At 47.2% G+C, this 144,179-nt stretch overlaps 4 protein-coding genes across 5 annotated transcripts in view; all 4 read right to left on the bottom strand.

Annotated features, from left to right (window-relative positions):
* The window catches only part of APOC2 (apolipoprotein C2), a 12,157-nt gene extending 10,513 nt beyond the window's left edge, over positions 1-1,644 (bottom strand). The window contains exons 1-2 of the mRNA XM_075328071.1: positions 1,570-1,644; positions 1,271-1,299 (exon numbers count right to left, since the gene is read on the bottom strand). Of these exons, the coding sequence (XP_075184186.1) occupies positions 1,271-1,299; positions 1,570-1,595 (55 nt within the window). The 5' untranslated portion in view covers positions 1,596-1,644. The remainder of the gene's footprint in view (positions 1-1,270; positions 1,300-1,569) is intronic.
* Positions 1,645-38,639: 36,995 nt separating this feature from the next.
* APOC1 (apolipoprotein C1) lies at positions 38,640-48,176 on the bottom strand. The gene is made up of 4 exons (XM_075328100.1): positions 48,152-48,176; positions 43,032-43,110; positions 41,263-41,416; positions 38,640-39,029 (listed from the first exon to the last, which is right to left on the bottom strand). The coding sequence occupies exons 2-4, from the start codon at positions 43,084-43,086 to the stop codon at positions 38,978-38,980; spliced, it is 261 nt and encodes an 86-aa protein (XP_075184215.1). The 5' UTR covers positions 43,087-43,110; positions 48,152-48,176; the 3' UTR covers positions 38,640-38,977.
* Positions 48,177-71,110: 22,934 nt separating this feature from the next.
* APOE (apolipoprotein E) lies at positions 71,111-98,531 on the bottom strand. 2 transcript variants are annotated; one of them, XM_075329077.1, is made up of 5 exons: positions 98,451-98,531; positions 94,050-94,095; positions 79,076-79,135; positions 78,779-78,929; positions 71,111-72,445 (listed from the first exon to the last, which is right to left on the bottom strand). In XM_075329077.1, exons 1-5 carry the CDS (start codon positions 98,514-98,516, stop codon positions 71,815-71,817), a joined length of 954 nt encoding a protein of 317 aa, XP_075185192.1. In that variant the 5' UTR covers positions 98,517-98,531; the 3' UTR covers positions 71,111-71,814. The 2 variants fall into 2 exon arrangements, with proteins under 2 accessions (XP_075185192.1, XP_075185193.1); XM_075329078.1 differs by lacking the exons at positions 94,050-94,095; positions 98,451-98,531 and adding an exon at positions 79,366-79,409.
* A 7,565-nt stretch (positions 98,532-106,096) lies between these two features.
* Positions 106,097-127,438, bottom strand: TOMM40 (translocase of outer mitochondrial membrane 40). Its single transcript, XM_075328894.1, is given in 14 exon segments — positions 106,097-106,331; positions 110,190-110,292; positions 111,515-111,591; positions 113,972-114,058; positions 114,061-114,093; positions 114,491-114,517; positions 114,520-114,595; positions 116,786-116,809; positions 116,811-116,888; positions 118,944-118,992; positions 118,994-119,031; positions 121,501-121,568; positions 123,520-123,723; positions 127,343-127,438. Coding segments are annotated over 13 exon segments (999 nt in total). The 5' UTR covers positions 123,719-123,723; positions 127,343-127,438; the 3' UTR covers positions 106,097-106,191.
* Positions 127,439-144,179: the final 16,741 nt, after the last annotated feature.

The following is a 144,179-nucleotide window of genomic DNA, read 5'->3' as shown; positions in this document are numbered from 1 at the left end:
CACTGCAATTACTAACTCTTATGGTAGAGCCTACCATTATCTAACTGCCATTACTATCTCTTCTGGTAGGGCATTCCACTGTCTCACCGCCATTACTATTTTTTGTGGTAGGGTATTCCACCGTCTATCTGATATTACTACCTCTTGTGGTAGTACATTCCACAGTTTGACTGCCATTACTACCTCTTGTGTTAGGGCATTCCACAGTCTGACTGCCATTACAAATTTTTGTGGTAGGGTATTCCACCATCTATCTGCCATTACTACCACTTTTGGTAGGGCATTCCATAGTCTGATTGCAATTACTAACTATTGTGGTAGGGCTTTCCACCTTCTGACTGCCATTACTAACTCTTATGGTAGGGCTTTCCATCATCTGACTGCCATTACTATCTCTTCTGGTAGGGCTCTCCACCTTCTGACTGCCATTACTAACTCTTATGGTAGGGCTTTCCATCATCTGACTGCCATTACTATCTCTTCTGGTAGGGCTTCCCACCATCCGACTGCCATTACTATCTCTTGCGGTAGGGCATTCCACAGTCTGACTGTCATTACTACCTCTTGTGATAATGTTTTCCATCATCTGACTGCCATTACTACCTTTTGTGATAATGTTTTCCATCATCTGACTGCCATTACTACCTCTCATAGTAAGGCATTCCACAGTCTGACTGCCATGACTAACTCTTGTGGTAATGGTTTACATCATCTGATTGCCATTAATACCTCTTGTGGTAGGGCATTCCACCATCTGACTGCCATTACTATCTGTTCTGGTAGGGCATTCCACCATCTGACTGCCATTACTATCTCTTGTGGTAGAGCATTCCACTGTCTGACTGTCATAACTTTAAAAAAACCCTTTCCTATTTAGCTGCCGGAATAATCTTTCTTTCACTTGCAGTGAATGCCCCCTGGTCCTTCTAAGGTCTTTGGAAGGAATAAGTCATGTGCCAGTCCTTTATATTGACCACACATGTATTTAGACATATAAATGAGATCTCCTCTGAGACGTCTTATTTCTAAGCTAAAGAAGCTCAACTTTTCTAACCTCTCATCATACGGGAGGTCTTGCAATAATCTAGGTACTGCCTTTGAATTGACTCTGACTTCTGAATCAGGGACAACAGATAACCCGTCACAAAATGCAATGTTAATGACGCATTTTACAGATTTCCTTTTGCAAGAGACCATTGTAACATGGATATATTTCACATCAGTACATGGCATGCATCCAGTCTCAGACACATTTGCAATAGTAGCTTACCTTGGAAATAAACCGAATAAACCGATAACCTGGGAAAACAAAAATTGCAACATGTTAGATTAAACATTGATACATTGCGTCAGTCCAAAGCAATCTAGGAAGATGTAGCAATATATATCTTATCCAAGACAGAATATCACTTCTACACAATCTGTATATTGGCCATCTTCTTTGAGAAGACCACCCCTCTGAAAGTCCACATTGTAGTGCCATCACAAAGGGTCACAAAGATGTTGTACTCAATTCTAGCAACCATCCATGATATCCCCCCAACCAAACCTCCTTCCCACCATCATTACCTTCTCCGTAGTATCGCCGGGCTCATGGGTCAGTTTGTTATATAGTCTTTCTGCCGTGTTGTCAGGGCTGAGGGTCCAAGTCCAAGCAAACAGTGAGCTCAGTGTTCAGAGGTCGGATACTTCTGAATTCTGAGCAGGACATGCCTCTTACAATCAGCATTTTGCATTCTACTACTACGTTTATATTACTTCTGTATGGCTCAATTCACATTTATCTTATGCTCTACGCTGAGCACGTATGTCATCGATTCTATCTACATCCCCAAAGAATGTGATTTGGACGACACACCTTGCTGAAGAGCCACTATAATGAGGTAGATGGAGTCATTTTGGGCTCCATATGACCTCTGTTCTGGCGGTGTTCATCTTTTGGAAGTCGTGGTTGATGATGACGAGCTTTGGTTCAGGCATTAAAAGATGGACATCTTGGTCAACGGACCAAAATTGTCAAGATTCCTCCGGTCAGTGATCAGGACGTGCTGAGCAGTCAATTGGGTGAGGGACAACTCAGTCATCCCACTGGTGGATACAGACAGAAAAGGAACAATATATGGGCCCTTTGCAGCTTTCAAGCTCATCAAAATGCACAATTCTGCTGCTTTGGAGGTAGTAATTGCCCCCCCAACCTCTCGGACCCCTGTACAGCTCCACAGGCTGCACCAATGATGTTACTGCCCCTGAGTTATTCAACCTCATACTGGGAGGTGTTGGGTTTCTACAGGTGTTTCTTGTTTCTGGTAATTGCCCAGCTATTTACCTGAACAGTTTATCCAAGAGCATTGCCAGTCTTAGCCTTCTGCTCAGTGGTGCTTGTTGGCCTGAGTTATCTGTGCTATGGGAACTGATCTTTTGCTGCCTGACCAATGACTTTGTTTGACCATTCATTTTGCCTTGCTTTGATCCTCTACCCATCAGGTATTCTGACTCTGGACCTTGACCTCACTATGCTTCTATATAACACCTTAACCTTGACGTGATTTCCTGGTACCTGACCCTTAAATATTTGACTATCCTGCCTCCCACTTGCATCCCAAAGTGACTCCTCATTATAGTGAATGGGTCCATCAGGGGTTTCAGCTTAATACGTTTTTTGGTGTGTTAAATGGAAACCTTGAGTTAAGTGCTCAGTGTGGAGTGCAGGATAAATGTGATCCAAGCCTTAGGGCTTGTGCATGTGACAAATTATATCAGTTGAGTGCTATCCATGGTTTTCACAGATAGCGCTTGTACCCATGTTATTCTATGAGGCTGTGCACATGTATGTTGTTTCCTCGGACTAAGTGGTCCAAGGAAAGAATCTGAGACATATCCAGAATTGATCGGAGTGTCCGATCACAATCCACAATGCAAGTCTATGGGTCAGTGAAAAGCATCGGACCTCACTCAGATGAAACTCGAGTGTGGTCAGATTTTCACGGAGTGACATAACATGGAAGGATATTTTCTTTCTCTCCACCTCTAGTGAAAGCACGCGGCACGACAAGGTTAATAAGGTCTTCTACCCAGCCAAGGATCTCATTCCTCATTTGTGAAAGGCCTCTTTATCAAGAACACATGGTGAGATCCGAACAATTTTTTTAATATTTCAGCACTTAATCACTTTATACAATGATTGTCTGGATGGGAAGATATTTTAAACAGCTCTATTAATCATTATATTTTATTATTACACTGTGTCCCTTCTAAAGATATGATATACTCAGGCTGGGAAGGTCCAAGGTTATTGGGCCCTATACAGCATAAAATAGCAGCCCGCAGCCGCCCCACAATTGGCCTCATCCATTAGATGTACCAATTTTGGCGCTTTACTCTTCTCATCCCGAGTGACTTGGTGTGATGGCACCCAGGATAATATATAAGGTCTATGTCAGCTGTGATTTGTCAAACAGCTATTGGAAGTTATGACACAGTCGCAGTGCCGTCTGACAGTCTGGTAGCTTTGAGGTCCTAAAACCTTAAAGTCTTTAAGGTAAACTTTAAGGTTACTGGTGTTTGGATCTTCAGGCAGCTGTCAATCTGATAACTTTAAAGGAGCCTTTGAGGTACCTAGAGTTCCCAGCTGCTGGGACATCTGGAGGCTGTGAACTCTTACCAAAGTTCACAGCTTCCAGATGTCTCAACAGCTGGGATCTCTAGGAACCTTAAAGGCTCCTTCAAGGTTTCTGGGCCTCACAGCTGCTGAGAGACATAGTAGCTGTGAACTCTGGTAACCATTAGATTACCAGAGTTCACAGCCACCAGGTCTCGGTGCAGCTGTCAACTCAATAACTTTAAGGGAACCTTTAAAGTTCCTAGAATTCCCAGCTGCTGGGACATTGGGAAGCTGTGAACTATGGTAAGAGATCACAGCCTTCAGACGTCCCAGCAGCTGGGAATTGCAGAAACCTTAAAAGGTTCCCTTAAAGGAGCCTTTAAGGAAAACTTTAATGTTCCTGGAGTTCTCAGTTGTTGGTACATCTAGAGGCTGTGAGCTCTGGTAAGAGTTTGTGAGAGGATTTCTTCAATACCTCATTCATTGGAAGGGCTATTGACCAGAGAAAAGATTGTGGGTGTTGGCTAGCAACATCGATGCCGACAATATGATCAAAACATTCAATCAATCCTTTCTGGATAAGCCTGGTCCTAAAGGTCCAGAGGCCCCTCGTAAGAGGGAGAGTACTGCGACATCTGCATTGCTGTCTGCCCTTCCTGTCACCGGGTGACACTGCGCTCTCAGTTCTAATTGTGTGTCCTCTGGGACTTGTAGTTTCATCCACACTGGGAGATATGAAGCTATCTTCTGTCTGTGTTTGCTCTTTGCTGTGTGGTCGGGGTTGGGCTGCAAGCTATTTAAGCTCATGAAATCCTACTGTCCACTTTTACTAATCTGATTTGCCTCTGTGTAACTTGTGCCTTGCTAGTCTCACAGTCATGACTTTTGACATTGGCTTGCTTTTTGATTTTTCTCCTTTTTTATAGTTTTGTCCCTATACCGAACTTCTAGTTCGGACGCGGCTGACCTGACTATTCTCCAGTTAGCAACTCTTCCATGGAACCAATCAAGTGGACCCCGTTTTAAGACCAGATCCCTGTACTGGGGTTTTAGGATGAATGCCGGGGTTCCTCTGGAATCTGCCTGTCACGCTTGTGTCACAGCCTGTAATGGAGACGTCACAGACGGCTGACAATCCAGTTGCAGCGCGTGTGTTACGAACCGGCGTCGCCATAGCCGCAAGCAGCCTGCTGTGGTCCCTGTTGCGCCCAGACGCCGGCTGCCATTCTTGGCCGTGCCTCGGGTCGTCCAGTTGGCTGCTTCTTCCACCACGTCTAAGTGTGGAGAGGCGGCTAGTGCGCTTGCGCGCGCCGATTTACCCCAGCCAGAGTCTAAGCCCGGTGTTTTGCCTAGTGAGCATGCTCAGCCTGATTGTGTTCTTTCTGAGACTAAGTCCTCAGTTCAGGCTACTGAGCATGCTCCCACAATTAACCCTAACAGCCTCTTTGCACAGGTACTTGGACTTCGTGCTGTGTCTAAGTTCTGGGATGTGCCTACTGAGCATGCTCAAACTGATAGTCTGCTTTCTGAGCCTGTTGCTCAGGCTACTGGGCATGCTCAGCCACTTAGTGCACTAGAGGCTAGGTCCGGTAAGGACCTCACTGAGCATGTCCGTGAGGTGGCAGGCCCTGATAGGGCAGAGGGTGTCAGGTGTCCTGATGACGTGGCAACTCTGGACTGGCTCGCAGAGGCCCGCCCCTATGATCTGGCACCTCACCATTGGTTGTCAGACGATGACTGGTGAAGTGTTTGGGGCGTGGCTGCCATGAGGTCATCAATGACGTGGCGGTTCCGGATAGGCCGCTGGTGACGTCACTGATGACATGGCACTCTGCTATTGGACCTTGGTGGTTCCACCCTGGGTTTGGTGCGGACCCAGGTTATAAAAGGGGCTGGAGACAACATGGAGGTGCGCAGTCTTCACTCATATTCACTTAGAGTTCATGGTGGCATAAGCTTTGTTGGAAGCGGTAGGTAGGGCTAGGCGAACGGTGCCTGTCACGCCAAGATTTGTGGCTCAGCACATCAGGGTCAGGCGCCGTACTTCCTTGCTGCCGTTCCAGTTGTGCTATAGCAGTCCAGTGGTGTTAACTGGACTGCGGCGTTACTTGTCTGGTTGTGTCCTCTACGCACACGGACAGAATACCTGTTGCGTTACCTGTCCGAGAGTGCCCTCTACGCACATGGACAGTGTACCTGCTGCGCCACCTGTCCGGTTGTGCCCTCTACGCGCACGGACAGGGCACCCCAGAACCCCTGTGAAGTTAACAGGGTGTTCCTGGATTTGGTGTGTGAACCCTATTATCCTCCTCGGCTTCCCAGTCAAATGCTACTGACTACCTGGTCTGAAGTGTCCTTTACACACGTGGCCAGTCGAGTGGTGGCCAGAAACGCTAATCGGAGGACCGCTCAGCCTGACGTGTCTTACACACGTGGCCGACAGGGCGCTGTCGCAGCAGTCTTCTCGGTCAACGCTAACTGGTTACCATCCGGCCTGACGTGTTCCCTACACACGTGGTCGGAGTAGCATCCGCTCCACCGAAACGCTAACTGGGTTGTCGTCCGGTCTGATGTGTCCCTACACACGTAACCGGTTCCCTGGGTTATCTCAGAGCCATACAGCTCTATAGTCTCCGCCTAACCCACAGGGTGCCAGCAGCTCCTTTACCATCTGGAGCATGGTGGGCCCCGACTGGCGATTGGGATATATACCTCCGGGTCCTAATCTGCCGGTCCCCCCGTAACAGCGTGTTAGAAAATCCCAGAGCTTGGCGGCATGTGTTGTTATCTGACAGTTCCATTTCTGTAGCAGCAGACTCTACGACCCTGGGAAACTGACAGATTTTCCTCTCAGTTGCCAGCCTCTGACTTCCTTTATAAACCTCACCTTGGGATGGTTTGGGTACAGTTTATAGTTGTTCCTGGCTGTTGTTCCAGACACATCTGTGGTAGCTGTTCATAAGATAGGTGATTGACTTTTGCTATCTACCTGTGCTCAGGTAATAGCATTTTTGTTTCCCCTGTATTGTTTTCTTTTGTCTCGCTTAGGGTGCTCTCACACATCCGGCTTTTCACTGGTTTGACGGATACGGCGCACGCCAGTACAGTGTATACAGTACACTGGCAGCGCAACAAGCGCCGGTCACATGCTGTCATGTGACCGGAGCATGTGACCCAGAAGTTGCGGCGCTGCCACTGTACTGTATCATATGGTACTGGTGTGCGCCGCATCCATCAAACCGGCGAAAAGCTGGATGTGTGAGAGCACCCTTAGCGTTAGTGGTGTTGACAAGCACTCATACTCGCCATCCTTACTTAGGGCCCAGATCAGGGATTGCCTAGGGTGAGAAATCCAGCTCAGAGACAGGTGCATAGCCTGTATAGGGTTGTTGAGGGCAGTGAGGGTGAGTTGCAGGTTATTGTCAGGGGTCACCACTTCCTCCTTTCCCTAGCGATACAGCATTCCCTTCCCCTTACCTTAGTACTGTAGTATACTGCCAGTATAGTTTCTATCCCCGGCTACGACACTGCCAGATGCACTGGTTAGCACAAATTCTGTTTGGTGTCCATTTTGAGCCTACGGTCCATGACATATGTAACATGTTGCTCCATTTTTTTTAAAACGCCTTCCCAAACAGGATGTATCAGTGTGTAAAAATATGGGCCTTCCTAGTGACGTTGCTGTGGGTGGCGAACAACCTCTTCGTTAAGGGGGAGGTTCGTGCGCCGTCACATCGACATCACACAGAGGCTGCCCAATAGAAGCCGAGGGGCAGAGACCAGCCTCATTAACGATACGCCCACCTCATTGCCAGAGGACGCAGGTAAGCTGTTGTTTGTCGTTCCCGGGGTGTCACACGTAGCGATGTGTGCTGCCTCAGGAATAACCAACTATCTACGTCCACAACGACCAACAAGATTTTGAAAATAAACGACGTGTCAACGATCAACGATAAGGTGAGTATTTTTGATAGTTAACACTCGCTCGGAGCTGTTACACACAACAACGTCGCTAAAGGGGGCTTTACACGCAACGACATCGCTAACGAGATGTCGTTGGGGTCACGGAATTCGTGACGCACATCCTGCCTCGTTAGTGACTCACCCACCCCAGGGCCCTGGGACACCCGGTGTCGGGCCGGACTAGTCCAGGGGTAGTCAGCGGTGGCGGGGCCCGACTCCGTGACCCTGGCGGGAGTCAATTAAGATGGCGGTGGTGTTGGGGGTGATTAAATATTATAATATTCGTGATGAAAACTGTGGTTTGCGGCTATTAAGCCGCCGCTGCTGTATGGGGCCTCCGGGGGTGATGGAACGGCAGCTTAGATGGTCCTGCTCCCCACAGGTGGAGCTGTGCCCCGGGGCAACGGTTGGTGCTTGCAAGTGTCTATGGTGCGAAGTAAAGGAGGCAACACCAGAGGGTGCAGTTTCAAGATGTTTACTCACAGTTCCTGGCTGGTGTACACTGGTGCCTTTGGACTGCTGGAACCCACTGTCAGGGACCTCCGCCGATCCTGGGTAGATCTGGGAATAAATGCCGGTGCACCCCTCTATTGTGTTCCTTTCTTCAGCTGACTTCTAAGCCTTGCCCTTGCTGGATAAACCTGGCTTGGCCTCCACTACAGCCTCCGGGCCAGGGGCTTACCTAGTGGGTCTTCTACCCCCTTTCCAGAGGTTCTGCTGTGGGCTGTGGCCCGGGGCGCTTGCAACTACCCTGGGCCTTGGTTTTTACTTTTGGAAATGACTTCTCTTCCTCCAGTTTCTAGGGACCGTCCCCTGTGTGCAGCTTGATCCCTCCACCTGATCTTTCTGTGGAACAGGCCACAAGCCTGAAAGCTGTTCATGGCCCTGGAATCCTCTCTGTTCTGCTTGGTGTCACCTGGGCCTAGCCGGGCCCCAGGGTCTTCACCAGGAAGCGTCACTTTCTCTCTCTGTTTCTCTCTTTCTCTGATACTGCACTGTGAACTCCACAGAGCTCCTTCCTCTTTCACAGCTACATGCTGACTCTCCAATTGACCTTCCTTAACTACTCTTCTCTCGGCTGGCTCTTCCCACCACCCCAGTTGCTAAGCTCCCACCCTACGGGAGAAGGGATGGGTCTTACGGCCCCTCCCAGCATGCAGCATGGGAGGGTAGCTGCCACTATCCCCGGTCCCTGTGTGTGCCTAACAATGGGTGTAGTGCAGATTTGCCTGTGGACCGGCATGTACTCCTGTCCTTACCCAGGATGGGACATCACATCTCTGGCTGGGGTGCAATGTCTCTGTGGCGACGGAAGCCTCAGGGGCGCCACACTAGCGACGTCGTTGCGTGTGAAATGCAGGAATGACCTTTAACGATCAAAATTACTCACCTAATCGTTGATCGTTGACAGGTCGTTCCTTTCCCGAATATCGTTGCTGTTGCAGGACGCAGGTTGTTCGTCGTTCCTGCGGCAGCACACATCGCTACGTGTGACACTGCAGGAACGACGAACATCTCCTTACCTGCCTCCACCGGCAATGAGGAAGGAAGGAGGTGGGCGGGATGTTACAGACGCTCATCTCCGCCCCTCCGCTTCTATTGGACGGCCGCTTAGTGACGCCGCTGTGACGCTGAACGAACCGCCCCCTTAGAAAGGAGGCGGTTTGCCGGGCACAGCGACCTCGCTAAAAAGGTAAGTACGTGTGACGGGTGTAAGCGATGTTGTGCACCACGGGCAGCGATTTGCCCATGACGCACAACCGACGGGGGCGGGTGCTTTCACCAGCTGCATGTAAAGCGGCCTTAACGACGCCGGATGTGCATCACGAATTCCGTGACCCCGACGACATATCGTTAGATATGTCGTTGTGTGTAACGGGGCCTTAAGTCAGCGTGGCAACTCCTTTATTTTCAGGATTAGAGGGAGTCTCAGAGGTCAGATCCCACTAGTAATAGAGTAATTGCGGATAATGGGAATACCCATCTATTTTCAAGATCACTCATTACCAGCACGCTCACTCCTCAGTGATCAACTGTAATCTGTGCAGACGCACAGGAGCAAGTTATCAAGTATCCAACAGCACCTCCGCAGGAGAAATGAGGCATTACATGGTGCCATAGCATTGAAATCAATAGCAGATTCTATAGTCCTCCACAGAGAAAGACTTTTCTAATGACTTTTTACTGACTGATTCACCCCCCAAACCATGAATCCCATACACGATATGCAAAAGATCTTCATTGTTTCTTTTATTAACATGAAATTCTATCTACTAAAATGGCCAAACCACCGCCTCCACAAAGGTCCCATCTGATTGCATTGCACAAGGGATGATTGTCCAGCAGCTTCAACTGTATGGTTAATCCAGAACAAAAAACCCAGATATGCTTATATTTATCTTGAATAAATAAGAAAAAAAGTATTAAGTATTTGTGAAAATAAAAAATACTTTATTAGTAGAAAATTGGCCCTCCAAATTAATTAAAACAACATAACACAAGGACAGGAGGTTAAAAACAGTATAAAAAAACTATGAAAAACTATGCGAAACGCGTAGGGGAGGCGTGGTATCCACACAGCTACTGGGTCTATATATTTCTTTTTAATGAGACTCTATCACCAGGTTTTTATTGCCCCAACTGAAAGCAGGGGGCAGAAATCCTGATTCCTTTCTTTTTTGCTTGCTTCAGTTTGATAGAATCCCTGTTTTATCTGCTGGGGATAATAATAAATAATAATTTTATTCATTTATATAGCGCTATTAATTCCACAGCGCTTTACATACTTCGGCAGCACTGTCCCCATTGGGGCTCACAATCTAGAGTCCCTATCTGTATGTCTTTGGAGTGTGGGAGGAAACCGGAGGAAACCCACGCAAACACGGGGAGAACATACAAACTCATTGCAGATGGTGTTCTTGGTGGGATTTGAACCCAGGACCCCAGCGCTGCAAGGCTGCAGTGCTAACCACCGAGCCACCGTGCCCTGGGATCAACCAGTTCTCTGAATGCTGAACCCTGTAAAACCCCGGCCACACATCTGATTGGCAGCTTTGTACACTGTACATAGGCAGAATCAGTGGAGCCGGCGTGAGTATACTACCTGACAGCATGCAGGTTTACTAGACTTCTATTGATAGTCTCTTCCTGAAAAAACAAGGATTTTATCAAAACTACAGCAAGCAGTCCAGTAAGTGACACATTGCTGGAATCCGGGTCTCTGTCTCTTCATTAAGCCGCTTTCAAATTCAATGCAAAATCTGGTGATAGATTCTTCTGCCTATCTATAATATTTTTTCATTTCTAAATTTTTATTATAGGAGTGCCATCATATCATGTACATGAATTGTGTGTGTGTGTGTGTGTATATTTCATATATATGTAGATTTTATTTTTATTGTATATATATATATATAATTTTTGTATTACTGTTTTCACTTTTTTATTATTTTTATTTATATACTGTGTGTGTATTTATATATATATATATATATATATATACATACATACAGTATACATATATATGTATGTGTGTGTTTTTTCATATATGTGAATATATATATATATATATAAATAAATATATATATATATATATATATATATATATATATATATATATAAAATTTAATCTGCCCAATTCCAGCCTTGCTGAAGCATCCCCAGATCATCACCGATCCTCCACCAAATTTCACAGTGGGTGCGAGACACTGTGGCTTGTACGCATCTCCAGGTCTCCGTCGAACCATTAGATGACCAGGTGTTGGGCAAAGCTGAAACTGGACTCATCAGAGAAGATTACCTTACTCTAGAAATTGGGCAGATTAAACTTTGTAAAGGACGTATGAATCAAGCCACATACAAGGTTATCCTGGAAAAACAGTGGCTTCCTTCTGCTCAGGCAATGTTCCCCAACTCTGAGGACTGTTTTTTCCAGCAGGACAATGCACCATGCCACACAGCTAGGTCAATCAATGTGTGGATGAAGAACCACCACATCAAAACCCTGTCATGCCCAGCCCAATCTCCAGACCTGAACCCCATTGAAAACCTCTGGAATGTAATAAAGAGGAAGATGGATAGTCACAAGCCATCAAACAAAGGAGAACTGCTTACATTTTTACACCAGGAGTGGCATAAGGTCACCCAAAAGCAGTGTGACAGACTGGTGGAAAGCAGCCAAGACGCATGAAAGCTAGGATTAAACATCATGGTTATTCCACACAATATTGATTTCTGAATCTTCCTGAGGTAAATCATTATTAGTATTGTTGTTTCTAAATGATTATGAACTCAAAAATATAAAGAAAAAAACAGAAAAACTGAAAATTGTACAGTGGTCTCTTGTTTTCCAGAGCTGCTTTTATATATATATATATATATATATATATATATATATATATATATATAAAATGTGTATATATATATGTAGATATATATAGATAGATATATATATATAGATATATATAGATATATATAGATATATATATATGTATATATATATGTCTCTCTCTCACTCTCTGTCTGTCTCTCTCGCTGTTTCTCTCTTTATTTTTACTCTTTTACTCTCCCTCTTTGTCTTTCTCTATCCCTGTCTGTCTCTCTGTCTCTCTGTCTGTTTCTGTCTTTATCCATCTCTCTGTCTTTCTCTCTCTGTCTATTTCTGTCTTTATCCATCTCTCTGTCTGTCTCTCTCTGTCTGTTTCTGTTTTTATCCATCTCTCTGTCTGTCTCTCTCTGTCTGTTTCTGTCTTTATCCATCTCTCTGTCTGTCTCTCTCTGTCTGTTTCTGTCTTTATCCATCTCTCTGTCTGTCTCTCTGTCTGTTTCTGTCTTTATCCATCTCTCTGTCTGTCTCTCTCTGTCTGTTTCTGTCTTTATCCATCTCTCTGTCTGTCTCTCGCTGTCTGTTTCTGTCTTTATCCATCTCTGTCTGTCTCTCTCTGTCTGTTTCTATCTTTATCCATCTCTCTGTCTCTCTCTTTCTGTTTCTGTCTTTATCCATCTCTCTGTCTGTCTCTCTCTGTCTGTTTCTATCTTTATCCATCTCTCTGTCTCTCTCTTTCTGTTTCTGTCTTTATCCATCTCTCTGTCTGTCTCTCTCTGTCTGTTTCTGTCTTTATCCATCTCTCTGTCTGTCTCTCTGTATGTTTCTGTCTTTTTCCATCTCTCTGTCTGTCTCTCTCTGTCTGTTTCTGCCTTTATCCATCTCTCTGTCTGTCTCTCTCCCTGTTTGCCTCTCTATATCTCTATGTCTGTTTCTCTGATTCTTTCTCTCTGTCTGCCTTTCTGTCTGTCTGTCACTCTCTATCCATCACTCTCTCTCTCTGTCTCTCTCCCTCTCTCTATCTGTCTTTCTGTCTCTCTATCCCTCTCTCCACAGAAATCATATTACCTCACACATAAGCTCCTTATACCAAGCAACCAATCACAGCTCCTATTAATGACCTGTGGCTCCCAGCTCCACTCACTTTAATGTGACCAGTTTTTTTGTGAATAACTGTAAAGCGCAGGGTTACATTTTCCCCCCCAAAACATAGTCTATGACGTTCCCTGAGTCTGTGCAAAATTTTGTGATTGTAAATGTAACAGTGCAGATTCCTTTAGCGGACATACACACACACACACACACATACACACATACATACACACACACACACACACACACACACACACATACACACATACATACACACACATACATACATACACATACACACATGCAGTACATACATACATATACACACATACATACACACATACATACATGCAGATACACACACATACACACATACATACATGCAGATACACACACATACATACATGCAAATACACATACATACATACACAGATACATACATACACATACACACACACATACATACACATACACAGATATACACACACATACATACACACACATGCACATACACACACACACATACACAGATACATACATACACATATACACACACATACATACATACACACACACATACATACACACACATACATACATACACACATACATACAAACATACACACATACAAACATATATACATATGTGGCACCCCTGACCTGGTCAGGCACCACTGAGTGCTGCACCCATGCTGGGACAGTACTTCCAGGTAATCCTGAGGGCCAGAATGAGATGTGTACGCACAGACACATAGCAACCAGTTCTCCCACACCAATAGATGGGACCATTGGGCAGTCTCTAGAGGGGGGCTAGCCTTCAAATCTTTCAAGGGGTGGAGCGGAGGGGCTGGGAGCTAAAGTGCAGAGGCTGTCAGGAAAAGAGGGAGAGCCAGTCCGGTAGTGGTGTGCGGCGGTCGCGAGGCGGATACACGCGCTGCCACTAGTCAGACCCTGCACGGGGTAGTAACCGTTAGTGGGGGAGAACGGTCATCTTGGTGAAACAGAGAAGGTGTACCTGGTGACTAGGCATGTACGGGGAACAGGTCCCTAGAGCAGACTCCAGTTTAACTATCTGCTAAACCTGACCGGTGAGGGGAACTACAAATACCTCACCAACCACACAGTCCAAGCCTCAGCAGCAACGCAGGGACCCATAAGGGGACAGCGCCTGGCGCGATCTCACTTGGTCTACGCTGCCGGCAAACGGGCCAAACACAGGGGAGAAAAGGCAACAGCGACTCCCTGGATAGACCCCCATGGTACTTCAGGTCAGGGGGTTATCCGAACACAGAGTGCTAGGAAGGCGAGCTAACAGGTTACCCTCAGACTGGCCCAAAGGAACCCTGGTCCTACCTGGTTCATCGCAGAAACGCCCCGGGCAGCTCACCAAAACACCAGAAGTGAGTAAAAACCAGTTGAAAGACTTTTGGACTCAGCCTGAGTTATTCCGGGACCCGCTACCCCGCTCATCCGAGCCCCTCGGGCCTGCCTCACTCACGGGAGGCTACATCATCTGGCTGCAGACCCCATCAGCCCCAGACGCTCGTAAAACCTGCAGCAGCGGTCATCCACATCCCTGACCGCAAGCCATGAGTGGCGTCACAATATATACAAAAACTGACATTACCTGTTGCCATATCGAACAAGTCTTGTGGCGTCCCTGAACAAGGATCAACATCCCTGGGGCGTTACATCATCTTCTTGGCGTCACGAACAGGATCCAGGACTAGACCCATTCAGACGGGTGACAGTGTGCCTCGGCGGTCCAATTGTAAAATTTGAACCGCCGCCATTTTTGCCGCGGTTGAAAGTGCGTCATCAAAAAGCTGCAGCTCACGCAGAGAAGTAACCGCCCACGGAGAGGTGTGACTGTCCCAGGATTCCCAGAGCGCTCTGACCCCATGAGAGGAGGAGATGAAGGGGCTAATCTGTCCCCGGACTACTGGGAGGTCCCCATCCCTCTGGGAGGAGAAACGGAACTAGGGTCAAAACCTGTGAGGAAGCTGATGAGCAAGGGAAGGAGCAAGATGGCATCGGCAGAAGGTGATCAGAGGGAGCAGGGCTGATCAAGGCCCATGACAGCGGAGGAGTTGAAAGCAGAGGTCGAAAGGATTGGTGATCGCATGGAGGAGCAGCGAAAACGGGGGGTAGCCGTCTCGAGAAACAGAATGCTGATGGCGATCCGAAACCTGCGGCTGCAGCGGGGCCCGCCTTGTGGCGCCACCCATGCTCAACCTAAACCACTGCCAGCGACAGAGACCCCGCCACTGGATGTCTCCAGCCCGACTCCGTGTGAGTCCGATGCTACCCCTTCCCTACCTGGTGTGCTGATTCCGCCAGCGCTGCAATCGTAGACCGGTGCGACGCCCACGCCATCCCGACCTGAAGCGGTCGCAGCACCCTCTCCGCTGTAGAGGGGTCCAGGTGCCCTGTCCTTGGCTCACCTGGTTGATAAACACCTTTTCATCGAGCTGCCGTTTACCAGAACTGAAGCGGTCGCATCACCCTCTTCGCTGGAGAGGGATCCTCAAGTCCTGCCACCGGATCCTGAAGTCCTGCCACCATCCTGCCCGTCTGCCGAAGGCTCGACCCCAGAGCTGCCACTTGCCCGACCGGAGGAGGTTGCAGCACCCTCTGTAAGAGAGGGAGACCACGTTGGTTTATCTAAAGCCAAGGCCGCGCTGCTGTTCCCCCACCGACCGGATGAGGTCGCAGCACCCTCCGCCAGGGAGGGAGAACAGGTCCTGCAACAGCGGCAGCCGCCTCCCCTTCACCTACCTGACCTAACCAGGGCAAAGCAAATCCCAGCAGAGAGGATGAAATGCAGAGCACTTCACTCACCTGGTGTCCCGCTGATGACCAGGTGATGTCACTGTGGAGGGAGGCCCACCCCAAGGCCATTTCAACGTCACAAGCTCGCAGAGAGCGACGATGGGTGAGAGCCGGTCACCAACTCCCCCTTGTGGAGCCCATCCCGGGGAGTGAGCAGTTAGAGGCCAGGGACCTGCAAGAAAAGCAGTCCCTGAGGTGGGCCAGATCTCGGGTTTGAGGTCCCCTCTACCTGGGAGTAGTGGAGGAGTTCAATCGCCGTAAGGGGTGGGGCTTCATTGTGGAAGCAGGAGTAAAAGAGGGGATTTTTGTGTCCTGGCGGGACATGCAGTCCCATTTGCAGCGGGGTCACCCTGGCCATGACCTGTACATGGGGGACGTGGTGGAGTTTACGCGACATATGAGGGAGAGGGGCTGGTTCGTTTTGGATGTGGTGCAATGTCCAAAGGGGACCTCAGTAAGCCCAGGCTCCACCCCCACCGCTTCAACCAGGTCCCCATTGTCACCACTGCCAGGGAACGCCCACGACACGACCTCCAAGGGTCAGTGCACCAAAGTACTGTTGCGCCCTGGCCTAGCCAGGTCATCACAGATAACATACAAACACCCCCACCCCCCATTAGACAGGGACACCAGCCAAACAAAAATCCTTGTTGCCTCCCTCCAGTGTCTGATGTCCACACCAGGTGGGGCAGAGCTAAGCGGTTGGCTCCACCCACCGAGGAGTTCACAGGCCTGGAGGCGGGAAAAGTAAGGGAACAGTCTTGGAGTTTGAAGTGAGAGGAGTGAACACTTGGGTGTCTGGGTTTGTGGCCCAGGCACTGACAGCAAGGTTGGCAGATGGTGGGGGCCGTCTGCAGGAGTGGTGGAGCGACGCGGAACCGTAGGACCGGGGTCGGGCGACGGCCCGCCGGTACCGACCAGGGAGCGAAGTGAAGCCAGCACACACAGGCAGGGCCATCGGACCCCGACCAGGCTTGGAGCCGCCGATAATAGTCAGATCCGAATGTGACTGGAACCCCAGGGGTTTCACAACAGCAAAAGTCCCAATTGAAGGCAACCGCCCACACCGTGAGGGTATACAGCTACCGCCTAAGGCTAGAGACCCAAGGGCCAGCGTCTGCAGACAAACGAGCTCCTCCGTTACCCATACACCGGGGAGCGAACTGCCGTTGGGAATCCATAGTAGTCAGAAAAAAGAACATCAAGGTGCAGGGAAAGACAGCCGCCATCACCTGTCCGGGGAGAGACACTGCAGCCGGCTGCGGGACCCGTCCATCCAGCCGTTTGGTTTACCGAGGACTTTGTACCTTTCTTGCTGAGTGAGTACACCCATGCCATCCGGCACCGCGCCGCGCTGTCCCTGCGACCCTGCATTTCACCGACCCTGCCTCCCCGTCACAACATCACCGGGCCCCGGGACCACCGACCCCTACTTACAGGGGCCCCAGATGCTCGTAAAACCTGCAGCGGCGGTCATTCACATTCCTGACCGCAAGCCATGAGTGGCGTCACGATATATACAGAAACTGACATTACCTGTTGCCATATCAAACAAGTCTTGTGATGTCCTTGAACAAAGATCAACACCCCTGGGGCGTTACACATACATACACACACGTACATACAAACATACACATACATGTAGCTTTATATATTAGATATATATGTATATATGTGTATATGTGTATATGTATCTCATGTTACAACGATCTTATATCCTATTTTTAACCTGTTATATGTTGTATTTAATTCAGTTGGATGGTCAATAAAATGTAACAAAAAATAAAATAATATAGTTTTTACTTTCACAAATATTTAATACTTTTTTTCTTCGGATTTCACCAAATGAAGTAATGATAGCAGCTTTTTTTATTTAGATTTCTCAGTATTTAGTGCGATCTTTTATCTCATGTATGTGACCATTTCCACAGTCGGTATTTCCTTCCCTGTGTAGTTTCCATCTATTGTGCTTTTAGTCCTTGATTTATGACTTTGAGACTTTCCATTGGGACTTTGTAGTGAATGTCCGGGGTTGTAGAATTCCAAAATCAGTCTATTCTTCTTTCCCCTGAAAACGTTCTCGGATTCGATTTACTACAGGCTTGGTCTTATTCTCAACCCACTCCAAGGTCTTCTGGGTTGGTTCTTCTAGGTGATCTTGATAATATGCGTGTAGGTATCCGCCAGTCATATTGATCGCTCCCTGTACCCCATTTATAGCTTTCCTAAAAAAAATTAGAAAAATCAAAACTTTAGTGGAATTTGGAGGGAAAAAACCCAGAAAGGTCAACAAGAGGTAAAATTTAGGAGTGTTTGGAATCATTAGAGAAAGCATGTGTCACTCGTGCCAGGAATAACAAGTGTAATATGAATGTTTAGATCAATGAGGAGCCTTATGCTTAACAAAAATACAACAAACAATACCACGAGTAAGAGGGAACACTGGGGACACTATGGTGGGCCCTGGCGCTAGTGAAAGGGGTAGATGGGACACCTCCTACACTCACCTGCAGCTGTCACAACTCTCCTATACCATCTCCTAAACTGTCACCGAGCACGAACCTGTGACCCTGAAAAACCCTGTAGATGCCCTGGCTAGTGAGCTGGCAGGTGAGGTTCACTAGACTCACTGCTGCACTATTATGACACAAAGTAAAGTAAGGCAATTCTCAATTTTGGGTCAACAGGCATACATTGATAGCATTACAGATGGCTAGCGCTATCGCCTCATCATACATCTGACGAGGCATCAGATTTTTACCCTTTTTTTTCAGTTTTTGGGCTTTTTTTTACATCTTGCTCCATAATATTTACAGTATGTCCCATTTAGTGACTCCTTACACCGGCTCAGTTGCGTGGCAGCTCTTCATTGCTCCACATGGGTTTTCGGTTCCTCCACCACTGAGGCCATTGATTACACTCAGGAGGACCAACACAAGTCAATCAATGGCCTCAGTGCTGGAGGAACCAAAGACCCGTGGGGAGTAATGAGGAGCTTCAGAAGTTAAGGTGGTGTAAGGAGTCAGGTGATGGTCTGGGAAGTTAGTATATTAGTTTTAGTATTTTAGTCCCTTCCCAGACCCTAAAAGAATTCCGTAAAATGTTAGATTTTAGATAAATTATCTAAAAATGTTCCCTTGTGAATCAATCTTAAAATCCACTACCAATTTGTGGCTTTCCAAGTTTTGCTTTATATGGTTCTTTTGGAGTGATATGTTAGACTTCTTACCCAAAAAAGTTCCAGACTCTAGAGTTGGTGACCTTTTCTACCAAGTCTCCGGTATATGGCTTTACGTATTGATCGATTGCACTTTCCAAAATGGTGGATGCACTCCAGTCATCAGACTGCGTTTCCGTTTCTGCCGGGGATCCAGAAACTTGGGAGACTGAAAAAGAGAAAGTAAGTGAATAACTAGAAGATTCCTATTGATGACCAATCATAAGGGGTTATTTTAATGGAAACAATGGGATAATGGCTGTCTGTCATCTCTGGTATGGCTTATCTTTCTGGAGACGACAGGATTGGGCATGTAAAATCCAATAGGTCTCATCTTTATTTGCAAAAGGCTTCGGAATCACAGCTGACATTCCAATTGCCACCACACCAGGACATTTGGGAAGAGTCGGGCAAAGCTCCAGAATTAGTACATCTAATAAATGTGCCACATTTGAGGTGGCTGCGGGCTGGAATTTTCAGGCTGGGAAGGGCCAAATAGCCATTAACCTTCCTACCCTGATAATACCATCCCCTAACTGTCTGCTTTACCTTGACTAGTTATCAAAAATATGGAAGAGCCAATGCCATTTTTTAAAAATTATTTATTTAAATAATTTATGTAAAAAACAGAGGGGATCCCTTTTATTTTTGATACCCAGAAAAAGGTAAAGCTGACAGCTAAGGGTTGCAGCCCGTAGTTGTCTGCTTTACCTGCACTGGCTATCAAATATTGGTGGGAGCCCATGTCATTTTTTTTTTATTTATTCCCTATCCACATTTGTTTGCAGGGCAGCTGCCCCCATTTTGCTTCCTTTTACAGCCCCCTAGTCCTTATTATAACCATTTTGCAGCACCAAAGTTTGGGTCTCCATTGACTTATATGAGGTTCAGGTGAAGTCCGGGTCCCAAACTGAACTTTTATCTAAAGTCTAGCTGAACTCAGAGAACCCAAACATCCACAGGTACGCTCATTTCTAATTAGGATCCATTGATGTTTGATTTTAATAGTAGTTTTCGCTCCAACTTATAAGTTTCTGGGATTCAGTTTACAACCGACGTAAAGAAATACACAAATGTGATTTTCAAAAACTTCCATGGCCTTCCCAGAATGTTCGCATATTTATACCCTTCATGAATATTGGTATTCTGTACATAAATTTAGATGGTTCATACATAAATGCATATAGCAAAATTAATTTAATTTGACAGCTGAGAAGGCATAATCCCCTTCCTTACCTGGCAGGTGCTATCATATAGAAAAAAGGTCAATTTTGGCATTATACTCACCCAATAAGCACACAAGAGCCACACTCCACAGCTGGACTGTCTTCATTGTTTAACCTAGTGGACAAAAGTGGAAATTCAGTTGAAGAGGTGAAAAAATTACCAAAAGATTTTTTTTCCCCAAAATATATATATGAGGCTGGGGGACATATACCAGGATAGGGACATATATATGAGGATGGGGACCATATATACCAGGAAGGACCTAGGATGAGAGCATATATACCAGGATGGGCCCAGAATGAGAACATATATACCGGGATGGATCCAGGATGAGGACATTTATACCAGGAGGACCAAGGATGAGGACATACAGTGCCTACAAGTAGTATTCAACTCCCTGCAGATTTAGCAGGTTTACACATTCGGAATTAACTTGGCATTGTGACATTTGGACTGTAGATCAGCCTGGAAGTGTGAAATGCAGCAAAAAAGAATGTTATTTCTTTTTTTTTTTTTTTTTTTAAATTGTGAAAAGTTTATTCAGAGGGTCATTTATTATTCAACCCCTCAAACCACAAGAATTCTGTTTGGTTCCCCTAAAGTATTAAGAAGCATTTCAAGCACAAAGAACAATGAGCTTCACATGTTTGGATTAATTATCTCTTTTTCCAGCCTTTTCTGACTAATTAAGACCCTCCCCAAACTTGTGAACAGCACTCATACTTGGTCAACATGGGAAAGACAAAGGAGCATTCCAAGGCCATCAGAGACAAGATCGTGAAGGGTCACAAGGCTGGCAAGGGGTACAAAACCCTTTCCAAGGAGTTGGGCCTACCTGTCTCCACTGTTGGGAGCATCATCCGGAAGTGGAAGGCTTATGGAACTACTGTTATCCTTCCACAGCCTGGACAGCCTTTGAAAGTTTCCACCCGTGCCGAGGCCAGGCTTGTCCGAAGAGTCAAGGCTAACCCAAGGACAACAAGGAAGGAGCTCCGGGAAGATCTCATGGCAGTGGGGACATTGGTTTCAGTCAATACCATAAGTAAAGTACTCCACCGCAATGGTCTCCATTCCAGACGAGCCCGTAAGGTACCTTTACTTTCAAAGCGTCATGTCAAGCCTCATCTACAGTTTGCTCATGATCACTTGGAGGACTCTGAGACAGACTGGTTCAAGGTTCTCTGGTCTGATGAGACCAAGATCGAGATATTTGGTGCCAACCACACACGTGACGTTTGGAGACTGGATGGCACTGCATACGACCCCAAGAATACCATCCCTATAGTCAAGCATGGTGGTGGCAGCATCATGCTGTGGGGCTGTTTCTCAGCCAAGGGGCCTGGCCATCCGGTCCGCATCCATGGGAAGATGGATAGCACGGCCTACCTGGAGATTTTGGCCAAGAACCTCCGCTCCTCCATCAAGGATCTTAAGATGGGTCGTCATTTCATCTTCCAACAAGACAACGACCCAAAGCACACAGCCAAGAAAACCAAGGCCTGGTTCAAGAGGGAAAAAAACAAGGTGTTGCAGTGGCCTAGTCAGTCTCCTGACCTTAACCTAATTGAAAACTTGTGGAAGGAGCTCAAGATTAAAGTCCACATGAGACACCCAAAGAACCTAGATAACTTGGAGAAGATCTGCATGGAGGAGTGGGCCAAGATAACTCCAGAGACCTGTGCCGGCCTGATCAGGTCTTATAAAAGACGATTATTAGCTGTAATTGCAAACAAGGGTTATTCCACAAAATATTAAACCTAGGCCTTGAATAATAATTGACCCACACTTTTATGTTGAAAATTTATTAAAATTCAACTGAGCAACATAACTTGTTGGTTTGTAAGATTTATGCATCTGTTAATAAATCCTGCTCTTGTTTGAAGTTTGCAGGCTCTAACTTATTTGCATCTTATCAAACCTGCTAAATCTGCAGGGAGTTGAATACTACTTGTAGGCACTGTATATACAAGAATGAGCCCAAGCTGGGGACACATATACCAGGATGGGCCCACGATGATGACATATATAACAGAATGGGCCACATACTGTATATACCAGGATGATCACTGGATAAGGAAATCTATACCAGAATGGAGTACAGATACTGTATATCTGGATGGGCCCAGGATGAGGACATATATACCAGAATGGGCCCAGAATGAGAACATAAATACCAGGATGGATCCAGGATGAGGACATATATACCAGGATGGGCCAAGGATGAGGACATATATACAAGAATGAGCACAAGCTGGGGACACATATACCAGGATGGGCCCACGATGATGACATATATAACAGAATGAGCCACATACTGTATATACCAGGATGATCCCAGGATGAGGAAATATATACCAGAATGGGGTACAGATACTGTATATCTGGATGGGCCCAGGATGAGGACATATATACCAGGATGGGGGACATATAGAGTGCCTACAAGTAGTATTCAACCCCTTGTAGATTTAGCAGGTTTGATAAGATGCAAATAAGTTAGAGCCTGCAAACTTCAAACAAGAGCAGGATTTATTAACAGATGCATAAATCTTACAAACCAACAAGTTATGTTGCTCAGTTAAATTTTAATAAATTTTCAACATAAAAGTGTGGGCCAATTATTATTCAACCCCTAGGTTTAATATTTTGTGGAATAACCCTTGTTTGCAGTTACAGCTAATAATCGTCTTTTATAAGACCTGATCAGGCCGGCACAGGTCTCTGGAGTTATCTTGGCCCACTCCTCCATGCAGATCTTCTCCAAGTTATCTAGGTTCATTGGGTGTGTCATGTGGACTTTAATCTTGAGCTCCTTCCACAAGTTTTCAATTGGGTTAAGGTCAGGAGACTGACTAGGCCACTGCAACACCTTGATTTTTTTCCTCTTGAACCAGGCCTTGGTTTTCTTGGCTGTGTGCTTTGGGTCGTTGTCTTGTTGGAAGATGAAATGACGACCCATCTTAAGATCCTTGATGGAGGAGCGGAGGTTCTTGGCCAAAATCTCCAGGTAGGCCATGCTATCCATCTTCCCATGGATGCGGACCAGATGGCCAGGCCCCTTGGCTGAGAAACAGCCCCACAGCATGATGCTGCCACCACCATGCTTGACTGTAGGGATGGTATTCTTGGGGTCGTATGCAGTGCCATCCAGTCTCCAAACGTCACGTATGTGGTTGGCACCAAATATCTCGATCGTGCTATCATCAGACCAGAGAACCTTGAACCAGTCTGTCTCAGAGTCCTCCAAGTGATCATGAGCAAACTGTAGACGAGCCTTGACATGACGCTTTGAAAGTAAAGGTACCTTACGGGCTCGTCTGGAACGGAGACCATTGTGGTGGAGTACGTTACTTATGGCATTGACTGAAACCAATGTCCCCACTGCCATGAGATTTTCCCGGAGCTCCTTCCTTGTTGTCCTTGGGTTAGCCTTGACTCTTCGGACAAGCCTGGCCTCGGAACAGGTGGAAAATTTCAAAGGCTGTCCAGGCCGTGGAAGGCTAATAGTAGTTCCATAAGCCTTCCACTTCCGGATGATGCTCCCAACAGTGGAGACAGGTAGGCCCAACTCCTTGGAAAGGGTTTTGTACCCCTTGCCAGCCTTGTGACCCTTCACAATCTTGTCTCTGATGGCCTTGGAATGCTCCTTTGTCTTTCCCATGTTCACCAAGTATGAGTGCTGTTCATAAGTTTGGGGAGGGTCTTAATTAGTCAGAAAAGGCTGGAAAAAGAGATAATTAATCCAAACATGTGAAGCTCATTGTTCTTTGTGCCTGAAATACTTCTTAATACTTTAGGGAAACCAAACAGAATTCTGGTGGATTGAGGGGTTGAATAATAAATGACCCTCTGAATAAACTTTTCACAATTTAAAAAAAAAAAAAAAAAAGAAATAACATTCTTTTTTGCTGCAGTTCATTTCACACTTCCAGGCTGATCTACAGTCCAAATGTCACAATGCCAAGTTAATTCCGAATGTGTAAACCTGCTAAATCTGCAGGGGGTTGAAGACTACTTATAGGCACTGTATTCCAGGATGGGGGACATATATACCCGCATGGGGACATATATACCCGGGTGGGGACATACACTTAGGTCCAGAAATCTTTGGACAGTGACACAATTTTGGCGAGTTGGGCTCTGCATGCCACCACATTGGATTTGAAATGAAACCTCTACAACAGAATTCAAGTGCAGATTGTAACGTTTAATTTGAAGGTTTGAACAAAAATATCTGATAGAAATTGTAGGAATTGTCACATTTCTTTACAAACACTCAACATTTTAGGAGGTCAAAAGTAATTGGACAAATAAACCAAACCCAAACAAAATATTTTTATTTTCAATATTTTGTTGCGAATCCTTTGGAGGCAATCACTGCCTTAAGTCTGGAACCCATGGACATCACCAAACGCTGGGTTTCCTCCTTCTTAATGCTTTGCCAGGCCTTTACAGCCGCAGCCTTCAGGTCTTGCTTGTTTGTGGGTCTTTCCGTCTTAAGTCTGGATTTGAGCAAGTGAAATGCATGCTCAATTGGGTTAAGATCTGGTGATTGACTTGGCCATTGCAGAATGTTCCACTTTTTTGCACTCATGAACTCCTGGGTAGCTTTGGCTATATGCTTGGGGTCATTGTCCATTTGTACTATGAAGCGCCGTCCGATCAACTTTGCGGCATTTGGCTGAATCTGGGCTGAAAGTATATCCCGGAACACTTCAGAATTCATCCGGCTACTCTTGTCTGTTGTTATGTCATCAATAAACACAAGTGACCCAGTGCCATTGAAAGCCATGCATGCCCATGCCATCACGTTGCCTCCACCATGTTTTACAGAGGATGTGATGTGCCTTGGATCATGTGCCGTTCCCTTTCTTCTCCAAACTTTTTTCTTCCCATCATTCTGGTACAGGTTGATCTTGGTCTCATCTGTCCATAGAATACTTTTCCAGAACTGAGCTGGCTTCATGAGGTGTTTTTCAGCAAATTTAACTCTGGCCTGTCTATTTTTGGAATTGATGAATGGTTTGCATCTAGATGTGAACCCTTTGTATTTACTTTCATGGAGTCTTCTCTTTACTGTTGACTTAGAGACAGATACACCTACTTCACTGAGAGTGTTCTGGACTTCAGTTGATGTTGTGAACGGGTTCTTCTTCACCAAAGAAAGTATGCGGCGATCATCCACCACTGTTGTCATCCGTGGACGCCCAGGCCTTTTTGAGTTCCCAAGCTCACCAGTCAATTCCTTTTTTCTCAGAATGTACCCGACTGTTGATTTTGCTACTCCAAGCATGTCTGCTATCTCTCTGATGGTTTTTTTTCTTTTTTTTCAGGCTCGGGATGTTCTGCTTCACCTCAATTGAGAGTTCCTTAGACCGCATGTTGTCTGTTCACAGCAACAGCTTCCAAATGCAAAACCACACACCTGTAATCAACCCCAGACCTTTTAACTACTTCATTGATTACAGGTTAACGAGGGAGACGCCTTCAGAGTTAATTGCAGCCCTTAGAGTCCCTTGTCCAATTACTTTTGGTCCCTTGAAAAAGAGGAGGCTATGCATTACAGAGCTATGATTCCTAAACCCTTTCTCCGATTTGGATGTGAAAACTCTCATATTGCAGCTGGGAGTGTGCACTTTCAGCCCATATTATATATATATATATATATATATATATATATATATATATATATATATATATATAATTGTATTTCTGAACATGTTTTTGTAAACAGCGAAAATAACAAAACTTGTGTCACTGTCCAAATATTTCTGGACCTAACTGTATATACCAGGATGGATCTAGGATGAGGACATATATACCAGGATGGGCCAAGGATGAGGACATATATACAAGAATGAGCACAAGCTGGGGACACATATACCAGGATGGGCCCACGATGATGACATATATAACAGAATGGGCCACATACTGTATATACCAGGATGATCCCAGGATGAGGAAATATATACCAGAATGGGGTACAGATACTGTATATCTGGATGGGCCCAGGATGAGGACATATATACCAGAATGGGCCCAGAATGAGAACATATATACCAGGATGGATCCAGGATGAGGACATATATACCAGGATGGGCCAAGGATGAGGACATATATACAAGAATGAGCACAAGCTGAGGACACATATACCAGGATGGGCCCACGATGATGACATATATAACAGAATGGGCCACATACTGTATATACCAGGATGATCCCAGGATGAGGAAATATATACCAGAATGGGGTACAGATACTGTATATCTGGATGGGCCCAGGATGAGGATGTATATACCAGGATGGGGGACATATATTCCAGGATGGGGGACATATATACCCGGATGGTGACATAGTTACCAGGATGGTGACATAGTTACCAGGATGTGGCCTAAGATGTGGGACATATATAAGAGGATAGGAGACTTATACCATGATGGGGAACTATATATCAGGATGGGGACAAATATACCAGAATGAGGGACAAAACCAGGGACAAATACCTGGAAGGACAAACAATGACAAAGACGAATGATGATAAGGAGAAATAGGGGACAAATACCAGGAAGTGGCCAAAGATGTGGGACATTACTACATAATGAAGGGGGAGGGGGGGCAACGTGCATCTGACCATCATGCGGTGGGGAGGGGTTGGGGGGGACACAGGCCAAAACTTTAAACTATGGCCATAATCGGACTCTAGTTACACCACTGGACGTTACATATGGTCAAGAATTAGTTGTCCTTCTCCCCGGAACACAGTTTTCTAGATGGATGCCTTCTCCCCCATGCAAGTCACTTAGATACAATATTTTATCCTTCTAGCTCGTAGTATTACATAGGTATTATAGTTCCTGATTTTACCATTCGATCAAGGGACAACATGGAATCAAAAAGTTCTCATTGATACATTTATGGAAAGGCTAAAGACAATTGTGCACAACTTTATTTCCAGCTGTGAATAATCTTTGCCGATACACTATGAGGCTTCATTGAGCGAAGCTTTAGTCTTTCTCTCCCTCTTGTGGACAAAGACATTATTCTACATTGACGGTTTCATTGGAAAACAGCAAAAACGAAGACACAATATAAAAAAAAGTAGACCAGATTGGATACAACTTTGTAGACACTTGGGTATATATTAATCCAAGAGTTGATACCTTAAGTGCATGTGCACTCAAAGGTATTTACAGCAGGAATTTCTGCACCTCGGGCAGTAAAAACGCAGAGTAAAATATTGACGCTGTTTTTGGTGCAGATTTTCCCACACTCACTAGAATGGTTGAAAACGTCAGCAAAAACACTGAAATAATTGACATACCACAGATTTAATTCTGCACCAAATCTACAAGTCAAAAAAAAGCAATCCTTCAGGTTTTGTGACAAAACTGCGCAGAAAAAAATGTGAAAAAAATGCAACGTGTGCACAAGGTTTTTTTTTTAATTTAATTTTTTATTTTTTTTATTTTTTTATTATTTTTTTTATTTTTAGAGCACAAGGTCTAAGGGATCATGCAGAAGTCAGTTTTTCATGTACGGGTGGTGTATTTTTCATTGGCATCACAATGATTTATTATATTCTATGGGGATATTCACATCAGTGGGTTTTTTGGGTGATCGATGGTCAAAAAATTGAGAAGAATACATGCTATGATTATTTTTTTCTGGGGAAAAAGTGTGGAAAACCACATTGGTGTGTGGATGTCAAAAAGACTTGTGTGATCAAAAAGCTTTTGGATATCAAAGGTCATAGGTTTAGTTCCACGTAAGTCCAAAAGTATCTAGATATAAAAAACAAACACATGGAACATACTGTATGCCAAAAGTGAAAGCCTCAATGGAAGAGTCACTAGAATTGGGGTTGCGCATGTCACCGAGGGATAAATCCAATGGTCACAGGATCGGATTTCTATACCCTCCATACAAATTTTTGAGTTGAAGAGACAACATGATATTATGCATCTAAATCTATGTCTTGTTGACATCTTTAATCCTATATTCCATATCCGATCAATAATTTTAAAAGTAACTAAAGTTTTCATGGTTGATCGGTGGTGGCCTCATGCCTGAGATCTTCACCGATCATTCCTTCCACCCATAGATTTGAGCTAAAGAATTAGCTAAATAGCACAGGTGATCGGTGGTGGCCCTAGACCTGAGATCTTCACTGACCACTCCTTCCACCCATAGGTTTGAGCTCAAGAATTAGCTAAATAGCACGGTTAATTGGTGGCGGCCCCAGACCTGAGATCTTCACCGACCAGTCCTTCCACAAATAGGTTTGAGCTCAAGAATTAACTAAATAGCACAGTTAATTGGTGGTGGCCCCAGACCTGAGATCTTCACTGACTACTCCTTCCACTCATAGGTTTGAGCGCAAGAATTAGCTAAATAGCACGGTTGATCGGTGGTGGCCCCAGACCTGAGATCTTCACCGACCATTCCTTCCACAAATAGGTTTGAGCTCAAGAATTAGCTAAATAGCACAGTTAATCAGTGGTGGCCCCAGACCTGAGATCTTCACCAATCATTCCTACCACCCATAGGTTTGAGCTCTAGAATTAGCTAAATAGCATGGTTGATCGGTGGTGGCCCCAGACCTGAGATCTTCACCGACCATGCCTTCCACTCATAGCCTTGAGATCAAGAATTAACTAAATAGCATGGTTAACTGGTGGTGGCCCCAGACCTGAGATCTTCACTGACCATTCCTTCTACAAATAGGTTTGAACTCAAGAATTAGCTAAATAGCACAGTTAATTGGTGGTGGCCCCAGACTTGAGATCTTCACCGACCATTCCTTCCACCCACAGGTTTGAGCTCAAGAATTATCTATACTCTTCAGCCCTGCCATTTTAAAAATTTGATGGAGGTCTCAAGATCTGGACTCTTTGATCAACAGGTAAATTAGGGGGGCTATAACATACAGTGTGAACATGTTTAGATATAATTAAAGTCCAAGAATCAATGGTTTGCGATGACAAACACAATTAAAGTTTTTTTGCAGCACCACCTCAATTGACATTTTTACATTTTTGGCCAAAAAAATTCATTTATAATAAATAAAGTAATCAAATGTGGTTGAAGGACTCATTGTCTCACTCACCTGTCTTCTTTTGCCAGACACTGTCTACCGTCGGTGTCTAATGTCTTTTAATAACTCCCGTAGTCTTTGACCGGCAGGACCATCAGCAGATTTATATCAATGTCCAGTCACTGACCTCACTGACAAACAGACGAGGGGGGACAGCAAGTTCGGCCTTTCAGCAGTCTTATTATATATACTTTAGAAGAGATATTGGCTGTCGAGACAGGACAAAGTGTCTTGCCCCATAGTATCGTCGGTCAATAATCCCTGTGCGGTGGGGTGATGTAGGACAAAGACTACTCTGGAGCAAGCTCCAGTCAGTGGAGGACAAAAACCTGGATTTTGTAATGTCTGATCAAATTTTAAGCCAATTACTGTTCATAAAAAAAAATCAGTTTTTGAACATGATGGAGGTCTGGTATGGTTGTGTAGGCACTCGTCTCCGGATCAAAATGATATCTTTTATGTAGAGATCTGTTGTGCCAATCTTGAGAAACGAAGAGTTGAAGACATATGCAAATCAGGCTGGAAGGGGAGGTGTCAAAGCACAAAGACGGGTTCTACTGCAAAGATGGACACGCCTCCAGAGCACTTCCAGTCTTATTTGCATATGAATTGTATGCTAGATATCTCATGACTGGCTCATCGGATCCCTACAAAAGAGATATCATTTTGATTGGGGAACAAGTGCCTACACAAGCATATCAGACTTCCACCATGTTCAAAACTAGCATTTTTAGGGTTTGTTCATGTGACACCCTGGACTATTCGGGTCGTCACAGGGTTCTGCACAATCTGCCTTTCCCGTGCAGGACTCACCCTCCCCATGGTTCTGGGAACCTAACCTGCAGTACTGCCTCCACCAGCATTCACAAATCCTAGATACACTTTGCACCACACCTGTCAGGCACACAAGTGGGCTGCTAAAGTAGGAATAGGGCCGCCCACCTAGGGGTCAGGCAGGGAGGTGGGAGGTGTCAAATAATTTCAGTGGTAGCCCTCGAGCTGTGAGGAGCTCTGAGGAAGCTGGGAGTTGTAGCTCCCAGGGGAGAAGCAGTCTAGGTCGCAGATGGTGGTCTGGACCTAAAGGAGTCAGACCCCCGGTCACAGGGGATTGAGACTAGGTGCCTGGAACCCATCAAGGAGGATGGTCAGCAGCCTGGTCCTATCACCAGTCCGGGACCGAAGGCACGTCTGGGTGCACGGACCCTAGGTCGGGGAGAATCTTCAGGCGACCCGACAATTAACCTGCAAAGTACAGGGCCTTTATGGACTGTTCCCATGAAGCTCAGAGATTGGGGGCACTAGCGCAACGAGGGGGATAGGGCTTTCCTGCAAGCGGCCCACTGAAATCCCAAGCATGAGCTCCTGAGAGCAGGCTCCTTCACTTAGCCACAGTGGGGAGCGGGGCCTGGAAAGCTCCAAGCTACCAGGCCACAACGGATAATCTAAATTGGTGCCAGGAGGTAGGCCACGGACCACCAGGCAGTGCTGCAGGGGACGGGACCTGGACGAGCTCCCCTCAGGAGACAGCGGCAGTCAGAGACTTGGTTTACCTTGGTGTCAGCATCTGCTTCATTGCTGAGTGAGTACCCAATTGACCCCTGCACTACGTCCCCTCATAACCATCCAGAAGTCCTGGGGCCTACCGCTACCCATGGAGGGTAACCTCATCTTGCTGCCCCACTTCATCACCCCGGGTACTCCCAACGGAAGCGGTGGTACTCCCAATTACCGCACACCAAGGGTGGCGTCATGAACTATACCTCTCCCCTATAAATAACCCCCTTTTACATCTGAGTGTGGCCCCTAGCCCCCGGGTCCAGAGACCCTCGAGCCACGAGTAATCACCACCCCGGATCCGAGCGGTTCGATCCACTGCAGGAGCGGCATATTCTGCGTATAAATATACTGTGATAAAAAAAATTATTTGGATTCTATCGGTGAAGCATATACGGTCATTGGCGATACTTCTTGGCTTCGATATGACCAACAATTCCACCAATGTAAGGCTGTTAAACCAAGGTTGTGATGGAACCATAATTATATTGTTTTATGGATGAAACTAATGGAACCATAATGATATTGTTGTATGGATGAAACTAACGTTGTCAGCTCACGCTCCCATGCAGCCTTTTTGTATAGGGTCTGGGAGGTCAACATCAGGTTCGATGCCTTGGCCCATTGGAGACCAGGGTGTTGCTGGCAATTCAACAACAGTAAGTGATGTTATGTCGCAAGCTGTCATTTCAAGCATGACTGTTCCTTCCGTGACGGGAATCATGAACAATCAAAAGGACATGCCGTTAACACTAACCAAAAAGAGGTTGACGCCAGTGAAAATAGCGGTGGTCCTGTCCTTTCTGAGGCAGTATTCAGGTAGTGGGGGAGCAGATTTGTTAAGAAAAAGGATTACATATGGCTTTAGAATCCCTTTTTGGCAGATCCACCATTTTTTCTCCCAAATAATTAAAAGGCTACTCATCTCATCTCCACCTGTTGGCGATGACAAACAAATTTTCCAAGGAGGTGACCCTGGATGGGTCCATGGTAGGCCCGTTTAAGGAGCCGCCCTGGACTCACTTGCTCTTTATGTATCATTTGACAAGGCATTGGATTGGCTACACAGGTGTGGTTGGGTGGCCCTCTTGGCTAAGTCAGGCCGGCAGTCAGCGTTGCATTATCTGGACAATTTTTCGTGGTACAGTCCCTTCTATTGCATATGATTGAACAAGTAACTAAGAATTTTGGGATCCCATTGGCTCTTGAAAAACTAAGGGTCCAGCCTTTTTGGGAAAAGAATTAGATTTGGTGGCAATGGGATGTTGTTTACCTTTCGGCAAAGTTTAGGATTGGAGGTTGTAGGTTCAGAAGTCTTTGTCCAGTAAAAAGTTGCATTTCAGGCAGCTTCAGTCATTATTGGATGAAACTTAGTTTTGCATGTCGCATCATGCATCATGCCGCTGCAATTTTTTTTAAGTTGTTGCCAATGGCTATTTCGGGAGTCTGTAATTGTCAAGATAGGTATGTGTAAGTACCAAGCGAAATGCGAAAGGAAAGGGAAGGGAAACCCAGTTTCTAGGGAAGGGGGAGATGGTGACCTTTGACCAAACCTATCACTGGGTTCCCTCACTGCCCTAGGTAGGTTCCGCACCTATGCACCGAGCAGGATACCTGACCCTGGGCTGAACCTGATCTGGGCCCTAGGTAGGGAGCGGATGGGATGAGCGCTTAGTCAACCCCACTAGGAACTAAGGACACACAGGGATAACAAACAAGGGAAAACCACAAACCACTTATCTCTAGTTGTCTCAGGGAGTGAAGCTGCAATAGCCACCAAGATTCTCCTGATGTATGCAAGCTGCCTGCTTGCATTGAAGGCTTGAAGAAAATGTATCAAATATCAAAAGTACCAAGTAATAGGAAGTGAAGGTATATATAGACAAAGAAAGTACTGATAAACAGCAGCTGACAGGCTGAAGAACAGGGTCCTAATGAGAGAGAGATGAAAACCAAGCAGGAATGATAGAAGGTCAGGGAGCAGTTTGAGCAGCCAAACGCTGTGGCCTTCTATAGCCAGACAACACAGGACTGACACACTTATAGTAATCCAGCTCATTTCATTCATCTCTCTTCTTCTCACAAGGCGGATTTGAGAATTTGGGCCTCCTTTTTGGGTCAGTTTAATGATAAATTGGTTTTAATGAAGGAGTGGAAGGACAATTTGGATTTGGAATTGTTGATGGGATATCATAAATTGGTGCTTATTTTCAAGGAAAATGGTTTTCGAGGTCATAGCCTGAAGAATGGAGGGAAAAGGGATTATGGCATAATATGGTGCTTCTAGAATTATTCCCAATTGTGGCAGCAATTGAAGTTGGGTGTGGGTTGTTCAAATTTTGCTACGATAACATGGTGGTGGAACAAGTGATCCATAGTTTGTCTGCTTCATCTCCTCCAGTCGTAAACCTTCTTAGGCATCTGGTTTTACGTGGTTTAGAATTAAACTCATGGTTCCACCCTAAACATGTGCCGGGTCTACAAAATTGTTTAGCTGACTCCATTTCTCATTTTCAGTGGTATCGTTTTTGGATGCTGGCTCTGGATCAGTGCGCCACCCCTTGCCTGTATCATCTATGGAGTCTGGTCTCCAGGATTTGATGTTGCGATCAGTAGGACCACCCGCTAGGACAGCGTACGTTTCAGTATGGAAAGAATGGTTGTTTATTGTGGAGACTTAAATAACAATAATGTAAGAGGGTACCAGTTGCCAATTCTTTTATATCTTATAGGAAATTGTTTTTCGAGATGGGCATCAAGGTCTGTCAAAAAAGATAGTTGGCCTTTCTTTTTGGTTTAGGATGTTACCTCTAAGAATTTCTTGGCTTTGAAGGGGTGTAAAAAATATTTTATAGTTCAGCACAGGAGAAAGCTGGTGTATTTCTTCTTACAGCTCCGGAGATATGTTTGGACTGGATTGTGGGTCACTCGTTCATGTATTAGGCTGCACTGAGGGCGTATTCCCGACCGGAGGGTAGATTGCTAGGCTTTGACAGGGATGAGTGTGTCATGGATCTGCATTTAGGGGTTTATTATGGTGGGTTCTATCTCAATTACATTATTATTCCAAACTCAATCACCCTCTAGTTGTCCTGATTTTAGATGTTGGAGGAAATGATCTTGGTGTGCGGTCAGCTAGGGACATAAAGTTTGATTTGCTCCATCTTTAAGCTTTGTTTCCGAATGTTATTGTAGTAAAGTCAGAGTTTGTAGCCCGTTTTAGTTCGTATAATACTCAATCGCTAGACAAAATTAATAAAGCCAGGGGATGAGTCGATAGAATGGTGTCTAGCTTTGTTAGTAGGAATGGTGTGATAGTGCGGCATAGAAAGTTGGACGCTCCGGACCCGGGCTTCCTCAGGATTGATGGTGTACATTTGAATGAAGTGGATTTGGATCTTTGGAACTCATATTTAAGGGCAGGAGCGGATAAAGTGGTTATAGCTTGGCAGGTCTCTTGGGCACAAAGTTTCCTATATGGTCATTTTGGAGGTGATGAGGTTATGAATGACCTTGGTTAATGGTGGCTGCATCATATCGGAGGTATGTTGAAACCTTTATTATTAAGTTATGTTTTAGTTCCCGCTGGGGACGGTTCCTGGGGAACAAGTTAAAATTAGAGAGGAGACAGCCCCGTGATATTTGTCAACCCCAACAGGTGTTTATTTATTCTGGTGTGATCCAGGGTTCTGAGGCCATCTAAAGGCCGCTTTACATTCTGCGATATCGTTACCGATATCGCTAGCGTGCGTTCCCACCCCCATCGGTTGTGCTACACGGGCAAATTGCTGCCCGTGGCGCACAACATCGCCCGGAACCGTCACACTACTTACCTGCCTAGCGACGTCGCTGTGACCGGCGAACTGCCTCTTTTCTAAGGGGGCATTTTCTTGGGAGTTTAGTATTGAAGTTTTTGTTGACTCATGTAATTGTTTTGGCCACTGAAGACCAAACACCCAGATAACTCAATTATGCGAAATTCCCATTGTATTACTAAGTGAATTGCTAGATGTGATGTAATTTACCTGTCTCACCCTTGTCTCTGGATATTTGACTATAGCTTGAAATTCATCCAATAAGAGAAGCAATCTTGTACAACCAATCCGATAAGGGCACCGTATATCCGAAGGGAAGGCTATGGCTATAAAAAGGGACTTCTTTAAGTCACCAGCTGTTGATGGATGTTGCATGATCCAGTCTAAGCTCTTAGGAGCTCAGAACCAGGATGCCTTGTGGACTCGGTCTAGGGACTTTGGCTCCGACTAGAGGATCACTTGGCTACATGGCTTCAATCTAGGGACTTCAATTCCGATTGGAGACCATATCCACAGTCTAGGGATTTCGGCTTCAGCTGCCAGGATTATATCATCATACCAGAGACTACTTAAGGAAGAAACCCTGGTTGGGATAATTTGGTCACCTGGCTACAAACTTTGCAGACCTCACCCAGCTTCCTAAATCTGGTGTTATTCCATTCGCAGTGGGTGCCCACCGAAAGCGGGGTGCTGCTGGATTGGAGTAAGTAGCCCTGGAAGTTCTGAGGCACGGACATTCTAATCCCTGGTGAGCCAGCAGAAGGGGGATACTCTGTTGCCTGTTACATTTGTGTGTTTTGCTGGTTATGTGCTATGTGCCGTTAATTGTTTGGGGATCCAATAAAGTCTTAATATTGTGATTCCCTCACCCTGTGTTGTCTGAGTAGTGTTCCGCCCACGGTTAAGGAGGTCGTGCGTTCAGTTGGGATGAGCCCTGGGCCATGCTGTCTTTCTAAAGGTGGCCGGTTCAGCAGACGAGAGCACCCACTGACCCCCGGGTCTCTACAATGTCTATCAAGGCGGTGGCACGTTATAAGTCTTGTATCCTCAGCTCCAGATTGTGACTGCTTCTGTTCCCCCTATCACCACTCTATTTCTGACCGCATAGTGTCCTCCAATCTTCAAAGCTCAGCCCATTATTATTAGTCCAGGTTGCAAGTTCTAAGGGATCTTACTCCATTAATTGTCTGTGTGCAGTACTCTATGTACAGAGATGTCCTTCCTTACCTTTCTTTTCATATGATATGTCCCGAAATGGCTAGTTTTACAAAAATATATATTTTGCAATACTGTTGAGAGTGATTTATGCTGTATCTTTCTATAAGTTGCCAGATCATGGAACTGATGCAATATATGGTTCTGTGTTAAGAGTCACCAGATACACATTTATTTAGTACACCATGTTTCAGCCTTTATAGATGACAAATCAATAACTGATAAAAAAAAAGGAGACAGCTGCACTCTGAAATGCTAAAGCATGAAAACCATGAATGTAAGAATATAGATATGCATTACTGCTAAAGGAAATCTAAGAAAAAAAATGAGATATTTAGCATACAAAAATGGCCATTTTTATATCTGCCCAGTGGCCACGTCAAGGCATGTCTCATATACTGGGTACCTGATCTTACATTCATAGTTTTCATGCTTTAGCATTTCAGAGTGCAGCTGTTTCCTTTTTTTGTCATTTTATGTCATGTTCATTTATGCACCTATTCACATTGCAGTTTTGAGAATGCCATCAGTCTTTTTATCAATATTAATGGGGGACATGCCTTCTGACTGTGCATCCCTCCCCCATTAGCCACAGGTGATTTTATTCTCTAGTAGCAGGTTCCTACTTGCCCACACATAGGTTTGTAACCCAGAGAGTGTTTCAGTTCAGTGCGGATTCCCAGTATACGAGATATGCCTTGACGTGGCTACTGGGCAGATATAGAAATGGCCATTTTTGTATGCTAAATATCTCAATTTTTTTCTTAGATTTCCTTTAGCAGTAATGCATATCTATATTCTTACATTCATGGTTTTCATGTTTTGGGATTTCAGAGTGCAGCTGTCTTTTTTTTGTCATTTTATGTCATGTTCAGTTATGCACCTGTGCACACTGCAGTTTTGGGGGGTGCCGTCAGTCTTTTTGTTTATATCAATAATTGATGACTTTACTGGAAGTCAAGAACTATACTCACTTTTAAGTAAGTGCCAACTAGATTTGGTAGAGAAATTCCATTATTGGTGATTTCCATAACATGATGCCATCTATGAAAATGTAAGATTGATTACACAGAGGAGTCAAAGCACTTCCCGCTCTCCTTTCTTCACTCCTTAGTTCCACCTGGCCTGTGTATTTGTAACCTCTGTCATCTGCCTCACCTCCACGAGATCTCGTGTTAGCGTTGACAGTGTCAATACATGATATCTCGAAAAATGGCAGATGACAGAGACTGGACTGACCTGTCCATCAAGCAAAGGAAGCAAGGGCTGGCAAGGAATAAGGAGTAAGGGCTGGAGAGTTGGAAGTTCTTTGACATTCCCCAATGCACTTAATGGCAGAATTCTGTCATACCAGGATGAGGCAATGTCCGGTGTGCAGCCCAACACAAAGAGGAAAGCAGGGGAGATGATTAAGTAAGTCCCTAGCGATAGGGAGAAGGGTCACTGCCTCACACTCACTTGAGACTGATCCCTGCACTCCATAATGTCCCTAAACAGGTCCTTCACCATGCGCCATCACGTGCCTAGGCCCTTACTGACCCTGAACCTACCCTTATTAGTGAGTAGGGCAGAGAGACACTAGTCTCTCTACTACAATAAGATAACACAAGGAAAGTAAGACAAATGGATGGGGAAATCCCACTGTGACACCCATTGCCCCTGATGAAGCTAACATAGCGACACGCGTTGGGCCAGGTTCTCCACCTTTATTTTCAGATAGGGAATCACCATGATAGGGATTTTCTGCCTATGAGGCATTGCAGTTGCTGTTCTGACTATTTGGTCACCATGCTGCTTGAAAGATAGAATGTCTGTCTCAATGTATACCTATTTATAAGATGGTTATATTTCTGATTCATTATCTATATTGTTATACATTTTGAACTATCTATGGTGATTCTGGTACAATATTTATTATCTTTGAGAGGATTTATTCTGGATTGGGTCTCATTACTATTGTCTTTGGTGTTTTTTTAACATGTCTGCACTGTGTTGTATTTTGTATGTGTGTTTTTAAACTTTTTGATACACAAATAAAAATTGTATTATATTATTCTAATTCTGGAGTGAGTGCCTTTTGGTCAAGCGCTTTTCTTGTGATTGATATAGTTGGTTTTGCTTGACAGGTGCACCCCCCTATTCCTGATAAATTTACCGTATAAACTATGGCTGTGCACTTCTAATTGGTTTTTCTTAAATGGATGGGGAAAGACACAAAATAACAGCAATCTTGAGTTTCTCCAGCAAGAAATTTCTCAGCTGCAACTAAAATGACACCCCAGCTTCTCCAAAGACTAGCTCCTTTAGTATGGAAATTCTATCACTGGCATGGAGTAAAGCCAGGAGCGGGTAAATATAGTGGAAGGGCATGATAACGAATTTAAGGCTATGAGTAATTTCAGCCAGAAGAGCAAGAGTCTTTACCCCTTTCAGCACCAACTGAAAGTAAACTCACTCCAACACAAGATGTAACCTGCAGACGGGACACATATGACAATTTCTTATCAATGGCAGGGCACATTTTTATACCAAATGTATTAATCTACTCAAGTTAACAGCAACTATATAGTTGTACCTTTAGTTTTAGGTGGAAATTCCTCCTAATAGATTCCCTTTAAAGGCAACCCATGATAAGGGACGAACTTTGATGAAGTAAAAGGCCTCTGGGACTGTGGGATTATGCCCAATATAAAGAGACCAGTCCTATACGTGATGTGTAAATACTTGGGTGTTTTTATTATGTCACTTTTGTTCATTTCAACCCCATTATCCCTTGTTAGTGGCCTTCATGGTTTATCATTGGGACTTGAGTGGTTCCATAATGGTTCCATAAATCCCATAGAAATTAAAAGTCTAGTATTGAGAATGTAAACTTTCGCATTACATTTCAAAATTTAAGGCAGAAAGGGGGGGCACATATTTTATTACATTGTCATGATAGGTATACGGATTGTGCTATAATCACAGAGGATTTTTACATTTTTTTTTTAAAGCCAGGAATTAGGTTCTCTTTGTGTAGAGATTTTTCCAAATTCTTCTTCTGGAATTATTTAGAAAACTTGTTTTTGATATTCTGAAATTTTTCGGAGAAAAAGTTCCTGGAAAGAAAATAAAAAATATGCATTAAATTCCTGCAATGTGGTAACTTTCCCCAAGGAGATAACCTACTTGTGTAAGATCATGGGATGCACACATACGCGGGTCCTTCCCCCGTGCGCCGTCACATGCAAATTAGGATCCGTGCCTATGGTGGCAAACACTCAAAAGGGGCATCATTTTATAGATAAAAGATAGGGAATATGCAATGACTGATTATATAACTTAAATTTGACATGGAATGCACACATCATGGGATGCACACAAACGCGGGTGCTTCCCCCGTGTGCCGTCACATGCAGATTAGAATCCATGCCTAAGTGTAATATCTGGCCTTGAGGACAGACTAAAGCCTGCTTTACACAGTACGACCGATTGTGCGATTTCACAATCGATCGTACCCACCCCCGTCCTTTTTGCGTCACGGGCAAATCGCTGCCCGTGTCGCACAAAGTTAGTAACCCCCGTCACACATACTTACCTCTCGTGCGACCTCGCTGTGGGCGGCGAACGTCCACTTCCTGGAGTGGGAGGGACGTTCGGCGTCACAGCTACGTCACACGGCCGCCGGCCAATAGAAGCGGAGGGGCGGAGATGAGCGGGACGTAAACATCCCGCCCACCTCCTTCCTTCCACATAGAGCCGGCGGCGGCCGCGGGAGGCAAGTGAGCTGCTCATCGTTCCCGTGGTGTCACACGGAGTGGCGTGTGCTACCACGGAAACGATGGTCAACTAAATTAAACGATATTATGGAACCTAGCGAGCAGTACCCGACTCACGATTTGTGAGCGATACTGCGTCGCTAGGAGGTGTCACACAGGCCGGCATCGCCAGCGATGCCGGATGTGCGTCACAAAATCCGTGACCCCGACGATCTATCGCACGATAGATTGTCTGGTGTAAAGCAGCCTTAAGGATGACTGTCACGGACAGACTAGGGCTAGCCACCAAGACGGCAGGATCTCAAGAAACCTGAAACCCTTTAGCCCCTGTACCGGGATTTGGAATTAAACAAGGTCCAGGAGATCGCTGCCTATGGAAGGCTACAATCCAGAAAAGAGTGGTTTTCAGGCAGGGTCCAAATCAGGAGGCACAAAAAGGGACAAAATCGATAGACAGGAGCATAGTCAGGAAATCAGGCAGAGGTCAAAACCGGAGATGGCAGCGAGGTACAAAAATAGCAGGCAGGAGAGTAGTCAGAAAATTAGGCAGAGGTCAAAGCTGGAGATGGCAGCGAGGTACAAAAATGGCAAGCAGGAGGGTAGTCAGGAAATCAGGCAGAGGTTAAAACCGGAGATGACAGTGAGGTACAAAACTGGCAAGCAGGAGAGTAGTCAGGAAATCAGGCAGAGGTCAAAACCGGAGATGACAGTGAGGTACAAAACTGGCAAGCAGGAGAGTAGTCAGGAAATCAGGCAGAGGTCAAAACCGGAGATGGCAGCGAAGTACAAAACTGGCAAGCAGGAGAGTAGTCAGGAAATCAGGCGGAGGTCAAAACCGGAGATGGCAGCGAAGTACAAAACTGGCAAGCAGGAGAGTAGTCAGGAAATCAGGCAGAGGTCAAAACTGGAGATGGCAGCGAGGTACAAAAATGGCAAACAGGAGAGTAGTCAGGAAATCAGGCAGAAGTCAATAGAACAGAACAGGAACCAGATACTAGCAGGAATACAAAACTATGTTTGGCAGTGACCAGCAGGCAAGAGGTGGAATTAGAAGGGTGTGGTGTCTTCCCATTGACTGTAGTTGAATGGTAGTAACTTCAGCTGGAAGACACACGCCACCTACAGTCAGCCAGTGGTACGGCAGGTCCCAGGGAAACCCAGCCTACTGGATGAGTAGAGCCTGCAGCCACCAGAACCACTGGCACCGACTCCTATCACTAGAACAGTCTATGGCGGGAATACGGTGGCATCTGGTGACCGAAGTAGAAGTCGCAGGAGCGGACTCCGGTGGGGATGTGACAATAAGGTGGCAAACATTCAAAAAGGAGGCATCATATTATAGCTAAAAGATAGGGAATATGCAAAGACTGATTATATAACTTCAATTTGACATGTGGTAGGGGGATAATTTCACTTTTTGCTTCAGAACACCTGTACTCTGGATGATTTATAGTAGGCGGGCCAAGCTCTCCCTTTTACGGTAGCACTTTCTTACCATCTACTAGATGGCCCCAGTTAAGATCTAGTATATTGGTGCCATGAGTAAACATTACATAATAAATTGTGTAAATACCTGGTGCTTGTGGCAAATTCACTATTGTGCAGATCTTCAAATGCAGTCTTAGTCTTTTCCCCAAAATTTGTAGCTGCCGTTTTGATGGTTTCTCCGATAGATTTTAAGCGATCCTTCACGGAGGGCGCATCCTGGGTCTGTGCTGAGCTGGGCTCTATTGTTGGAAAAGACAATTTAGGAGAAGGAATCCATAAATGTATTTAGCTATGTAAGTAAACATTTCTAGAGTTTCTCGCATCTGGAGATATATGATTAATATTGGTGGTCATTGGTCAATATGGAATTCATCAATTTAGCAAGGAATGTGACAACAACCACAAAAAAACATTTTCCAGCCTTCGGCTTCGTGGTATTTCTAGAGCTGAATCATCACATTGGAGACCACTAGTCCATGGTCAACACCGCGGGGGGGGGGGGACACTGGTCAAATTTAGAAATATTGTTATAGTTTACCGTATTTTTTTTCATTGTATAAGACGCGCCGGATTATAAGACGCATCCCAAATTTAGAAGAGGAAAATAGGAAAAAATAATTGTTAATGTTGCTATGAGGGTCCGTCTTACAATCCTAGTGCGCCTTAACCCTAATGCTTACCAGGGAGGAGCAACGGTGGTGGAGCTGCTCAGGAAGGTGACAGGAGGCAGGGCAATGCTGCAGGCTCAAAAGAGCGGGTGTTGCGGCTCAGGAGGGTCAGCTGAGGGCTTGGGGTGTAGCGGCAGGTGCCATTGAATCCCCCAGATATGGCTTACCGGGGCGATGGTGGTGGTGTCATAGGAGGCAGGGTCACAGGATGCGCTTAGGGGTGTTGCAGCGGGCACCATTTATCTGCTGTGGACTGCGGAGGCGTCACAGGAAAGGGTATCTCGGCAGCAGGTGCATTGAGCCGATGGCCGGCTCCATTGAATCGGCCGCGATTGACGAGATGGACTTCAAGAAAACGGCAGCAGAGGCAGCGCATGCACAGATAGGGCTCCATGGCCATTTTATTGAAGTCAATCACATCAATCTGAGCACGCGCCATCTCCACAGCCATTTACTTGATCTTCATCGCGTCAACCACGAGCGATTCAATGGAGCCGGCAGTCATCTCAAGGCACCTGCCGCCAAAACACCCCGTCCTGTGACACTTCCGCAGCCCGCCTGCCAATCAATACTACCCGCAGATCAATGCCGCCTGCCGTGACACCCCCGAGTGCATCCTGTGACCTTGTCTTCTATGGCCCTGCTCCACCACCACCACCCCGGTAAGCCATATCCGTTTTGTAAGGCACACTCCCATTTTACTCCAAGTTTCCGGGGAAAAAATGCGTCTTGCAAAGCAAAAAATACGGTAATCTTAAAAAATTACAATTATTTGTCAGTAGTGGGTATGCAGTTCTTAGAACCATAAACTTCTAAAAACTAACTATAAATATATAAAGTAACAATGATGAAAAAATGATATTCGCTTAAAGGTTTCAATTATTTCAACATTAGGTCCTTTTTAAGGCAAATATCTTGTGCCTATTATTTTCTAAAAATTTCTTTAACCATGTTTTTAAATTTTCTGATAAGACAGAAAAACAGATTTCAACTTTCTGTCTTCCTGCAGCTACCACTAGGGGGAGCTTAAGGGCTGATTGCATACATCTATGCTTCAAATTCCATAATGGTAATATATGTGCTCAAGTTATATGGAGCAAAGCTACAAATATTCGATTAACACCAAATATACCCTGGAAATTAAAAATGCTAAATTGCTAGTAGATTTATTAGTTGTTTATCTTACCCGGCAACACAGCGAGAGCAATCAGGACAACAGAAAGTGCGAGTAGCAGCCTCATCTTCAAAACAAATAGAGAAAACACCTGCAAAGGAAATAGGACGTTAGAGGAATTCCTGTGGTTATAGATCACTTCCGTTAATGGTCAGCAATGGAAGAACTAATGAATTTCCAAATAAATGTATCCATAACAGTGTCATTTTACATGTTCTGCACCCCTAGATCCCCTTGAGAAAGAAAAAAGAGACAGTCAAGGGAATAGTGTTTTTATTCTCTTGCATGAAAGCCATTCCATTCATTAAAAAAGTCTATGAACAATGTATAGTGTATAAACAAGGGTCCGCGCATGCGCATGACTTTGTACCTCTTAGTATTGAGCGTCTCTGAATGCCGGGTGAATGCATCCCTGGCATCAAAGAGACTCACCAACCATGATCAGAAGTCATCCGCACTTCTGGTCATACACACTACTCAGAAGCCAGGTGTATGTGTCCTGGCTTCAGAAAGGCTCACCACCCATGATTGGAAGTTGTACGCACTTCCGTTCATGGACACTACTCAGAAGCAGGGTCTATGTGTCCTGGCTTCAGAAAGGCTCCAAGCCATGATCAGAAATCGTCTGTGCTTCCGGTCATGCGCACTACTCAGAAGCCAGTTGTATGTGTCCTGGCTTCAGAAAGGCTCACCACCCATCATCGGAAGTCGTCTGTGCTTATGGTCATGTGCATTACTAAGAAGCTGGCTATATGTGTCCCGCCTTCAGAGAGGCTCACTGCCCATGATAGAAAGTCATCCACACTTCTGTTCATGCGCTCTACTCAGAAGCCGGGTGTATTTTACCTGGCTTCCGAGAGGCTACCAGTAATGATTGGAAGTCGTCCGCGCTTCCGTTCATGTGCACTACTCAGAAGCCAGTTGTATATGTCCTGGCTTCAGAAAGGCTCACCACCCATGATCGGAAATCGTCTGTGTTTCTGGTCATGTGCACTAGTAAAAAAACAGGTGTATGTGTTCCGACTTCAGAGAGGCTCCTACCCATGATTGGAAGTCATCCGCACTTCCGTTCATGCGCACAACTCAGAAGCCGGGTGTATGTGTCTTGGCTTCAGAGAGGCTCACCACCCATGATTGGAAGTCGTCTGTGCTTCTGGTCATGTGCACTACTAAGAATCCAGGTGTATGTTTCCTGGCTTCAGAGAGGCTCCCACCCATGATTGGAAGTCGTCCGCACTTCTGTTCATGCGCACTACTCAGAAGCTGGGTGTATGTGTCTTGGCTTCAAAGAGGTTTACCACCCATGATTGGAAGTCGTCTGTGTTTCTGGTCATGTGCACTACTAAGAATCTGGGTGTGTGTCCTGCCTTCAGACAGGCTCCCACCCATGATTGGAAGTCATACACACTTCCGTTCATGCGGACTACTCAGAAGCCGGATGTATGTGTCTTGGCTTCAGAGAGGCTCACCACCCTTGATTGGAAGTCGTCTGTGCTTCTGGTCATGTGCACTACTAAGAATCCAGGTGTATGTTTCCTGGCTTCAGAGAGGCTCCCACCCATGATTGGAAGTCGTCCGCACTTCTGTTCATGCGCACTACTCAGAAGCTGGGTGTATGTGTCTTGGCTTCAGAGAGGCTCACCACCCATGATTGGAAGTCATCTGTGTTTCTGGTCATGTGCACTACTAAGAATCCGGGTGTGTGTCCTGCCTTCAGACAGGCTCCCACCCATGATTGGAAGTCATCTGTGCTTCTGGTCATGTGCAATACTAAGAATCCGGGTGTGTGTCCTGCTTTCAGACAGGCTCCCACCCATGATTGGAAGTCATACACACTTCCGTTCATGCGCACTACTCAGAAGCTGGGTGTATGTGTCTTGGCTTCAGAGAGGCTCACCACCCATGATTGGAAGTCGTCTGTGCTTCTGGTCATGTGCACTACTAAGAATCCGGGTGTGTGTCCTGCTTTCAGACAGGCTCCCACCCATAATTGGAAGTCATACACACTTCCGTTCATGCGCACTACTCAGAAGCCAGGTGTATGTGTGTTGGCTTCAGAGAAGAGTAGTGCCCATGACCGGAAGAGCGGACGACTTCCGATCATGGGTGGTGAGCCTCTTTGAAGCCGGGATACGTACTTCTGACCTCTGAGTTGTGCGCATAACCGAAAGTGCGGGCAACTTCCGATCATGGGCACAGTGAGCCTCTCTGAAGCCAGAACATATACACCTGGCATTCAGAGACGCTCAATGCTGAGAAGTACAAAGCCGTGCGCATGCGCAGTTTTATTTTGCGCTGCCATGATGCTGGGCATAATATAGAATTTTATCACGTCCATAGGGGTGTGATAATATGCTATGTGGGCTGACTACTCAGGGAACCTGCCTGGCCCTTGCACATTAAACCTCACTGTGAAAAGGACATTAACTTTAATCCTCCACGTCTCAGTCACGGGGGCGGCACTGGCACAAATTCAGTCACTGCTCTGTGTATGGAGAGTGGCAGCAGTAATTACCCCACCCCCACAATTATTTACAGCCAATTTGCATTAGAGAAAGCTGGCAGCCAGTGTGGGGGGGGTCGGGTTATGGTTACAACCAGCACTCTACATGCACTGAGCGGTGACTGAACTTGATCGGCAACACCCCGATTACTGAAACCAGAGCACTGCCGGGAAGATTTAAGTTAATTTCCTCCTGGCAGCGGGGTTTAATGTGCAGGCACTAAGCAGGTTCAGAATAATATTAACCTACAGATTAACTCCATATCTGCAGTTTATTAGCATTTTTCCACATGACAGGTTCCCTTTAAATCACCCTTACCAACCTTTAGAAATTTTGACTAGAAGAAAGAACACTGCTGAAATGTTTTCACATGAACACCTCGCTTTTTTCATAGACCTCCCTACTTTTTTCAAGCTATGCCCATCCATATCCCATGATGCCTCCTGAACGTATGCTTGGATGTTGAAGCTCCTCACCTCCAAGGAAATTTAGAGCTAGAAGGTTAGTTGGGCGCTCAGAAGACCGCTGAATGTATGCTTGAATGCTGGAGCTCATCACCTCCAAGGAAATTTTGAGGGAAAAGGTTAGTTGGGTGCTTGGAAGACTTGCCAACTTTTCTGGAGTCTTGGAGGGTTGTCCCTTTTTGATAAAAGCCTTCCTTGTATTTGGGGACAGTTGTCAAGTAGGTCTGAATTTTACAACAGACAAGGCTCATCTTCCATCAAACTGCCTCAAATGGGTTCATACAATTCCCCAATATTGTGGATCACACAGCTATCAAAAACACTTTTATAAAGGCATCAGCCATTATTAGTGTTGACTCAATGAACATGACCCATGTTCCCTGCTAGTTACTCATAGTCTGACACCTGCAGGGCCTTAGGTGGTTGAGAGAGGTCAAGCCTCCTCCTTTCATGTTAGATTATCCTGTCTGGTATTCGAGGCTTACAAATTCCACATCTTGTTTGTGTGTTGTGGAGAAGACCTAACTTGCATATTGAACATTTCTTTTTACTTGTTCTAAAAACAAGTGATCAAAGTGATATTTGTTTGCATGGATTATCTGTGAGCTTGTCTTATCAATGAAGCCAACGGTCATGTGTGACCTATGATGTTTGATTACGCAACTTGATAAGATAGTGTTCTTTTGATAAAAAAATGAGGGATGTAGAAATTAAAAGGTATCAACCACTGAGGACTCTCAGTTCTTTTAAACAATTTTCATAAAAAATAAGGGATGTAGAAATTTTTGAGGTTCTGGGAACTTCAGACATACGGTAAATGGTCAAGACTTATTTATGGGAAAAGAATCTTCATCAGTAGAAAACCACCCACAACAAAAGACATTATGGTCAACTTAATTAACTCTACAACACATGGTCCATCAAACATGTTGACCAGTCTCAAACAGTTACTTTATCCAGAAAAAAATGCTCATAAAAAAATGAGGGATGTAGAAATTCTGGGAACCTCAGATATAATAGGTCAAGACATGTTTATGGGAAAAGAATCTTCACAGGAAGAAAACCACCCACAACAAAAGACATTATGGTCAACTTCATCAACTGTACAACATACTGTATGGTCCATCACACGTGTTGACCCGAAAAAAAGGCTCATAAAAAAATAAGGGATCTAGATATTTTTGAAGTTCTGGGAACTTCAGGCATAACGGGTCAAGAAATGTTTATGGGAAAATAATCTTCATCAGTAGAAAACCACCAGCAACAAAAAACATTATGGTCAACTTCATCAACTCTAAAACACATGGTCTGTCAAACACCTTGACCAGTCTCAAACTGTTACTTTATCCCGAAAAAAATGCTCCATATATAGAGAAATACACCCACAACATATGTGATGACTATCAACCCAACACTCGATCAACCAATGTCTCTTGAAAGTCTAATATGGCCAACGCTTGTCCCTGACATCTACCATTGGGACACATTTGGAAGACTTGGCCAATATGGAGATCATGTAAATTGGCCAAAATCAGAGGATTTTGGATAAATTATCTAATTACAATTTTAGTCACTGGTCACACAGAATAGGGTCTATTTGGTATTTTTGTGTTTTTAGGTGTTTTTATAGTTTTTGTACCTTATTACATCCCCTGAAAATGAAATATGTGCACTCATCTGTCAGTTTTAAGATGAGCAAATCCAGTTACAATTTGAGATGCATTAGGAGCAAATTTATTTTCAATGAAAATTTCTGTAGAGTTGGGTTGGTTTGGTAAACCATATGGGGACTGTCCGTCAAGGAGAAGAAGAATCGGATGTGTTTTATTTTAGCATACTTGATCATTGGTCCCCTTGGGAGGTAAGCTGTGGCCTTATATGTCTAGAAGTGACTTCCCATTGAAAAAACATGCACACTTAGCTGAAATGAGCATGCACTTACATGTGGGATGATAGCTGGAAGGAAGAAAGGAAACCGAAGAGCCCAGAGGAAACCCAGCCAAGCAAGGTTAGGATATAAAATCAATGTGTCTTATAAATCTGGACAGAATTAATCAATAATTATCATTGTAAATGTTATTGATCCATATGCTACGGAATCAATATCTAACCTGCCATTACCCCAACCCCCAGATATACAGACAAGTGGTGAAAGCAAACTCACCTGCACGCAGACAAAAAGCTTCTGATCCAAGGATTATAGGCAGACAAGCTCTTATGTGCCCAGTCCCCTCCCCGAAATGCCCTTCTTACTGGAATTCCCACCCCTTGTTCTGATGAAGGGTGAGGGGAACAGCTTGTCCATTGAACAACGGACAACTCAAAAGAGACATAAAGTCTCAAATACAATAGTAATAAGTAGTAATAATAAAAGCTACTGGTAAAAAAAATAAAACTTTAGTAAATTTAGTAAAACTTTGCATCCCTTATCTTGCACTGATTCTGTGTTACTAGAAGTCAGACCTGTTGGTCTTGATGGACGTAATACCAACTGCAGGTAAATGGTGGTGTCCAAGAGAAAGATCACAGTAAAGATATTATTATTGTGGTATTCCGAAATTTTAAAGCACTGACAGAATAAGCTGTAACATCAATGATCAATGAAGATTCGAACTCTAGGATCTCAACTTGTCCTGAGATTGATGGGGCCTTAAGCAGGTGATTGGATGCAACAGCACAGACAATAAGGAGGCAGTGGTGACTGGCATCTCTACACTCATCACTGCCCCCTATCTCGTCACTGTCCTGTCCTGATCTGGCTGTAAACCACTACAATGACACACTCAGAGGTACGCTAGACCAAGTAGCGCTCCTCACCCTCAGAATCTCCAAACACAGAGTAAAACAGCCTTGGCTCAATTCACAAACTCAATTTCTCCAGCGATGCTCCAGGAGTGCCGAACGCCTATGGAGGAAACCCTCATCCACTACAAATTCATGTTAAGAACCTACAACGCTGCCCTTTACCACGCCAAACAGACCTACTTCACCACCCTGATCTCCTCACTCTCCAAAAATCCAAAAAGCTCTTCGACACCATTCACTCCCTCCTCAGTCCAAAAGTACGGCTCCCTATCACAGACCTTCATGCTGATGATCTGGCTTCGTATTTCAGAAAACAGAAAATAGAAAACATCCAAGAGATCGGCTCCCGGCCACCAAGTGCCCTGATTCCCATCCCTCCCCACATCTCATCCCACATCCCGTCCGGATCACTTTCCACATTTGACCCAGTCACAGAAGAAGAAATCTCCAGGCTCCTCTCTTCTTCTCCTGCTACAACTTCCATTACTGACCCCTCCCCTTCACACCTACTCCAGTCTCCTGTCGTCACTACTCATCTAACTAAAATCTTTAATCTCTCTCTCTCTTCTGGTATCTTCCCCTCCTCCCTCAAACACTCTATCATTTCTCCATTATTACAAAAAACCCTTCTCTTGACCCATCCTGCACTTGCAACTACAGAGCAGTCTCCAATCTCCCCTTCATCTCCAAACTCTTGGAGCGCCTGGTCTATTCCCGCCTCACCCGCTACCTCTCCACTCACTCTCTTCTAGATCCTTTACAGTCCGGTTTCCACCCCTCACACTCAACAGAAACTGCACTTGTCAAAGTGACCAATGACCTTCTGATAGCAAGACGTAATGGTGACTGCTCTCTGCTTATTCTTCTTGACCTCTCTGCAGCCTTCGACACTGTTGACCACCATCTCCTTCTCTCTATGCTCCAGTGTATCAACCTAAAGGACACCGTGCTCTCCTGGTTCTCCTCCTATCTCTAAGACCACTCTCTCCTGGTTCTATTCCTATCTGTCTGGCTGTTCATTCAGTGTATCATTTGCTGGCTCCACATCTTCTCCTCTTCCTCTCACTGTTGGGTCTCTCAAGGTTCAGTCATGGGCCCTCTTCTTTTCTCCCTCTACACTGCTCCAATTGGACAGACCATCAGTAGATTTGGCTTCTAGTACCATCTTTATGATGGTGACACAACTATACACCTCATCCCCTGAGCTCACCCCCGCTGTACTACAGAACATCTGTGATTGTCTGGCTGCAGTTTCCAACATCATATCTGCTCTCTATCTGAAATTTAACCTTTCTAAAACTGAACTTCTTCTACTCCCCCTGCCTTCTAATGTTCCTCAATCTGATATCTCCCTCTCTGTGCGTGGCACCACGATAATAACTCCTAGGCAGCAGGTTCACTGTCTGGGGGTTATACTTGACACCGATCTTTACTTCACCTCCTATATACAATCTGCTGCCCGCGCCTGTCGCTTGCACCTCAAGAACATCTCTAGAATCCACCGCTTTCTTAACATTGAAACTACAAAAAACCCTGACTGTGGCCCTGATCCACTCCCGCTTTGACTACTGTAACTCTCTATTAATTGGTCTCCCCTTAACTAGACTCTCTCCTCTACAGACCATCCTAATGCAGCAGCCAGGGTCATCTATCTGGCTAACCACTACTCGGATGTAATGCACTGGCTGCCCATATATAACAGGATCCAATTCAAATTGCTTGTTCTCACTCACAAAGCTCTCCACAGTGCGGCACCCCCTACATCTCCACCCTCCTCTCTATCACCACAAAGCTCTCCACAGTGCGGCACCCCCCTACATCTCCACCCTCATCTCTGTCTATCACCACAAAGCTCTCCACAGTGCGGCACTCCCCTACATCTCCACCCACCTCTCTGTCTATCACCCTACCCATTCTCTATGCTCCACAAACGACTTTCGACTAATCCAAACCTCCCACTCCCAGCTCCAAGACTTCTCCCGAGCTGCACCAGTCCTCTGGAATGCTCTACCCCAAGAAACTAGGACAAACCACAACTTAGCTTCAGATGTTCCCTAATAACGCATCTTTTTAGGGCGGCCTATCACACTGCCTAATTGAACTGAATTCAGAGTCCATCCACTACTTCTCAAAACAAAAATCTCCGTCAAACTCCCCTGCACCCAAAAGCATCACAAAGATTGGCTGATGACTGGTTCATGCAGCCTTTGTTTATCCCCTTTTCTTTGAGATGGCTCGATTGTCATTGGAATCATGTTATACCTTATCAACCACCCCACCTCATTGTAGATTGTAGGCTCTTACAAACAGGGTTGTCTTTATTTTTGCTCTAATTATTGTATGTTTCTAGAACTGTTGCTTGTATATGAACCTCTGAATTGTAAAGCGCTGCGGAATATGTTGGCGCTATAGAAATAAAGAATATTATTATTATTATTTATTATTATTATACTTGCTTGTTTCTGGAGGCTGCTTCCCAGAATAAAGTAGTGCTGCCCCATAGACGTCAACACTTATGTGTAATAGGATTAACAGATTAGTTATTTGAGACATTCTCACGGAAGGTGTTCAGATTTTCTTTTTAATTTGCCAAGTTTGAATAGTTTCAGCTTTCAAATTTTAAAGGTTAAGTGTAATTTCAATTAACGTTTTAGAACAACCTGTTGTGTGTCTGTACCAGATGAATAACCCTTTCTGACCATAATATCATTTGTGTCCAGTTTTCCCCTCTTCCAGGTTCTTCTTAATCTAAGCTGTTGGTACATTCACTGTAATGATGTCTCCCATACACAGCACACCGAGAGTGATTCCTGCTTTTCCCTTACTAGTTAACTCACAGACAGATACAGCAGGAGCACGAAGGAAATTATGCAGCAGTACTGGGCTATGAAGATGTGAATCCAGCACTTGGGTGAGGTAAAAGACTTGTTAGAAAGCTCCCTCTGCTTGTTTCTTCACTCTGCTCCTCACACTCCTCCTACCAAGTCCGAGATGTAACCTGACACCTCACTGTGTTGGCAGTCTCTCCTTATACTAAAATAGTAAACTATCCGGTATCGCCGTAATCGTATTGACCTAAATATTCACATTTCCAGCTCAATTTGACCACATAATGATTTCCCATTGAAAAACACAACCCCCCAAAAACAATTTGCAGAAATGAGTGTTTTTTGCACATGTAGTTTTTTTCCCCACTCATACATCAACTCATCCTGCAAAAAAATGAAGCCCTTGTACAGCTTTTTTATATAGTTGTTTTTTTGTCTTTTTTTAGACTTGTCCCCATTCACCCTGCATACAAGTCACAATTCCCTCCACTATGGCCAGAGAAGGGCCTTGTGCTACCATACGCTCCGCGTCACCCATGGAAAAGCGGATGTCCAGCACACAGCGTAACACATGGAATACAATGGGGATGGAATGGGAGAGGACCATCTTGACACTAACCTTTGTCTGGCCCCTGAGCTCCTCTAATGTCCCTATACAAGTCCTTTCCCTCGTTGCCACAACGTGTCTAGTCCTTAACGGTCCCTTCACTCACCCTGTATAGTGCCAAATTCCGTGAGTATGCTAGACATCACCACTACTGTAATAAAATACAAGGGCAGGAAGACAGACAGGGGGAAATAGACAAAAGGATATACCAACAATTGCAGCCAAACACCAGGGCTACAGACAACACGGCTCCAGCAGAAGAACTCTAGCAGCAGAACTCCAGCAGCAACTAGAGACTTCATTCCTCCAAGGTGGTCATTACCGAATGACTCTATTACTGACATCATGTGATGGAACATGTGACTATTTAAAGAGGAAGGGAGTAGTCACAAACCAGCAGCACCTGAGATAAGACTAACCACAAACGGTCAGAAAGGAAAAAGGTCATTAATCCTTCCTGCACCAAAATAAAGCAATTAAGTTTAAGCAATGTGAGACTCAGATCTCAAACCTGTCACAAGTCTCCAAAGAACACGAGACCCTCATGACACTTCCGAATTCATGCTTCTTCTCCTCATAGAGGAGGGGGTTATGGGTAGCCTGTAGTTTCAGAGAAGAGCCTTGCACTCTCGGACACTCAAGGAGACTCTGCCCAGGAAAGACAACTATTATCATGTATAAGTCCGTCACCCTACATTACTTCTGAGGTTTGGAGCCTTACTGCTAAAATACCATCCTCCAAACCCATCTGCTTGGGGCCCCTTTGTTAGAAAGTTGTTCTCAAGCCTCAGTGTTGTTTCTCATTCTGTGTCTTGGTAAACACTTCAGGTTCATGCTATCTCCAAAACGGTCTCCTTTCTCCTTTGGTGACATATCACCCACTGCATGTGGCCTCGACAACCCACAGACTATACGTACTTCACTAACTTTTTAGAAGGAACCTTCTTTTTCCCAATGAACTAACCCCTCTCATTGTGGGCTAGTCCTACACACTTAACTATCTCTTACCCATGGTCTGGTAACCACATATATACTGCTGTACATTATGTAGATTTTAGCTGCCAAATAACTGCAATAATTCCCAGGCTGTTCATAGATCAGGTCATGATCAAAACTTAAAGCGTCATATATGCCTTTAAAACTGTACTTTCGGGTTGTTAAATCACATCTACAGCACCTCGTATACAAAAGGTTGAAATCTTAATATTCATCCAAGTCAATGGGGAAAAAAAATCCCAAATATGTGTCAAAATTCTCCTTAGGGTGGCTTTACACGCTACGATTTCGCTACATTGATCTCGTTGGGGTCACGGCTTTTGTGACGCACATCCGGTCGCTGTAGCGATCTCGTTGTGTGTGACTCCTAGGAGCGATTTTGGATCGTTGCAAAAACGTCCAAAATCGCTCCTCCTTAACATGGGGGTCCATTCTCAATTATCGCTACTGTCGCTGGGGCGAAGTTGATCCTCGTTCCTGCGGCAGCACACATCGCTACGTTGGACGCCGCAGGAACGAGGAACATCTCCTTACCTGCCTCCCGGCCGCAATGCGGAAGGAAGGAGGTGGGCGGGATGTTTGTCCCGCTCATCTCCGCCCCTCCGCTTTGATTGGGCGGCCGCTTAGTGACGTCGCTGTGACGCCGAATGGACCGCCCCCCTAGAAAGGAGGCAGTACGCTGGTCACAGCGACGTCACTATGGAGGTAAGTACGTGTGACGGGTCTGGGCGATTTTGTGCGCGACGGGCAGCGATATGCCCGTCTCGCACAAACGATAGGGGCGGGTCACATGCTAGCGATATCGGTACCGATATCGCAGCGTGTAAAGCCCACTTAAGAAAGAAAGCTTTCAACTATCGATTTGTAAGTAGTTTATTTTTATCAATTAACAAAATGGAAAGTGAAGGAACAAAAGCGAAATATAAAACAATATTTGGTGACCATTCTCTGTCTTTATAATTTTTTTTTCTATACAATTGAACATAGTTAATAAAGTATCTCAGCAGGAAGTTGTTTCAAAGATATTGGAGAGCTAACTCCAGATATTCTGGGTATGAGGCTTGTGTGGATCCTTCTGTCTCTTCATGTGATCCCAGACAGACTGGATGATGTTGAGATCAGGGCTCTGTAGGGGCTGGATCATCACTTCCAAGGTTCTGTGGGGGCAGATCATCAATTCCAGGGTTCTGTGGGGGCCGGATCATCACTTCCAGGGCTCTGTGGGGGCCGGATCATCACTTCCAGGGCTCTGTGGGGGCCGGATCATCACTTCCAGGGCTCTGTGGGGGCCGGATCATCACTTCCAGGGCTCTGTGGGGGCCGGATCATCACTTCCAGGGCTCTGTGGGGGCCGGATCATCACTTCCAGGTCTCTGTGGGGGCCGGATCATCACTTCCAGGGCTCTGTGGGGGCTGGATCATCACTTCCAGGGCTCTGTGGGGGCCGGATCATCACTTCCAGGGCTCTGTGGGGGCAAGATCATTAGTTACATTGCTCTGTGGGGGCTGGATCCAAGGTTCTGTGGATTCCAAGGTTCTGTGGGGGGCAGATCATCACTTCCAGGGCTCTGTGGGGGCCGGATCATCACTTCCAGGGCTCTGTGGGGGCCAGATCAGTTACATTGCTCTGTGGGGGCTGGATCCAAGGTTCTGTGGATTCCAAGGTTCTGTGGGGGGGCAGATCCTCACTTCCAGGGCTCTGTGGGGGCCGGATCATCACTTCCAGGGCTCTGTGGGGTCTGCATCATCACTTCCAGGGCTCTGTGGGAGCTGGATCATCACTTCCAGGGCTCTGTGGGGTCTGCATCATCACTTCCAGGGCTCTGTGGGAGCTGGATCATCACTTCCAGGGCTCTGTGGGGTCTGCATCATCACTTCCAGGGCTCTGTGGGAGCTGGATCATCACTTCCAGGGCTCTGTGGGGTCCAGATGATCACTTCCAGGGCTCTGTGGGGGCTGGATCTTCCTTTCCAGGGCTCTGTGGAAGCCGGATCATCACTTCCAGGGCTCTGTGGGGGCCGGATCATCACTTCCAGGGCTCTGTGGGGGCCAGATCAGTTACATTGCTCTGTGGGGGCTGGATCCAAGGTTCTGTGGATTCCAAGGTTCTGTGGGGGGGCAGATCCTCACTTCCAGGGCTCTGTGGGGGCCGGATCATCACTTCCAGGGCTCTGTGGGGTCTGCATCATCACTTCCAGGGCTCTGTGGGAGCTGGATCATCACTTCCAGGGCTCTGTGGGGTCTGCATCATCACTTCCAGGGCTCTGTGGGAGCTGGATCATCACTTCCAGGGCTCTGTGGGGTCTGCATCATCACTTCCAGGGCTCTGTGGGAGCTGGATCATCACTTCCAGGGCTCTGTGGGGTCCAGATGATCACTTCCAGGGCTCTGTGGGGGCTGGATCTTCCTTTCCAGGGCTCTGTGGAAGCCGGATCATCACTTCCAGGGCTCTGTGGAGGCCGGATCATCACTTCCAGGGCTCTGTGGAGGCCAGATCATCTCTTTCAGGTCTCTGTAGGGGCCAGATTATCTTCTCCAGAATGCCTTGTTTTTTTATGCTGAAGATTTATTCTTAATGACATTGGCTGCATGTTTTAGGTCCTTGTTCTGTTGAAGAATAAATTTGGAGCCAATCAGATGCCTCCCTGATGGTATTGTATGACGGATTTCTGACATCTAGTGCACAGCATGGCGCCACCTCGTGTTGTAAATATAATGTAATGTGCACGTCCACCTGATGAGCCAAGTAATGGTGGACACACATGCTCAGTGATCCGTCCAATAACCATGTAAGAACGGATTATATTTGCAGCTGCCAGAGGTAGAAGGAGACTGAATTTGACCAGACTCAAAAACTAGCAGCAACATCAAAAGTCACAGATGGAAAAGTGATGAAGAAGGATGCTGTAACTGGATATTTGAATGACGATGATTAATGGGATATGATCTTTAACTCATATATAACCAGTGGCATGGATATGGTTTTAAAAAAGAGGGGTCAGGTACTCCTAACGATGTCACCACATGTTCCTCACCCATTTAAAAAAAAAATCTATCAATATATATATAAATATACTGTTTGTTTAGGCTCACCCAGTGAGGTGGCTCCTCCAAGGTATGGGTAGGCACACAGGCCTCAAGCATCGAAGCAGGAGGCAAATTAATCACATGGGAAACAGGTAGCAGAAGTACTGGAGAATGCGAGTGGATAGCAGACTGGGAACAGAAAGAGGTACTGGAAGCTGCAGGCAGACAGGAGATGTAATGGTAACCGCTGACAGGTAGCAGAGGTTCTGGAGACCACAGACAGGAAGCAGAGTTACTGGAAACTACAGGCAGACAGTAAATGTCCTGGAGACTGCAGACAGGTAGCAGAAGTCTTGGAGACTGCAGACAGGTAGCAGAGATACTAGAAGCCACAGGCAGACAAGGGAGATCATGGTGACTGCAGAGAGGTAGCAGAGGTACTGGAAGCCGCAGGCAGATAGGAGACATCCTGGTGACTGCAGAGAGGTAGCAGAGGTACTGGAAGCCGCAGGCAGACAGGAGACATCCTGGTGACCGCAGACAGGTAGCAGAAGTCTTGGAGACTGCAGACAGGTAGCAGAGGTACTGGAAGCCGCAGGCAGATAGGAGACATCCTGGTGACTGCAGAGAGGTAGCAGAGGTACTGGAAGCCGCAGGCAGACAGGAGACATCCTGGTGACCGCAGACAGGTACCAGAAGTCTTGGAGACTGCAGACAGGTAGCAGAGGTACTAGAAGCCACAGCAGACAAGAGACATCCTGGTGACCGCAGAGAGGTAGCAGAGGTACTGGAAGCTGCAGGCAGACAGGAGACATCCTGGTGACCGCAGACAGGTAGCAGAAGTCTTGGAGACTGCAGACAGGTAGCAGAGGTACTGGAAGCCGCAGGCAGATAGGAGACATCCTGATGACTGCAGAGAGGTAGCAGAGGTACTGGAAGCTGCAGGCAGACAGGAGACATCCTGGTGACCGCAGACAGGTAGCAGAAGTCTTGGAGACTGCAGACAGGTAGCAGAGGTACTGGAAGCCGCAGGCAGATAGGAGACATCTTGGTGACTGCAGAGAGGTAGCAGAGATACTGTAAGCTGCAGGCAGACAGGAGACATCCTGGTGACCGCAGACAGGTAGCAGAAGTCTTGGAGACTGCAGACAGGTAGCAGAGGTACTAGAAGCCACAGCAGACAAGAGACATCCTGGTGACCGCAGAGAGGTAGTAGAGGTACTGGAAGCTGCAGGCAGACAGGAGATGTCCTGGTGACCGCAGACAGGTAGCAGAGATTCTGGAGACCACAGACAGGAAGCAGAGTTACTGGAAACTACAGGCAGACAGTAAATGTCCTGGAGACTGCAGACAGGTAGCAGAGATACTAGAAGCCACAGGCAGACAAGAGACATCCTGGTGACTGCAGGCAGGTAGAAGAGATACTGGAGACCACAGAGAGGTAGCAGAGTTACTGGAAACTACAGGCGGACAGTATATGACGTGGAGACCGCAAACAGGTAGCAGAGATACTGGAGACCGCAGATAGGCAGCAGAGGTCCTGGAGACCACAGGCCAATAGCAAAGGTATTGGAATCCGCATGCAGACAGCAGACATCCTGGTGACCGCAGACAGGTAGCAGAAGTACTGGAAGCCACAGGCAGCCAGGACTCAGGAGCACTAAAGTCTGCATACCAAGAAACACAGGAGTATATTGGTAAACCTTATATAGGCCCTTGCAGACGATCACATGTGAATATGCCAGGCCACCTGCGAAGCCTGTCATGGAGCACAACACAGTCCAGAAAATCAAGGTGAGAGGAACAAAGCCCACATCCAGGACAGGTGTATAACACTGTTATTGCTACACCAAAAGACTAAAAATGACCTATATACCCTTACAAACAAAACAACCTATAGAAAGATCATTCTTTCTAATTAGACTCATTTTGTTCTCCATCTCACCCAGACCACCATGAAGCTTTCTTCAGGCCATGACTTGTGTCTGCAGAATTTGTACACATTTTTATCTCCTCACATTTCCAGCAACATCACTAACAAAAGGAATGGGCATGTTGATATCAAACTGCCCGATCCTAACCTCCACCTGTACAGACCCTTTTATACTAAAGGATTGATTAATCTTACTGATCTGAAATCGCGATTCCCAAGAAATGGGATGTAAAAGTCCCAATATACTGTAGCTCTCTGGTATGACGCGCGGCGTACGAGAAGTTGGTGCATCCTATTAGGTAACTGAGTGTTGGATTTGGAAATATTTTATCGCATTATTTTTTTCTCTGCATTTGTTTTTTTAAGGCAACTAGTAATCAGTTCTGTGATTTGTGCTAAAGGCGAAGGATTACATCAGCTCGTGTTAGCGGAGGGGGATGTGGATGCAACCTTTGTACCTGTTTCCTAAACCTCTGGACAAAGCTGTGATTTTGTGTCTAATAATCTACTTATTTCCCGCAATTCCTCCCCCTCAGTCATAAGATGACCTTAAGTAAACTCTCCGCAGATACATAGCAGGTAACGGTAACATTTTGTTTCTAGTGGATATTTGGGGGGAAGTTAATCCTTGTAGAGAGCAGCAAGGAGCCTTATAAGCCATGCAATGCTCCCCGGAGTAATGAAATATGTAAATAGACTAATCGGAGAGGAAAAGAAGAGCAACTCTAGCGCCACCTATTGAAAGCAGCCATTCTAAAAGTCTATATTGATTCTTTAAAGGACACCAATCACCAGTATTTTCCTATATAACCTAAAGCCAGTGCTATACTGGCACTATCAGGCTGATTCTATACAAACCTTTACTTGTCAGCTCGGATGTATAGGTTTTGAAACACAAGTGTAGCACCCAGGGATATGGGGTACTCGGTTCCGGGTTATGTACGTCCTGGGAATGTCACGATGGTTGTCGTTCCCGGTTCCGTGCCCTGGGCCTTTTTGTAATGGGGATATTTACAGGGGATTAGTGAATAAAGTTTATATGTTACACCACTTGCGGTGTTGCGGCTAAGTGAAGGAAGCCGCTGCTGCAGAATGTCTCAGCTGGGGCTGGTGGTATTAGCAGCTAGAATGGTAGTCCCTCCGCAAGTAGGGTTTTGCCCCAGAGGGTGTATGGTGCGGTGGGTGTCAGAACAAAGGAGTCCAGACAGGTATTCAGTGCAACTGGTTTACTCACTTTAGATGCTAACTGGTTGCCCGGGGCCGGCTGGTTACGCCTCCAGGTCCCCTTCGTCCCAGTGTCAGTCTGGCGCTCTGGTACCTTCTTCCCCTGCACCTGTCTCTGGTAAGTGGGTCCCCGTGGTATAGAACACTGTGGTTTGTCTACTTCTGTCCGTATGACAGTAGCGTAAACCCTGTGGGGTTTGAGTCTCTGGTCCAGTCCCTGGCTCTCTCTTTGCTACTGAGTCTTCGGATTCTTTAGGGTCAGCGAGGTCCTTGATGGTCCCCTTTGCTGTGTCGGTGTTAACAGGTCGGCTTGAAGCTCTTTCCTGTCCTAGGGTCCTGTACCCCGTCAGTGTAGTTCCGGGAATACACCACCTTACTCCACCGGCAACCACTTCTCCTGGGTACCAGGTCACTGTCAACCCGAGTCAGGACGTTGCTCAGTCACCTCTTTCACTTCCATTGTCAACTTTCAACTCCTGCGTCTGCTCTCTTTCACTGCAGACTTCCTTCTCCTTCTGTCTACTGTCTTCCTGTGTCCTGACTACTCTCCACAGTCTGTTCCTCCCACCTGGTCAACTAGTGGACTGGATTGGCTCCACCTCTAGGCAGCCATCCATTGGTCCCACCCTAGCTAAGCACCATTGTATGGGGGATTGTTGGGGAAAACTGATATTACCTGGGTTCTTGATGTTACCAGCACTGGGGTTCTGGGTCCCTAAGGGGTAGGCCCTGCATCCTGATGGTTTCAGGGGCGCTACACAAGCAAGTAAAGTTTGTAAACTGAGCAGATTTTTGATTGGCAGCAGCTGCCAATCAGCTAATAGCTGGGGTGGGTATTCATAGTGGTTCCCACCCACCTGTCTGTTGTTCCTCCCCCTGTTATTTATGCTAATTCTATTATAGAATCGTTTTACTAAGTGGCTAGAAGGACCAGTGATGATGGCATACCCATGTGACCAGAAGGGGCGGAGCCTTAGCCAACAGTAAATAATGTTGCTTCCTGGTATCAGCTATGTTGGCTGAGGCCCCACCCCTTCTGGTCACATGGGTATGACATTAGTGTGAAGCCCCACAAGTGCTGTGTCGGTGCATTACCTTCAGGGACTCCACGCAGCTGGATCTGGTCACAGGTAGGAGATCTTCTATTTAGGATTGTCGTGACGCCACTCTCAGAATTGCGGTCAGTGGGGACCGCCACTGCAAGTTAGGGGTGCCTGGGGCGGATGGTGGGTGCAGTCGGTTGTAATAGCCTCCTGAGAGTGAGGCAAGCCCCAGGGCCCTGTGTAGATGTGTAGAACCACAAGGCGCAGAATAACTCCACACAAGCAGGATGTCTTTCAGGGGTTTTACTCACGGAAGGTGGCAGAGTGAGTAACCCGGGCGTAGCTGGGATGAACCAGGCTGGAACCAGGTGTCCTTCAGGCTGACTGATGAGGGTGACTACCGACTCGCCTTCCTTAGCCCTTCTGTGGTTTGTGGTAACCCCGACTTTTAGTCCCTATGGGGGTCACCCAGGGAAGTAGCTGCTCCCCTCGTTTGTTTGCCGTTTGCTTGTCGCCTGGACCAGATCACTCCAGCTGCTTGCCTCCTGTGAACTATGGGCCCTAACTGTGGCTACGTGGCTGCGGCCTTTGGGGTGTTGTGGCGTGGGCTTTGAGGGCCCCACACCGGCAGGTTTAGCAAGGAAAGGTGGATCTATCCCCGCACCGGGATCTGCCGCCCGTTTGGGCCTGGTACTCCCTGACAGTCTCCGTACTTTCCACTACGCGGCTCTCTCTCCAGCTGTGTGTGGGGTTCGGGCAGCACTACCAGGTGACCGTTCTCCCCCGTCGGTAGTCACTGCGCGGACGCTGTTAGACTGCAACAGCTCCAGGGTCTACTTCTGCTCCAGACGTCTGCTCTCCCTGGACTCCTGCACTAAACTGGCTCACTGCTCCTCCTCTCCTGTTCTTGCCTACGCCACCTAACAACCAGGCTCTCTACCACACCCCTTGAGTGGAGATGGAGGCTTCGCCCCCTCCACTCCTCAAGTGGAGGTGAAGGCTTTGCCCCCTCCTGGGATCCCCAGGGGTCCTCTCAAAGGTACATGTGTGAGACCTGATCACTATGCGCCTGTGTAGTCACACCTCGGTCAGCCTTCTGGATTACCTGTATTGTACTGTCCCCAGCATGGGTGCAGTACTCAGTGGTGCCTGACCAGGTCAGGGGCGCCACATTCCCCCTTAGTTATCACCAGCACGTCCTCGGGCTGCAAGACAACATTTTAAAATGCATAAAACATTAAAACATGGTAAAACTTTTAAAACCACCAGGTACCATACATCACCACCCTCCACCCACAAGTCCGTTAACCCACCCTAAACCCTTTCAGGAGGCAGGTCACCGGTCCTGTTGGCAACCAGGCCTGGGCCATCCACTTCCCCAGACCTTTCCTCCAATCTTCCTCTCCCGTTGGCCGCGCCTTCAGCCACTTCTGGCAGGATGTAGAGGCGGCTTTCATGGGCTGGTGGTTTCAGGGTATACCTGGCCTGGTGAAGCCGCGCCTTCAGCCACTTCTGGCAGGATCCAGAGGCGGCCTTCACCGTTGGTGCTGACCAGGTACCCTCTTTGTGGTGGAGAGCCAGGCCCCATAAACAGGCATGCTCCCTGGTTGCAGGCGAGCCAAGGCCCCATAAACGGACGTGCTCCCTGGTTGCAGGCGAGCCAAGCCCCTAAACAGGCTGGCTCTGGTGGTGGTACCTCTGGGGTAACTATTTACACTGCGAGAGTTTGTGGCTATAGCCAGTTCATAGCCTTAAGGTTCATTTTTCAAAGTGCAAAAAGAGGTTTCTCACATTAGTTCATGTGGGCACATGCTTAAACTTATAAACGTTGCAAACTTTTCAAAACTGTAACTTGCTGTACTTTACTTTTCTCTACATAGATTCCTCCTCACCAGGGCTTGGGCCTGTAGGGCTGCGGCACCTGTTGCTTTCTCCATCTCTGTCTTTTCTTTCTTCTTCTGTATCTGTTTCTTTTTCTGTATCTGTTTCTTTTTCTGTTGAGACAGCAGGTTCACTGTAGGGATGTCTGGGACATGGTGTAACATCCAATGCATACCATCCCCTTTCTCCTTGGTGCATGGTGAATTCCACTGAATCTCCTGTCCGTAAGTTCCTTCCCGGATGTCCTCTGGGCAAATGGGCTCTAACGTCTCTTCTGTTAACAAAGATGCCTTCTTTCATACCAGGAGCTACTATGAAACCATATCCACTCTTCAAGCTGAAATCTTCTACAACTCCTCGACAAAGTGGGCCTCTGACCTGCGATTTGGCCCTTCTCAGGAACCGTTTCTCTTCCAAGTCTCTGGCCATGACTTCGTCTTTCTGCTCTGGAGACTGCGGTGCAGGGGAAAGCTTGGTTCTGCTACGGCGCCGTGTCCTACGGGCTGGATTCTGCTGGGCTGTTACTTCACTGCCTGCAGGCCCCCAGGTGAGGTTTCTGGGCAATTCTTCCTCTTCATCCCAGCGGGAATACGGCAGCATCTCTGGCTCTGGGCATGGATCCACTGCTGATGGCTCCGGGGTCAGCTTCTCAGCTTCCTGGCCTCCTCTCCCCCTTAGTTCTTCTAAGCACTCCTGTTGTGGCAGCGCTGGGGATGGGTGTTCATCAGCAGGCCCGGGCGGGGGACTCTTTGGCGTGGTTACTGCAGAAGTCGCCTTGGGGGTGTGCGGAGGGAGCAGATACCGGTCCACCATCTCCTGTGGGAACTGGGCCTCTAGATCAGCCTTTAGCTTCCAGTATGCGGGGTCCTCTCCTATCAGGGACTTCCTAGCAGGGACTTCCTTAGACTGGGGAGCGGTGTCTGCTCTGGCCTTGCAGGCCGGGGTAAACAGAGGTACATTCTTGTCTTGGCGGGCCGCGCCCGACATGGCGGCGGCCTGGTCTTGGCGGGCCGCGCCCGACATGGCGGCGGCCTGGTCTTGGCGGGCCGCGCCCGACATGGCGGCGGCCTGGATCAGCGTCGCTGTGTCAATCAGGGTCGCAGTTGGAGTCTTAGCGGGCATCGCTACTGTGGCCGGTTCTTGGCGGGCCGGGCAGGGCGTCGCTGCGGCGGTGGGGTCTTGGCGGGCCGGGCCTAGTAAGGCGGCGGCCTGGGTCAGCGTCACACCTGCGGCATGGATGAGGGTCGCGGTGGCAGCCAGATCTTTGCGGGCCGGGCAAGGCATCGCTGCGGCGGCCTGGGCTTGGCGGGCCGGGCAGGGCATCGCTGCTGCGGCCTGGTCCAGCGTCGCCGCGCCGGGCGCCTCTTCAGGGACCGCGGGCGTGGCAGCAGGGGTCGGGGCACTCGCGCTGGCAGGGGCAACACTGGACTCACCCATCGGTGGCACCATCGGGGTCTGAGTCGTCGCCGTCCGGTCTGGCACTCGTCGCGTGGCTCTCCCCTCGTAGGCCTGAACCGCTGCAGCCATCTCCAGAAGCTCCATGCGTTCCTCTCTGATCTGCTCTACGACCCGGGTCTCCAGTCGGTCGCAGAACTGGGCAAGTTCCCGATACCACCAGGCAGCGGAGCCTGGTTCTGGGTTTCTGCGTTCAGACGCCATTTCCTCCGCGCCTTCTTCTGCACGATTTCCCAGCAATGGACTCGTCGCTGCCTCCAGTAGCAGGCTCTTCAGTTTCTGCTCTGCCTCTTCCAGCAGCAGGCTTCTGGCTCCCTTTCTGTCCCGACGTCTCTGGACGCCTCCGCTCTCATCACTTGCAAGGTCAGGACTCTGCAGGGGATCTCTGGGTAGCCACACCTCTTCGTGGGCGGTAACTTCTCCCAGCGCGGGCTGCTGTTGTTTTTCAGCGCGCTTTTCATGGTGGCAATATGGCGGCGCTTCCAATTTTCCAAGCGGACCGCCCAGGCACATGGTCACCTGTCTGAACAGGTCTAGTCCTTATCCTGTTCGTGACGCCAGATGTGAAGCCCCACAAGTGCTGTGTCGGTGCATTACCTTCAGGGACTCCACGCAGCTGGATCTGGTCACAGGTAGGAGATCTTCTATTTAGGATTGTCGTGACGCCACTCTCAGAATTGCGGTCAGTGGGGACCGCCACTGCAAGTTAGGGGTGCCTGGGGCGGATGGTGGGTGCAGTCGGTTGTAATAGCCTCCTGAGAGTGAGGCAAGCCCCAGGGCCCTGTGTAGATGTGTAGAACCACAAGGCGCAGAATAACTCCACACAAGCAGGATGTCTTTCAGGGGTTTTACTCACGGAAGGTGGCAGAGTGAGTAACCCGGGCGTAGCTGGGATGAACCAGGCTGGAACCAGGTGTCCTTCAGGCTGACTGATGAGGGTGACTACCGACTCGCCTTCCTTAGCCCTTCTGTGGTTTGTGGTAACCCCGACTTTTAGTCCCTATGGGGGTCACCCAGGGAAGTAGCTGCTCCCCTCGTTTGTTTGCCGTTTGCTTGTCGCCTGGACCAGATCACTCCAGCTGCTTGCCTCCTGTGAACTATGGGCCCTAACTGTGGCTACGTGGCTGCGGCCTTTGGGGTGTTGTGGCGTGGGCTTTGAGGGCCCCACACCGGCAGGTTTAGCAAGGAAAGGTGGATCTATCCACGCACCGGGATCTGCCGCCCGTTTGGGCCTGGTACTCCCTGACAGTCTCCGTACTTTCCACTACGCGGCTCTCTCTCCAGCTGTGTGTGGGGTTCGGGCAGCACTACCAGGTGACCGTTCTCCCCCGTCGGTAGTCACTGCGCGGACGCTGTTAGACTGCAACAGCTCCAGGGTCTACTTCTGCTCCAGACGTCTGCTCTCCCTGGACTCCTGCACTAAACTGGCTCACTGCTCCTCCTCTCCTGTTCTTGCCTACGCCACCTAGCAACCAGGCTCTCTACCACACCCCTTGAGTGGAGATGGAGGCTTCGCCCCCTCCACTCCTCAAGTGGAGGTGAAGGCTTTGCCCCCTCCTGGGATCCCCAGGGGTCCTCTCAAAGGTACATGTGTGAGACCTGATCACTATGCGCCTGTGTAGTCACACCTCGGTCAGCCTTCTGGATTACCTGTATTGTACTGTCCCCAGCATGGGTGCAGTACTCAGTGGTGCCTGACCAGGTCAGGGGCGCCACATTAGCACAGGTCCTTCTAGTCACTTAATAAAACGCTTCTATAATAGATTTAGCATAAATAACAGATGGGAGAGGACAGACAGGCAGGGGGGCGGGAAGCACTATGAAAACCCACCCCAGCTATTAGCAACCAAGCAGAAATCTTGAAAAATTGACCCAGCCATCACATTGGATGAAAAATCAGATACTGGCGGAGGACCAAGTAAAAGTGATAGGAAGCATCAGAGGGATAATTGCATTTTTTTTTCTTATTCACAAGAATAAATTTAGACAAATCTGGGCAAAATTCTGAACTTTTTGGGGAAGATTTGCAGACGCAGATGCAGTCAACCATGACATCAGTTTTATTTTGAATGATCTGAAGAGGCAATGGCTGAAATGTCCTTATAGATCATCTCTGGCTATTGCACCATCTGTCAGTGTGCACTACAGCTCAGCATACAAGATATTATCTTCCTGATTTTATATTAGATTCTTCAGTGAGGAAGAGGACTTGTTCTCTGGCGCCACCAACTGGCCGTACAATCCTAAAAGGCAATATCAGCCCTATAACGAGCCTTGCCACATGACTTGGGATAAAAGACAAACCAGAAACTCCATTTGCAGACACATGTGTCAGGGTGTTCATCCCTCATCAGCAAAAAGCAGTTTGAGTGAGAGGCCTCTGGGGGTCTACATACAGTATAATGACCCCAACTAATCCTCCACAGTATAATGGCCCCAACACAGCCCTCCGCACAGTATGATGATCCCCACCCAAAGCTTCACACTGTACAATTGCTTGCATACAGTATAATGGCCCTCAAGTTGCCCTTCACAAAGTATAAAGACTCTTGTATAGCCCTGCAAATATTATAATGGCCTCCCCATAGAGCCTTCCATATAGTATAATGCAGTTTATAGTCCTCCATCTATATATATAATTGCCTTATTCTGTCTGTCTGTCTGTCTGTCTGTCATGCTCCAAAATTGTGTCCTTACGGTGACACAAAGCTGATTGGCCGCTGGGCTCGCCATGGCCCCGCCCCCCACACCGATTGGCCGCTCGCCCAGGCTGCGCCCCCACACGGATTGGCCAGCCGCTCGCCCAGGCTCCGCCCCCCCCCCAGATTGGCCTCTCGCCCCGGCACCCTGCAGGCATTGGCAATTCGGCCACGCCACGCCCCCCTCACGCAATGCACGCTAGCTCTGGCCCCGCCCCCTCCCTCCCCCCGCGCATTCCCCGAACTGACACGGCTGTCACGGAGGTGAGTACTGTACTCACCCCCCCCCCGGCCCCCGCTTGCACGGGAGTGGTGTGGATACGTTGGTAACCATGCTCGCATGGTTACAAGCGCATCAAGGTCCTGCTGCGGCGGAAGATCCACACGCACACACATAACAGCACACACACAAACATACACACACATCAGATCACACACACACCTCACACACACCTCACACACACCTCACACCGCATCCACACACTCACAGCATCCGGCGATATCGCTTGCTTCTCGGCCTCGATACTGTGCTGTTGTGACCTTCCAGGACCTGACGGAGGATCACATGGCCAGAAGCATGTGGTATCTCCGGATGTTGTGAGTATCAGCGCGTATGTGCGATATCGTCAGTGTCTGTGTGTGTGAGTGTATGCGATCGGGTGTGTGTCGGTGTGTGTGAGTGTATGCGATCGGGTGTGTGTGAGTGTATGCGATCGGGTGTGTGTGAGTGGATGCGATCGGGTGTGTGTGAGTGGATGCGATCGGGTGTGTGTGAGTGGATGCGATCGGGTGTGTGTGAGTGGATGCGATCGGGTGTGTGTGAGTGGATGCGATCGGGTGTGTGAGTGTCGGCAGAGGAGTACGGCGTGCTGGAGGAGGCTGGGAGCAGAGAGGCTGATCATGGGGAAGGCTGGGAGGGGGAGGCTGATGCTGGGGGAGACTGGGAGGGGAAGGCTTATGCTGAAGGAGGCTGGGAGAGGGAGGCTGGGAGGAAGGAGGCTGGGAGGAGAGAGGCTGATCCTGGGGAAGGCTGGGAAGGGGAGGCTGATGCTGAGGGAGGCTGGAAGGAGAGAGGCTGATGCTGGGGGAGGCTGGAAGGAGAGAGGCTGAGGCTGGGAGGAGAGAGGCTGATGCAGGGGAAGGCTGATGCTGAGGGAGGCTGGGAGGGGAAAGCTGATGCTGGGGAAGGCTGGGAGGACGGAGGCTGGGAGGAGAGAGGCTGATCCTGGGAAGGCTGGGAGAGGGAGGCTGATGCTGGGGGAGGCTGGAAAGAGAGAGGCTGATGCTGGGGGAGGCTGGAAGAAGAGAGGCTGATGCTGGGGGAGGCTGATGCTAGGGGAGGCTGGGAGGAGAGAGGCTGATGCTGGGGAAGGCTGGGAGGAGAGAGGCTGATGCTGGGGACAGAGAGGAGAGGCTGATGCTGGGAGGAGAGAGGCTGATCTGGGATGAGAGAGGCTGATGCTGGGAGGAGAGAGGCTGATGCTGGGGGAGGCTGGGAGGGGGAAGCTGATGCTGGGGGAGGCTGGGACGAGGGAGGCTGATGCTGGTGGAGGCTGATGCTTGGGGAGGCTGGAAGGAGAGAGGCTAATGCTGGTGGAGGCTGATGCTTGGGGAGGCTGATGCTGGGGGAGACTGGGAGGGGAAGGCTGATGCTGAGGGAGGCTGGGAGGGGGAGGCTGGGAGGAAGGAGGCTGGGAGGAGAGAGGCTGATCCTGGGGAAGGCTGGAAACGGGAGGCTGATGCTGAGGGAGGCTGGAAGGAGAGAGGCTGATGCTGGTGGAGGCTGATGCTGGTGGAGGCTGATGCTTGGGGAGGCTGATGCTGGGGGAGACTGGGAGCGGAAGGCTGATGCTGAGGGAGGCTGGGAGGGGGAGGCTGGGAGGAAGGAGGCTGGGAGGAGAGAGGCTGATCCTGGGGAAGGCTGGGAAGGGGAGGCTGATGCTGAGGGAGGCTGGAAGGAGAGAGGCTGATGCTGGGGGAGGCTGGAAGGAGAGAGGCTGAGGCTGGGAGGAGAGAGGCTGATGCTGGGGAACGCTGATGCTGAGGGAGGCTGGGAGGGGAAAGCTGATGCTGGGGAAGGCTGGGAGGACGGAGGCTGGGAGGAGAGAGGCTGATCCTGGGGAAGGCTGGGAGAGGGAGGCTGATGCTGGAGGAGGCTGGAAGGAGAGAGGCTGATGCTGGCGGAGGCTGATACTGGGGGAGGCTGGAAGGAGAGAGGCTGATGCTGGTGGAGGCTGATACTTGGGGAGGCTGGGAGAGGGAGAGGGAGGCTGATGCTGAGGGAGGCTGGGAGGAGGGAGGCTGGGAGAGGTAGGCTGAGAGAAGAGAGGCTGATGCGCGCACACACACACACACACACACACACGCGCGCGCACTGCACAACACACTACACACACACACACACACTGCCCTACACAAACAACTGCCCTACACAGACACCCACACACACAGACAACGCTGCACACACACAACACCCAACACACAAACACCGCGGCACACACAAATATACGCACATACCGCACAACACACACATTGCACAAAACATACCTCCCCCCAAAACACACCACACACACAACGCTACAGACACACAGCGCTCCACAAACAACGCAACACACGCAACACACATACAACACCGCTCTCACTCCCCGTCACACCCAGACAACACCCAGAACATGTACAGCGCCTACACAAACACTTGGTAACTACACACAACAACATCTCATATATATATATATATATATATATAAACAAAAATCATACATGAACTACACAATACGTAAATTCTAGAATACCCGATGCGTAGAATCGGGCCACCTTCTAGTATAGTATAATGCACTTGTGCCCACAGGTTGTTGATGTACCGTAATTGCAGCTCAGCTTGAGTTTTTTCTTTAAGTCTTATTAGCTAAAATTAGGCACAAGCCATGGACAGGTGTGATTTTTTTTTGCGATAAGGATCTAATTTATGGCCCTATCTGGAGCCCTGATGTGCATTGAAGGGCCGGTAGGTTGTAAAGTGACCAACCCTGCCCTATGTACATGCTTCCAGGAGGTGATTAGCTCATTTCGGAAAGTCTGTGTTTACAAAGGCTCAGATCATGTGATTACACCAGGAGGACATTATGAGCCTTTCCCAGTAATCTCAGAGATAAGACAGAAGCCTCATTCTGCAACCTTTGACTGCCTTCACATTCGGTCAGCTGAGGACATAGCGCCACTTCCTTCTGATACATTCACCTTCAGTCATGAAGTCTTCTTCCATAGTGGACTTTACTGGGAATTGTTCGAAATTATAATTTTCTAAATTCTACCTCATCTGGATCCAAAGGTTGGAAAACAAACGTTTTCACACCTCTCTCAAAGTGTCCATGTTTATTTCTGCGAGAATGGGGGAACAAGCAGGGCCCTATGTTATCCCTAATCTCAGGGATACTCCTGATGGTGGAGATGCCTGAGTCTCCTTCCTGGTCCTGCTTCTGAGCAGTCCTGAACTAATTCCGCCTCCCCACAAGGAGAGATGGGAAAGGAGTGTGATGAAACCCACAGATAAAGACAGACATGGGAAAATTAAAACTCTGTCATACAGCACATACACCTAAAGGTAAAGACAATAAGATATTCAGGAGGAAAACAAGAGCAGGAAGGAAGATACAAAACAACACATCCGCACCAAGCAATGAGCACAACTTTCACTAGAGAGTCTGACACACCACACTTCACGGACCAACATAGCATAAACTATAGCTGGCATGGGTGGACACTTTCAACAAGCATAAATAGGAGGGAATAACTTTCTGTTAACTGTTGAGCATGAAAAGTTATGAAACTGTAAATCACTTTATTAGGGGATTTGTCTGTATTCCTGTAAAAAAATATAATTGCATGTAAGTGGTTTCCAATCCCTGGCTAATTTTCTTCCTTCTGCTGCATTGATATCAGATCTTACCCATTTGGAGTACAGATGATGGCAGTGATGGGTCAGCTGAGCTCCTGTGTGTCACTAACTCTGGGGAGGAGCTACTGCAGTGGATTGTTCTGATAGGCAGAACAGTCAGAGGAGGAGACAAGAGCTGACCCATCACTGACATCAGCAGTACTCCACATGAGTACATTCTGTACATAAACTGGGGTAAATCAGGGGTTCGGAAGCCACTTACATGCCTTTTTTTTTTTTTTGCAGGAGTGAAGACAAATCTCCTAATAAAGGGATTTTCAGTTTCAGAACTTTCCATGCCGGACAAAGTTATTCCCTCCTATTTATGCTTGATGAAACCTATCACCTATGCCAGCTATAGTTTATGCTATGTTGGTCTTTTTTAACAGGAATGAAGACAAATCCCCTAACAAAAGGATTTGCAGTATCATAACTTTCCATTGTGGACAAAGTTATCCCCTCCTATTTATGCTTGTTGAAACCTTCCACCCATGCCAGCTATAGTTTATGCTATTTTTTTCTTTTTTTTTTACAGGATTGGCAACAAATCTTCTAATAAAGTGATTTTCAAAGTTTCATAACTTATGAAACAATAGCAAATAAATGTTTAGTTCTTCTTTAATGCAAAGGAGCAAATGTTCCATAGAAGATCCTCGTGATGCTTCACCAAGAAGGTCCTCCCTGTGCACAATATGTCAGCCGTTCCTTTTATTTAAAAAATATCAATCACAATAGATAAAATCTATATATTGTACAGCTGACAGGCAGTATATATACGAGGCTCCCGGAGAGGAGAAGATATTACAAAAAAACACATAAAACAAGAAAAGGAGACAAAGTAGTAATAAAGAAAAGCATTAGAAATACTTTTTGGGTATGATGAGGACCTGTACACGGTCGGAGATATCCAAGTCACAGTCATTGGGTACACAAGACTAGGCTCATAAAGATGGGGTACAATCATCAGCCCTCATTTATTTTGCAGTTTTAATGATTGTCCATATAGACATCTGGATGGACCTCCAGAACGTCATGCAGTTGATCTTGAGGAGCAATGTTCTCCTGGTTTCTTATGAATGTAAGTGAGAACATCCAAATATCTCCACCAAATATATTCAGACCCTGGTGATGAAGGACAATGACTCTGACCTCTAAGGTCTCCACATCTGGACCGATTAGGAATGTAACTATTCTGCTTGTCCATAGTGTCTTTCATGATGATGATGATGATGATATTATCAAAATGTGGTGGGTTTGCGTAAAATGTTGGCCATGTATCTACATCTTAATGCGGGCTGAAAGCTCTCGGTTTGGGGATTAGCAGCTATTTGCAGAATCGTTACATTTGAGTAGCTAAGGGTGTGGTGGTTCACATCTAAGAAGATGGACAACGTCTTATTGCTTCTTGTTCTGGAGACTCTTGGCCAGGTTTTGAAGCTGGTTACGGAGGTTGTCTATGGATGGGTTGAACCATTTTTTCATCTGGTCGGTCACCTTGTCTACACTGCTCTTCACGTCGGAGGCCATTTTCTTGACTTTGTTCTGGACGTCTTTGGCCACGGAGGCGAATCTATCCCGGAGCTGCTTCCCTTGTTCATCCATGACATCTTTCACAGACTGAAGACGTTCCTGTCCCTTTTTCTTCAAGCTGGACACGTAGGGTTCGATGTTTTTACGGAGGCTCTCTACCTTATCCTGAGTGTTCTTGCTGAGGTCTTCACCGTACTGGCTGAGCTTTTGCTTAAGATCTTCACTATCTTTTGTAAGACGTTTCTTTAGCTTCTTCATGTACATACTGACTTTTCCTTGAACGTCTTCAATGTTCTGGTCAAACATGGAGCGCAGGTCTCCTGAGTATTGGATGGCCCGAGACTTGGTGTCTTCCATGTCACCCTTCAGTTTATCAGCCAGAGCAGAGACCTCATCATTGAACCGTTGCTGAGCGTCCTGGGCCATGGGGCCGACCTTACTCTTCAGGTCATCGGCGTAATTGCTCAGTTCTTCCATCGTGTCTTTGATAAGTCCACTAAAAGGAAAAGCGATATACAAAGGATTAAATAAAGAACAGAAGTAGTAAGTAGATCGATTACTGATATTAAACTTGCAAATGTGATATCCATCTATCAACCTAACCAAAAAGCACTGCAATGGTGAAAAGAGAGGAAATTATCTATCTATCCATCCCTCCATTCCTCTATCTATCTATCCATTATCTATTTATCTATCTATCCATTATCTATCTATCTATCCATTATCTATTTATCTATCTATCCATTATCTATCTATCTATCTTTCCCTCTATCCATCTATCCCTCTATCTATCTATCCGTCTATCTATCCCTCTATCTATCCCTCTATCTATCTATCCCTCTATCTATCCCTCTATCTATCTATCCCTCTATCTATCTATCTATCTATCCCTCTATCTATCCCTCTATCTATCTATCCCTCTATCTATCTATCCCTCTATCTATCCCTCTATCTATCTATCCCTCTATCTATCTATCTATCTATCCCTCTATCTATCCCTCTATCTATCTATCCCTCTATCTATCTATCTATCTATCTATCTATCTATCCCTCTATCTATCTATCTATCTATCCCTCTATCTATCTATCTCTCCAGTCTGCCCCCTCTGGTGCCTTATGTTTATATGACCTGTGTGAATATGGCTCTTCATCGCTGTCAGTGATGTGTGAACATGTCTTGACTATTGATGTGTTGGTCACATTCCTTGCTCCTGCAGATTAATCTCTGGATCTGACATATGTATTTAGTTTCCTGCAGGTAGACCCCAGAGGCCACACTCCGTGCTATCAGCCCCCGGAAGAGAATGTGCTTTACAGGCATCTGACACTGTTCCAGAATATGTATCCTGAATGTAGCCGCACAGGCATGCAGACAATTTTATTGTGGATACATTTTATATATGTTTTCATATTATTTGATATGTGAAATAATATGAAAATTTACATGAAATAAGGGCAGAAAATTATTTTCTATGTACTGCTAGGTTTACCCCTAAAAGAGCCGTATTTACCAGACCCCAAACAATTAGAGTTGGCAAGTGAATGGGCTCTCACATACAGATCTGCTTTGCTGTCAGGTCCCCCTGCGTTTTACAGCGATTAGCTCCCCCTGGTGACTCATGTGGAGTGATACTGGTACCCGATCTGTGTGTGAGAGCTGCAGTGCAATACAGCTGGAACAGCGAGGAACCTGACCGCGATGCAGATCAGCACTGGCCAACTGTAATTATTTGAGGTCTGGTGAGTGCTATTTTTTTCCAGCGGGTGTCTGCTTTATTTTAGGGGTGTCTGCTTTATTTTCGGGGTGTCTATTTTCTTTTGGGGGATGTCTGCTTTCTTTTGGGGAAGTCTACTTTTTTCGGGGTGTCTATTTTCTATTAGGGATGTCTGCTATATTTTGGAGGTGTCTGATTTTTTTTGGGGGTGTTTGGTTTCTTTTGGGGATAACTATTTTCTTTTGAGGGTGTCTGCTTTCTTTTCGGGTAATCTGATTTATTTTGGGGGAGTCTTCTTTCTTTTGGGGGTGTCTGGTTTGTTTTGGGGGTGTCTGCTTTGTTTTAGGGGTGTATGCTTTCTTTTGGGGATGTATGCTTACTTTTGGGGATGTCTGCTTTTTTTTAGGGGTGTCTACTTTGATTTGGGGACGTCTGCTTTCTTTTGGGGGTGTCTTCTTTCTTTTGGGGTTATCTGCTTTCTTTTAGGGGTGACAGCCTTCTTGTAGGGCTATGTGTTTTTTTTAGGGGAGTCTGCTTTCTTTTAGGGGTATTTGCTTTCTTTTGGGGGTGTGTGCTTTCTTTTAGGGCTATGTGCTTTTTTTAGGGGAGTCTGCTTTCTTTTGGGGGTGTCTGCTTTCTTTTGGGGGTGTCTGCTTTCTTTTAAGGCTATGTGCTTTTTTAGTTGAGTCTGCTTTCTTTTAGGGGTATCTGCTTTCTTTTGGGGCCATGGGCTTTTTTTAGGGGAGTCTGCTTTCTTTTAAGGGTATCTGCTTTCTTTTGGGGCCATGGGCTTTTTTTAGGGGAGTCTGCTTTCTTTTAAGGGTATCTGCTTTCTTTTGGGGGTGTCTGCTTACTTTTAGGGGTGTATGCTTTATTTTGGGGATGTATTCTTACTTTTGGGGTATCTGCTTTCTTTTGGGGTGTCTGCTTGCTTTTGTGGGTGTCTGTATAATGGTTTGAACTTTAGTTTGTTAGCGACCGTCCCAGATGGGTACACCGTGACGAGGTGGGATGGCTTCTTACGTTTTTGCAAAAATGTATATACTAAGTACCCTGTTATTAAGCACTTGCATTTTATTCATTATTATTCAGGGTATTTTTCATACATGTTTTCTCCTTGGCTTCTTTTGCGGGTGTCTGCTTTCTTTTGGGGTATCTGCTTTCTTTTGGGCTGTCTGCTTTCTTTTGTGGGTGTCTGCCTTCTTTTGGGGTGTCAGCTTTCTTTTAGGGGTGTTTGCATTCTTTTGGGGTATCTGCTTTCTTTTGTGGGTGTCTTCCTTCTTTTGGGGTGTTTGCTTTCTTTTAGGGGTGTTTGCTTTCTTTTGGGGTGTCAGCTTTCTTTTAGGGGTGTTGTTTGCATTCTTTTGGGGTGTTGTTTGCATTCTTTTGGGGTGTCTGCTTTCTTTTGTGGGTGGCTGCCTTCTTTTGGGGTGTTTGCTTTCTTTTAGGGGTGTTTGCTTTCTTTTAGGGGTGTTTGCATTCTTTTAGGGGTGTTTGCATTCTTTTGTGGGTGTCTGCCTTCTATTGGGGTGTTTGCTTTCTTTTAGGGGTGTTTGCTTTCTTTTGTGGGTGTCTGCCTTCTTTTGGGGGTGTCTGCTTTCTCTTCAAGGTGTCTGCTTTCTTTTGGGGGGGGGGTGTGCTTTCTTTTTTCGGCTATCTGCTTTCTTTTAGTGGTGTCTGCCTTCTTTGATGAAGAGTCCTGCTGTATTCTTTAACTTTTTTAGCTGATTGGATACTAGGGTAACTAGGGCTTATTTTCTAGTAGGGCTTATATTGTAAGTATACTCAAAAAAGCCCCCAAATCCTACTAGGCTTTATTTTGGGGTAGGTCTTTTTTTAAGGGAAACAGAACAGTTTGCTACATTTGTATCCAGACTAAACAATCCAGTTCAGATTGATACATTTCAGTAAACAAGACACAGAAAAGATTTGGATTTACTTTACAGAAGATACAACTGGATACAAAGGCGAAGCTAAATCCCTACAATATTGAAAAAAGGCACAAAATATATTAAAACATTTCCAAACTTATTACATACAACCAGAATAAGCCAGTTGCTGTTTTTATATGATTAGCAATATAAATCTAATATAAGGGATATGATAACGTGTAATTATAGGAGGAGCGGCCGCCGACAGATGTTCCATGAGCTGTCAGAATGTGCATTTTTTATCACCTGCCTAAAGGCTCCTGTGACAGGCACATGCTGTGTCCCCCAGGACTACATGCCCCGTCCTGTCCTGGTCATTCCTGCACGAGGCTCATTACTACTGCTACATGCGTATGGAGACGAGGCGTGAAAGGACATGAAATGTTTAGAGGATGGAAAAACTTTGAGATTTAAGGTGAAAGTCTAATATTGTAAAAAAAAAATATTTGAAAACAGCGCCACCTTTGTCTTCAGGTTGGGTTTGGTATTGCAGCTCACTTAATAATGGGCAGCAGTGTATGATTAACACATTGTATGATAAAGAATGGTCCTGTTTTTGGTAAAAGAAAAAATAAAACATACTCCCCTTTCTAATTTCATAAATTTCTGTACAGATTTATATTTGTGCACCTTTGACAGAGGGTGCGAGCACAGCCATAATTTTATTGTGTAAAGACATACTATTATTAAAGATAGAAGATTTGTATTTATTTATTTACTTCAGTTAAGTTTTATTTTTTTTATTTTATTTATTTTTATTTATTTATTTATTTTAATTATGTTTAAAATTGTATTTATTTTTATTTATTTATTTATTTTCGTTATGTTTTAAATTTTATTTATTGTAATTTATTTATTTACTTTATTTATGTTTAAAATTGTATTTATTTTTATTTATTTATTTTCATTATGTTTTAAATTTTATTTATTGTATTTATTTATTTACTTTAATTATGTTTAAAATTGTATTTATTTGTATTTATTTACTTTCTATATGTTTAAAATTGTATTTATTTTTATTTATTCATTTACTTTCTATATGTTAAAATTGTATTTATTTTTATGTATTTATTTTAATTATATTTAAAATTGTATTTTTATTTATTTATTTAATTTAATTATGTTTAAACATTTATTTATTTATTTTTATTTATTTACTTTAATTATGTTTTAAATTTTATTTATTTTTATTTATTTACTTTAATTATGTTTTACATTTTATTTATTTATTTTAATTATGTTTTAAAAAAAATATTTTTAATTATTTACTTTAATTATGTTCTAAATTTTATTTATTTTTATTTATTTATTTTACTTATGCTTTAAATTGTATTTATTTTTATCTTTTTTTTACTATTTATTTTTGCTTTTCAATTTAAAAAAAAAAATAATCCCTCAAAGATATGTTTTTAGAGTATCTGCGTTCAAGATAAAAGTGTATCAATCCCTTTAAAATTAGGTCATCCATAGTGAATTGGTGGAGTCTATATAACAAAATCCCCCGCCAATCATCTGTATGACTGTTGCAACCATTTGGCTGCTTCAATAAGGTTTCTGATTGGCTTGTACGAGCTGTACAAAATAGCAGGGCATAGTATTATCCCGTTCAGTGGTGCCAAACACACCAATAAAAGGATGAAAAATCACTTTAAATAGGTATACTTATCCACTCCTGGGTTGTTAAGTTACTAGGTCTTGAAACCTCCTGATCAGTGGTGCCAAACATGAGGCCCCCACCAATCACTATCAATAAAAGGAGGAAAAATCCTCTTAAATAGGTGCCCTTTTTCACCCCTGAGTTATTAGGTTACAAAGTCTTGAAACTTGTTGATCAGTGGTGCCGAATATCAGACCCCCGTCAACCCACTATCAATAAAAGGATTATAAATCCCTTTAAATAGATACCTACCATGGCCCATATGATTTCAAAATAATCAATATATTATTTGTATTTTATCCATGTAGTTGGGATGATGTAAACATTTTCACCCTTATCCCCCCCCCGGGTTATTAGGTTACTAGGTCTTGAAACTCACTATTCAGTGTGCCGAGCATCAGATCATCACCAACCACCATCAATAAAAGGATGAAAAATCCCTTTGTATCTACCATGACCCATATGATTTCAAAATAATATATTATTTGTATTTTATAAATGGTAGTTAGGATGATATAAATATTTTGACCCTTTTCCACCCCTGAGTTATTAGGTTACTAGGTCTTGAAACCCGCTGACTAGTGATGCCAAACATCAGACCCCACCATTCACCATCAATAAAAGGATTTAAAATCCCTTTAAATAGGCATATACCATGGCCCATATGATTTCAAACTAATATATTATTTGTATTTTATCCTAGGGTAGTTAGGATGATGTAAATGTTTTCACCCTTTTCCACCCCTGGATTATTAGGTTGCTAGGTCTTGAAACCCGCTGATCCAGTGGTGCCAAACATCAGACTCCCACCAATTACCATCAATTAAAGGATGAAAAATCCCTTTAAATACGTACCCTTATCCACCCGTGGGTTATTAGGTTACTAGGTCTTGAAACCTGCTGATCACTAATGCTGAACATCAGACCCCCACCAATCACCATCAATAAAAAGATTAAAAATCCCTTTAAAAAGGTATCTACCGTGGCCCATATGATTTGAAAATAATCAATGTATTATTTGCATTTTATCCATAGTATTTGGGAGGATGTAAATGTTTTCACTTATATCTAGGTTACTACTCTTTACCCTTATCCATCCCTGGGTTATTAGGTTACTAGGTCTTGAAACCCACTGATCAGTGGTGCTGAACATTGGACCCCTGCCAGTCACCATTAATAAAACAATGAAAAATCCCTTTAAAAAGGTACCCTTACCACCCGTGGGTTATTAGATTACTAGGTCTTGAAACCCGCTGATCGGTGATGCCAAACATCACACCATCACGAACCACCATCAATAAAAGGATGAAAAGTCCCTTAAAATAGGTATCTTCCATGACCCATATATATTATTTGTATTTTATCCATGTTAGCTGGGATGATGTAAATGTTTTCACATATATCTAGGTTACTACTCATTACCCTTATCCACTCCCGGGTTATTAGGTTACTAAGTCTTGAAACCCACTAAAACATTGCACATTATCACCACCATAACCTCAACTCTTATTTGTAATCCTACTCACTCAAGTTCCTTGCCGATTTGAGAATCTCTCATCCTTAATGAGGCTTCATCTGCGGCTTCTTCCACTTTGTTCAGGGTCTGCCAAAAGCTGTCCAGGGCAGACTCCCATTTTGTCTGGGGGGCATCCTTGAAAAGTGACCGGGCCTGGGCTCCTGTGGAAATAAGATTAGTGAGTGGTATCCGAGCCTAGAGATAATATACCGAGTCAGTGGTATGGCTTCATTAGTAGTGTAGTACCCCATTAATATACTCCATACCACTAAGGCCCAATAATATCATCCACCATTGTATAAGTTACCTGCCAGGAACCCAATGGCCAACAGCACGAATGTCCACTTCATGGTTCTCGTATTGGATCCTAGAAGAGAAAATGGATATTGAATGTTATGACAGAACCTCAATCTTCTAAGAAGCCTCTACTACCTTCACCCATAGTCTTGCCCCAAAAATGCCGCCTAACCCAAGTTCAAGGAAAACCCCAAAATACACCGTAGACTTATCGGTCTTGGTCTATCGATGACCAACCGTATAAGTCCTTCTATTCCTACTTCTCCCACTACCACCATCACCACCATTAATCTCTCTCACCTTCTCAGTAGCAACTGCTCCCCCCACCCTTCGTCTCCCTTTATATAAGCTGCCGGCTGTGAATCGTAAGGGTTGCACTGTTGCACCTTGAAGCTGGAGGCAGACACATGATCAGCAAAAGGTTGGAGGGGGCGAAGTCTACTGAGCAATCTAGTCTCTGTACGGGGTTAACCCTAAGATAGCTGGAAAGTGACAGAATGGGAAGTGATGAATTTGGGCGAGATGGTGTAATAAGTCATCCCAGCACCAGTCAGGATCAGCTGGTACATGTATTTACACTGGTACTTGAACTTTTGTGAACTTTTTGGAATTTTTAAATTTGACCTAAACCTTAAAACTTCATCAGGCTTTCACACAAGTCTAAAAAGTGGAAAAAGAACCAAATCAAACATTGGGGTCAGAAGTATATGATGAAGATGATCCAATATCACATCTGTGAAAGGCAAAAGTATGTGAACCTTCGATTTTAATATCTAGTGTGAATGTGTCGGGGATGTAATGACAGGACAGGGGCCCTTCGGCTGTTCCTCAGACTTTAGACCCTGTGCTGTATTTTATCTCGGATATAGGTTTGATGGTAGCCAGGTCCGAGCCCCCAGCATGACCCTAACTCTAGTCCACGCCCCGATCTAACTCCATGGACAGACATCCTGACATTTGCCTTTAAAATTTGCTGATAAAAAACTGAATTAATTATTCCATGATCCCACCACCAGTGTGTTTCACAGATATTGTGAGGTTTTTATGCCGTAATGCACTGTTTTTCTTTCTCCAAACATAAATCAAAAACATCTATATAGTCTCATCTGTCCACAAAATGTAGCGCCCCTGAACCCATCAGGGTGCTACAAGGTTCTGCATCCCCAAAAGGATGTAGGGCCTACCCCTTAGGGCCCCAGGAGACCAGGTAACACCAAAAACCCAGGTAATCCCCAACAATGCCCCATACAATGGTACAGGGCTAGGGTCGGACCAATGGATGGCCGCCTAGAGGTGGAGCCAGACCAGTCCACTAGTTGACCAGGTGGGAGGGGCAGACTGTGGAGAGTAGTCCGTCAAGTGTCAGACAGGCGAGGAGTGAAGGTGGAAACAAAGTGACGTACTGACTCGAGTTGACAGTGACCTAGTACCCAGGAGAGTAGTTGCCGGTGGAGTACTCCCGGACTACGCACCGACGGGGTACAGAACCCTAGGAGAGGAAAGAGCTTCAAGCCAACCTGTTAACACCTGCACAGCGAGGGGACCATCAAGGACCTCACTGACCCTAAGAATCCGAAGACTCAGTAGCAAAGGGAGAACCAGGGACAGGACCAGAAAGTCAAACCCTACAGGGTTCACGCTACCGTCAGGCGGACAGAAGTGGACAAACGGTTTTTATGCCATAATGCACTTTTTTTCTACTCCAAACATAATTCAAAAACATCTAATATAGTCTCATCTGTCCACAAAACCTAGTCTTCTGGATGTTCCAGGTGATCTTCAGAAAACTGGAGATGGGCAGTGACATTCTTTGCAGAGAGTAGTGGCTTTCTCCTTGCAATTCTGCCATGCACAGCATTCTTCTGATTGTGGATTCATGAACAGTAACACTAGCTAAAGTGAGAGAGGCCTTTAGTTGCTTAGAAGTTACCTTGGGTTCCTTTGTGACCTTGTGGACTATTATATGCCTTGCTCTTGAAGTGATTCTTGTTGATCTCCTGAGTAGGGTGATATTCGTCTTTAATTTCTTCCATTCATACACACTCTGTCTCACTGTGGATTGGTGAAGTCAAAACTATTTATGGATGGTTTTGTAATGTTTTTCCAGCCTGATGAGCATCAACAACTCTTCCTCTGAGGTTGTCAGAAATCCCCTTCTTTTGTGGTCATGTATTAGGAGCCTTTGGGGTCACAAGTCCGTTCATGAAAATGTTTCCACCTAAAACTTCCTTCATCACCTGTGAGTGATATTATTGAGAAGTGGAAGGAACTGCAGCAACTCAGTCTCAAAGTGGAGACCCTGTAATACAGCATGAGGGGCCAAGCACTGAGGAGCCAAGGGCAGAAAAGTCACCAATGCTCTGTGGACCCCATAACTGCAGAGTCCAGACGTTGTCTAGTAACATCAGCACAAACACTGCGCCCGCTAAGAGCTTCATGGCCGAGCAGCTGCATCTGTACATCACCAAGCACAATGCCAAGCCATATATCACCAAGCACAATGCCGAACCGTATATCACTAAGCACAATGCTGAGCCGTACATCACCAAGCACAATGCTGAGCCGTACATCACCAAGCACAATGCTGAGCCGTACATCACCAAGCACAATGCTGAGCCGTACATCACCAAGCACAATGCTGAGCCGTACATCACCAAGCACAATGCCGAGCCGTACATCACTAAGCACAATGCCGAGCCGTACATCACCAAGCACAATGCCGAGCCGTACATCACCAAGCACAATGCTGAGCCGTACATCACCAAGCACAATGCCGAGCCGTACATCACCAAGCACAATGCTGAGCCGTACATCACCAAGCACAATGCCGAGCCGTACATCACTAAGCACAATGCCGAGCCATACATCACCAAGCACAATGCCGAGCCATACATCACCAAGCACAATGCCGAGCCATACATCACCAAGCACAATGCCGATCCGTAGATCACCAAGCACAATGCTGAGCCATACATCACCAAGCACAATGCCGAGCCATACATCACCAAGCACAATGCTGAGCCGTACATCACTAAGCACAATGCCGATCCGTACATCACCAAGCACAATGCCGAGCCATACATCACCAAGCACAATGCCAAGCCATATATCACCAAGCACAATGCCGAACCGTATATCACTAAGCACAATGCTGAGCCATACATCACCAAGTACAATGCTGAGCCTTACATCACCAAGCACAATGCCGAGCCGTACATCACTAAGCACAATGCTGAGCCATACATCACCAAGCACAATGCCGAGCCATACATCACCAAGCACAATGCCGATCCATACATCACCAAGCACAATGCTGAGCCATACATCACCAAGCACAATGCCGAGCCATACATCACCAAGCACAATGCTGAGCCGTACATCCCCAAGCACAATGCCGATCCGTACATCACCAAGCACAATGCTGAGCCATACATCACCAAGCACAATGCCGAGCCATACATAACCAAGCACAATGCCGAGCCGTACATCACCAAGCACAATGCCGAGCCGTACATCACCAAGCACAATGCTGAGCCATACACCACCAAGCACAATGCCGAGCCGTACATCACCAAGCACAATGCCGAGCCATACATCACCAAGCACAATGCTGAGCTGTACATCACCAAGCACAATGCCGATCCGTACATCACCAAGCACAATGCCGATCCGTACATCACCAAGCACAATGCCGAGCCATACATCACCAAGCACAATGCCGAGCCGTATATCACCAAGCACAATGCCGATCCATACATCACCAAGCACAATGCTGAGCCATACATCACCAAGCACAAGGCTGAGCCATACATCACCAAGCACAATGCCGAGCAGTACATCACCAAGCACAATGCTGAACTGTACATCACCAAGCACAATGCCGAGCCATACATCACCAAGCAAAATGCCGAGCCATACATCACCAAGCACAATGCCGATCCGTACATCAAAGCACAATGCTGAGCTATACATCACCAAGCACAATGCCGATCCGTACATAACCAAGCAAAATGCCGAGTCGAGCCATACATCACAAAGTACAATGCCGATCCGTACATTACCAAGCACAATGCTGAGCCATATATCACCAAGCACAATGCCGATCCGTACATCACCAAGCACAATGCCGAGCCGTACATCACCAAGCACAATGCTGAGCCATACACCACCAAGCACAATGCCGAGCCGTACATCACCAAGCACAATGCCGAGCCATACATCACCAAGCACAATGCCGAGCCACACATCACCAAGCACAATGCTGAGCCGTACATCACCAAGTACAATGCCGATCCATACATCACCAAGCAAAATGCTGAGCCATACATCACCAAGAACAATGCCGATCCGTACATCACCAAGCACAATGCTGAGCCATACATCACCAAGAACAATGCCGATCCGTACATCACCAAGCACAATGCTGATCCATACATCACCAAGCACAATGCCGAGCCGTACATCACCAAGCACAATGCCGATCCATACATCACCAAGCACAATGCCGAGCCATACACCACCAAGCACAATGCCGAGCCGTACATCACCAAGCACAATGCCGAGCCATACATCACCAAGCACAATGCTGAGCCGTACATCACCAAGCACAATGCCGATCCGTACATCACCAAGCACAATGCTGAGCCATACATCACCAAGCACAATGCCGAGCCATACATCACCAAGCACAATGCCGAGCCGTACATCACCAAGCACAATGCTGAGCCGTATATCACCAAGCACAATGCTGAGCCGTATATCACCAAGCACAATGCCGAGCCATACATCACCAAGCACAATGCCGAGCCATACATCACCAAGCACAATGCTGAGCCGTATATCACCAAGCACAATGCCGATCCATACATCACCAAGCACAATGCTGAGCCATACATCACCAAGCACAAGGCTGAGCCGTACATCACCAAGCACAATGCCGAGCCGTACATCACCAAGCACAATGCCGAGCCGTACATCACCAAGCAGAATGCCAAGCCGTACATCACCAAGCACAATGCCGAGCCATACATCACCAAGCACAATGCCGAGCCGTACATCACCAAGCACAATGCCGAGCCATACATCACCAACCACAATGCCGAGCTGTACATCACCAAGCACAATGCCAAGCTGTATATCACCAAGCACAATGCCAAGCCGTACATCACCAAGCACAATGCAGAGCCGTACATCACCAAGCACAATGCCAAGCAGTACATCACCAAGCACAATGCTGAGCCATACATCACCAAGCACAATGCCGATCCGTACATCACCAAGCACAATGCTGAGCCATACATCACCAAGCACAATGCCGATCCATACATCACCAAGCACAATGCTGAGCCATATATCACCAAGCACAATGCTGAGCCGTACATCACCAAGCACAATGCTGAGCCATACATCACCAAGCACAATGCTGAGCCATACATCACCAAGCACAATGCTGAGCCATACATCACCAAGCACAATGCCGAGCCATACATCACAAAGCACAATGCTGAGCCGTACATCACCAACCACAATGCCGATCCATACATCACCAAGCACAATGCCGAGCCATACATCACCAAGCACAATGCTGAGCCATACATCACCAAGCACAATGCCGAGCTGTACACTAGCAAGCACAATGCCGAGCCGTACATCACCAAGCACAATGCCGAGCAGTACATCACTAAGCACAATGCCGAGCCATACATCACCAAGCACAATGCCAAGCTGTATATCACCAAGTACAATGCCGAGCCGTACATCATCATGCACAATGCCGAGTGTCGGATCAAGCAGTGTAAAGCTGCTACCACCGGACTCTGTAGAACATGTATTATGTGTAGTGACGATTCACACTGCTCTATCTGCATCTTCTGGACAAGTCTGGGTTTGGTTAAAGGAGAACATTACCCCCTGACTGCATCGTGCTCGCTGTACAGTTTGGTGGAGGAGAATAATGCACCGAGTGGTTATCAGGGTCGGCATTGGGCCCTTAGTTACAGTGAAGGGAAATTTTAATTCTGCAGTACAAAACATTGTGGACAATTGAAGCTTCCAGCTTTGTGGGAACAGTTTGGGGAAAAACCTTTACTGCTCTCCATGACTGTGTCCAGTGCACAAAATCCATATAGATATGGATGGGGGAGTTTGATGGAAGAACATGACCAGAGCCCAGACCTCAGATCCATTAAACAACTAGACCGGAGATTGTGAGCCCATCCTCCTCCAACATCAGTGTCACATCTCAAATGCTCTTTTAGAGGAAGGGCAAAAATTCCCACAGATCCCTCAAAAATCTTGCAGAACATCCCTGAACAGCGGGAGCCATTAAATTTAGAGAGGGGCTGACTCCATATTACTGTCTATAGATGTACAAAGGGAGGTCATAAAAGCTCCAATAAGTGTAATGTGGAGGGGGCTATACTGTATGAGTGTATATAATATAGTGAGAGTCTATTGAGATGACCACAAAAAAAATGTGAAATTCTTCTTATCACCTGACTCCATTCAAAGCCATAAAATGCCCAATTTACATTCTTGAATTTGGCTCTAGGGGAGCAAATTACAGGGAGATGGTGCACAGCGAGGAGCACACATTCCCGCTGTTACCAAACAGATGTGGAGGTCAGTGGTAATTATCCAGAATGGAAGCCCCCCAATCTCTGACTGCATGGACATGCTAAGGTATTGGGGTTCAACATCCACTGGTCTCCGGCACTGAGAACCATGGGTGTCCTGCAGGCAGCAGTATGGGGGTCTAAGGAGAAGTACCTGGGACCATGGAGCAAGAGACAGGGAGATGTTGGGTATCACTGCAGTCATCTATCTATCCCTCTATCTATCTATCCCTCTATCTATCTATCCCTCTATCTATCCATCCCTTTATCTATCTATCCCTCTATCTATCCCTCTATCTATCTATCCCTCTATCTATCTATCTATCCCTCTATCCCTCTATTTATCTATCTATCCCTCTATCTATTTATCTATCTATCCCTCTATCTATCTATCTATCCCTCTATCTATCTATCTATCCCTCTATCTATCCATCTATCTATCCCTCTATCTATCCCTCTATCTATCCCTCTATCTATCCCTCTATCTATCCCTCTATCTATCCCTCTATCTATCTATCTATCTATCCCTCTATCTATCTATCCCTCTATCCCTCTATTTATCTATCTATCCCTCTATCTATCTATCCCTCTATCTATCTATCCCTCTATCTATCTATCTATCCCTCTATCTATCTATCTATCCCTCTATCTATCTATCCCTCTATCTATCTATCTATCCCTCTATCTATCTATCCCTCTATCTATCCCTCTATCTATCTATCTATCTATCTATCCCTCTATCTATCCCTCTATCTATCTATCTATCCCTCTATCTATCTATCTATCCCTCTATCTATCCCTCTATCTATCTATCCCTCTATCTATCCCTCTATCTATCTATCCCTCTATCTATCTATCCCTCCATCTATCCCTCTATCTATCTATCTATCTATCCCTCTATCTATCTATCTATCTGTCTATCCCTCTATCTATCCCTCTATCTATCTATCCCTCTATCTATCTATCCCTCTATCTATCCCTCTATCTATCTATCCCTCTATCTATCCCTCTATCTATCTATCTATCTATCTATCTATCCCTCTATCCCTCTATCTATCCCTCTATCTATCCCTCTATCTATCTATCCCTCTATCTATCTATCCCTCTATCTATCTATCTATCCCTCTATCTATCCCTCTATCTATCTATCTATCTATCCCTCTATCTATCCCTCTATCTATCTATCGCTCTATCTATCTATCCCTCTATCTATCCCTCTATCTATCTATCTATCTATCTATCTATCCCTCTATCTATCCCTCTATCTATCTATCCCTCTATCTATCCCTCTATCTATCTATCCCTCTATCTATCTATCCCTCTATCTATCCCTCTATCTATCTATCCCTCTATCTATCCCTCTATCTATCCCTCTATCTATCTATCCCTCTATCTATCTATCTATCCCTCTATCTATCTATCTATCCCTCTATCTATCCCTCTATCTATCCCTCTATCTATCCCTCTATCTATCTATCTATCCCGCTATCTATCTATCTATCTAACCCTCTATCTATCTATCCCTCTATCTATCTATCTATCCCTCTATCTATCCCTCTATCTATCCCTCTATCTATCTATCCCGCTATCTATCTATCTATCTAACCCTCTATCTATCTATCTATCTATCCCTCTATCTATCTATCCCTCTATCTATCTATCCCTCTATCTATCTATCTTATCAGAGAAATCTTGGACTGGTCTTTTTTTTTCAAAATTCTCAAATCAGAGGTAAACTGCGCCTTCTGTGAATACAGATTTTCACATTACTCAGATAGGAGATGACGGTTGGTGCTCATAAGGTTCTATGCAGAACTTAATCAGGAGTAGGATAGTAGGATGTCCATCTTCCTCTAGCTCCCTTTCCCCCTCCATTGACTTCAAGAAGAAGTTGTAATCTGACCACTGAGTGAGCTGGTTGTTTTTAGTGTTGGCCAAGGCATATTATAACAGTTTCATACAGTGAATGATGGGTTTAGAAGGCACTGGAACAGAGAAGAAGTGGCTCATAAATGAAGAAAGAAGCCATTTGATGAGTTTAGAAGGCAGGGAAATAGTGAAGAAGTGGCTCATAAATGGAGATAAAGCCATTTGATGAGTATAGATGGCAAGGAACAGAGACGAAGTAGCTCATATATAGAAAAAGAAGCCATTTGATGAGTTGAGAAGGCAGGGGAACAGATAGAAGTGGCTCATAAATGGAGAAAGAAGCAATTTGATGAGTTTTGAAGGCAGGGGAACAAACACGTGGCTCATAAATGGAGGAAAAAAGCCATTTGATGAGTTTAAAAGGCAGGGGAACACAGAAGTGGCTCATAAATGGAGAAAGAAGCCATTTGATGAGTTTAGAAGGCAGAGGAACGAGGAAGAAGTGGCTCCTGAATGAGAAATAAGTCATTTGATGAGTTCAGAAGGCAGGGGAACAGAGAAGAAGTAGCTCATAAATGGAGAAAGAAGTCATTTGATGTGTTTAGAAGGCAAGGGAACAGAGAGGAAGTCGCTCATAGAGAAAAAAAAATTTGATGAGTAAAGATGGCAAGGGAATAGAGAAGAAGTGGCTCATAAATGGAGAAAGAAGCCATTTGATGAGTTTAGAAGGCAGCAGAACAGAGAAGTGGTTCATAAATACAGATAAAAGCCATTTGAGCAAAGGAACAGAGAAGAAGTTGCTCATAAATGGAGAAAAAAAAGCCATTTAATGAGTTTAGAAGGCAGGGGAACAGAGAAGGAGTTGGTCATAAATGGAGGAAAAAAAGCCATTTATTGAGTTTTGAAGGCAGCGGAACAGAGAAGTGGCTCATAAATGGAGGAAAAAAATCCATTTGTTGAGTTTAAAATGCAGGGGAACAGAGAAGAAGTGACTCATAAATGGAGAAAGAAGCAATTTGATGAGTTTAGAAGGCAGGGGAACAGAGATGTGGTTCATAAATACAGACAAAAGCCACTTGATGAGTTTTGAAGGCAGGGGAACAGAGAAGAAGTTGAGTTGCTCATAAATGGAGAAAAAAAAGCCATTTAATGAGTTTAGAAGGCAGGGGAACAGAAAAGAAGTGGCTCATAAATGGAGATAAAGCTATTTGATGAGTATAGATGGCAAGGAACAGAGACAAAGTAGTTCATAAAGGGAGAAAGCAGCCATTTGATGAGTTGAGAAGGCAGGCGAACAGAGAAGAAGTGTCTCATAAATGGAGAAAGAAGCTATTTGATGAGTATAGATGCAAGGGAATTGAGAAGAAGTGGCTCATAAATGGAGAAAGAAGACATTTAATAAGTTTAGAAGGCAGGGGAACAGAGAAACAGTCACTCATAAATGGAGGGAAAAAAGCCATTTAATGAGTTTAGAAGGCAGGGGAACAGAAAAGAAGTGGCTCATAAATGGAAAAATAAGCCATTTGATGAGTTTTGAAGGCAGGGGAAGAGTAGAAGTGGCTCATAAAGAGAGAAAGAATCAATTAGATGAGTTTAGAAGGCAGGCGAACAGAGATGAAGTGGCTCATAAATGGAGGAAAAACCCATTTGATGAATTTTGAAGGCAAGGGAAGAGTAGAAGAGGCTCATAAAGGGAGAAATAAGCCAGTTTTTGAGTTTAAAAGACAGGGGAACAGAGAATTGAAAAATGAATGTGAACTTTGCTGTTTTGGCTCCAAAAACTATTTAAATCATTTCTCCTTTACCGATAACAAATGATGCCTTGTGTCAGACCCCATACTGATCTAATATTCATGCCCCTTCCTTAAAAAAAAGTAGTGAAAAATTAATGAAAACTAGCTAATTAACATTAGCTAATGTGATAGAGGCCTTTAGTTGCTGAGCGGTCACCTTTGGTTCCTTTGGGATCTGGGGTATGATTATACTCCTTGTTCTTTTAGTGACTTTTAGATGTTTCCGCGTTCCTCCAGGAAAGCTAGAAAAACACAGAATAACCCAGACGTCTGTGGATCTGTAGGGTTCAGATTCTTGAGATAAGGTCAGTGGATCAGTCAGGAAGAGGAAGTTGTGGTTTTTCGTCTCAGACATAGAGAATATTTTTTAATCAGGGGATGGAGCTCGGTGTGCTGCTGCCCACATGCTGGAAGGATGATAGCCCCCATTACCATCGCACAGATGGAGCCACAGCCACTGACTGCAGCAGTTTATATATCCAAAGCCGAGACCGTGATGACTATGACCTCAGGGCAAATGGTATAGAAAGTGCTGAGAACACATCATGGGTTGTATGATACATTTTATGGGGATTTTCCAGTTCATATTTCTTCCTGGAGACACCTAATGCCCCCTCTAAATTTATTAAAAGGGGTTCTGCAGTAGCTGCACCATATGTTATAGGGATTTATCATCTATGCCCTAACTTGCAAACATCACAATGCACCACTCAGCTGCTGCAGAACCTCATAATCTACTTCACCTGTTGCATAAAGTTTTCAGAAGCATTAGCTGCTACAGAAAGTTATAACACACACCTCAGCTGCCGCAGAATCTTATAATCCACCTCAGCTGCTGTAGAACCTCATAAGACACCTCAGCTGCTGCCGAACCTCATAAGACACATCAGCTGCTGCAGAACCTCATAAGACACCTCAGCTGCTGCAGAACCTCATAAGACACCTCAGCTGCTGCAGAACCTCATAAGACACCTCAGCTGCTGCAGAACCTCATAATACACCTCAGCTGCTGCAGAACCTCATAAGACATCAGCTGCTGCAGAATCTCATAAGACACATCAGCTGCTGCAGAACCTCATAATACACCTCAGCTGCTGCAGAACCTCATAATACACCACAGCTGCTGCAGAACCTCATAATACACCTCAGCTGCTGCAGAACCTCATAATACACCTCAGCTGCTGCAGAACCGCAAAAGACACATTAGCTGCTGCAGAACCTCATAAGACGCTTTAGCTGCTGCAGAACCTCATAAGACGCATTAGCTGCTGCATAACCTTAAAATATACACCTCAGCTCCTTAAGAACCTCATAATACACAGCTGCTGCAGAACCTCATAATCCACCTCAGCTGATCATGTAAAACCTTATAAGATACATTAGCTGCTACAGAAAATCATAACACACACCTCAGCTACTGCAGAACCTCATAATCCACTTCAGCTGCTGCGTAACCTCATAAGACACCTCAGCTGTTACAGAACCTCATAATACACCTTGGTTTCTGCAGAAGCTCATAATACACACCTCAGCTGCTGCAGAACCTCTTAATACACCTCAGCTGCGCAGAACATCATAATACACCTCAGTTTATGTGTCTGTATTACTTTGGGGGATTTGGTCTGGAGTTTGTATTAGTTTGGTGGATCTAGTTTAGGGTCTGTATTGCTTTGATGGATCTAGTCTGGGGTCTGTATTTAGTTTGAGAGATCTGATCTGGGGTCTGTATTTGGGGGATCTGGTCTGGGGCCTGTATTAGTTTGTGGGATCTGGTCTGGGGTCTGTATTAGTTTGTGGGATCTGGTCTGGGGTCTGTATTAGTTTGTGGGATCTGGTCTGGGGTCTGTATTAGTTTGTGGGATCTGGTCTGGGGTCTGTATTAGTTTGCTGTATCCAGTATTGGGACTGTATTAGTTTGGGAGATCTGGTCTATGCTCTATATTAATTTTTGGGGGGATCTGGTCTGGAGTCCGTATTAGTGAAGGGGATCTAATCTGGGATCTGTATTAGTTTGGGGGATCTGTATTAGTTTGGGGATCTAATCTTGGGTCTGTTATTTTGAGGGATCTGGTCTATGCTCTATATTAATGTGGGAGTATCTGGTCTGGGGTCTGAATTAGTTTGGGGGGATCTTGTGACGCCCTGGACTATCCAGGTGGTCCCAGGTAGTCACACACAACATCACACCCCTTCCAGTTAGGTAACACCAGTCAAACATAGAAAACCTTGTCACCACCCTCCAGGTTTGATGTCCACACCAGGGGGGGTGGAGCCAGGCGGTTGGCTCCACCCACCGAGGAGTTCACAGGCCTGTAGGCAGGAACCTAAGTAGTCAAGTTCAAGGGAGTAGAGAGTGGAGTTCTGACAGTGAAGGAGGGAGGTTGTGTCCAGAAGCAGACCTATCCTCAGGCCTGCCACAGACTACTCTGGTGGCTAGGTCGTAGCCCAGTCACCACTGCCAAGGAGGCAGACGGTAGTGGCCGCCTGCAGGAGACCGGGAATACGACCGGTGGAACCGTAAGGGACCGGGGCAGGGTAGTGGCCCGCCGGAACCGAACCGGGGAGCCAACTGGATACCGGAGCACAAGGCAGGGTACTCAGACCCCGAACTAGGCTAGAAGCCACCACCATAGTCAAATTAACTGATTGTGGTCTGGACCTCAAGGGTTCATTCCCACCTAAGTCCTGATTGAAGGCAACAGCCCAACCATTCCGGATAAGTGCCACCGCCAAAGGCAAGAGATCCAAAGGGCCAGTGTCTGCGGGTAAACGGGCTCCTACGACACTTATACGCCGGGGAGTGGACTACCGGTGCCTAGGCACAGGAGTCAAGATTCACACACAGGTGCAGGAGAAAGGCGGACATTGCCAACCTAACTGGAAAAGCTGCAGCCGGCTGAGGGCCCCGTTCATCACTCCGTTTGGTTTACCAGCGACTGCAGTGTCTTGTGTCAGAGTGAGTACACCAGTGCCATCCGGCACCGCACCGCACTGCACCGCAACACTTCACCCTGCACCCCGACTCTCGCCAACCGGACCCTGGGATCAACATCCCCTGCCCACGGAGGGGTCAACACCTAGCTGCGCCACTACACCGCTCCCGGGAGTCCCCGTACCTTTACCGCAGCGGTGGTGTCCACAATTACCACAACCCGTGGGTGGCGTCACGAACTATAACTCCCAAACCGAACACCCGCATCCCCCGCGCGTAGCGCCAACCCCCTTGCAGAGCGACGTGACCCCCGGGTCCGTGAGAGGCTCGAGCCACCACCCGCAGTACACGAGCACGGATCCTAGCGGCTCGGCGGCCGCAGCCGAGCCCGCGGGGCGGTACAATCTGGTCTAGGGTCTTTATTAGTTTGGGGGATCTAATCTGGAGTCTATGTTAGTTTGACGATATTTGTTTAGGGGATCCGTGGTCGGTATTTATTGTGCTATTAGGGTGTATATTAGTGTAGGGCGTCAGAACACATTTTGGGGTGGGATGAGGGGTTCATTTGCATTATTTTTGCTTTTAATTCCATAGGTTGGGATGGGCGGAGCAAAAATGTCTTTGTATGTCATTTCACGATCCCTGTGGATCCAGGATTCCAGTTCCCTTCTCAGAAGTTCTAGGATTTTCTCAGACGTTCTAGGATCTTCCCAGATGTTCTAGAATATTCTCAGACGTTCTAGGATCTTCCCAGAAGTTCAAAGATCTTCTCAGAAGTTCTAGGATTTTCCTCAAAATTCTAGGATCTTCCCAAAAGTTCTAGGATCTTCTCAGAAGTTCTAGAATCTTCCCAGACGTTCTAGGATCTTCTCAGACATTTTAGGATCTTCCGAGAAGTTCTATGATCTTCTCAGATGTTCTAAGATCTTCTTAGAAGTTCTATGATTTTCCCAGAAGTTCTAGGATCTTCCCAGAAGTTCTAGGATCTTCCCAGAAGTTCTAGGATCGTTTCAGATGTTCTAGGATCTTCTCAACAGTTCTAGGATTTCCCAGAAGTTCTATCATCTTCCCAGAAATTCTAGGATCTTCTCAGAAGTTCTAGGATCTTCCCAGAAGTTCTAGGATCTTCCCAGAAGTTATAGGATCTTCTCAGAAGTTCTCGGATTTTCCCAGAAGTTCTAGGATCTTCCCAGACATTCTAGGATCTTCCCAGACGTTCTATTATCTTCAAGGACATTTTAGGATCTTCCCAGAAGTTCTAGGATCTTCTCAGACGTTCTAGGATCTTCTCAGACGTTCTAGGATCTTCTCAGAAGGTCTAGGATTTTCCCAAAAGTTCTAGGATCTTCCCAGAAGTTCTAGACTCTTCCCAGAAGTTCTAGGATCTTCCCAGAAGTTTTAGGATCTTCCCAGAAGTTCTAGGATTTCGCAGAAGTTCTAGGGTCTTCCCAGAAATTTTAGGATCTTCTCAAAAGTTCTAGGATCTTCCCAGAAGTTCTAGGATCTTATCTCTTCTGGCATTCAGCAAGCTGACACTGAACTCTGCATCATTATTAGGTGGGGACTGCAAAAACCAACCTGCGGGGCTATTACTTGTGTAAAGAATGTAGCCTTCATTCCTGACCCTGCGGCTGCACACATTCAGCTGATTTTTGATAGTTGCTGAATGCAGCGCTTTGCTCTTATGTGTCATTGTAGATAACATTATGCATTGGTAGCACAAATAAGAAAGCAATGCAAAAAAAAGAATTCCAGATATAAGACTGTCAGCCTGACCTGTCTGCCGGTAGCCGGTAACTCTCCTCTGTGTTGGCCAAGTAGTCTAAAAGGACAAATGGTCAGTTATTCTCATGAAATCGCCCCTTTAATACTATTTTTTTAGTATTCACATAAGAAGAAACCTAATCAGTCGATTCATGCTGCCCAAACCATGTATTGTACACAAGGGACAGACCTGGAGTGGTGCGGGGAGAAGCCGGCCGGTGGCAGCACCAGTCTCCTCTCTCCCGAGTCCCTTTGGTTCCTGGACAGTCACTTCATTAAAATCTGTTTTCCCTGAAATGCTGCAGCAGTTCAGAGCACAGTATTACCGGCTGCCATTGTGCCGTCAGGCTCTGATTCATGCGGCCTCGGGTGTGGGCAGTATAAATCTGCTTCCAGGTTCACTTTCCATTTTAGTAACAAATGTGGTGGGATGAACCATAAAAATGTACATAATAACTTACCGATGCAAAAATAAAAAAAAAAATAGTTTGGTGGATCTAGTCTGGGGTCTGTATTAGTTTGGTGGATCTGTATTAGTTTGGGGATCTAATCTTGGGTCTGTTATTTTGGGGAATCTGGTCTATCCTCTATATTAATTTGGGAGTATCTCGTCTGGAGTCTGAATTAGTTTGGGGGATCTGGTCTGGGGTCTTTATTAGTTTGGGGGATCTAGTCTGGAGTCTATGTTAACACCAAATTATTGGCCCAATCACAGCAGTGCTAACTCTAGAATCCATAAAAACCAATGAAGTAACCAGAGTAAATAGCAAAAATAAAATCAAATTATTTTATTGAAAGCATTATTTTTAAAAGACATTTTTTTAAAAAAACATTATACAAACAATAAAGGGGATGACTGCCAAAAAACAACCATTCCAAACACTGCTTCACTTCACGTATGTGTGTATCACAGATGAACCACTGATCTTCACTTATAAATGTGCATCAAAGAAATGTGCATCCCTTTCTTTCATCCCCTTTATTGTTTGTATAATGTTTTTTTAAAAAAATGTCTTTTAAAAATAATGCTTTCAATAAAATAATTTGATTTTATTTTTGCTATTTACTCTGGTTACTTCATTGGTTTTTCTGGAGTCTATGTTAGTTTGACTTTGATATTTGTTTAGGGGATCCGTGGTCGGTATTTATTGTGCTATCAGGGTGTATATTAGTTTAGGGCGTCAGAACACATTTTGGGGTGGGATGAGGGGTTCATTTTCATTATTTTTGCTTTTGATTCCATAGGTTGGGGTGGGCGGAGGAAAAATGAAATATTTTTCTTCGTACGTCATTTCAGGATCCCTGTGTCCTTTCTCAGAAGTTCTAGGATTTTCTCAGAAGTTCTAGGATATTTCCAGAAGTTCTAGGATATTCTCAGAAGTTCTAGGATCTTCTCAGGAGTTCTAGGATTTTCTCAGAAATTCTAGGATCTTCTCAGAAGTTCTAGGATCTTCTCAGAAGTTCTAGGATCTTCCCCGAAGTTCTAGGATCTTCTCAGACATTTTAGGAGCTTCCCAGAAGTTCTATGATCTTCTCAGAAGTTCTAGGATCTTCTCAGACATTCTAGGATCTTCTAAGATGTTCTACAATTTTCCCAGAAGTTTTAGGATCTTCCCAGAAGTTCTAGGATCTTCTCAAAAGTTCTAGGATCTTCCCAGAAGTTCTAGACTCTTCCCAGATGTTCTAGGATCTTCTTAGAAGTTCTAGGATCCTCCCAGAAGTTCTAGGATCCTCCCAGAAGTTCTAAGATCTTCCCAGACGTTTTAGGATCTTCTCAGAAGTTCTAGGATTTTCCTAGAAGTTCTAGAATCTTCCCAGAAGTTCTAGGATCTTCCCAGAAGTTCTAGGATCTTCTCAGACGTTCTAGGATTTTCCCAGAAGTTCTAGGATCTTCCCAGAAGTTCTAGGATCTTCTCAGAAGTTCTAGGATCTTCTCAAAAATTCCAGGATTTCCCAACAGTTCTAGGATCTTCTCAAAAGTTCTAGGATCTTTCCAGAAGTTCTAGGATCTTCTTAGAAGTTCTAGGATCTTCTCAAAAGTTCTATGATCTTCCCAGAAGTTCTAGCATCTTTCCAGAAGTTCTAGGATCTTCTCAGAAGTTCTAGGATCTTATCTCTTCTGGCATTCAGCGAGCTGATACTGAACTCTCTGCATCATCATTAGGAGGGGACTGAAAAATCCAACCTGCGGGGTTATTCCTTATGTAAAGAATGTATCCTTCATTCCTGACCCTGCGGCTGCACACAGGTCACTATTCAGCTGATTTTTGATAGTTGCTGAATGCAGCGCTTTGCTCTTATGTGTCATTGTAGATAACATGCATTGGTAGCACAAATAAAAAAACAATGCAAAAAAAAGAATTCCAGATATAAGACTGTCAGCCTGACCTGTCTGCCGGTAGCCGGTAACTCTCCTCTGTGTCGGCCAAGTGGTCTAAAAGGACAAACGGTCGGTTTTTCTCATGAAATCGCCCCTTTAATACTATTTTTTTAGTATTCACATAAGAAGAAACCTAATCAGTCCATTCATGCCACCCAAACCATGTATTGCACACTATGGACAGACCTGGAGTGGTGCGGGGAGAAGTCGGCCGGTGGCAGCACCAGTCTCCTCTCTCCCTTCGGTTCCCGGACAGTCAGTTCCCTGAAATGCTGCAGCAGTTTAGTGCAGAGTATTACCGGCTGCCATTGTGCCGCTAGGCTCTGATTCATGCGGCCTCGGGTTTGGGCAGCATAAATCGGCTTCACTTTACGTTTTGGTAACAAATGCGGTGGGATGAACCATAAAAATGTACATAATAACTTACCGATACAAAAATAAACAAAATGGTATAATAGATTTCCTGGACATCGGAGACATAAAATGTACGCAGAATACGGTTAAATAAAGACCCCGAATAAAGACCCCAGATCATATCCTCCAAACTAATATAGACCCAAGACCAGATCCACCCTGATCAGATACCCAATCTAATACAGAGCCCAAACTAGATCCCCTTAACTATAACAGAACCCAAACCAGATCCCCCAATCTACTACAGAGCCTAGACCAGATCCCCAAACTAATACAGAACTCAGACCAGATCCCACAAACTAATACAGACCCAAGATCTTATCCTCCAAACTAATATAGACCCAAGACCAGATCAGATCCCCCAATCTAATACAGAGCCCAAACTAGATCCCCTTAACTAAAACAGAACCCAAACCAGATTCACCAATTCTACTACAGAGCCTAGACCAGATCCCCCAAACTAATACAGAACTCAGACCAGATCCCACAAACTAATACAGACCCCAGATCAGATCCCACAAACTAATACAGACCCAAGATCTTATCATCCAAACTAATACAGACCCAAGATCTTATCATCCAAACTAATACAGATCCAAGACTAGATCCCTCAAACTAATACAGACCCAAGATCAGATCCCACAAACTAATACAAACCCCAGAATAGATCCCTCAAACTAATACAGACCCCCAGATCATATCCTCCAAACTAATACAGACCCAACACCAGATCCCAAAAACGAATACAGACCCCACATCATATCCTCCAAACTAATACAGACCCAAGACCAGATCCCCCAATCTAACACAGACCCCAGATCATATCCTCCAAACTAATACAGAGTCAAGACCAGATCCACCCAGATCAGATCCCCCAATCTAATACAGAGCCCAAATTAGATCCCCTTAACTATAACAGAACCCAAACCAGATCCACCAATCTACTACAGGGCCTAGACCAGATCCCCTAAACTAATGCAGAACTCAGACCAGATCCCCAAAACTAATATACACCCCAGACCAGATCCCACAAACTAATACATACCCCACAACAGATCTACCCAACTAATACAGATCCCAGAGTAGATCCCGCAAGCTAATACAGACCAAGATCAGATCCCACAAACTAATGCAGACCCCAAAACAGATGCACCAATCTAATACAGATCCAAGACTAGATCCCTCAAATTAATACAGACCCAAGACTAGATCCAGTCCCCAAACTAAGAGACCCCAGACCAGATCCCCAATCTAATACAGATTCCAGAGCAAATCCCCTTCACTAATACAGACCCCAGACCAGATCCCCCAAACTAATACAGACCCCAGACCAGATCCCCCAAACTAATAGACTCCATACCAGATCCCCTTCGCTATACATATGCCAGACCAGATCCCCCCAAACTAATATAGACCCCTAAACCAGATGCCCAAACTAATACAGACCCCAGACCAGATCCCCAAACTGATACAGACCCCAGAGTAGATCCTACAAACAAATACAGACCCAAGACCAGATCCCCTTCACTAATACATATGCCAGACCAGATCCCCCAAACTAATACAGACTCCATACCAGATCCCCAAACTAATACATACCTCAGACCAACATTTCTTACCTTGAGGGCCACATTCAGCTCTGAGACATGGCCACCAGTAACATACAGCGCTCTCTCTCCTGTCATAGTAGTGACACCCGGAGCCTAGCTGTGTCACCTACATGGCATGTGGAAGAAGGGGATCTGGTCAGATGCAACCAAAGGAGAACTTTTTGGGCTACATGCAAAACGCTATGTGTGGTGGAAACTAACTGCACATCACCTGAAAACATCATCCCCACAGTCACTCATGGAGGCAGCATCCTGCTCTGGGGAGACTTTTCTTCAGCAGGGGCAGGGAAGTTAGAGTTGATGGGAAGACGGATGGAGCTAAATACAGGGCAATCATGGGGGAAAACCTGTTAGAGGCTGCAAGAGACTTGAGACTGAGGTGTAGGTTCACTTTCCAGCAGGACAACGAACCTAAACATCTGGCCAGAGCGACAATGGAGGGTTTAGATCAGAGCATATTCATGTGAACAGCCCAGTCACAATCCAGACCAAAATCTTACTGAGAATCTGTGACAAGACTTGAAAATTGCTGTTCACAGACATCTCCATCCAATCTCAATTTTGCAAAGAAGGGGCAAAAATGACTCTTCTAGATGATCAAAGCTGGAAGAGACATCAACCAAAAGACTCACCATAGTATCTGCAGCAAAAGGTAATTCTACAAAGTATTGACTCATTTAAGTTTGTGGGTGAAAAAAATGTAGAAATGTTCACAGGGTATAAATATTTTTCAAGGCACTGTATGTATAAAGAATATAGAGACATCCCCCAAAAGACTCACCGCAGTATCTGCAGCAAAAGGTGATTCTACAAAGTATTGACTCATTTAAGTTTGTGGGTGAAAAAAATGTAGAAATGTTCACAGGGTATAAATATTTTTCAAGGCACTGTATGTATAAAGAATATAGAGACATCCCCCAAAAGACTCACCGCAGTATCTGCAGCAAAAGGTGATTCTACAAAGTATTGACTCATTTAAGTTTGTGGCTGAAAAAAATGTAGAAATATTCACGGAGTTTGAATACTTTTCAAAGTGCTGTATGTATAAAGAATATATATAGAGACATCCTCCAAAAGATTCACCGCAGTATTCGCAGCAAAAGGTGATCTGAGAAACTGTCAAGGAGAAATTCCATAGTTTCAGAGATTGACTCATTTAAGTTTGTGGGTGAAAAAATGTAGAAATGTTCACGGGGTATGAATACTTTTCAAGGCACTGTATGTATAAAGAATATAGAGACATCCTCCAAAAGACTCACCGCAGCATCCGCAGCAAAAGGTGATCCGACAAACTGTCAAGGAGAAATTCCATAGTTTCAGAGATTGACTCATTTAAGTTTGTGGGTGAAAAAATGTAGAAATGTTCGCGAGGAATGAATACTTTTCAAGACCTTGTATGCATGAAGAATATATATAGAGGCATCCTCCAAAAGACTCACCGCAGTATACGCAGCAAAAGGTGATCCAACAAACTGTCAAGAAGGAATTCCATAGTTTCGAATATTAACTCATTTAAGTTTGTGTGTGAAAAAAATGTAGAAATGTTCACGGAGTATGAATACTTTTCAGGGCACTGTATGTATAAAGAATATAGAGACATCCTCCAAAAGACTCACCGCAGTATCCGCAGCAAAAGGTGATCCAACAAACTGTCAAGGAGGAATTCCATAGTTTCAGATATTAACTCATTTAAGTTTGCGGGTGAAAAAAATGTAGCAATGTTCACGGGGTATGAATAATTTTCAAGGCACTGTATGTATAAAGAATATAGAGACATCCTCCAAAAGACTCACCGCAGTATCCGCAGCAAAAGGGAATCTCAGAAACTGTCAAGGAGAAATTCCATAGTTTCGGAGAATGACTCATTTACATTTGTGGGTAAAAAAAATGGAGAAATGTTCATGGGGTATGAATACTTTTCAAGGCACTGTATGTATAACGAATATATATAGAAAGACATCCTCCAAAAGACTCACCACAGTATCCACAGCATCAGGTGATCTGACAAACTGTCAAGGAGAAATTCCATGGTTTCGGAGATTGACTCATTTAAGTTTGTGGCTGAAAAAAATGTAGAAATGTTCACAGGGTATGAATACTTATCAAGGCACTGTATGTATAAAGAATATAGAGACATCCACCCAAAAGACTCACTGTAGTATCCGCAGCAAAAGGTGATCTGAGAACCTGTCAAGGAGAAATGCCATACTTTCAGAGATTGACTCATTTAAGTTTGTGGGTGAAAAAAATGTAGAAATGTTCATGGGGTATTAATACTTTTGAAAGCACTGTATGTATAAAGAACATATATAGACACATCCCCCAAAAGACTCACCGTAGTATCCGCAGCAAAAGGTGATCCTACAAACTATTGACTCATTTAAGTTTGTGGGTGAAAAAAATGTAGAAATGTTCATGGGGTATGAATACTTTTCAAGGCACTGTATGTATAAAGAATATATATATATATATAGAGACATCCTCCAAAAGACTCACCACAGTATCCACAGCAAAAGGTGATCCGACAAACTATCAAGGAGAAATTCCATAGTTTCAGAGATTAACTCATTTAAGTTTGTGGGTGAAAAAAATGTAGAAAGGTTCACAGGGTATGAATACTTTTCAAGGCACTGTATGTATAAAGAATATAAAGACATCCCCCAAAAGACTCACCGCAGTATCTGCAGTAAAAGGGAATCTTAGTAACTGTCAAAGAGAAATTCCATAGTCACGGAGATTGACTCATTTAAGTTTGTGGGTGAAAAAAAATGTAGAAATATTCATGGGGTATGATTACTTTTAAAGGCACTGTATGTATAAAGAATATGTATAGACATCCCCCAAAAGACTCACTGTAGTATCCACAGCAAAAAAACTATTGACAAGTTTGTGGGTGAAAAAAATGTAGAAATGTTCATGGGGTATGAATACTTTTCAAGGCACTGTATGTATAAAGAATATATATATATAGAGACATCCTCCAAAAGACTCACCGCAGTATCCACAGCAAAATGTGATCTCAGAAACTCTCAAGGAGAAATTCCATAGTTTCGGAGATTGACTCATTTAAGTTTGTGAGTGAAAAAAAATGTAGAAATGTTCACGGGATATGAATACTTGTCAAGGCACTGTATGTACAAAGAATATAGAGACATCCTCCAAAAGACTCACCGCAGTATCCGCAGCAAAAGGTGATCCTACAAAGACCTCTCTTTATATGAATGTTATCATGTTCATTCTATTTATTTATTCCTTTTAGGACAATATGTTGAATTCTGGTTGTTTTTTAATAGTCTTCAGTGTCCCTATGATAACACTGAAGCTTACAGGTTACCGTGACTTGAAGTGTTATCATAGGGAAGACATCACATAATCAGATTTTGGGGGTTTTACACTTTTTAAATCCTCTCGCGGAGGTGACAGGTTGTAACATGATTGCAATAGTCCTATATACTGTATATATACATCGCTGCCGGCTGGTAATATTCTCCGCAGTCCAGCAGCGCAGCAGTCAGGTATGTGCGGCGCTGACGTATATGTGATATCTACTGAGTTCATATGTTTATTTACAGTTGCACATTGTATAAAAAATAAGCAAAAATGTAAATATAGAATAGAATATTTCCATAAAACATTCCATGATAGATGATATGACTTTATACTTTGATTTTATTTTTGCAGGAATTTGCTGAGCACATGGACTTGTTTGTCCTAGTAGTTGGAATTTGCCCCCAGGAACGATGAGTGTATGTGAAGTTGGGACGTGGCAGTTTTATTTTGTTTATCTCTAGGTTATGAGATGACAACCTGTAGTTACCTCTGATGTGACCTGCGGGTCTGGATTTTACCTCTGATGCCACTGATGCCTCTATATATTGGGTGTTTCGAGAAAAGTGCCAACTACTACAGTATCCATTAGCCTATTATTGAGGTCACTTTAAGGAATTGTTCATGGACAGAGTCCGTCGTGCAGTTTCTGAATGTTTTGTTAATGGTCTGGTGCTTTTTCCGCTTTTGTTTGCCAGTCACTATACATGGGGGTGACAAGATACCATCTGGGGTAACGTGTCTAATCCTGTGTGCCCACTACTACAGTATCCATTATTGAGGTCACTTCAAGGAATTGTTCATGAACGGAGCCTGTCGTGCAGTTTCTGACCGTTTTCTTGCCATGTCTGGTGCCTTCTCAACTTTTGTTTGCCAGTCACTAGACATGGGGGTGACAAGATACCATCTGGGGTAATATGTCTAATCCTGTGTGCCCACTACTACAGTATCCATTATTGAGGTCACTTTAAGGAATTGTTCATGGACGGAGCCTGTGGTGCAGTTTCTGACCGTTTTCTTGCCATGTCTGGTGCCTTCTAAACTTTTATTTGTCAGTCACTATACCATCAGGGTGACAAGATACCATCTGGGGTAATATGTCTAATCCTGTGTGCCCACTACTATAGTATCCATTATTGAGGTCACTTTAAGGAATTGTTCATGGATGGAGCCTGTTGTGCAGTTTCTGGCTGTTCTGTTGCTGCGTCTGGTGCCTTCTCTGCTTTTGTTTGCCAATCACAATACATGGGGGTGACAAAACCCCATCCGGGGAAATATCTCTATTCCTGTGTGACATTATGTAGCAACCCCGTGAGATCTCCTGGTGTCCTCCTATGCAAATTCCGGTAGTTGGCGTTCCTACTGCTTAGCTCTGCTACATCCAAGACTCCACTATTCCAGTACTGCTGTTCATCTCTGCTACATCTAAGTATCTACTACTCAAGTACTGCTATCCAGCTGTGCATCGTCTGCTCTCCACTGTAATCTCTGCAGTGTGCGGTGTATGGTCTGAGCACTGACAGGCGGACCCCCCACCCCTGTAACCTCTGCAGTGTGTGGTGTATGGTGTGTGCACTGACAGGCAGATCCCCCACCCCTGTAACCTCTGCAGTGTGTGGTGTATGGTGTGTGCACTGACAGGTGGACCCCCCACCCCTGTAACCTCTGCAGTGTATATTGTATGAGCACTGACAGGCGGATCCCCCACCCCTGTAACCTCTGCAGTGTATATTGTCTGAGCACTGACAGGCGGATCCCCCACCCCTGTAACCTCTGCAGTGTATATTGTCTGAGCACTGACCCCTCACCCCTGTAACCTCTGCAGTGTGCGATGTATGGTCTGAGCACTGACAGATGGACCCCCCCACCGCTGTAACCTCTGCAGTGTATATTGTCTGAGCACTGACAGACGGACCCCCAACCCCTGTAACCTCTGCAGTGTATATTGTCTGAGCACTGACAGGCGGATCCCCCACCCCTGTAACCTCTGCAGTGTATATTGTCTGAGCACTGACAGACGGACCCCCCACCCCTGTAACCTCTGCCTAGCCTGTTCCGAGTGGATTCTGTCTTGTTATACCTCTGTATGGTCTTGGCCACCATGCTGCAGCTCAGTGTCAGGGTGGTGACAATTTTCTTATAGCCTCGGCCATCTTTATGTAGAGCAACAATTCTTTTTTTTTCAGATCCTCAGAGAATTCTTTGCCATGAGGAGCCATGTTGACCTTCCAGTGTCCAGTATGAGAGTGTGTGTGAACGATAACACCAGCAGAATAGCGAGTGCAGCTCTGGAGTATAACACAGGAGGTAACTCAGGATCAGTACACAATAAGTAATGTATGTACACAGTGACTGCACCAGCAGAATAGCGAGTGCAGCTCTGGAGTATAATACAGGAGGTAACTCAGGATCAGTAATGTAATGCATGTACACAGTGACTGCACCAGCAGAATAGTGAGTGCAGCTCTGGAGTATAATACAGGATGTAACTCAGGATCAGTAATGTATGTACACAGTGACTGCACCAGCAGAATAGTGAGTGCAGCTCTGGAGTATTTTACAGGATGTAACTCAGGATCAGTAATGTATGTACACAGTGATTGCACCAGCAGAATAGTGAGTGCAGCTCTGGAGTATAATACAGGATGTAACTCAGGATCAGTAATGTAATGTATGTACACAGTGACTGCACCAGCAGAATAGTGAGTGCAGCTCTGGAGTATAATACAGGATGTAACTCAGGATCAGTAATGTAATGTATGTACACAGTGACTGGACCAGCAGAATAGTGAGTGCAGCTCTGGAGTATAATACAGGATGTAACTCAGGATCAGTAATGTAATGTATGTACATAGTGATTGCACCAGCAGAATAGTGAGTGCAGCTCTGGAGTATAATACAGGAGGTAACTCAGGATCAGTAATGTAATGTATGTACACAGTGACTGCACCAGCAGAATAATGAGTGCAGCTCTGGAGTATAATACAGGAGGAAACTCAGGATCAGTAATGTATGTGCACAGTGACTGCACAAAGTATGTGATTTTTGTGTTGGTTATATCTATATATCCAGCATTAGAATATAGCAAATGGTTTCAGGAACTGTTAAACGTGATGCAACCTGGTGGTCAATTTAAGATTTAACTCTGGGCGGTTTGGTGGCTCAGTGGTTAGCACTGCAGTCTTGTGGTGGCTCAGTGGTTAGCACTGCAGTCTTGCAGCGCTGGGGTCCTGGGTTCAAATCCCACCAAGGACACTATCTGCAAGGAGTTTGTATGTTCTCCCTGTGTTTGCGTGGGTTTCCTCCGGTTTCCTCCCACACTCCAAAGCCATACAGATAGGGACTCTAGATTGTGAGCCCCAATGGGGACAGAGTTCCTGATGTATGTAAAGCGCTGTGAAATATGTTAGCGCTATATAAAACTAAAGATTTATTTATTTTTTTTTTTTGTAAAAACTTGCAACATATGGGCCCTTTATAGAACATCTGGAGGTTTTCTTTTCTCACCCTGTGACTATTGATTAGGGCAGAGCTGCAATACCTGACACAATCACAATAAAGCCAAACTGCAATACCAGGCACGACCACAGGATAGGTGTGGCGCTGTTTCCGTATTAGAAGTTATTTTTTTCCCCCATTTTTAGCGGTTTGAAGGCCACAAGAACCAGTAACACCAGTCGGATCCCAACGCAGAAGTCCCTTTATTGGTACTGTACAGGCCCGGTCAGGACTTTGCTTTGGGCTACCTGTCTGTTTTTGTGTAAAAGATCAATGACATATTGTTTCTTCTCTTTATAACTTATAAACATGATTTACATCCACGCTCCTAGAGATGGAGGTCGGGCGGCGAAGGCAGGACTCACCTCCCCTACCCCAACCACCACCTCCCCTCCAACAGCAGCACAAAGTGTTTAAGGACACAGAGCTCGGGTCCGGTCCCGGGACAGACCCCTCCACCCCCCCAGACATGACCATTCCCTAATAAGCTGTGGCGGAAAGAAATACAGGGGGAATGGAGAACAGACAACAATCAGAAGACCCCCTCCCCCCCCCCAAACATTCACAGGGCAAAATCTCCAAGGCTTATAAGAGCGGGGTGGAAAAAATAAAATGATTCCTGGGGGAACGCCTCAGGGCCAGACCCCGAACATACATAAAGACGGACAGAGGGGGGGACGGAGAGGACAAGAGGGCCGGCTGCCTCTCCATCCTGGGTACCTACATTAAATATTCACAAACGGCTCCTTCACCGCCCTCCCCTGTCCCAATGATAAAAAGATAAAAAAAAAAAAATGTGCTTGGCAGGAGGAGTCTGGGGAAGGAGAGCAACTGGAGGAGCAGGAGACAGTCAGAAAGCAGGGGGGGAGGGGCCACACGTCCGGCTGCGGAGGGGAGACCACAAGCTGAGCACCGAAAGCTGAGGTTAACCGATGGTCAGGCCAAAGCCGCACTGGAATTTGTTCTTCTTGTGGTTGAGGAAGGCTCCCATGGCAAGCGTGAGGGGCAGCGGCGGGAGCTTCTTCTCTAAAGTGGCGCCAACTATCCAGTTACTGTCCACCGAACCTGAGATGGGGGGTGAAAATACGGAAACAAGTTAGTCGTAATGGTCTGAGGCACAGCGTGATACACGGATATGCTGGAATGGCCGAGTCAGAGCTACATACAATCCCGGCCACTTGACCTTGTGATAGTAACATTAGAGACAGCTGCACTCTGTAGTGCTAAGACATGTGTAATAATGAATATGTGAATATAGACATGCATTACTGCTATATAAAAAAATGTAATAATTGAGATACTTAGCACAGAAAAATGGCCAGTTTTATGTGAGCCCAACAGCCAACGACAAGGCGATCTCTTTTGTTGGGTTCCTACCAAACAAATGCATCTCTTGGGTTAAAAAAAACCCCTCCTCTTATTGTGATAGGTCATTAGTATCAGATCGGTGAGGGTCCAACTTCTGTCAACCCCCCATTAACCAGTCATTATCAACTCTGACAACACATTGAATACAGCCACAAATTGCAGCTCTGTTCCATGAGTTTACATGAAGCCGAGGCTGACAACAGCTGATCGGTGAAGGTGAGGGTCATCGGACCCCCACTGATAATTTTGAGGAATGCGTGACCCCACTAACACTTTAGATGCTGCGGTCAATGGCGACCTCAATGGGTAAGGAATATGATGGATGGTAGGTGTCCGAAATTCCAGCTTTTAAAGACAATAAAAAGTAGGATTTGTTCTGTCAAAAATAAACTGCGACACACAATATTATATTATATTATATTATACAGGGTGGTCCAAAAGTAGGTGGACAGTGTGTGTAATAGGCTTAGCAATCATGGTGTAAAGTGAAACTGACTCAGTTGCCCTTAGCAACCAATCAGATTCCACTTTTCATTCTTCACAGACTCTTTGGAAAATGAAAGGTGGAATCTGATTGGTTGCCAAGGGCAACTGAGTCAGTTTCACTTTACACCATGTTTGATAACCCTATTACACATGCTAACCACCTACTTTTGGACCACCCTCTGTATATGTGTGTAAATATATAATATATATATATATATATATATACACATATATATATACATATATATATACATATATATATACCATACTATGAAGAAAAAGACATGGATCGCACATCCCAAAAATACAATGATCTAAAGCCGCTAGGCAAAAAATTAAATAGAACATGAGGTTCTTTTGTTACCATTCTGATCAGATTGTATTAAGCCCACTGCCACGTCACGGCAAACCTCTTGAGTGGGACCCACTCAAGAGGTTTGCCGTGACGTGGCAGTGGGCTTAATACAATCTGATCAGAATGGTAACAAAAGAACCTCATGTTCTATTTAATTTTTTGCCTAGCGGCTTTAGATCATTGTATTTTTGGGATGTGCGATCCATGTCTTTTTCTTCATAGTATGATACATATATATATACATATAGAGAGAGAGAGAGAGAGAGAGAGTGAGAGAGAGAGAGAGAGAGAGAGTGGAGCGGCTCAGGAGGGTCACAGGACAGAGGATCGGCGATGGAGCAGGCTCTATTTTATCACAATGAACTTAAAGAAAATTGATTGACGCGATGGACTTCAAGAAAATGGCCACAGAGCCCTATCTGTGCATGTGCTGCCTTTGCGGCCATTTTCTTGAAGCCCATTGCATCAACCGGGGTCAATTCAATTAATCCTGCAGTCCGCCGGCAGATCAATGGCGCCTGCCGGCGCGACACCCCCGAGCTCGTAGCATCGCCGACCCTCCGTTCACTGACCTTCCTGAGCTGTGACACCCCCCTCCTCCGAGCCCACAGCATCGCTGACCCTCCGTGCACTCACCCTACTGAACCGCAACACCCCCTCTTCTGTACCCGCAGCATCGCTGACCCTCCTGAGCCACAACACCCCCTCCTCCATGCCCACAGCTTTGCCGTCCCTCCGTCCACTGACCCTCCTGAGCTGTGACACCCCCTCATCCGAGCCCGCAGCATTGCCCTCCCTCCGTCCACTGACCCTCCTGAGCCGCAACACCCCCTCTTCTGTACCCGCAGCATCGCTGACCCTTCTGAGCCACAACACCCCCTCTTCTGTACCCGCAGCATCGCTGACCCTCCTGAGCCGCAGCACCCCCTTTTCTGTACCCGCAGCATCGCTGACCCTCCTGAGCCGCAACACCCCCTCTTCTGTACCCGCAGCATCGCTGACCCTCCTGAGCCGCGACACCCCCTCTTCTGTACCCGCAGCATCGCTGACCCTCCTGAGCCGCGACACCCCCTCTGCTGTACCCGCAACGCTGACCCTCCTGAGCCGCAACACCCCCTCTTCTGTACCCGCAGCATCGCTGACCCTCCTGAGCCACAACACCCCTTCTTCTGTACCCGCAGCATCACTGACCCTCCTGAGCCGCGACACCCCCTCTTCTGTACCCGCAGCATCACTGACCCTCCTGTGCCGCAACACCCCCTCTTCTGTACCCGCGGCATCGCTGACCCTCCTGAGCCGCGACACTCCCTCTTCTGTACTCGCAGCATCGCTGACCCTCCTGAGCCGCGACATCCCCTCTTCTATACCCGCGGCATCGCTGACCCTCCTGAGCCGCAACACCCCCTCTTCTGTACCCGCGGCATCGCTGACCCTCCTGAGCCGCGACACTCCCTCTTCTGTACTCGCAGCATCGCTGACCCTCCTGAGCCGCGACATCCCCTCTTCTGTACCCGCGGCATCGCTGACCCTCCTGAGCCACAACACCCCCTCTTCTGTACCCGCAGCATCGCTGACCCTCCTGAGCCACAACACCCCCTCTTCTGTACCCGCAGCATCGCTGACCCTCCTGAGCCGCAGCACCCCCTTTTCTGTACCCGCAGCATCGCTGACCCTCCTGAGCCGCAACACCCCCTCTTCTGTACCCGCAGCATCGCTGACCCTCCTGAGCCGCGACACCCCCTCTTCTGTACCCGCAACGCTGACCCTCCTGAGCCGCGACATCCCCTCTTCTGTACCCGCGGCATCGCTGACCCTCCTGAGCCGCAAAACCCCCTCTTCTGTACCCGCAGCATCGCTGACCCTCCTGAGCTGCGACACCCCCTCTTCTGTACCTGCAACACTGACCCTCCTGAGCCTCAACACCCCCTCTTCTGTACCCGCAGCATCGCTGACCCTTTTGAGCCACAACACCCCCTCTTCTGTACCCGCATCGCTGACCCTCCTGAGCCGCAACACCCCCTTTTCTGTACCTGCAGCATCGCTGACCCTCCTGAGCCGCAACACCCCCTTTTCTGTACCCGCAGCATCGCTGACCCTCCTGAGCCGCGACATCCCCTCTTCTGTACCCGCGGCATCGCTGACCCTCCTGAGCCGCAACAACCCCTCTTCTGTACTCGCAGCATCGCTGACCCTCCTGAGCCGCAACACCCCCTTTTCCATGCCCGCAGCATCGCTGACCCTCCTGAGCCGCAACACCCCCTCTTCTATACCCGCAGCATTGCCGTCCCTCCATCCACTGACCCTCCTGAGCCGCATTTTAACATTAAAAATTGTTTTTTCCTATTTTCCTCCTCTAAATTTGGGGTGCACCTTATAATATGAAAAAATACATAATAGATATGCGATACATAATAAAATTATTAGCCATAATTCTATATACACACGCACGCGATTCAATAAGCAATGTGTCCTCCTTACCTCCTTAACCGCCATACGCAGTGATCTGCAGCCTCCCCTGATATATTTGACATTACCAGTCTGCCCTGCATTGTTCAGGATTATTGTACTTGTCTAGGTATGTGCTATGGAATAAATGGTGCTAGAATAATATTATGCTGCACCAGTAACTGAAAAATGGGGCAAGAAATCCACTCTGCATAAAAGGAGAATAAACACACCGCCACCTGGTGGTGATACACAGGAGCAGCTCCCACCTTTAAACAGCAGGTTGGCTTTGGGGAGGTCCAGCTGATAACCAAAGGAGACGCTGGTGTCCTGCATCCGGGTGCTGGCCTCAAACTCCACTCCTACTTGAAGCTAAAAGCAAAGGATACAAGAAAGGACAGATTACAGCCAAAAATGTTGAGCGTCGGTTGGGTTACTGGGTATATGCTGAGCCTCGGTTGGGTTACTGGGTATATGCTGAGCCTCAGTTGGGTTACTGGGTATATGCTGAGCCTCGGTTGGGTTACTGGGTATATGCTGAGCCTCGGTTGGGTTACTGGGTATATGCTGAGCCTCGGTTGGGTTACTGGGTATATGCTGAGCCTCCGTTGGGTCACTGGGTATATGCTGAGCCTCGATTGGGTTACTGGGTATATGCTGAGCCTCGGTTGGGTTACTGGGTATATGTTGAGACTCAGTTGGGTTACTGGGTATATGTTGAGCCTCGGTTGGGTTACTGGGTATATGTTGAGCCTCGGTTGGGTTACTGGGTATATGTTGAGCCTCGGTTGGGTTACTGGGTATATGCTGAGCCTCGGTTGGGTTACTGGGTATATGCTGAGCCTCGGTTGGGTTACTGGGTATATGCTGAGCCTCGGTTGGGTTACTGGGTATATGTTGAGCCTCGGTTGGGTGACTGGGTATATGTTGAGCCTCGGTTGGGTTATTGGGTATATGTTGAGCCTTGGCTGGGTTATTGGGTATATGTTGAGCCTCGGTTGGGTTATTGGGTACATGTTGAGCCTCGGTTGGGTTATTGGGTACATGTTGAGCCTCGGTTGGGTTATTGGGTATATGTTGAGCCTCGGTTGGGTTATTGGGTATATGTTGAGCCTCAGTTGGGTTATTGGGTATATGTTGAGCCTCGGTCGGGTTACTGGGTATATGTTGAGCCTTGGTCGGGTTATTGGGTATATGTTGAGCCTTGGTCGGGTTATTGGGTATATGTTGAGCCTTGGTCGGGTTATTGGGTATATGTTGAGCCTTGGTCGGGTTATTGGGTATATGTTGAGCCTTGGTCGGGTTATTGGGTATATATGCCCCCTCACACCTCTGTCATCCTCATGTAGGGGGCTGCTCCCCTCCCCTCTGAATTTTTTTTTTTTACCTTTTACGGAGATCAAAAAGAGTCCCCCATACTTAGTAACCCCTCCAGGCATACTCTTACATAAGAATATGCCCACACCGCATATTTTTCCTATATTTTGAGCATCTTCACTTACAAGATAAAATAAAACAAGTCATAAGGGGCTGCGGGGCTGGTTTGGTGCCGCACCACCCCCATTTACGTGAATGGGGCGATCACTTCACACACCTGATCGTTGGCTTTGTGGTAATACGTTGCGTGTGCTCCGGCCTGTCCCAGTGTGAGCGTCGCCGTCCAGTTAGGAGCTTTAAAAAAGGTAAAAAAAAAAAAAAAATCAATAAAAAGGTTATAAAACATAAGAAAGAGAGTCATTATTATCAGCATTTTGTGTGCAGTGCCAACAGGGGGCGGTAGAGCAGGAAGTAGGTGGGGAGCAGCTTCAGCCAATAGCGGAGGAGCAGGAAGTGATGTCAGAGAAGAGGGCGTGGTTTTGGCAACTTCTGCTGTACCGCCCGCTGACATGCTGCAGCAGTAGTTGTTTTTCCTGGAGGACCAGAGCAAAAAAATAAAAAAGGGAGTTACCAGGATTTATGAGAAAAGGCAAAAAATAATTTATTATTTTTTTAATAATAAAGATATAAACCCTGTAATCACCGCACTTGAAGGGGACTGCTGCAGACAATCACGTGTCGTACATGCAGGTATCAGCAGGAGGGCAGTGACTGACAGCAGCTACAGTCATGTAAATGATACATGATGCTTGATTGTTGCAGGAAATAAGCAGAGACCTCAGAGGACCTCTGATCTATCAGGCTATAAAAATTATATAAAACCCCTTTTACTATCCTGGTAAGAAATAGGACTAGAGGTGAGCAAATCTTCAACAGACCTGGCCGACAGATTCAATACGAGCAGGTAAAATTAAGTACACACTTAGAGGGGAGGTCAATAAAAAAAAGGGGGGGGGGGGGGAAAGAGAGGAGGGTCAAAAAAGAAGAGAAGAGGGTCAAAAAAGAAGAGAAGAGGGTCAAAAAAAGAAGAGAAGAGGGTCAAAAAAGAGAAGAGGGTCAAAAAAGAGAAGAGGGTCAAAAAAGGAGAGGGGAGTGTCAAAAAAGAAGAGAGGAGGGTCAAAAGAGAAGAGGATCAAAAAAGAAGAGAAGAGGGTCGAAAAAGAAGAAAGAAGGGGCGAAAAAGAAGAATAGGAGGGTCTAAAAAACAAGAAGCGGGGGGGGAGAAAGAGGGGGTGAAAGAATAAGCGAGGGGCGCCAAAAAGAAGAAGCGAGGGGGGCCAAAAAGAAGAAGCGAGGGAGGCCAAAAAGAAGAAGCGAGGGGGGGCCAAAAAGAAGAAGCGAGGGGGGCCAAAAAGAAGAGGCGAGGGGGGCCAAAAAGAAGCGAGGGGGAGCCAAAAAGAAGAAGCGAGGGGGGGCCACAAAGAAGAAGCGAGGGGGGGCCACAAAGAAGAAGCGAGGGGGGGCCACAAAGAAGAAGCGAGGGGGGCCAAAAAGAAGAAGCGAGGGGGGCCAAAAAGAAGAAGCGAGGGGGGCCAAAAAGAAGAAGCGAGGGGGGGCCACAAAGAAGAAGCGAGGGGGGGGCCACAAAGAAGAAGCGAGGGGGGGGCCACAAAGAAGAAGCGAGGGGGGGGCCACAAAGAAGAAGCGAGGGGGGCCACAAAGAAGCGAGGGGTGCCAAAAAGAAGAAGCGAGGGGGGCCAAAAAGAAGAAGCGAGGGGGGGGGGCCTCTAAAAGAAGAAGCGAGGGGGGGGGGGGAGCAAAAAGAAGAAGCGACGAGGGGGGGGGCAAAAAGAAGAAGAGAAGGGGGGGTGAAAAAGAAGCAAGGGGGCGGAAAAAGAAAGATAAGGGGGGGCCAGGTTTCAACAAGGGAGTACAAAAGTTGTTTTTTTTTTTTTGCTTTATTTTTTATTCCTGGTGTAATCACACACACTAATGCCCCCGCACATCACTGGTGTAATCACACACACTAATGCCCCCGCACATCATTGGTGTAATCACACACATTAATGCCCCGCACATCACTGGTGTAAATCACACACACTAATGCCCCGCACATCAGTGGTGTAATCACACACATTAATGCCCGCACATCACTGGTGTAAATCACACACACTAATGCCCCGCACATCAGTGCTGTAATCACACACACTAATGCCCCGCACATCATTGGTGTAATCACACACATTAATGCCCCGCACATCATTGGTGTAATCACACACACTAATGCCCCGCACATCACTGGTGTAATCACACACACTAATGCCCCGCACATCACTGGTGTAATCACACCACGTTAATACCCCGCACATCACTGGTGTAATCACACACATTAATGCCCCGCACATCACTGGTGTAATCACACACACTAATGCCCCGCACATCACTGGTGTAATCACACACACTAATGCCCCGCACATCACTGGTGTAATCACACACACTAATGCCCCCGCACATCACTGTGTGTAATCACACACACTAATGCCCCGCACATCATTGGTGTAATCACACACACTAATGCCCCGCACATCATTGGTGTAATCACACACACTAATGCCCCGCACATCATTGGTGTAATCACACACATTAATGCCCCGCACATCACTGGTGTAATCACACACATTAATGCCCCGCACATCCCTGGTGTAATCACACACACTAATGTTATTTATGTTACCTGTGTATCTTCCCGCTAGAGACATTACTGTTCCTTCCTCCCCAGGACGCCTGTGGTAGACGAGTTCTCCTCCCAGTGCCAGACTAGAGTAATGCTCTGGAGATAGTGAGCAACTACAATACCTAAAAATAAAAAATAAAGAAAAAAAATTACCCTCATTATGGAAATTGTTGTTTTTAGGTACAAAAATCAGTATTAATAAAAAAATAAATAAATAAAAAGTGCAGCTACCCACAGCCACCACTAGAGGGAGCTCACTGCACACACAGCAAGACCTTGAGCTCCCCCTTGTGGCAGCTTCAGACATATCGCCTTGGTTCTGAAATGTGGTGTTGCTGCTGCAGAAAAACATTTCGAAACTTCACAAAAATATAGGAAATCGACAAATACGAAATTTTGCACCCAAAAATGAATGGTGGTCACAGCTGTAGTTACACTTTATGGTGGGCCGGATCCGATAACGTGTCCAAGTATAAAACAATATAGTATAAAACAATAACAAAAATGGGCTGTGCTCACCGGATCCTACTAATATGTCTGGGTTCCGAGGGTGACGGCGGCGGTGAAGTCTTCTCCTCTGTACTCGGTGTCTATCTGCCAGTTCACAAACTTGGACTGCTGACTCTAGAGAGAAAGAGGACATGTATTAAGTATATAACAGAGCGGGCATTATGGTCAGTGATATAAGGTCGGGTCTGGGACTTTCTGCTCTTACACCTTAGAGAGCTGAATTGTGGGCTGTGGCCATCTCTGAGTAACCCATACTCATCATTCAGGAGGCCGAGAGTGGGGGGGCCCGAGGGAGGGGGGGGGCCCTAAGGAGGCCAGGAGCAGAGGCCCAAGGCAAGAGGGGGGCACAGGAGGCAGGAGCAGGAGCAGAGGAAGGGGGGCTCAGAGGCCAGGAGCAGGAGCCAGAGGAAGGGGGCTCAGGAGGCCAGGAGCAGGAGCCAGAGGAAGGGGGCTCAAGAGGCCAGGAGCAGGAGCCAGAGGAAGGGGGGGCTCAGGAGGCAAGGAGCAGGAGCCAGAGGAAGGGGGGGCTCAGGAGGCAAGGAGCAGGAGCCAGAGGAAGGGGGGGCTCAGGAGGCCAGGAGCAGGAGCCAGAGGAAGGGGGGCTCAAGAGGCCAGGAGCAGGAACCAGAGGAAGGGGGGGGCTCAGGACGGCCAGGAGCAGGAGCCAGAGGAAGGGGGGCTCAGGAGGCTAGGAGCAGGAGCCAGAGGAAGGGGGCGGCTCAGGAGTGCCAGGAGCAGGAGCCCAGAGGAAGGGGGCGGCTCAGGAGGCCAGGAGCAGGAGCCAGAGGAAGGGGGCGGCTCAGGAGGCCAGGAGCAGGAGCCAGAGGAAGGGGGCGGCTCAGGAGGCCAGGAGCAGGAGCCAGAGGAAGGGGGCGGCTCAGGAGGCCAGGAGCAGGAGCCAGAGGAAGAGGGGGCTCAGGAGGCCAGGAGCAGGAGCCAATGGAAGAGGGGGCTCAGGAGGCCAGGAGCAGGAGCCAGAGGAAGGGGGCTCAGGAGGCCAGGAGCAGGAACAGAGGAAGGGGGGCTCAGGAGGCCAGGAGCAGTAGCCAGTGGAAGAGGGGGCTCAGGAGGCTAGGAGCAGGAGCCAGAGGAAGGGGGCGCTCAGGAGGCCAGGAGCAGGAGCTAGAGGAAGAGGGGGCTCAGGAGGCCAGGAGCAGGAGCCAATGGAAGAGGGGGCTCAGGAGGCCAGGAGCAGGAGCCAGAGGAAGGGGGGCTCAGGAGGCCAGGAGCAGGAACCAGAGGAAGGGGGGCTCAGGAGGCCAGGAGCAGGAACCAGAGGAAGGGGGGCTCAGGAGGCCAGGAGCAGGAGCCAGTGGAAGAGGGGGTTCAGGAGGCCAGGAGCAGGAGCCAGAGGAAGGGGGGGGCTCAGGAGGCAAGGAGCAGGAGCCAGAGGAAGGGGGGCTCAGGAGGCAAGGAGCAGGAGCCAGAGGAAGGGGGGCTCAGGAGGCCAGGAGCAGGAGCCAGAAGAAGGGGGCGGCTCAGGAGGCCAGGAGCAGGAGCCAGAGGAAGGGGGCGGCTCAGGAGGCCAGGAGCAGGAGCCAGTGGAAGGGGGGCTCAAGAGGCCAGGAGCAGGAGCCAGAGGAAGAGGGGGGCTCAGGAGGCCAAGAGCAGGAGCCAGAGGAAGGGGGGCTCAGGAGGCCAAGAGCAGGAGCCAGAGGAAGGGGGCGGCTCAGGAGGCCAGGAGCCAGAGGAAGGGGGGGGGGGGGGCTCAGGAGTCCGGGAGCAGGGGCCGGCCCAAGGGGAGGGGCTCAGGCAGCCAGGAGCAGGGGCTCAGGAAAGGGGCACACAGGAGGCCGAGAGTGGGGGCCCGAGGAGGGCTTAGGAGGCCAGAGTGGGATGTGACTAGGTTTAAGGGTTGGTGCTGTGTGTGAAAATATCCTGCAGTTTAATAGTCGAAAGGGTAAAAACCCCCTTGAAGGTATGTATATATGGACCTCGCCCCACTGATGTTTTACAGGAGCATACCCCAGAGGGTGCAGGGTGCGGATATACCCCAGAGGGCGCAGGTGCGGATATACCCCAGAGGGCGCAGGGTGCGGATATACCCCAGAGGGCGCAGGGTGCGGATATACCCAGAGGGCGCGGATATACCCCAGAGGGCGCAGGGTGCGGATATACCCCAGAGGGCGCAGGGTGCGGATATACCCAGAGGGCGCAGGGTGCGGCTATACCCCAGAGGGCGCAGGGTGCGGCTATACCCCAGAGGGCGCAGGGTGCGGCTATACCCCAGAGGGCGCAGGGTGCGGCTATACCCCAGAGGGCGCAGGGTGCGGCTATACCCCAGAGGGCGCAGGCCCCTCTCACCTGTAGTGCCACCTTAGACCTTATGTGCTGTAGATAACTGATGGATGATTTGTGCGTTCAGGCTGCCATTGTTATCCACATCGCCCACTAACACCGGGAACGCCTGCAGAGCGGAGACAGAGGAAGGGCTCATTAATAGCGCGAATATTTCACAAGTTATTTTTTATTATTACAGTGTATTCAGCTTTTTACTCCTCAAAAGGTGACGATTCGGAAATAAAACTGCCGGACCCCAAACAGAAGACTGAATGGTGGATCGATAGAGAGGATAGCGAGGGCCGTGTGTCACACATAGGGGCGTCCCTGCACTTATCCACAGCACAGGTGACAAGTCTGATTTCGGACGGTCACACCAGTGGGGACATCACTCTTAACCCCTTAGAGACCAAGGACGTACATCCTAAATTATGTCGGGGGTAATCACCTCCGGCTCCTGCAGTGAGCCAGCAGCAATCCTGCACGTGTCAGACATGTGAATCTCACAGGCACAGGTGGATCTGCAATCCACCCACACCTGTTAACTCCTTAAAATTTAAGTGCCTGCACCGGCCAACGCAAATTTCGCGCCAAAATGCAATAACAATCGATCATAACGTAACATCTGTGCAAAACGATACGGTTAAAAACGTCAGCTTGAGGCGCAAAAAAAACAAAACAAAAAAAACAACCCGTCACTGCATCAGCTGACCCCGGCTATTCTGATAACCCAATGGTGGCACCCCACGATCCCCTCTTGGGGCGCAGGAATGGAGCGCCACTCTTAAATCCTGTTGTCAGAGATTGATCCACCCGCGATACATGTTGGCTGAATAAACCAGCTGTCATTTGCGAACTATGAGGACTTTATACTTTGTACTTTCTACAGACAGAAGAAATCAATCCCCGGGCACAGAACACAGGGTCCCCTCGTCTGCAGACCACCATAGCACCTGTCACCGCTCACCTGTCTGCAGACCCCCATAGCACCTGTCACCACTCACCTGTCTGCAGACCCCCATAGCACCTGTCCCCGCTCACCTCTGTCTGCAGACCACCATAGCACCTGTCACCGCTCACCTGTCTGCAGACCCCCCATAGCACCTGTCACCACTCACCTGTCTGCAGACCCCCATAGCACCTGTCCCCCGCTCACCTCTGTCTGCAGACCCCCATAGCACCTGTCACCGCTCACCTGTCTGCAGACCACCATAGCACCTGTCACCGCTCACCTGTCTGCAGACCACCATAGCACCTGTCACCGCTCACCTCTGTCTGCAGACCACCATAACACCTGTCCCCGCTCACCTCTGTCTGCAGACCCCCATAACACCTGTCACCGCTCACCTGTCTGCAGACCACCATAACACCTGTCACCGCTCACCTGTCTGCAGACCACCATAGCACCTGTCACCGCTCACCTGTCTGCAGACCACCATAACACCTGTCACCGCTCACCTGTCTGCAGACCACCATAGCACCTGTCACCGCTCACCTGTCTGCAGACCACCATAGCACCTGTCACCGCTCACCTGTCTGCAGACCACCATAGCACCTGTCACCGCTCACCTGTCTGCAGACCACCATAGCACCTGTCACCGCTCACCTGTCTGCAGACCACCATAGCACCTGTCACCGCTCACCTCTGTCTGCAGACCACCATAGCACCTGTCACCGCTCACCTGTCTGCAGACCACATAGCATAGCACCTGTCTCACCTGTCTGCAGACCACCATAGCACCTGTCACCGCTCACCTGTCTGCAGACCACCATAGCACCTGTCACCGCTCACCTCTGTCCGCAGACCACCATAACACCTGTCCCCGCTCACCTCTGTCCGCAGACCCCCATAACACCTGTCCCCGCTCACCTCTGTCCGCAGACCCCCCATAACACCTGTCCCCGCTCACCTCTGTCCGCAGACCCCCATAACACCTGTCCCCGCTCACCTCTGTCCGCAGACCCCCATAACACCTGTCCCCGCTCACCTCTGTCCGCAGACCCCCATAACACCTGTCCCCGCTCACCTCTGTCCGCAGACCCCATAACACCTGTCCCCGCTCACCTCTGTCCGCAGACCCCCATAACACCTGTCCCTGCTCACCTCTGTCCGCAGACCCCCATAACCCCTGTCACCGCTCACCTCTGTCCGCAGACCCCCATAACCCCTGTCACCGCTCACCTCTGACGGGCTCAGCTGCTTTGTCCCCACGTACGTGGCTCCAAAATGTTGAGTCTCCAACCGTACTGAGGGCGATCGTGTGATTTACCTGAGATACGAGAGAGAAGAGAAAAGAACATTTAATGTTCATTCATCATCATTTACCTTCAGTAGTTTCTTGGTTGCACAGTGAGTTAACTGAGATCCATCAGGTGAGCTTGTCACAGTGATCTAACTGAGAATCCATCAGTGAGCTTGTCAGTGAGTTAACTGAGGATCCATCAGTGAGCTTGTCACAGTGATCTAACTGAGGATCCATCAGTGAGCTTGTCACAGTGATCTAACTGAGGATCCATCAGTGAGCTTGTCACAGTGATGTAACTGAGAATCCATCAGTGATCTTGTCATAGTGATCTAACTGAGAATCCATCAGTGAGCTTGTCACAGTGATCTAACTGAGAATCCATCAGTGAGCTTGTCACAGTGATCTAACTGAGGATCCATCAGTGAGCTAGCCACAGTGAGTTTACTGAGGTTCCATCAGTGAGTTTTGTCACAGTGATCTAACTAAGAATTCATCAGTGAGCTTGTCATAGTGATCTGAGAATCCATCAGTGAGCTTGTCACAGTGATCTAACTGAGAATTCATCAGTGAGCTTGTCACAGTGATCTAACTGAGAATTCATCAGTGAGCTTGTCACAGTGATCTAACTGAGAATTCATCAGTGAGCTTGTCACAGTGATCTAACTGAGAATTCATCAGTGAGCTTGTCACAGTGATCTAACTGAGGTTCCATCAGTGAGCTTGTCACAGTGATCTAACTGAGGTTCCATCAGTGAGCTTGTCACAGTGAGTTAACTGAGGATCCATCAGTGAGCTTGTCATAGTGATCTAACTGAGAATCCATCAGTGAGCTTGTCACAGTGATCTAACTGAGAATCCATTAGTGAGCTTGTCACAGTGATCTAACTGAGAATCCATCAGTGAGCTTGTCAGTGAGTTAACTGAGGAGCCATCAGTGAGCTTGTCACAATGAGTTAACTGACAAACCATCAGTGATCTTGTCATAGTGATCTAACTGAGGATCCATCAGTGATCTTGTCATAGTGATCTAACTGAGAATCCATCAGTGAGCTTGTCACTGTGATCTAACTGAGGATCTATCAGTGAGCTTGCCACAGTGAGTTTACTGAGGATCCATCAGTGAGCTTGTCACAGTGAGTTAACTGAGGATCCATCAGTGAGCTTGTCACAGTGATCTAACTGAGAATCCATCAGTGAGCTTGTCACAGTGATCTAACTGAGGATCCATCAGTGATCTTGTCACAGTGATGTAACTGAGAATCCATCAGTGAGCTTGTCATAGTGATCTAACTGAGGATCCATCAGTGAGCTTGTCACAGTGATCTAACTGAGGATCCATCAGTGAGCTTGCCACAGTGAGTTTACTGAGGATCCATCAGGGAGCTTGTCACAGTGATCTAACTGAGAATCCATCAGTGAGCTTGTCAGTGAGTTAACTGAGGGTCCATCAGTGAGCTTGTCACAATGAGTTAACTGACAAACCATCAGTGATCTTGTCATAGTGATCTAATTGAGGATCCATCAGTGATCTTGTCATAGTGATCTAACTGAGGATCCATCAGTGAGCTTGCCACAGTGAGTTTACTGAGGATCCATCAGTGAGCTTGCCACAGTGAGTTTACTGAGGATCCATCAGTGAGCTTGTCACAGTGAGTTAACTGAGGATCCATCAGTGAGCTTGTCATAGTGATCTAACTGAGGATCCATCAGTGAGCTTGCCACAGTGAGTTTACTGAGGATCCATCAGGGAGCTTGTCACAGTGATCTAACTGAGAATTCATCAGTGAGCTTGTCACAGTGATCTAACTGAGAATCCATCAGTGAGCTTGTCAGTGAGTTAACTGAGGATCCATCAGTGAGCTTGTCACAATGAGTTAACTGACAAACCATCAGTGATCTTGTCATAGTGATCTAACTGAGAATCCATCAGTGAGCTTGTCACAGTGATCTAACTGAGGATCCATCAGTGATCTTGTCATAGTGATCTAACTGAGAATCATCAGTGAGCTTGTCACAGTGATCTAACTGAGGATCCATCAGTGAGCTTGCCACAGTGAGTTTACTGAGGATCCATCAGTGAGCTTGTCACAGTGAGTTAACTGAGGATCCATAAGTGAGCTTGTCACAGTGATCTAACTGAGGATCCATCAGTGATCTTGTCACAGTGATGTAACTGAGAATCCATCAGTGAGCTTGTCATAGTGATCTAACTGAGGATCCATCAGTGAGCTTGTCACAGTGATCTAACTGAGGATCCATCAGTGATCTTGTCACAGTGATCTAACTGAGAATCCATCAGTGAGCTTGTCATAGTGATCTAACTGAGGATCCATCAGTGAGCTTGTCATAGTGATCTAACTGAGGATCCATCAGTGAGCTTGTCATAGTGATCTAACTGAGGATCCATCAGTGAGCTTGTCACAGTGAATGCAGTGCAGGAAGTCAGAAAATCAGCAGTAAATATTATAATGGCCGGTCTCTGTCACCCCTCACCTGGAAATAGTTGCTCAGCCCCTTATTGACGGTCAGTTTCACGCCTTCCATCTGCATGGGGAATAACTCTAAAAAAAAAAGACAAGAATAAGTTATACAGAGACGATGACTCCATATTGGATTCCAGCAGCCGGTATAGACTCCGGATACGGAGCCGCGGACACAGAAGGCTACTGATCATCTGCACTGGATGCCAATGTAACAGACCCTCAGCAGCGAGGAGCCTCAGACCACAGTCACTCTGTGTGTGTGACCCGGAAGCGGCTTCTACTATGTAAGTCTATGGAGCCTCAGAGCGAGGCCACATAGACAAACATTGCACGAGAGACTATCGGGTCACACACAAACCCCAGAAGGATCCTGCGATTCAGAACAGAAGTCACATGACCCAGAAAAGGAGCCGAGCGGCGCTGGAGCCGGGGGATTCAGTATATTACTACACCTACACTAAATATAACAGGTTAACCCCTCCCTTACATATGGTACGGCATAAGACGGGTCTCCGGCAGATGGTGGCTGTGTTACTCAACCGTCACCTACCCCAAAAAGCTGTGAGCGGAGTGGAGCGCCTGGTCTTACCTTCCCTTACCCTCCCCAGATAGCAGGGAGCTCATGGGCTACATTACAGCCGGGGGTCCGGCTCCAGTAGGTGCATACACCCAAAAATACTGACCGGTGACTCCATCTGCTCCATCATAATCAATGATCAAAGGTCTGAATACGGTTTGGCAGAGGTTCAGACGTAGCCCGACAGGACCCCTGAACGGGGGACAAAACGCAGGGGGCAGCGGCCTGAGGACTCTCAGTCTCTCATAGAAGTGAATAGTTTTTTAGGGGGACCTCCTCCAACTAGGGGAGACCGCCTCCTCCCTCGCTACGGGGAGACCGCCTCCTCCCTCGCTACGGGGAGACCGCCTCCTCCCTCGCTACGGGGAGACCGCCTCCTCCCTCGCTACGGGGAGACCGCCTCCTCCCTCGCTACGGGGAGACCGCCTCCTCCCTCGCTACGGGGAGACCGCCTCCTCCCTCACCCCAGGGGGAGACCTCCTCCCTCACCCCAGGGGGAGACCTCCTCCCTCACCCCAGGGGGAGACCTCCTCCCTCACCCCAGGGGGAGACCTCCTCCCTCACCCCAGGGGGAGACCTCCTCCCTCACCCCAGGGGGAGACCTCCTCCCTCACCCCAGGGGGAGACCTCCTCCCTCACCCCAGGGGGAGACCTCCTCCCTTACCCCAGGGGGAGACCTCCTCGCTTACCCCAGGGGGAGACCTCCTCGCTTACCCCAGGGGGGACCTCCTCCCATACCCCAGGGGGGACCTCCTCCCTTACCCCAGGGGGGACCTCCTCTCTTACCCCAGGGGGGACCTCCTCTCTTACCCCAGGGGGACCTCCTCCCTTACCCCAGGGGGGACCTCCTCTCTTACCCCAGGGGGGACCTCCTCTCTTACCCCAGGGGGGACCTCCTCTCTTACCCCAGGGGGGACCTCCTCTCTTACCCCAGGGGGGACCTCCTCTCTTACCCCAGGGGGGACCTCCTCTCTTACCCCAGGGGGGACCTCCTCTCTTACCCCAGGGGGGACCTCCTCTCTTACCCCAGGGGGGACCTCCTCTCTTACCCCAGGGGGGACCTCCTCTCTTACCCCAGGGGGGACCTCCTCCCTTACCCCAGGGGGACCTCCTCTCTTACCAGGGGACGTCTGAAACCCAGCTATCAGAATCTCTGTGTGGCCCGGCAGTCGGACCCCCAGTGACTACACATTTATCACCTATCCTGAAGATGGGCGAACTCATCCTTTAAAAGGGGCTTCTCTGGCCTCGGAGCTCCAGTCTCATCCAGCGTCTCTCAATCATCCTCCATTGAGAGACGTCCTGGGAGACTGATCAGCAGAGGCCGCAGTATGCAGATTGCGCTGTGAGTACAGGGCATCGCTCACTGTCAGAGCTTGGGCAGTGTAGCCACATAAAGTGACTCGTGCGGCCCCTGGATATCAGCCGCAGATACAAACCCCGGCCTCTCACCTTTACATTTGCGGTGACATTCCTCAAAGGTGCCCGGATTTGGTAACCGCTCCTCCTGAGGCTCTTTCTTCTCTACAGCTGTGCCGAGGCCAGAAACCGGGGGCATTGTGAATCCGGGAGGTACTGTCACTAAACCTGGGGCGGGGGGAGATCCGGCAGGGGGGAGTGCAGGAGAACTGGCAGCTAGGACGTTCCCCATTTTGGCTATGAAAGGAAAACAACAGAAGTTAGACAACAACTTAAACAATAAACCGATATTCCGGAAAAATGGCCGAATAATGGGAATTTGACTGTGCACCCCAAAAACTGCAGGACCCAATATCTGTTTATGCAGCGAACCTGTACATTCAGTTCCAAGGAGCAGCTTCTGTATAGGGAAGGATTTAATGTAATCTTTGCTCGGGTCTATACTGCCATGCCCTCCCCCTCCCCCCACCCCAAAGTCAAGCAAGGCCCTATACAAAAGTAACACCCCCATTTTTCAACTCCACGGATATTATTGGATAGCGCCGGTAATTACAAGCAATTTTGCAATTTACGGCTTACTAAAACTTTTAGCCGTTCTCGAGATATTTACCGGTTTTCTTTTCAGCTTGTTGCCATGGAGACCGACCATCTCTGCTAAAGAGCAAAACATCTGCACCGCTTGCAAGCCCTTATCTACTGAGCCTGTACGTGCTTTTTTGGAATCTCTGGAGCGTGCCGTTACCTCCTAATCCCGGCCAGCTTCAGTGCAGCGCTTACAAGCTAGACAGAGGAGTGGTGGTCGGTCGCCTAGGCAACAAGATGTAAACAAGAAATAGATACCATCTCAAAAACGGTTGCAAATTTTAAGCAGCAATAAATTGCAAAATTGCTTGTTTTTACCAGCAGGGTCCATCTATGAAGATGGACATTGCCCTTTAAATTTGGGGAGTGTTCACATGACGGACACTTAATGAGTTTTCCCCCGCTCACCAATATCAATGAGGATCTGCTCGCACAGTGTATACATTTCTGTATGGGGGAGGTATACACTGACCGCTAAATGCTTGACGCCACATTAAATGGTGATCAATCTGTGTACAGATCCATGGCGCGTCAAGATGAAAATTTTGGGGTTCAATCAGAATTGGTAATAAACCGTCCTCCTCTTCACGCTGTTCACATTTTGACATCATGAGACCAAGACGACCCCTAACAATTGATCAGCAGGACCGCGCCATTGCGAGGCTTCAAGCAGGATGTTCTCAGACAGAAGTGGCCACTGAGCTTAGAGCGGCGCAGAGTGTCACCAGCAGGTTGTACAGATACAGAGAGACCGGAAGAGTCACAGAAAGGAAGAGAAATAGCCACTGAGCTTAGAGCGGCGCAGAGTGTCACCAGCAGGTTGTATAGAGATACAGAGAGACTGGAAGAGTCATAGAAAAGAAAAGAAGTGGCCACTGAGCTTAGAGAGTCACGGAGTGTCACCAGCAGGTGCACAGCTGCACACTCTCCGGACTCTCTGACCCGCTGCTGTCAGAAGAGAAGCCGGCCGCGCCATGTGATGCGAACAGATACTCGTGCGAGCGCACCCAAAAGGCAGAGAAGTGGCCACTGTGCATAGTGTCACCAGCATGTTGTACAGAGATACAGAGAGACTGGAAGAGTCATATTAAGGCAGAGAAGTAACCACTGAGCTTATAGAATAACCAGCAGATTGTACAGATATACAAAGAGACTGGAGGAGTCATAGAAAGGCAGAGAAATGGCCACTGAGCTTAGAGCGGGGCAGAGTGTCACCAGCAGGTTGTATAGAGATACAGAGAGACCGGAAGAGTCACAGAAAGGAAGAGAAATGGCCACTGAGCTTAGAGCGGCGCAGAGTGTCACCAGCAGGTTGTATAGAGATACAGAGAGACTGGAAGAGTCACAGAAAAGAAAAGAAGTGGCCACTGAGCTTAGAGCGTCACGGAGTGTCACCAGCAGGTGCACAGCTGCACACTCTCCGGACTCTCTGACCCGCTGCTGTCAGAAGAGAAGCCGGCCGCGCCAGGTAATGCGAACAGATACTCGTGCGAGCGCACCCAAAGGCAGAGAAGTGGCCACTGTGCATAGTGTCACCAGCAGGTTGTACAGAGATACAGAGAGACTAGAAGAGTCACAGAAAGGCAGAGAAGTAACCACTGAGCTTAGAGAGTCACAGAGTGTCACCAGCAGGTTGTACAGAGATACCGGAAGAGTCACAGAAAGGCAGAAAAAGGAAGAAAAGAGCACCACAATGTGTCACCAGGAGGTTGTACAGAAAAACTGGAAGAGTCACAGAAAGGCAGAGAAATGGACAATGCACTTAGAGCGTTAGAGTGTCACCAGCAGGTTCTAAAGAGACACAGAGAGACTGGAAGAGTCACAGAAAGGAAAAAAAAGTGGCCACTGAGTTTTAAGGGTCACAGAGTGTCACCAGCAGGTTGTACAGAGATACAGAGAGACTGGAAGAGTCATATTAAGGCAGAGAAGTAACCACTGAGCTTATAGAATAACCAGCAGATTGTACAGATATACAAAGAGACTGGAGGAGTCATAGAAAGGCAGAGAAGTGGACAATGTGCTTAGAGCATCACAGAGTGTCACCAGCAGGTTGTACAGAGATACAGAGAGACTGGCAGAGTCACAGAAAGGCAGAGAAGTGGACGTCCTCTGGCCACATCCCACATTTATGACAGCTTCATTCTGAACAATGCCAATCAGAACCGGATGATGAATACCACACAACTCCAGGCATTTGTAAGGAAAGTGAGAGGCCCGTATAGGTCACGTCAGACAATTCACATTATTTACATTAGCGTGGTCTAAGTGCTAGAAGACCTACAAGGTACCTGACCACACCACCAGGCACAATCTACGCTGGATGAGGGATGGGTGGCCTCAGCACTGTTCACTGACTAAAGTCGAATCACACTGAGCAGAAATGATGGCCACCAACGAGAGCGCTCTGCATCAGCCACTGTTGTCATCAGACGATCCTTTGGAGGTGTTACAGTGTGGGCCAGTGTGTCTGGTCAGTACAGAACGGCCCTATACGGTGTGACTGGTACAGTGACACCCCTACTACTGGAATAACATAATTAATCCAGCCATTGTGCCTCTGCATGAACAACACTGGCCTAATCTCATCTCCATGGGTGACAATGCTCCATCTCATCATTTTGGAACTACTGCTGGAGACTGGGGAACCTCAAATAAAGCGGCTGCACTTTCTCCAGACCTGAATCCCATAGAAAACCTATGGAATCATCTGAGTTGCCGTGTATAGGCCGTTACTCTGTACCCCAGAACCTCAATGACCTGAGGGCCGCCCTTCAAGAACAGTACCCCTGACTCTGTGTATGTATGCACGTGTCCACCATAAGCGACACCTTTATATATCCTCCAATCTGGGGCCAGAGTGTCATGTGACTGAAGCGGCCAATCACTGCACAGCAATCACTGACCGACATAAACTATTAATAATAATAAAAATATATATTTTATTTTTTACGCAGGTGTCAAATGACAATTTAGCAAAATCCGGCAGATAACCACCAGCTCAGGGCATGCTGGGAGTTGTAGTTGCTGGAATAGACATTTAGCCATTGCTATTTAAGCAGTTTTCCATTTCCCTCCTTATATAGGGGCCATATATGTGATTCCTGCAGGCAGGGCCGCCCTTGTCCCCTACCTACTGCAATAACCTTCCCGGCACGTCCCATTCATACTGCTTGGAGCCACCGCACGTGCCGCACTCACTGCCGCGCCGTGTGCACGACCCCCGCCGGGCGGCCGCCCCTGCCCCCTCCACCCCCCGGCCTCAGCCTCTCCTCACCTCTTGTCTTCCCTGTTAGGGGGGTCTACGGGATTTTTCACATACACTCACACACGATACTCGCAGCCGAACCTGCTAACAGCTCAAACCACGCCTCCTCTCTCAGGCTATTGGTCTAAAAATTAAAGCCCCGCCTCTCTCCTATACACTTAATGGATTATTCCAACTGTCAATCAACCGGCATCCTGCTGCGCAACCTAGCCTGCTCAGTAGCTTCCTCTGATTGGCCAGCAGACCGGGCAAACTGGCTTCTGATTGGTTGAAGCTGGGAATTGAGGTCGCAGGGCAAGGTCATGTGAGCCGCCCCATAGTTCCACGCGCTTTTTTATCCTACCTCTTCCCTTCAGTCGCCATTTTTGATCCCGTTGTTATGGTGACTGTGACGTGCGGACCGGCGACTACTGATGACGTATTCCCCCACTCCCTGCTGGGATTTCTGTGCTGCTGGATTACAAAACACTTCCTGCCTGCTGGGATTTGTAGTTCTGCAGGATTACAGGACACTTCCTGAGCAGCCTCCCTGCTGGGATTTGTAGTTCTCCAGGATTACAGGACACCTCCTGAGCAGCCTCCCTGCTGGGACTTGTAGTTCTGAAGGATTACAGGACACCTCCTGAGCAGCCTCCCTGCTGGGATTTGTAGTTCTCCAGGATTACAGGACACTTCCTGAGCAGCCTCCCTGCTGGGATTTGTAGTTCTGAAGGATTACAGGACACTTCCTGAGCAGCCTCCCTGCTGGGATTTGTAGTTCTGCAGGATTACAGGACACCTCCTGAGCAGCCTCCCTGCTGGGATTTGTAGTTCTCCAGGATTACAGGACACTTCCTGAGCAGCCTCCCTGCTGGGATTTGTAGTTCTGCAGGATTACAGGACACCTCCTGAGCAGCCTTCCTGCTGGGATTTGTAGTTCTGCAGGATTACAGGACACGTCCTGAGCAGCCTCCCTGCTGGGATTTGTAGTTCTCCAGGATTACAGGACACGTCCTGAGCAGCCTCCCTGCTGGGATTTGTAGTTCTCCAGGATTACAGGACACCTCCTGAGCAGCCTCCCTGCTGGGATTTGTAGTTCTGCAGGATTACAGGACACCTCCTGAGCAGCCTCCCTGCTGGGATTTGTAGTTCTCTAGGATTACAGGACACGTCCTGAGCAGCCTCCCTGCTGGGATTTGTAGTTCTCCAGGATTACAGGACACGTCCTGAGCAGCCTCCCTGCTGGGATTTGTAGTTCTCCAGGATTACAGGACACGTCCTGAGCAGCCTCCCTGCTGGGATTTGTAGTTCTGCAGGATTACAGGACACTTCCTGAGCAGCCTCCCTGCTGGGATTTGTAGTTCTGCAGGATTACAGGACACTTCCTGAGCAGCCTCCCTGCTGGGATTTGTAGTTCTGCAGGATTACAGGACACCTCCTGAGCAGCCTCCCTGCTGGGATTTGTAGTTCTGCAGGATTACAGGACACGTCCTGAGCAGCCTCCCTGCTGGGATTTGTAGTTCTGCAGGATTACAGGACACTTCCTGAGCAGCCTCCCTGCTGGGATTTGTAGTTCTGCAGGATTACAGGACACCTCCTGAGCAGCCTCCCTGCTGGGATTTGTAGTTCTGCAGGATTACAGGACACTTCCTGAGCAGCCTCCCTGCTGGGATTTGTAGTTCTGCAGGATTACAGGACACTTCCTGAGCAGCCTCCCTGCTGGGATTTGTAGTTCTGCAGGATTACAGGACACGTCCTGAGCAGCCTCCCTGCTGGGATTTGTAGTTCTCCAGGATTACAGGACACGTCCTGAGCAGCCTCCCTGCTGGGATTTGTAGTTCTCCAGGATTACAGGACACGTCCTGAGCAGCCTCCCTGCTGGGATTTGTAGTTCTCCAGGATTACAGGACACTTCCTGAGCAGCCTCCCTGCTGGGATTTGTAGTTCTGCAGGATTACAGGACACCTCCTGAGCAGCCTCCCTGCTGGGATTTGTAGTTCTGCAGGATTACAGGACACCTCCTGAGCAGCCTTCCTGCTGGGATTTGTAGTTCTGCAGGATTACAGGACACGTCCTGAGCAGCCTCCCTGCTGGGATTTGTAGTTCTGCAGGATTACAGGACACGTCCTGAGCAGCCTCCCTGCTGGGATTTGTAGTTCTCCAGGATTACAGGACACGTCCTGAGCAGCCTCCCTGCTGGGATTTGTAGTTCTGAAGGATTACAGGACACATCCTGAGCAGCCTCCCTGCTGGGATTTGTAGTTCTCCAGGATTACAGGACACTTCCTGAGCAGCCTCCCTGCTGGGATTTGTAGTTCTGCAGGATTACAGGACACTTCCTGAGCAGCCTCCCTGCTGGGATTTGTAGTTCTCCAGGATTACAGGACACTTCCTGAGCAGCCTCCCTGCTGGGATTTGTAGTTCTCTAGGATTACAGGACACTTCCTGAGCAGCCTCCCTGCTGGGATTTGTAGTTCTCCAGGATTACAGGACACCTCCTGAGCAGCCTCCCTGCTGGGATTTGTAGTTCTGCAGGATTACAGGACACTTCCTGAGCAGCCTCCCTGCTGGGATTTGTAGTTCTGCAGGATTACAGGACACCTCCTGAGCAGCCTCCCTGCTGGGATTTGTAGTTCTGCAGGATTACAGGACACCTCCTGAGCAGCCTCCCTGCTGGGATTTGTAGTTCTGCAGGATTACAGGACACCTCCTGAGCAGCCTCCCTGCTGGGATTTGTAGTTCTGCAGGATTACAGGACACGTCCTGAGCAGCCTCCCTGCTGGGATTTGTAGTTCTGCAGGATTACAGGACACCTCCTGAGCAGCCTCCCTGCTGGGATTTGTAGTTCAGCAGGATTACAGGACACTTCCTGAGCAGTCTCCCTGCTGGGATTTGTAGTTCTGCAGGATTACAGGACACCTCCTGAGCAGCCTCCCTGCTGGGACTTGTAGTTCTGCAGGATTACAGGACACCTCCTGAGCAGCCTCCCTGCTGGGATTTGTAGTTCTGCAGGATTACAGGACACCTCCTGAGCAGCCTCCCTGCTGGGATTTGTAGTTCTGCAGGATTACAGGACACGTCCTGAGCAGCCTCCCTGCTGTGATTTGTAGTTCTGCAGGATTACAGGACACCTCCTGAGCAGCCTCCCTGCTGGGATTTGTAGTTCAGCAGGATTACAGGACACTTCCTGAGCAGTCTCCCTGCTGGGACTTGTAGTTCTGCAGGATTACAGGACACCTCCTGAGCAGCCTCCCTGCTGGGATTTGTAGTTCTCCAGGATTACAGGACACCTCCTGAGCAGCCTCCCTGCTGGGACTTGTAGTTCTGAAGGATTACAGGACACCTCCTGAGCAGCCTCCCTGCTGGGATTTGTAGTTCTCTAGGATTACAGGACACTTCCTGAGCAGCCTCCCTGCTGGGATTTGTAGTTCTCCAGGATTACAGGACACCTCCTGAGCAGCCTCCCTGCTGGGATTTGTAGTTCTGCAGGATTACAGGACACTTCCTGAGCAGCCTCCCTGCTGGGATTTGTAGTTCTGCAGGATTACAGGACACCTCCTGAGCAGCCTCCCTGCTGGGATTTGTAGTTCTGCAGGATTACAGGACACCTCCTGAGCAGCCTCCCTGCTGGGATTTGTAGTTCTGCAGGATTACAGGACACTATCTTGAGCAGCCTCCCTGCTGGGATTTGTAGTTCTGTAGGATTACAGGACACCTCCTGAGCAGCCTCCCTGCTGGGATTTGTAGTTCTGCAGGATTACAGGACACGTCCTGAGCAGCCTCCCTGCTGTGATTTGTAGTTCTGCAGGATTACAGGACACCTCCTGAGCAGCCTCCCTGCTGGGATTTGTAGTTCTGCAGGATTACAGGACACCTCCTGAGCAGCCTCCCTGCTGGGATTTGTAGTTCTCCAGGATTACAGGACACCTCCTGAGCAGCCTCCCTGCTGGGATTTGTAGTTCTCCAGGATTACAGGACACGTCCTGAGCAGCCTCCCTGCTGGGATTTGTAGTTCTGCAGGATTACAGGACACCTCCTGAGCAGCCTCCCTGCTGGGATTTGTAGTTCTCCAGGATTACAGGACACCTCCTGAGCAGCCTCCCTGCTGTGATTTGTAGTTCTGCAGGATTACAGGACACGTCCTGAGCAGCCTCCCTGCTGGGATTTGTAGTTCTGCAGGATTACAGGACATTTCCTGAGCAGCCTCCCTGCTGGGATTTGTAGTTCTCCAGGATTACAGGACACTTCCTGAGCAGCCTCCCTGCTGGGATTTGTAGTTCTCCAGGATTACAGGACACGTCCTGAGCAGCCTCCCTGCTGGGATTTGTAGTTCTGCAGGATTACAGGACACCTCCTGAGCAGCCTTCCTGCTGGGATTTGTAGTTCTCCAGGATTACAGGACAGTTCCTGAGCAGCCTCCCTGCTGGGATTTGTAGTTCTGAAGGATTACAGGACACCTCCTGAGCAGCCTCCCTGCTGGGATTTGTAGTTCTGCAGGATTACAGGACACTTCCTGAGCAGCCTCCCTGCTGGGATTTGTAGTTCTGCAGGATTACAGGACACTTCCTGAGCAGCCTCCCTGCTGGGATTTGTAGTTCTCCAGGATTACAGGACAGTTCCTGAGCAGCCTCCCTGCTGGGATTTGTAGTTCTGAAGGATTACAGGACACGTCCTGAGCAGCCTCCCTGCTGGGATTTGTAGTTCTGCAGGATTACAGGACACCTCCTGAGCAGCCTTCCTGCTGGGATTTGTAGTTCTCCAGGATTACAGGACACTTCCTGAGCAGCCTCCCTGCTGGGATTTGTAGTTCTGCAGGATTACAGGACACGTCCTGAGCAGCCTCCCTGCTGGGATTTGTAGTTCTGCAGGATTACAGGACACTTCCTGAGCAGCCTCCCTGCTGGGATTTGTAGTTCTCCAGGATTACAGGACACCTCCTGAGCAGCCTCCCTGCTGGGATTTGTAGTTCTCCAGGATTACAGGACACGTCCTGAGCAGCCTCCCTGCTGGGATTTGTAGTTCTCCAGGATTACAGGACACTTCCTGAGCAGCCTCCCTGCTGGGATTTGTAGTTCTGCAGGATTACAGGACACGTCCTGAGCAGCCTCCCTGCTGGGATTTGTAGTTCTCCAGGATTACAGGACACGTCCTGAGCAGCCTCCCTGCTGGGATTTGTAGTTCTGCAGGATTACAGGACACGTCCTGAGCAGCCTCCCTGCTGGGATTTGTAGTTCTCCAGGATTACAGGACACGTCCTGAGCAGCCTCCCTGCTGGGATTTGTAGTTCTGAAGGATTACAGGACACATCCTGAGCAGCCTCCCTGCTGGGATTTGTAGTTCTCCAGGATTACAGGACACCTCCTGAGCAGCCTCCCTGCTGGGATTTGTAGTTCTGCAGGATTACAGGACACGTCCTGAGCAGCCTCCCTGCTGGGATTTGTAGTTCTCCAGGATTACAGGACACCTCCTGAGCAGCCTCCCTGCTGGGATTTGTAGTTCTGCAGGATTACAGGACACCTCCTGAGCAGCCTCCCTGCTGGGATTTGTAGTTCTGCAGGATTACAGGACACTTCCTGAGCAGCCTCCCTGCTGGGATTTGTAGTCCTCAGGATTACAGGACACTTCCTGAGCAGCCTCCCTGCTGGGATTTGTAGTTCTGCAGGATTACAGGACACTTCCTGAGCAGCCTCCCTGCTGGGATTTGTAGTTCTGCAGGATTACAGGACACCTCCTGAGCAGCCTCCCTGCTGGGATTTTTAGTTCTCTAGGATTACAGGACACGTCCTGAGCAGCCTCCCTGCTGGGATTTGTAGTTCTCCAGGATTACAGGACAGTTCCTGAGCAGCCTCCCTGCTGGGATTTGTAGTTCTGCAGAATTACAAGACACTTCCTGAGCAGCCTCCCTGCTGGGATTTGTAGTTCTGCAGAATTACAGGAGACTTCCTGAGCAGTCTCCCTGCTGGGACTTGTAGTTCTGCAGGGTTATAGGACACTTCCTGAGCAGTCTCCCTGCTGGGATCTGTAGTTCTGCAGGATTTTGAAAGGATATTTAGATTTAACCCCTAGAGGACTTACACTTTTTGCTTAGTCTTCCTTAGGCCATCATTACTGTACAATTTATTTTTTATTTATTTATTTTTTTTTAAATTGTGTCTTTTTCTTGCAGAATGTTCCTATGCGGTTTCCTAAATATTAACCCCTTCACAACGCTGCCAATTTCCATTTTTGTTTTTTCCTCCCAGAGCCATACTTTTTATTTTTTTCTATCTTTTTGGCCACATATGAGGGCTTGTTTTTTGCAGGACGAGTTGTACTTCTGAAATACACCATTCATTTTACCACATAGTGAACTGGAAAACGAGAAAAAAGAATCCAAATGGGAAGAAATTGGGAAAAAAAAACAAAAACAATTCTGACCTGTTTTTTGGGGAATTGTTTTTATTATGTATATTTTGGGGGCAAAAAAAATGACCAATAAGATTCTCCTCATTACTATTACGTTGATACCAAACATGTCCAGATTTTTTTTATTATTTTAGGAAATTGCTAAATCATTACGACAGTTTTCTATTTTTAATAATGCTCTTCGCCTGTAGATGTCACCCGTGAGCCACTCGGGCTGCACATAAAAATCTATTTAGACAGTTTTCTAAAAATAAACATATAGTAATGGCCGATTATTGGAAAAAAACGGATAAAACGGATCCGGCACCGGATCCGTTTTATCCCCAATGATTTGTATTAGCGCCGGATCCGTCATAATTGCCTAAAGCGGCGGCCGGAGGCAACGTATGGTTACTTTCACACATCCGGTTTGAGCTCTGCGGCTCAATCCGGCTGTGAAACCTATGCAACGGATGCGGCGAAAACACCGCATCCTTTGCATAAGTTGTTACATGCGGCCCGTCCGTTTTCTCCGGTTGCGGCACGCTACTGAGAATGCGCAGTGGAAGAAACGGCATGTGGCGGCCGGATGCGTTTTTTTCCGCATCGCACCACATCCAGCGTCCATAGGCATGCATTGAAAAATGCGCCGCAGCGGCCGGATGCAGTTTTTTTGCCGGAGCAAAAAACGTGCCAGGGAACAGTCCATCCGGCCGCAGCATCGGCTAAATCTGCCGCATGCGGCAAAAACCGGACCGAACGCAAGCCCATGCGGCACAATACAGCACTAATGTAAATCTATGCAAGAAAAAACGCAACCGGCGGCAAAAAAAACGGTTGCGGTTTTTCTGCAGAGCGCCGTATTGTGCCGCAGAGCAAAAACCGGATGTGTGAAAGTAGCCTATCTTGTAACTTTTTTTGTCCGGCAAAAAAAAACGCGATACGGCGTGTTTTACAATGGAAGCCTATGGACGCCGGATCCGGCGTAATGCGGCAAAAAACGGTTTCAGCTGCTGGATCCGTTTTTGTAAACTGAGCATGCTCCAATGTTTTGAAAAAATGGATCCAGCAAAAAAAAAACGGACAAAACGGATAAAAAAACGGATCCGGGGTTTTTTTACGCATCCGGCATAACGGATCCGTTAAAAAACGGATCCGGTGGATACGGTTTTTACGTTTTTTTGCCGGATCCGTTGGATCAGGAAAAAAAAGGATTGTGCCTGAATGCAGAAAACTGATGTGTGAAAGTAGCCTTATTAGCCACAACTGCTGCAAAAGTTGGGGGGCGCGTGACTTTGGGTATTTTATAGTTCTCCATTGGCTCCAGTGACCCCTGGGAGGATACCTAACGGTGAGCAGGGGTCACATTGGTTGGACTCCCTCCAATCCCACCAATCAGTATGCCAGCATTATCTTTCCGCTTTAATTTTGAACACTCACAAAACTTTAAGTAATGGCTTATTGCTAAGCTATACCATCAATTAAAAAGTTAAAATAGTTTGAAAGAGGTTATTTTATTTTTATATAACGTATTTTTTGTTTTATAAGACGAACCCCAAATTTAGAGATAAAAAAAACGGGGTCTGTCTTACTCCTGTGGTGTCTTGCCAGAGGGGGGCGGCAACGGTGGTGGAGTGGGGTCACAGGAGGAGGGGGGGAACTGGAGTAGGACAATGCTGGATGCTCTGCTGGAGTAGGGAGATGCTGGATGCTGTCAGGGCGGCTGTGCTGGCAGCGGTGGGGGGCGTTTGTGCTGGCTGCTGTGGAGGCGGCTGTGGTAGCAGCAGTGGGAGGCGGCTGTGCTAGCAGCGGTGGGAGGTGGCTGCTGTGGAGGCGGCTGTGCTGTCAGCGTTGGGGGGGCGATTGTGCTGGCTGCTGTGGAGACGGCTGTGCTGTCAGCGTTGGGGGGCGTTTGTGCTGGCTGCTGTGGAGGCTGCTGTGCTAGCAGCGGTGGGGGGGCGTTTGTGCTGGCTGCTGTGGAGGCGGCTGTGCTGTCAGCGTTGGGGGGCGTTTGTGCTGGCTGCTGTGGAGGCGGCTGTGCTGTCAGCGGTGGGGGGGCGTTTGTGCTGGCTGCTGTGGAGGCGGCTGTGCTGGCTGCTGTGGAGGCGGCTGTGCTGGCTGCTGTGGAGGCGGCTGTGCTAGCTGCTGGGGAGGCGGCTGTGCTTGCAGCGGTGGAGGCGGCTGTGCTGGCTGCTGTGGAGGTGTCGCGGGCGGAGGAGGGGACGCTGCGCTCTCCCACTGCTTGGGTCCGGCCGCTGCTGCTGCTGCTGCGGCTGCCGCTGCTCGATGGTGGCTCGAGCGGTGGGCCGGATCCCGGGGACTCGAGCGGCGTTCCTCGCCCGTGAGTGAAAAGGGGATTTGATTGTGAGGATTTGGTTATTGTCCGTGACGCCACCCACGGTTGTGGTGATATTGGTGACACCACCGCTGCTCTGGACGGGGATCCCGGGAGCGGTGACAGGGAGCAGCTTTGTTGTTAGTTCTCCCCTCCGTGGGTAGGGGGTTGGTTGTCCCGGGGCCCGGTGATGGGGTAGGGATGGATGGGAGGCGGGTTACGGGGCCTGGAGAGGTGCAGGGTCGCGGGGGCAGCGCTGTGCCGCACGGCACGGTGGTACTCACTCAGCCAAAGATGAGGACACAGTTCTCGGTAAAACACACGGCTGGATGGATGGGTCCCACAGACGGCTGCGGTGTTGTTTTCTCCCGGCAGGTTGATGGTGACTGCCTTTCCCTGCACCTATGTACTGTAACGGTTCCAATGAGTTCCCACCGGTAACCCGCTCCCCAGCTTGGATATGGGCTGGAGGAGCCCCTTTTGCCCGTAGGCTCTGGCCCTGAGAAACGGATGCCTTTGCAGTGGCGGTGTCTCCCTCTCTTGGTTGGACTGTTGCCTTCTGTCGGGACTTGGCTGCTGGGAAACCCAGGAGGTTCCCTTCGCTAACGAATTTGGCAAATTCACGGCGACTCCTAGCCTTGCCGGGGTCCGTAAGCCCCTGCCAGATGGTGCTGGCTTCTCTTTGCGTACCGGTCCGGTACCGCCGGGCCACCGCCCGTCCACGGTCTTTACGGTAAGCTCTGATAGGCCACTCCTGCAAACGGTTACCAACCTTGCTGATCCGTCCGGGCCGCACACCCGGACCAACTTCAGGCTGCTCTTCTACCACTTTCCTCCTTCCACTTCAACCTCCACAACTAATCTGCCTGGTTTTCCCGCCTCCAGGACTGTGAACTCCTCGGTGGGCGGGGCCAACCGCCTGGCCAACCGCCTGGCCAACCCCCTGGTGTGAACATCAGCCCCTGGAGGAAGGCAACAAGGGTTTGTGTCTGACCTCGGTGTGCCTGACCGGGAGTGTGGGGTGTGTTGGTGTTGTTCTCTGTGGCCCCTGGCTTGTCCAGGGCGCCACAGAGGCGGCTGTGCTAGCAGCGGTGGGAGGTGGCTGCTGCGGAGGCAAAATGGTAAGACTTTATAAAGTCTTTATTTAGGTCTCAAAGGGGACACAATAGCAACAGGAACCTTCCTAGAATGCAGCCCAGGAGCTGCAGAAGGGGAATCTTTTAGGTTTAGTGCGAAATTTCTGCTGACAGGTTCCCTTTAAGTGTCTTCTTGATATGTCCCATTCATTGTTTTTTTTCTGGTGATTTTCGGGATCGGGGAGGGTCCCAAGTAAGTGGATGCCTAGTAATTAATAATTGGTGGAGTTTCTTAATAATAATGGCTTAATTATTATTATATTATTATATTAGCCAAAAATTTGGGAGGAAAATGAGGGGTGCGTCTTATAATTTGAATGTTGCATAGGCTAGTTTCACACATCCGGCATTTCGCCGGATTGCCGGATCCGGCACACTCCAGTACAGTGTAATACAGTACAATGGCATCACGGCACCTCTGGTCACATGACAGCATGTGACCAGAGCTTGCCGCGATGCCATTTTACAGTATTAACACTGTACTGCAGTGTGCCGGATCCGGCGAAATGCCGGATATGTGAAACTAGACTTACCAGGGATGGTGGAGAGGCGGTCACAGGAGCAAAGCCGCGGATGCTGCGCTGGGGCTGAGGGAGATGTGATGGGGCTGCAGGCTGAAGGCGCTGTGCTGGGGCTGCGGGCGCCATCCTGAAAATGTTGGCGGTGTGGAATTCAAAATAATGACACCCGGAATCTCGGCGTGTGCGCAGATGGAGCTCTTGGCTCAAGATCTCATCTACGCATGCTGGGAGATCAATGTGCCGGAGGCGTGGCGTCAGCCGAGAGCTCCATCTGCACAGGCGCCAACTTCAGGCGCAATTACTTGAAGTCCGCACCGCTGGCATATTCAGGATGCAACCTCAGCACAGCTAATTTTCCTCGGCCTGCAGCCCCAGCACAGTGCAAGTCCCTCGGCCTGCAGCCCCAGCACAGTGCGCAAGTCCCTCGGCCTGCAGCCCCAGCACAGTGCAAGTCCCTCGGCCTGCAGCCCCAGCACAGTGCAAGTCCCTCGGCCTGCAGCCCCAGCACAGTGCAAGTCCCTCGGCCTGCAGCCCCAGCACAGTGCAAGTCCCTCGGCCTGCAGCCCCAGCACAGTGCAAGTCCCTCGGCCTGCAGCCCCAGCACAGTGCAAGTCCCTCGGCCTGCAGCCCCAGCACAGTGCAAGTCCCTCGGCCTGCAGCCCCAGCACAGTGCAAGTCCCTCGGCCTGCAGCCCCAGCACAGCACATCTCCTGCAGCCCCGGAGTATTGCCCTATTCCACCATCGCCACTGCCTCCTCTGACCCCGCTCCACCACCACTGCTGCCCACTCCTGGTAAAACAGACCTCATTATTTTTTCTTTTGCTTTTTTTTCCCCTCTAAATTTGAGGTGCATCTTAGAAACTGTAAAAGTACGCTAAATATCAATTTAAAGGGGTAGTCTCAATTACTTATATGGGTAAAACTGCAACATTCTTTGTAAGAACATACAAATTTGTAGTGTTCTGCTTCTTAAGAACAGAGGAATGTTTATAGCTTAGTGCTCATTGCCTTGGTCGCCGGCCACCCGGCATTCTATCGGTGGAGCTTGCATGCTCGTAGCTAAACAGCTTGTAAGCGCTGCTTTGAAGTACTAGATCCAGTGCTGCAAAATTGCAGCGGAAAAGTTGCATTTACTTTCAGCATTGAAGAGAGGAGAGCACATTTCAGGCCATGCTGGTGGTCTGTACTCTCAATCATCAGAAGTTCACAGCCCCCCGACAAGCAGAAAGCAGGGAAGCGGTGCGGTCCAGAAGATAGCACAAACCGTTAACAATAGATTATACAGTATCAAAGATGTCTTGAAGAAACAAAAAGACGGAGTAGACTAATGACCGTAGAACAAAAATATCTGATAAAAATGTGGAAAAAATAGAAACTAATTTTAACAACAATCATGAAGTTGTCAATGCAAGTTAAGATTAGAAGACACAAAACAATATTATAATAATCTGCATAAAAATAACTCCGACTGAGAATATCTGGAAGACGATAGAGGCAGAAAACAGCAATAAAAATAGAGATATGTGAGATGAAGGCAGCAAGTGTCCAAAATAAAGCAGAGACGTCTCCTTGGACTGGAGAAATCACTTTTGGCATCTTGGAGGACCCAGATCTGTCACTCACATTACTGCTTCTCTCATAGGAGACGTCAAATTTATTGCCTTCATTTGTGTTGTTTCCTCTTGATAGCAGGATGATATGTTGGGGTGTATAAAGTTGGAGGACCTAGAGATAAAAATAATCCTCCATCAATACCCAATATTTCCACTTCTTTCTCAGAATCTTTAGATCATTATCAAGAAACGCTCAGGACATGTCATGGATAAGTTCATAGAAATCAACTCTTCAAGATGTGCATTAGGCTCCCTAAAAAAATAAAAAAGAGACCTTCTGGACTATTTGAAGAGTTTGCCGATCTTCTGGGTTTTCCAAAATTGACGAGTAAGCTGAAATTCTGGAAGATTTCTTCAAGATGAAACCTGCTTTCCGAGAGTACAAAGCTTTTGAGACTCCTGGGTGATTTACCACCTCTTCGATGAGGCCAGCAGGACCATCCCAACATTTTGGGATGAGTTGTAATCCCAGCATCAAATTGCACATTATAAGGTAATATTATAACAATAATTTAATAAGGGTGGTCCCACCACTGGGACCCCCATTGGTCTGAAAACAAGTGTCACAATTTGTTACGTCACCACCGGTGTCTGCTCCAGCGACTTCTGCTCCGATCGCCAGGCGACGCCGTGTTCCTGCCGTGGATGGTGCTGGTGATGGGAGAGGAGTCGATGCCAGCGGCACCGGTGGGCGCAGGCTCCGATCATCCACTGGGCTGGGTTATCTTGGGATCTGCAGTACCGCTTGCTGACTGTGGGTGGCATGTGTCTTCCAGCTGAAGTTGCCAGCGTTCAGCTACAGCCAATGGGAAGACACCACACCCTTCTTAGTTCCCCTCCTGTCTGCTGACCTCTGCCAGAGATAGTTCTGATTTCCTGGCTCCTGGTCCGCCCTATTCTGTTTTGTGATTCCTGTGTGCTGACGTCTGCATGTTTTTTGACTACCCTCCTGCCTGCTGTTTTTGTACCTCGATGGCCGATCCGGATTTGACCTCTGCTTCGTTTTCTGATTACGTTCTTGTCTGCAGATTCTGTCCCTGTTCTGCTATTCCTGGTTTGACCCTGCCTGACGACTGCTCTCATCGGACTGCAGCCTTCCATAGGTAGTGATCTCCAGGGTCCTGTGTAATTCCAAATCCCTGTATAGGGGTTAAAGGGTTTCAGGGTTCTGGGGGTCCTGCTTGGTGAGTGGCTTTCTCTAGTCTGTCCATTACATCCCACCTGAGTCTGTTGATCCAGGCAGGCATTACACAATTCCTTTGTGCAGAGCATCTTGCACACTAGGAGATGCTCTGCTGCGCTTTCCTGGACTACTGAGCTTGCAGTGACACGATTTCTCTGTGCAGAGCATCTTGCACATTAGATGATGCTCTGCTGTGTTTTTCTGAGCTTCTGGTTGGCAGTTTGATTGACAGCATAGGATTCCATGCTTGTTCTGGGAGGTGCTGATTACTCAGGTGTTCCATCTTCCTGGTAATTGCTCCGCTTCTTTACTGAGCATTCTCTCCTAGAACCTTGCCAGTAATACATTCTGGTTCTGTAGTTGTGCTGTTGGCCTGTGTTTCTGCATGTGTTCTGATCTTTATTTCTTGATCCTGGACTATTGTTTGACTCCTCTCTGTGCCCGCTCCCTGTTCCTGTTGTGACCTCCTGCTTTTGACCTCGGACCGTTACCTGACCACGTCTCAATTTTCTCCCTGACTCTATTACGTTCCTTCCTGGAATTCAGACCCTCGGATTGTGACCTGACTATGCTTCTGTGTACTCCATGTATCTATACATGTCCTCCTGTTACCAGACTCCAGCTTGCCTGACTACTCTTCCATCTGTACTATCCATAAGTAGTGATTTGCATTACAGCAAGGCTCTAAAATTAATGACAGGCACACCACTCCATTCATTCTGTAGGGCAGGGTTCCCCAACTCCAGTCCTCAAGGCCCACCAACAGTGCATGTTTTCAGGATTTCCTTAGCATTGCACTGCTGTTGGAACCAGCACCTGGGCAGGTAATTACATTAACACCTGTGCAATACTAAGGAAATCCCAAAAGCCTGCACTGTTGGTGGACCTTGAGGACTGGAGTTGGGGACCTCTGCTGTAGGGCACTGCTGGAGATAACCGGATACAACAGTTAAGCTTGTCCATCAGCCGCATAGACCACGGTTTCCCAACTCCAGTCCGCAAGGACCAGCAACAATGCATGTTTTCCGGATTTCTTTAGCAATGCTCAGGTGTTGGAATGATCACCTGTGCAGGTGATTAAATTATCACCTGTGCAATACAAAGGAAATACAGAAAACATGCACTGTTGGTGGGCCTTGAGGACTGGAGTTGGGGAACACGCGCATAGAGGAGTGCGCATGCTCGACCACTGCTCCATTCAGACTAGCTATTCCAAAGCTCTGTCTTCGGAATCAGTTGGGTTTCAAATGATGGGATTCCACTCACCCATGTGACATATGCTTGGTGCAACCAGGGGCCCAAGAGGTAAGGGGGCCCCTAACCACCTCCAAAAGAGGAACAATTGTGCATTTTGTTGAGCTATTGGATTGAAAAGACTCATATATTGTTTTTGCACAGGGGCCCTTTTCTCTTTGTGTCCACAGTGCGCTGATCAACAAGTTATCACTTATCCAATGGATAGCCAATAACTTTGAAAGATGGGAATGAACCTTTAAAGGGAGTCTGGCTCAAAGTTGCTGTATAAACTAAACACAAAGCCTTGTAGGGTATACAGTGTGTCCACCCATATCCTGTCCACCGCCATTAACATGAGAACGGCGGCAGCTATAGGCATAGAAGTGGTGTCTAGGTATAGTAAAGTAGCCATGCGCTACGCAATGAAACCTATAGCGCCACCTGGTGGAAAACAATGTTAGCATTTTCATCTCAAAAACGTAACAAGATAGAGGAAAAAAAAAAGTGAATTACAAAGTTGTAGGGCATCATCAATTCAATACGACTCAACACCTTGCATACAGAAATGCTATGATTAGAACGTGTAAAGCTCACAAGGCTGCGGACGTGAAGCGATACCTCATGGAGACCTTCCTACAAGTCATTGGGTATGGTGGCTGTGTGGAGTGGCTCCACGCTCACCTGACCTGACCCCATTGGACTTCTTTCTGTGACGTCACATCACACAGCAGGTGTATGTGACCCCTCCACCAACATTGCAGGACCTACGACGACGTATCACAGATGCTTGGGCAAACGTGTCACCTACCATATTGCACAACGTGCAGCAAGATACAGTATGCTGTGCAGAGTCCAGATGTGCATTGCAGCTGACGGGGGCCACTTTGACCATCAAAGTTAAATTAGCGCCATATGCATGACCAGCATTCAATGTTTTGGGGGGTCATGGGTTTTATATCATAGCATTTCTGTATGCAAGGTGTCGATTTGTATTGAATTGATGATGCCCTACAACTTTGTAATTCACTTTTTTTCTCTATCTCGTTCCGTTTTCGAAATAAAAATGCTAACTCCGTTGTTTTCCACCAGGTGGCGCTATAGGTGGTTTCATTGCGTAGTGCATGGCTACTTTACTATACCTAGACACCACTTCTATGCCTATAGCTGCCGCCGTTCTCAAGTTAATGGTGGTGGGCAGGATATGGGTGGGCACACTGTATAGCCCAAATAAAAATTGTACCTTAAGTGTTCTAATCGGTGCCTCCATTCTACAGAAATTGAAGTTTATCAGAATATAGTAAATAGGCTGCTTGGTGCACCCTGGGTATGACCAAAAGGTTCAGTGCACTGAACTGGGGGGGAAAATAGGGGTGCGTCTTACAAACCGCATATGGCTTATGGCAGTGTTGGCACAGGATCGGTGACCGAGGGGCTAGCGGGCTTGCTTTGAATCTCCTGCTGTGGGAACGGAGGAGGGGGTGTCCCGGCTCAAGAGGGTCAGTATGCGGAGGGTCGGCGATACTGCTGCGGGCTCGTGTGGTGTCAATGCGGTGGGCGCCATTGATCTGCTGGCGGGATGCTTTCAATCTTCCGCAGTTAACGAGATCAACTTCAAGAAACTGGTTACGGAGACAGCGAGTGCGCAGATAGGACTCTGCTGCCATTTTTTTTTAAGTCCATCACATCGATCTGCGCACGCGCCACCTCCGCAGCCATTTTCTTGATGTTCATCGCATCAACCGTGGGCGATTCAATGGAGCCGGCAGTCAGCTCAAGGCACCCGCTGCCAAAATATCTCCGCCATTTTCTTGACGTCAACCTCGTCAACTGCAGGAAATTCAAAGCAGCCCGCCGGCAGATCAATGGCGCCATGACACCGCACGAGCCCGCAGCAGTATCGCCGACCCTCTGCACATTGACCCTCTTGAGCCGCGACACCCCCTCCTCCGTGCCCGCAGCATCACCTACCCTGTCTCCCGGGACCGTCTGGGCCGCTCCACCACCGCCGCTCCCCCCTGGGGAGTAGGGCTCTCACGGAACTACATTTTAAAATATGTGGCGTTCATGGCTCTCTCAGCCAAAAAGGGTCCCAACTATGCGAATTTTCGATGTGTGGCGCCCCAGGACCTGGTCGCCACAACAGCATTGCCCTCCCAAAGGGTTAATGCTGAGCCTGGAGGTAATTGGGAGATCTATTGGCCAGTAAGTTTAACACCCAACGCAGTTCTCCCTCCGGCCAGCAGAGGGAGCTCTGAACCTGGAATTTCAGGGAGGATTCCTTAAGTCTGGCTGGAGGGAGGAAGTAGTAGTTAGTCTGTAGACAGGAGTGAAAGAGGACAGACGGAGAGTAGTGCTGCCTTGTAGAACTGGGGCCTAGAGCTGGGATAGCTTGGCCCAGTGAAGCAAGAGGTGCAGAGAGGCACAGAAGAGACTCGGACATCAGAGTCTGTGGTTGCCA

The sequence above is a fragment of the Anomaloglossus baeobatrachus genome, chromosome 11 (genome assembly GCF_048569485.1).
Source record: "Anomaloglossus baeobatrachus isolate aAnoBae1 chromosome 11, aAnoBae1.hap1, whole genome shotgun sequence".
Lineage (NCBI taxonomy): Eukaryota > Metazoa > Chordata > Amphibia > Anura > Aromobatidae > Anomaloglossus > Anomaloglossus baeobatrachus.
The sequence above is the reverse complement of the archived record's forward strand: the minus strand, read 5'-3'. Positions and strand labels throughout refer to the sequence as shown.

What these genes read in the sequence shown, in the direction of transcription:
- APOC1 (XM_075328100.1), bottom strand. Translation starts at nt 43,086, where the DNA reads ATGAGGCTGCTACTCGCACTTTCTGTTGTCCTGATTGCTCTCGCTGTG. An exon ending in TGCTCTCGCTGTGTTGCCGG is followed by an intron (nt 41,417 to 43,031) that starts GTAAGATAAACA and finishes TTCCAACAATAG; the next exon opens with AGCCCAGCTCAGCACAGACC. An exon ending in GAATTTGCCACAAGCACCAG is followed by an intron (nt 39,030 to 41,262) that starts GTATTTACACAA and finishes TTTTCTTTCCAG; the next exon opens with GAACTTTTTCTCCGAAAAAT.
- APOE (XM_075329077.1), bottom strand. Translation starts at nt 98,516, where the DNA reads ATGACAGGAGAGAGAGCGCTGTATGTTACTGGTGGCCATGTCTCAGAG. An exon ending in TACCGGCTACCGGCAGACAG is followed by an intron (nt 79,136 to 94,049) that starts GTCAGGCTGACA and finishes TTTCTCTTCTAG; the next exon opens with GATCCAATACGAGAACCATG. An exon ending in CAAATCGGCAAGGAACTTGA is followed by an intron (nt 72,446 to 78,778) that starts GTGAGTAGGATT and finishes TTTTCCTTTTAG; the next exon opens with TGGACTTATCAAAGACACGA.